Source organism: Thunnus albacares, chromosome 10 (genome assembly GCF_914725855.1).
Source record: "Thunnus albacares chromosome 10, fThuAlb1.1, whole genome shotgun sequence".
In the NCBI taxonomy this organism is placed as follows: domain Eukaryota; kingdom Metazoa; phylum Chordata; class Actinopteri; order Scombriformes; family Scombridae; genus Thunnus; species Thunnus albacares.
The window spans coordinates 11,122,501-11,230,000 of NC_058115.1; the positions used below are offsets into that span (position 1 = coordinate 11,122,501).

At 40.7% G+C, this 107,500-nt stretch overlaps 10 protein-coding genes across 17 annotated transcripts in view; 6 read left to right on the forward strand and 4 right to left on the reverse strand.

Moving 5' to 3' along the window:
- Positions 1 to 1,667, forward strand: part of clint1a (clathrin interactor 1a) — a 13,340-nt gene extending 11,673 nt beyond the window's left edge. The window contains exon 12 of the mRNA XM_044364551.1: positions 1 to 1,667. This exon is cut by the window's left edge and continues 683 nt beyond it. The gene's annotated coding sequence lies outside the window, so the exon portion shown is untranslated.
- A 1,223-nt stretch (positions 1,668 to 2,890) lies between these two features.
- On the reverse strand, positions 2,891 to 7,344 carry lsm11 (LSM11, U7 small nuclear RNA associated). 2 transcript variants are annotated; one of them, XM_044364552.1, is made up of 4 exons: positions 6,481 to 7,328; positions 4,363 to 4,502; positions 4,140 to 4,223; positions 2,891 to 3,491 (listed from the first exon to the last, which is right to left on the reverse strand). In XM_044364552.1, the coding sequence occupies exons 1-4, from the start codon at positions 6,932 to 6,934 to the stop codon at positions 3,144 to 3,146; spliced, it is 1,026 nt and encodes a 341-aa protein (XP_044220487.1). In that variant the 5' UTR covers positions 6,935 to 7,328; the 3' UTR covers positions 2,891 to 3,143. The 2 variants fall into 2 exon arrangements, with proteins under 2 accessions (XP_044220487.1, XP_044220488.1); XM_044364553.1 differs by lacking the exon at positions 2,891 to 3,491 and adding an exon at positions 3,515 to 3,994 and having other exon boundaries at positions 6,481 to 7,344.
- thg1l (tRNA-histidine guanylyltransferase 1-like) lies at positions 6,676 to 12,854 on the forward strand. Of its 4 annotated transcripts, none has more exons than XM_044364557.1 (8): positions 7,379 to 7,401; positions 7,587 to 7,645; positions 7,874 to 8,077; positions 8,182 to 8,358; positions 8,433 to 8,602; positions 8,716 to 8,804; positions 10,829 to 10,936; positions 12,405 to 12,854. In XM_044364557.1, the coding sequence occupies exons 3-8, from the start codon at positions 7,884 to 7,886 to the stop codon at positions 12,564 to 12,566; spliced, it is 900 nt and encodes a 299-aa protein (XP_044220492.1). In that variant the 5' UTR covers positions 7,379 to 7,401; positions 7,587 to 7,645; positions 7,874 to 7,883; the 3' UTR covers positions 12,567 to 12,854. The 4 variants fall into 4 exon arrangements, with proteins under 4 accessions (XP_044220491.1, XP_044220490.1, XP_044220492.1 ...); XM_044364554.1 differs by lacking the exon at positions 7,379 to 7,401 and adding an exon at positions 7,448 to 7,487; XM_044364556.1 differs by lacking the exons at positions 7,379 to 7,401; positions 7,587 to 7,645 and adding an exon at positions 6,676 to 6,756.
- Positions 12,855 to 14,963: 2,109 nt separating this feature from the next.
- adam19b (ADAM metallopeptidase domain 19b) lies at positions 14,964 to 34,210 on the forward strand. Of its 2 annotated transcripts, none has more exons than XM_044364550.1 (23): positions 14,964 to 15,237; positions 15,480 to 15,583; positions 15,704 to 15,774; positions 23,513 to 23,591; positions 23,877 to 23,953; positions 25,498 to 25,699; positions 25,814 to 25,879; positions 26,298 to 26,369; positions 26,481 to 26,647; positions 26,868 to 26,952; positions 27,458 to 27,597; positions 27,717 to 27,894; positions 27,967 to 28,056; positions 28,286 to 28,481; positions 30,353 to 30,461; positions 30,592 to 30,808; positions 30,966 to 31,043; positions 31,578 to 31,686; positions 31,788 to 31,917; positions 32,049 to 32,148; positions 32,260 to 32,604; positions 32,723 to 32,820; positions 32,902 to 34,210. In XM_044364550.1, the coding sequence occupies exons 1-23, from the start codon at positions 15,144 to 15,146 to the stop codon at positions 32,906 to 32,908; spliced, it is 2,814 nt and encodes a 937-aa protein (XP_044220485.1). In that variant the 5' UTR covers positions 14,964 to 15,143; the 3' UTR covers positions 32,909 to 34,210. The 2 variants fall into 2 exon arrangements, with proteins under 2 accessions (XP_044220485.1, XP_044220484.1); XM_044364549.1 differs by having other exon boundaries at positions 14,965 to 15,237; positions 15,477 to 15,583.
- A 4,589-nt stretch (positions 34,211 to 38,799) lies between these two features.
- On the reverse strand, positions 38,800 to 41,421 carry gpr151 (G protein-coupled receptor 151). The gene has a single exon (XM_044363929.1). The coding sequence runs from the start codon at positions 40,799 to 40,801 to the stop codon at positions 39,458 to 39,460; it is 1,344 nt and encodes a 447-aa protein (XP_044219864.1). The 5' UTR covers positions 40,802 to 41,421; the 3' UTR covers positions 38,800 to 39,457.
- Positions 41,422 to 42,942: 1,521 nt separating this feature from the next.
- ppp2r2ba (protein phosphatase 2, regulatory subunit B, beta a) lies at positions 42,943 to 85,880 on the reverse strand. 2 transcript variants are annotated; one of them, XM_044362968.1, is made up of 10 exons: positions 85,527 to 85,880; positions 53,435 to 53,532; positions 52,145 to 52,310; positions 51,069 to 51,181; positions 48,552 to 48,729; positions 48,181 to 48,345; positions 45,925 to 46,094; positions 45,250 to 45,341; positions 45,038 to 45,161; positions 42,943 to 43,697 (listed from the first exon to the last, which is right to left on the reverse strand). In XM_044362968.1, the coding sequence occupies exons 1-10, from the start codon at positions 85,603 to 85,605 to the stop codon at positions 43,542 to 43,544; spliced, it is 1,341 nt and encodes a 446-aa protein (XP_044218903.1). In that variant the 5' UTR covers positions 85,606 to 85,880; the 3' UTR covers positions 42,943 to 43,541. The 2 variants fall into 2 exon arrangements, with proteins under 2 accessions (XP_044218903.1, XP_044218902.1); XM_044362967.1 differs by lacking the exon at positions 85,527 to 85,880 and adding an exon at positions 61,313 to 62,172.
- Positions 85,881 to 86,674: 794 nt separating this feature from the next.
- Positions 86,675 to 91,612, forward strand: rpl26 (ribosomal protein L26). The gene is made up of 4 exons (XM_044362972.1): positions 86,675 to 86,771; positions 88,012 to 88,183; positions 88,276 to 88,416; positions 91,447 to 91,612. The coding sequence occupies exons 2-4, from the start codon at positions 88,016 to 88,018 to the stop codon at positions 91,573 to 91,575; spliced, it is 438 nt and encodes a 145-aa protein (XP_044218907.1). The 5' UTR covers positions 86,675 to 86,771; positions 88,012 to 88,015; the 3' UTR covers positions 91,576 to 91,612.
- Positions 91,613 to 93,281: 1,669 nt separating this feature from the next.
- Positions 93,282 to 95,540, forward strand: atp6v0e1 (ATPase H+ transporting V0 subunit e1). Of its 2 annotated transcripts, none has more exons than XM_044362975.1 (4): positions 93,282 to 93,519; positions 94,068 to 94,115; positions 94,902 to 95,025; positions 95,149 to 95,540. In XM_044362975.1, exons 1-3 carry the CDS (start codon positions 93,416 to 93,418, stop codon positions 94,993 to 94,995), a joined length of 246 nt encoding a protein of 81 aa, XP_044218910.1. In that variant the 5' UTR covers positions 93,282 to 93,415; the 3' UTR covers positions 94,996 to 95,025; positions 95,149 to 95,540. The 2 variants fall into 2 exon arrangements, with proteins under 2 accessions (XP_044218910.1, XP_044218908.1); XM_044362973.1 differs by having other exon boundaries at positions 95,152 to 95,540.
- Positions 95,541 to 95,850: 310 nt separating this feature from the next.
- bnip1a (BCL2 interacting protein 1a) lies at positions 95,851 to 101,142 on the forward strand. The gene is made up of 6 exons (XM_044362971.1): positions 95,851 to 95,969; positions 96,906 to 96,998; positions 97,115 to 97,206; positions 97,398 to 97,502; positions 97,733 to 97,851; positions 98,002 to 101,142. Exons 1-6 carry the CDS (start codon positions 95,889 to 95,891, stop codon positions 98,196 to 98,198), a joined length of 687 nt encoding a protein of 228 aa, XP_044218906.1. The 5' UTR covers positions 95,851 to 95,888; the 3' UTR covers positions 98,199 to 101,142.
- On the reverse strand, positions 100,157 to 103,092 carry nkx2.5 (NK2 homeobox 5). Its single transcript, XM_044362970.1, has 2 exons — positions 102,584 to 103,092; positions 100,157 to 101,922 (listed from the first exon to the last, which is right to left on the reverse strand). Exons 1-2 carry the CDS (start codon positions 102,939 to 102,941, stop codon positions 101,309 to 101,311), a joined length of 972 nt encoding a protein of 323 aa, XP_044218905.1. The 5' UTR covers positions 102,942 to 103,092; the 3' UTR covers positions 100,157 to 101,308.
- Positions 103,093 to 107,500: the final 4,408 nt, after the last annotated feature.

A 107,500-nucleotide genomic window follows, 5' to 3' on the forward strand; every position in this document is an offset into this window, starting at 1 on the left:
AAAAAAATATATATATATATCAGTAGCTGCATAATTTTTTGAGATGCTTTCTCAGTAACTTTACTGAATGATGAGTTTTGATAACATGATCAGCCATTTTAACTTTCTAATGTACATTTACGACTGTCAAGTTACCTCTTATTTGTCCTCGTTCTTCCTTTGGCCTGTAAATAGAAATCTGAAGCCTTACAAATAACTTATGAAGTTCCTATATGAGAGGCAGTGACATTGTGAAGACTTGTATCATACAGACCAACCCTGATATGAATTAAGACCTATACGAAGCACATTGACACCTTCTCTTTGTACATAAGCGTCCAAACACTCCAAATGTGGCCTGTACTACAAAGTAACGAATGAGTGTTTGGCATGAAAGCTATTGATTAATTTGTGGAGTTTTTCCATTAATAACCATCATTTGTGGCCTTTCTTATTGGTATATATATATCTATATTTTACTTAAGAAGAAAAGTATAATCAGTTTGCATCAAATGAGATAATCAGTAGGTAGAAAAAGCCTCATACAGGGTTGTTTTTTTTCCATTATAGCGCAGTGCCTGGAAGACCTTTGTCTCCTCTTCAGTTCTAACTTCTTTAAATGAGACAATGTGACTGTGCAGTGTTGAGGACTGCTACGGCACGTAGCTTCTGTACTATGTACAAACATACAGTATGTTTGTACTCGTGCCTCAAGCCAAGTGTATTGGTCTGTACAGATATCAAATGCAGTTGTAAAAATGATTTCACTTATTCTGTTTTGTTTGTCCCTTGCACATTTCTATCCTCCTAATCTCTTCAGGCCAGTGATACCTTCAGTGCTCCGAAAAACACCTGAGATGAAAACGTACTGAGCTCAACTTAATTCCTCAAGCGTCAATGCAGACTGTTAAGATTGCATCATGCATTTATCTGTTATGTGTTCAATGTTCACTGGTGCGTCCCAGTAAATACTGCCTTCTCACTTTCATTAATGTTACACTTTAAAAACAGCACTCTTGAAAAACACTGTTGCTGTCATAAGCGTTCGCAAGTCCAGGTTTTGCAATTTATCAGGTACAGAATCTCGTGTGAGAGGAAGCACTTTTACCAGTTGGGGTGCAGTTTGTGTACACCTAGTATGTTATAGTAGTCGGATTAACTGATCTGTTAGATATACAAACCGCTGATCTTCAGTGGTTCAAGTGCCTGCTGACGGTTGCCTCCTCACCCTTGTAATGATTGATAATAAGTACATCTTGCTTACTGGACATTTTTGGAATGTCAATGATGAGATAAATAATTCACTGACCAGAGGAGAAGGCAGTGGATCCTGCAGCCCCCAAGAGAATTGAAGTTGTGTTTTCCCTCTCTCCCAAGGGCTCAAGAGGCTCAGCACGCTTACACATAGTAGCCTTGCATCGGAGTCTGAAGCATTAAAATGACCAAAATCTGTTGCTGTGTAATTTAACAGTAGAAGTTATTTTATGCCTTTTGTTTTCTACTTCAAATTATTTTGATCTTCTCTAAGATGGGATTGTTACTGAAACACTAGTATATGCAAATGTTTAAAAAAAAGAAAAGAAAAGCAATGAAAATCCTCTGAGAAAATGAATTTTTGCATTATTCCCATTTTGACTTGATTTACACATTGAGATTGTTTATCTACAACATTAAACAGTTGATTGAGATTTGTTAATGGTGTGTGTTATTTGGCATGTTGTGTCATTAGCCTCATTCAAAAGAGCTTCATGCAGCAAAAGTGAAGCCATTGCACTCAACTTTGAAATTACATCGAGTTGATACGAGCTTGTTAACGTCACTGTTGATTAAAGTAATAAAGTAAAGACAAGAGGATGAAATGGGCAACAAAACTTCTAAGAATACTTAATAAATGATAATGCTGAAGGAGAAATCCATATCCTGTTGGTATTTGAATTTTAAAATGCTGATAATTTGTGTCATAGATGCTTCATTTCTAATTCAACTGATTAAATTTACAGTTTCTCCAGTGAGAAAGTGAGCTGGCCTGAGTGCTCTGGTGAAGTACACCCAAGAGAAAGATTGCACAGTCTAATTGTGGCCCGTGTCTTTACCACCAGTGCACTGTCCTCTTAATCATGAAGGCTTGTTGGAACACACTGGTGTGACAAACACGACTAAAACATGGTTTGCATTAAACACTTGACCCCGTTTTCACTCTCTGGAGAGGAAAGACTTAAGTGGGCTACACTAATAATATTCTGATACATTATATGAAAGTAACAGTATATAGTTTAACAACAGCTCTGCTACTGATAGAATTTGTCCTATTTATGGCATATAAATATATGGAAAGAGGGTCAGTTAAACTTTCTCCAGTTTACTGATGAAATTCAACTAAAATAAGATGATACAGGTGAAAATAATGTGATGTTAAAGCTCTGGCGCAGACCCAGAAACATTACAACAACATACAATCATTCTGTGCCACTCATCATCCAAAAGTAACCTCTGCCATTTAAAAAGAAAAAAAAAAAAGCAGCGACATCTTTAGTCTTTACATCTTCCATGAGATGCAGTAAATTGTGCTTTTATGGGTAATGTGCCCATTAAAGAGTAAAAGCAATCTGAGACGTCAAGACAAATGACAGCTTTTGAGTGCCATCTGCAATCTCTAGCTTCACAAACTCAATTATTCATAATGCATTTATGAAGTCCGCTGAGACTGCGCTGTCATTCCCGTTCAAACTAACGGGGAAAAGCAACATAAAGGGACAAGCTCTTTGAGATGACAATGGCCTTGCAGATGGCACTAATGTGTTAGTGCCACCTGCTGGCTATTAAGCAAAACACAGACACGGTGGCACAGCAGTGACAAAATAAATGTGCTTTAGTGGCTGACAGAAAAAAAGAAATCAAGACAAGAAATTACTAAAATTAGTACAGAGAAGCTTTTATTCCCTGATATCAAAATAATTGAGAAAAACTTCCATATCAATATGATATAACAGTACTCCTGGTTTGATTCTTACGAACGTAATTAAATCAGAGCTCTCTCTGGCAGTTCATCTACAGAGTTTCACATCTATTATTACAGATGTTCAGTGTAAAATAAAACTGAACTGACTGTGGTTTTGTTACATCTTCCTTGAAAATAAGATGCTGTAAATATCAAACAGAATACATCAGAGAGGCTGTGGGTTAACCAGGATAACGTTCTCACCCCGGATGAAAAGTTGGTTGATGTGGCGTGTGTGGACCTTGCCGTACGTCTTGGAGTCTTTCTTCTGACAGGTCTCTGGACCCTGAGCCTTCATCGAGATTTCATGTTTGTCCTGTTTGGTTTTAGCATCTTGTGACAGCTTGGACTCCGTCCTGCTGTCTCCTCTCTTGCTGGTAAGGTGAGCAGACAGGCTTTTTGGAGTCATGATTGGGTTTGCGGGCTGATGCTTGTCGGTTTTTCCCTGGGCTTTGTGCTGTTTTGCTGGCTCATCACCTCCTGAGCTTTCCTGGAGCTTTAGCTTCTCAAAGAGCTGTGCAAAGATTTCAGTCACATTAATATTTGTGGATAAAATGTAGAGCTTACAGTACTTATCTTTAAGATTTTCATAAAATCAAACCCTGGTTTTATATTTATGGTCAGCATTTTTTCAGCAAATTCAACAAATATACATTCTTTTATCTCTCTATATAGTAGCTATAACTGACACCGGTGGGGTCTGCCATTCTCACGTTGGATCCATATTACCTACCGATATATTTTACTGTGAAGCAGTCACAGGAAACTGGATTGAACAGTGATTGTTCATCTGAAAAGCATCTGCTCAGCAAGGTAACCATATTTACTGTGCCCTGCTGTTGTGTGGAAATCTACTCGTGCTGTGTGCAGCGTGAAGTCAGATTGCAGTTGCTCATGGCATGATGGGAAAAGGCAGAATGTTGACGTGAGATTGTTTGGCTGCTCTGTAAATAGTTGCTCTTCTGTCGAAGCTGTGAAGAAGCTGCTCAGCGTTTGCTGCCCACAGAACTCTGGGATCTGTATTACTAAACCATCCTGCTGTTAACATGGTAACCACACGTCATTAAATCAATAAAGATTGAATTCTTAAGGTTTATAACTTTAACTATTAGTCAGAAGGAAATATATTTCACTCAGATATACAATAACAACTAGTGCATACCCGTGAAATGGTGAGGGCTTTCTCGTGGTAGAACGCCTCTCCGAGAAGAGGGTCTCTGTACATCTCATCTACGTCCACCATCGCCTGACAAAGAGGAAGAAAAAAGGAATGTGAGATTCCAACATAAAACAAATTCATGGTTACAAGCATGTTGTTTTGCTTATTTCAGATTCAACATGTGGCAGCTGTGAAATAAGAATACGACGGGAAAACAAGAGCTCACCATGTTCCAGAACTTGTCGAAGGCCACGACGAAGCCAGAGCACACACCCCTCAACCCCTTGAAGGTCCTGATGTGAACTTTGACCCTTATCCTCTCCTCAACGCATCGGTGCAGTTCACCCAGAGGACTGCCTTTGCATACTGGAGACATATAACAAACAGGTTACACAACAGTCTCTACAACTAATAAATTGAGGAAAGGAATTCAGCTGAATTAAAGTAATATTTCTGGCAAATAAAAGGAAAATTATGCAAAATGTCCGATGTATTTAGGCGCAAAGTTTACTTTCTTTTGAGAGATATTCAGACTGGTAACAAATAAAAGGGAAAACTTGAATAAATGAGGAAACAACAAATAAGGTTGTTGGGCTCATTCATTGGTTTCATGAGTTTGAAAATGATGTGACTCTAAACCCAAAAGAACACCTGTGGGAGATTTTAGTGTGACGTGTTAAACGGTGGAATTAATTTGGGAAGAATTGTGTTCATTAAGAGATTTGTACAATCTATGTCAACGAGCGCTGAAGCTGATCTAGAGGTGTACACAGCAGGATAAAAGTATCTTTACGTTGGTTTTTACTTAATGTGCCACCTTTACTTGCAGTGGACACCAATATTTTAAAGGGAATAATGACACTGACACAGGAAAAAACTATCTCCACTAATTGTTAATCCTCTCCAGTGAAATGCACAGTGGGGCAAATGGGGCTCAACCACCAACCTAGAACATTGACTATTTCAATACTCATTATGATTTTTTGAACCAATTATTATCTGAGAAGTTGTGTGCTTGTATGATGGATAGGGTCATGAACTAAGAGGGGCAGGGCCCAGGATAGTCGCACATATAGCTAATTCTTTGGTCAGATAAAAACTACAGGTACCATGTGACACTGGTTTTCCATTTAAAGTAAAGGACTGCCCTGACAAAAAAATGCTTTTATAGGTGAGAAATGACGTCAACAGTCAGCCTCAAATGAAAAATAATATGGAGGTCAAAAGTTATCATGTGACACGACGCTGAAGTTAGCCTCCCATTCAGGGTTGAGGGAAAAGTTAAGGGAAACATAAATAATGATATTTAGCAGCCAATTCTAAAATTTTTTCACCACTTACACTTGTGAAAAAGTGTTAGACATCATAGTAAAACCTATAACGCAGTTTGAACCCACTTACAGATTTGCAAAACCTTTATATTGCATATGAAAACTGAAAAAAGGGAGATTTCACTAATTTTTTTCCCCATCCAGACCACATTAGACCTGATCAAATTCCTGACAAAAGTTAATAACAATAATCTAATCCAGATTTGACAAGACTAAGTATAATGGTTTTTGATCTGGACCTGGTCTAACGTAGTATGGATGGGAAAAAGGTTTTCAGTTTTCACAAATAGAATTAAGGTTTCACAAATCTGAAACTGTGACTCTCTGGGGGCTCTTGTTAATCTAGTCCAGATTTGACAGGTCTAGGTAGAGTGGTTTTTGATCTGGACCTGGTCTAATGTGATGTGGAAAGGGAAAAACAGTGAAATTGCCATTTTTTCTGTTTTCACAAGTAAAATAAAGATTTCTCAAACCTGAAAGAGTGGTTAAACAGTGTTAAGGCTTTTGCTACAATGCCTAACACTCATTAGTGTAAGTGACGAAAACTACTACTGCACAATATCATGCTGCTGCACTATTTGCACTATACAGGACAATATATATTTTATTTTTTTATTTTATTTATTATAGTATGGTCTTTATTTTAGTATATGTCTATTTGTTGTGCACTTTATTGTCTTACTTGTCTTACTTAAATGTTGCCACCGCGGGATACTGAGAAACGTTTTCTCGATTCTTCTGTTTATTCTGTATAAAAATCCTGAATCTTGAAAAACGGCGAATCGGCCAACAAATATGATTATTTATGTTTCCCTTAACTTCCCCCTTAGCGTCGTTTACGTGACATGCTTTTAGTCTATCGAGTGGGAGGTGCCACATACCATGCTACCAAACTAACCCCACATACTCTATAAAACAATATGACAATATCAGCCCGCGTCATGACACTACAACACAACACAACACAGCTAGGCTACACCATGCCAAGCAGTGCTGATGGGTATTGAACCTACGGGGCATCCTCGTCAGCACATTTTTCTGGATCTTCTGCTTCCTCCGCCGCGGAGTGCCGCTGCTCTCCCCCTCCTCTGCATCGGGCACCGGGTTGTTCACCATCAGCTTCTTCAGCCTCTCGATACGTTCCGGGTCAGCCACCCCTTTCATCGCCTTTAGCCGCTTTTTCTCCACATTCTCCGGCTTGGCTCTGCCCCGACCGCCCTTCAGAAAGCTCTCGTACTCGGCGACGTTGTTGAAGCATTTGATGTTGGGAAAAGGAAGCGTGACGGTAGGTGAGTACAAGGCCAAAAGTGGGTCAAAGTTTTCGGAGCAGACGTCTGTTTTATCTGCGTCATCGCCCCCAGTTGTACTGACTGAGTCCGGCTCATGCTGCGGTACTGAACTGGTTGCCGGTACCGTTTCTTTACTGGCTGGCTTTACGCTTTTTCTGTCCCTCTCACTTTCCTCCATGTTTGAAACAGCCGCAGAAGGGCGTACGATGAAGCAAAGTATCCTGGGAAAGTTGCTGACGTCTCACGTGGTCAACCGTCATCCCATCTTGCTTGTGGAAGAATTTAATTGGATTTAAAGATCTGAATAGTTCATATCTGAAGTTATAATAGTGGCTCACAAATTTACATTTATTTATTAAAACTCGACAATAACCCCCCATTAAAGACCTTTAAAGGACATGATGCTGTTCGGCAGGAGACCTTTGCACGCTCTCCCTAGTACCACACGATGGCGCTAGAGCACAGAGGATGATTGACAGCATTTACTAAAAATATGCCTTCAGTCATAGATTATCTCACGCAGAAGTACAAGAATAAATCAATCTATAATAGTGAATTCTTTATAGAAGCAAATGAAAACAATTAGCCGTTTGTTTCTGAATAATTGTTCATTATTTTCAGGCTCGTGCCCCGGAACGTTTCTTGGTAGGTAGTGTTTGCACTACGAAAAAATCAGTGTCGGACTGTACATAACCCAACGTGTGTGAGATGACCATCTGTAAAGAATAAATGTAGATTACAAGTGATAACATTGCTTTAATACCTTATTACACCCAATATTTATGTTTGTGCATCTACTAAAATAGCTTCATATAACCGCATGTAAGCAGGTTTCCAAAAAGCAACTATGCTGGTTACTAAGGACTAACATCACACATGGCATCCAAGTGTAAGTAATTATTAACGTTGGTTAGTCAGCTAATAATAGGACAGCTTAACATGTATCACTAAATATTCCATAATGATAGCGGTAATAGTCAGTGGGATTTCTTTTTAAGTTGCTTCGATGTCAAAATGATGTTGCCGTGATCCTGTTTTAGCAGAAAATATTCCATTCCTCCTGACTTTAGGTTGCTTTGTGGTGCAGGAGTGACCATCATGCGTTTGTTTGTTGCAGGAGCTCCCTCATGCTGGTTGGAAAGGTCTTCAGTATTCGTGGAGGTGTCGGTTCTTGCATCGTCAGACCCTTGGCTCGTCTGTTTACCTGCCCCAGTAACATGGCCAAGAGCAAGTTTGAGTATGTCCGCAACTTTGAAACTGATGACACCTGTCTAAGAAACTGCTACATTGTTGTGAGGCTGGATGGGCGCAACTTCCACAAGTGAGTCTCCATTTAAAGCTACATATCTGTCCTCTGTGTGAAGATATGAGTGGTTATGTGGAGGATGATACGTAGTTTAAATCTCTTCTTGCATTTTGTGTCAGGTTTGCAGAGCAGCACAAGTTCACAAAACCCAATGACGACAGAGCCCTGGGACTGATGAGCCGCAGTGCGCACTCAGTCATGGAGGAACTAGAGGATATTGTCATTGCTTACGGTCAAAGTGATGAATTCAGTTTTGTTTTCAAGAGGACGTCCACCTGGTTCAAGAGGAGAGCCAGGTACTGTGGAGCAACGTTATTCTCATGCATCATATTACTACCTTTGTCTGACTTTATTTCTCCCCCTCTTGCAGTAAGCTCATGACTCATGTGGCGTCCCAGTTCTCCTCTTCATATGTGTTTTACTGGAAGGAGTTTTTCGGGGAGCAGCCCCTCCTCTACCCCCCTGGCTTTGATGGACGCGTGGTCCTGTATCCTAGCAACCGCAACCTCAAAGACTACCTCAGCTGGAGGCAAGCAGACTGTAAGTACACAGAGTACCACGACTGTTTAACAGATCTTTGAGTTCTCTCATCACACTGGCTCATCAAACTACATACAGATGTCAGGCTATACAGATGTTTTTGTCTCTTTCAGGTCACATAAATAATATGTACAACACAGTGTTTTGGACTTTAGTACAGAGAGGAGGACTCACCACAGTCCAGGCAGAGGATCGCTTGAAGGTGAGCAGTCAACACACTACACAGTTCATTAATGTGTGGTTGTGTACATGGACATCAATGCATGTGTTTGTATAAATATGTTATAATATTAAAGGGGAATACTGCTACTTCTTTATTCCTGTTAATTTTCTACAAATAACAGAAAACAAGAAGAAAAAAACATGGAGGAGACACGTAAATGTTTAAAGGTTATACATAACATACATACATATATAACATTGTCACTGTCAGTAAACAGCAGATATACACAAGGTCCTTCACACAGTATCCAAAGATGTACAATGTTGTCTGTGGGCTGACTCATGATCATCCTAGGTTTTGTCCAAAAAGCATTTCCCAAACACATTAAGTTCCATAATTCATCTGATTCCAGTTACTAAGTACTAAAGCCATTTGAAAAGCATGTAGACCCAGAATCAAGATGGATAGAGTACATACTGGTTAAAGACAATGCAGTACAATACAAAATGCAAATATGAAACTTCTGCTCTCTAGCTAACACTCATAGTTTTGGTTTAAGCACTGAGCTGTAAATGATCACAAGTTTGTGTGATTCAACTGACCTACATAAAATAATCGATTGCCATTTCTTATTGAAAATTGAAATCTTGCTCCTGAAAAGATACAGTATGTCAACTTTTCCAAACATATTATTAATTTCTGATATCTATTACTGTTAAAGCAATGAGTTGATTAGTCAGTCAGTCAGTTGACAGGAAATGACTGCATGTCAATATTAACCCTTTTAGCACCATAATAATAGATATATTTATTAAAACGCCTGGTCTTTTTGGTCTATTTTTGTCAATAATTGTGTCAAAAAATGCCCTATGTGTAAATAATTTACCCTTTTTCCAGGAGAAGTAGAACTTTCAAAATCTGTCAAGTATTTACCATTCTTATGTAATTAAATACCTAAAACTGTGTGTTACACGAAGAAAAGGACAAAAACAGAATAGAATTTTCTTCAACTTTCTTTTTATAAATTCTTGAAAAGTGCAGATTGAACATTTGAATGATTAAAATTGCACGAAGTAGCGAGGAGTTACGGTAATTTGAAATACACATGCGCCGCAATGTCACCGGTGATCCCCGTAGTTTTAAAAGGGTTAACAGGTAATCACTTCTGCCATTTGTCAAGTAAAATGACCAAAGACTTCCCAGTTTAAAACTGTGAATATCTTTCTCCATTTTATATTATTATAAACTGAGCTCTTTGTCTTTTTTGACTTTTGGAAAAAACATAATAATCAATTTCAACACAGAACATTCTGATGAGATATTTCTCATTAATTTTGACATTTTGTAAGACTAAACAAATAATTGCTTAATGGAGAAATAATCAGTAGATTAAGTGATAATGAAAGTAAAAAGTTCAGCACAGCGTTCTCATCCATGTTCCAATTTAAATTAATGTTGGATTTCAGCTGCTTCAGAAGTTTTTATAACATAACTGTTTTTTAAGGATATTGGAGATATACACATTTGGTGGTTTGCAAATGAGAAATTTAATGCTCATAACTACAGTAGAAATATAAAAGGAAGTAATCCATCTAATTGAACACAAGCTCTGTCATCACTTGTGGCAGCTGAAATCCACCAACACAGCTGTTCTCAGGAAGTTTATTCATTCTCCAGTGAGCTTGAAGCGAAACTACAGTGAGGTGACAACAGCTGATGAGTTATTTGAAATGTTCATTCTGGCCGGGCAACATAAGTTATTCACAGCCAGTCAATGTGTCGTAGTTCCTAGTTTCTTTCTTCTTCACTTTAAAGACATTTCTTTGAAATCAAAGCGGACAGAGAAGAAGTGTATTTGCAGCAGGGGATTTTCTCTAATTCTATTTCAGAGTTGAACACCGCAGCTATAATGAAAACATTGGGCGGTGAGATCATGGTTTAGTTGAAGGCGTGTATGATGTCACTTTTAGGAAGTTGTACTCTTCAACTAAGTGATGCATCACATCTGTGCACATTTCTTTATTTTGGGTTTTTTGTCTTAACCCGGTCATGTCCTCTTCCAGGGAACACTAGCTGCGGACAAAAACGAGATCCTGTTCTCAGAGTTTGACATCAACTACAACAATGAATCTTCCCTTCACAGGAAAGGCACCACTCTCATCTGGGAAAAAGTAAGCTGTTCAAAATGGTTGAGACCAAAAGATCACTCCTGCTCTGTAGGACATAGTTGAATTTCAGTATGTGACGATGGGTTTTAAATTCCTTCACCCTGCACCCACTTCCACCTCACCTGTCCCATCTATCTCTGCTTTAGCCAGTGAGTTCTTACATTTCCCCAACACGTCTTTGTGTCTAAACATGTAGGATTCAGTATGTACAGATGTACAGGGGTCATCTGGAACTGGGGCTTCTATTTGTGGAGGAATTGTCTCTCTCTGTGCAGTTTGCACTTTTAGCTGACAATTACCGTTGGAGTTTTGAGAAGCAGAAATTTCTCATGTTGTTCTTGCATGTTTATGCTTATTAACCACTTTGATATTCCTGACTATAAAAATGTATCTGTCTTTATTTTTTTGGTCAAAGTTACATCATTGTCACATGGTCCACTTGCTGGCAGGCACCACTTATTAAAACGCTGCATTCAAGGACACTTCAATACCTGAGAATTGATAGTCGGCTGCCGAAAAGCACTGCATTGACAGGAAATCATTTTGCAGCTGCTTTTCAAATCTCAGTTCTTGAGACTTTTCAAAACAGTCCAGCTTGTAATGCAATTAGAAAATGTGCACTATGTTGCTTTACATATCTTAAGCAACTTTCAAGTGTTTATTAGTAGATCTAGATACCGCAGTGAAATTAAGGGAAACTAAATAAACAGCTGCCTCGCAGGTCTAAAAGCATATTATATGCTGTGGAAATGTGTCAGCGTTAAAGTATAAAGGATTATTTGACTCTCCCTGCAGAGTGTTATTCATGCTAGTGGCATGGCTCCAAGAATGGCAGCGTCTATCAGTCGGCCAGTCCTCCTCTTTGATGCGGACTGAAATATCTCAGCAACTGTTGGATGGATCGCTATGACATTTTAGACATTCATGGTTCCCAGAGGACAAATCCTAATGACTTTGGTGATGTCTCAACACCAGTAGGTCAATGTTTTCATTTATTCAGTGAAACATCTCTATATCTACCCGATGGATTGGCATAGAATTTTGTACAGACATTCAAGGCTCTCGGACGATGAACACTCATCCCCTGGCATTTCATCTAGCGCCACCTTGAGGTTGACGTTTGTGGTTTTGAGTGAAATATCTCGACAACTGTTAATGGCTTCCTGTAAAAGTTGGTACACAAATTCATCCTCATGGTGATTTGTAATAATGTTGATGATCCCGACTTTTCGTCTAGAACGCTAACATGCTAAACTAAGACAGTGAACATGGTAAACATTATAAATGCAATACATCAGCATTTTCGAATTCCCATTGTGAACATATTAGCGTTCTGATTCAGGTCGAAGCCACGCTAGCTTCACAGAGCCGTTAGCTTGGCTGTAGACTCTTTGTCTTGTTTCAACAGCAAGACTTTTTTTTTAAGTTACCTTTAACTGTTCTCATCATATTCCTCAATCTTTGTTTCCAGCGAGACGAAACCGTCACTAAACGCTTAAAACTACCAAATGAAGAGGAGAAGGACGTGCATGTGACACGCAGCAGGAGGAGGGTGCAGGCATATCACTGCGACATTATAGGAGAACAATTCTGGGAGGAACACCCAGACATCCTTGAGGACGACAACAGCTAACAGTTCCTCCCCTGCGGTAGGAGATTTAATACTGAACTGAGTCTGGCTGGAACCATTAACGTGGACCCATTCAAGCAGTGACTCTAGATGGACAGACACAGCTTGATACTGGCTGATGTAGATGATGTTACCCAGGACGCTTAATACCCTTGAAACCTTTGTCTGTTTTCTGAGATTGAAGCCTTTGATGATTGACTTTGTATCATTGCTCTTTCACAGCTGGAACATATACTCTCTTCATGTATTAAACTTCTATCATAATCTTCCTTTAAAGTGGGAAGTTTTCTGTTTAAGCTACATGGTGATGTTTGTCATGTTCAAGGGGAAACAGATGACTTTCATTATTTTCTTTGTAGCGTTGAAGACATGAACGGTGTCGGTATTTAGAAATACTGCTAGTTCACGCTGACATCTGCACTCATATAGTGCGTCTGCCTCCTCTAAGGTTGCTTGCTAAAATTACATCCTCATTTGATATCATGAATGGCATTTAGAATACTACCATCATTGATTTTTCAGTATATTTTACATGACTCTTCTTGGACCAACACTCTTTGTGCTCGGGGGTTTTCATTTGTGTGTTCCTTACGTTTGAGCATATCTACAAAGTGTTCAGTATCACTAACAGCTAGTAGTAAGAAATGTGAGGTCGAAACAAGCAGAGTAATGCAGAAACTAATACCTTCTGCAGCAGCGGGCGGCCTTGTCTTGCAGCTAGAACACCATTTAGAGATGTGAATGGATTCATCGGCCTGCACTGTCATCAGTGCTAAGAATACCTCACACACCCCCTGTACACTCTATCTCTCTGACATGTGCTCTGTGGCATATTTATCATCACACTTATAAATGACCGGCTCAGTATGAATGGCTGCTGGAAGCTTGAGGTGGTAGAAGCCAACTGTATTTTGTTACTGTAGTAGCTTCGGTTACTGTCAGGTATTAGAGCTGTATTTTTGGTTTGGTGACCTTGTTAAAAGTATGTTGCTACTGTAACTGTATTTTATGTAACCAATATTCAACTCTTTCATTCATATTTGGGACCAAATTCATTCATAGAGGCTGTTTTTTTTTTTATTTAGACCTATTTTACACACTGCTTAAGTTCGGTATGTCGATATAAATAAAGACATACAGTAGAAGTCGCTCTTTTCTAAATGACAGAAACCAGCTGTGTTCTCAGTTGGGTCAAAGCCAAGCTCAACACATTTAGTGACCTGACATAATATTAGAAAGCAGAACATGTGTAGGCAAGTGGTTGAGTAATTTAAAGACTATATGTTTACGTTAAAGGCTACAGGTTCAAACATGTTGGTAATATTCTATACAGCCACAGTGAAATTGTCATTTGAAAGCTAAGTGGGAGCTTTGTCAGGCGGGAATGGCTGGGATGATTCTGTACTGATGGTACCAACACTGTTTGGTGTATTGACACTAGTGTCAATAGGATTTATACAAATTAATGGATCCGTCGTTTCAGGTTAGATCAGGTTGCAGTCATCATCTTCTGCAGTCAGCTCGGTAGCTTTAAAAATCACACAATAATCATACTGTATTTGTCATTTACCACTAAAACTGTTGTGTTTTAACCTCCATGTGATTAAAAAATTAATAGAAACAAGAAAAGCACACAGTTGAAAAGAAAAAGTCTACATAGTTATCCTATTAATGATGCATATTCAACCTGGAAATCATGTATGGCTCTCCTTTACATAATTGAATATTAGCACATTTTAATAATAATTAAAAGTATTAATAGTGATAGTGGTGATGAAATTTGTGACTCTGGCTATGGTATCCAATCAGATTGAAGTTTCACCACCCCTGTTTTCAAATCTGAGAAAATAATAATGATGTCATCAGGGTTATGCCGGACTTGCAGACTGTAAATGCATAACTATAATTATAATATGATTACAGCCTGCCTTACAAACTGGAGGCATAGACTTTGATAGATGTGAGGAGGAAGAGTATAATAAGTTGTATGATGGGAAATTGTCGCTTGACTCATACCAGTAAACAGAAGTCATTTCTTGACGACTTTTTTATTTATGTCTCTTGTCAGTCACTCAACCTGATACAATTAACGCACCAAATTGCTGCAATAGCCCTTCAAGAAATAATGCTGAAAAAAACAGACAGTCTTTAAACAACCCTTTCAACAACATGCATTTTAATTATTATATTATGGTTTTAATGATGCATTTTGTTATTATTTTAAATCAGGAATAAAAATATAGAATTAATCAGACTACAAGGTTTACTGTCTGCGTATTTTCCTTTTACAGTCTTGATGGCTCAGTGTCCCTCTGTGTGTGTGTGTGTGTGTCTGTGTGTGTCTGTGTGTGTGCGCGCGCGCGTGTCAGAGAGAGAGAGGGAGAGAGAGGGAAAGAGTAGGGAGGGGTTGAGAATGAAAGAGGGAGACGTGCGCTCCAACGCTTTTGCAAGCATCTCCAGAGCTGCGGCGGTTTATCGCGATGTCACACCAACGGCCGCGTTTTCTCCATCTGATGTGAAACACCTCGGCTAGTTTTGCACATTTATGTCTCAATTTAGTCAATTCATGTTATTTTTACAATGCGTCCAGGAGCGCGTCCTGCTGTCGATGCTGTGCGGTCCTCTCTCTGTCTATGCTTCATGATCATTCTCCGTGTTGAGGCTGTTTACAATGGTGAGCGGGATTTGTCTCTCTAAGCGATGGCTGAAATGGGATTTTTTGATACTGGAACAGCTAGATCAAGTTTGAAATGCATGAGAGTGTGTGCCAGTGAAAAAAATGCATGCAAATATCAATATCAGTATTCATTTATTAGGCTAATTGAAATAAATATACAGGCTATATTTGAATAAGTCACTGTATTGCATAGACAGATTACTTCCAATGGGGTCATTTGATTTTCTGATTTTCAGCAGGAGAAAATAAACAGAAGAGCATCCTGGAGCAAGTACAGAGTTATGAGATTACTTATCCCATATGGCTGCATCCTCTCAGACACAGGAGGTCCGCCAACAAAGAGGTGAGTCAGTCTGTCTTAAGTCTTTGTCCTCTTGGCTAACAAAATGATTCAAAAAACAGACTGACACACATTTAAGTCTTCATATAAGTCAGCAGCCTCCGTTTGGTGCTTTCTTTCCAGTATCCTGCAAAGGCAGAAGTTCTCATCTGCGCTGAGGGCCAAGAGCTGAGGCTACGCCTGGAGAGAAATGAGTGAGTGATTTAATTGGAAGTGCAAAGGATTTTTGTTGAAGTTTTATGTCTTGCAACTTTTTTGTGCAGTTTAGAAGAGCTGAGCTGAAGAAAAGTACAAAATGAGACAAATCAAATCAATCAATCAAATAGTTGCTTGTATCAAATTGCTCCCATGTGATTCAATGAAGTCAGAGCATTTTAGGCATCTACATTTTCTTGTGTATCCTTAGACATCCACAGGACGTCCCAGCTAACTGCTTCATTTAGCCAGATGTTTGGTGTCACATAGACACATGGATAAGTTCAGTGCCCCCTGCGGCCGCCGAGAGGGAGATGAATGAGGAAGGGAGGGTGATGGTTTTGGACGACAGAGGGTTGACACCCGATCTGTGTGCCTTGGGCAAACAGGAAGTAAGACTCTACCTCTGGACCTGATCCTGTAATCTGATGGAGCGGCCAGTTCCTGTCTAGTAACAATGCGATGGTGATAGGAAGGGAGCAGAGTATCTCACTCGTTTTAATGGATGTTGTGATAGCAGGGAGATGTCAGTGATGACAACAGAGATGCTCTCTTGGATTTGAGTCAGCGCACATGTGGAATGGGAAGCTTTTATGAACATTAGAAATTAAGCCTGTTTTACCGTTGAATGTATGCTTTCTCTGTAGTTCATTCACTCGGACGCACACACATTAACCATCCATGACTCCGCTGTGTCTGACTGACCGTCCCCTGAGGGATTTGCTGCCCCCTGCTCTCCCTCCCCAGCAGGTGGTCACACTGTTAAATTTCCTCCTGGGCAAGGAATTTTCATCAATCACACAAAGTAGCTATGTGTGTGTGTGTATATGTGTGGTCCTGACAGGAAAGGAGAGAAGGAAAGACAGAAGGTCGGTTTGTGAGGTTTGAGATAAATTTGGTAAAACTTTAATGTTAAACTGGTTTCTCAAAATGAGTTAGAGAGGCTGTTAACTGAGAGAGTCCATAGTGACTCCTCTAAGAAAGAGGAAGTATGATATTGGAGAAAAAAAAAATTTGAATTTTTTAGCAAGAAAAATAACTTTTGCAACCATTTTTGTGCAACTTCTTGACATGCAGCAAACGTCCCTGCCTGGAATCAATCCAGGGATGTTGCAGTAATGTGGGATCCACGGTAACCATTCAGCCACCAGGGCACTCTGTATTTATCACTTCTGCTAGTTAGATGTTATATGGTTAATGTGAAAAAGACTAATTTTAGAAACTTTTTAAAGCTGCTATAATAAAAAATGTTATTAACAGTGATTCAATAGACCACATGTATGTGAAAGAGCTCACTTATAGCAACAAACCCACAGAGAATCACTCGGCTCTTGTCTTGGTTTTTATGGCCTTCAACTGTGCTGTTTTGGTCTAAACTTCCTGCCCTCATCAGTATCATCATTGTCATTTAGCAAAGAGCCGGTTATATTTCCCTCAGGAGTTGATGGAGACCAACACAGACCTAAAAGCAGAGTGACTATTGGATTGACATTCACCAAGTGGCCAGAAACACAACTCCAAATGAATGCTAATGTTGTTTTGTGTCTGGTGGATGTTTAAAAATGCCATTCGCTAAAACCTTCACCATAGGTGATAAAATGTCAATATTGTGTTTGCAGCTTGTTTCACCTTCCCCAACATGGACAAAAAAAACATTAATACAGGTATGTTGTGACAAAATGAATAATAGAAGTTAAAACAATAGAAAATTGTCATTTTAATGATATGGCAAAATTTCAAAGTAAAAATTGACATTTTTTCCATTTAAAGAAACACATCCCACATCCTTAATATTGATCCACTGTGTCTGCACGCTGTATTGATCCAGAAAAATCATGTAAACTCTTTGCTGTTACTGTGATTTTGTGTTTCATTCACTTTAGCTTCAGCCTTTAATATGCTCATATGTCACAAAGCTATCAGGGACTGCACAAAAATGATTGTCAGTATTACTGTTCTGCTGCTGGAATGTTAAGCGTACAGGACTCAATATTATATGTTCACTGTGAAAAGTATTGTTATAGCAACATACTGAGTTTTAAAAAGTACAGTGTTAAATTATTTATGCACCTTAAATTTTTTATGATGAAACAAGTTGTACCAAGACACTGTAATATTATTGTGAGATGTGCAGATCTTACCTTTTTTAAGTAAAAGGTAGGATCCATTGAAAACACTGAGAAAGGCTTTGCTTTTACAATGTAACCAGTAAGTCCTTCCCACCCCAATCATTTCCATACAGTCGGGTTACAACAAAGTAGGTTTATAGCATCCAAAGAAAGAACTTGCTGGCTTTTTATTTAGTCTGAGGTTTACCACTTCACTCCGCCACTCGGCATTTCCCCTCTCTCCAAGCCTAAACCCATACTGGGTTACTGTGTTTTGATTTGTCCTCTGTTGGTCTGGTGTGGAGACATGTCTGGAAATGCGAGTCTATAGGACGTGCTGAGGAAGAGAGCTGTCTGTGAAGATCAATGTCTGATTTTGGAGAGGAGCCAGTCAGGGAAAATGCTGCCAGCCTCTGGGGTCACACCATCTCTGCATCCTGGCTACTCCCCCATGCCCTGCAACTGTAACTCTGACAGTCAGCAGACAAGGGAGAACCCAAACAAGCTGTGAGATGGTCTTTTTTCATGCTCACCCCTTTAATTCTGGTCCACCTCACCTTCTTTTCACGTAATGTATCACTTAAAGCACAGAGAAAAACATTGCTGTGAACTTTCATGGGCATCGGTACTCCCAGTGGCTAGAGTCCAGACTCAATCTATTTATGTCCTCCCTAGTTATGCTTGTCAGTGTGTGTGTGTGTGTGTGTGTGCGTGCATGGATCTTTTTCTGGTTTGTACGTGCATCTATGTGGGTGTCTATGTGTGTCTGCCTGAGCTTTTATCTTAATGAAAGGCCCCGGTGTGTCCAAAGAGGGTTGATTTGGTTAAGAGCCAGGCATGGGCTGATGTGCTGACTCAGAGAGCAGGAAAAGGGATGTAGAAACAGAGTGACAGGGAGAGGAAATGGTGTAAGAAAGTAAATGATGTACTGGAGGAGAAGGGTTGAGGTCGAAAAAAAAGAAAGAGAATAGGGAGAGGAAGGTGGATATTCTTCCTTCCTCCTCTGCGTGACTGTTCTGTGTTCTGTGTAATGCTCCTCCTGCACAAACCCCGAATCAAGCACTCCCCCATGAAACATACACATCATTGTCTCTCTCTCCTCTCCTCTCCTCTCCTCTCCTCTCCTCACTTACCTCATATGTCTTCCACTGTCCAGCCTAAAAGCGAGCACCCCATCCTTTCTCATTTCTTCCTTTCCCTCACCTCCCTCTGATATTCCCCAGGGCTCTAGTACAAATATACATCTCCCATGCGTTCTCTGAGGTCAGGCTTTGGTAGACTGTGGCCACACGCAGACAGACGACACAAAGGGACACACTTGTACACACACACACACACACACACACACACACACACACACACACACAACACCCCAAAAGAACACAAACAGGACTGAAAGACTTGATGGATTGCAGGAATAGGGGACAGAGAGCAGGGGATGCTTTCACTTGTCCTTGTTTCCCGTTTGTCTGTGTTTAGTCTCACAGCCTACTTGGAAATCTGAATCTAGCCTGTGTGTCGGGGACACACACACACTCCCACAGGGCTTCAGACAACAGAACATTGGTCTCCCTCTGCAATAAAAGCCTCTTCATCATCCATCGCTGAGTTGTACTTTGACTTTGCGTCAGCCTTCTCCCTCCTTCCCTCCACCCATGTGCGGTGATGTCATCTGATACTATGAGAGAATGTGACCCACTGACCCTAATGCATTACCCCACATCCCCTTCTCTTCCCTCCCCTCCTTCACTATCTCCCAAGTACATTAGCATTACTCCCCCACCCTTTCTTTCTCCTCCTGAGGCTGAACCGAGCCTTTGTCTCAGCCTCACTACCAGACAGTCCTGATTCAGCGCTCCTCAATCACAGCATCTGTCTGGACGCTGGACAACATCCAAACTCTGCGGAGCCCTCCGGCCATCACATAGAGGTTTTTTTTACGGTCTTGATTTTGAAAGTTCTTGCAGCATTTACCAGAAGGCAATTGCGCTCAAGGGTTTGGGATATACTATTGGTGTTGGTGCAAGGCTTAGACTGTGTGACTACAGTTGGGCAATGAAATTTTCATAAACAGGTTTATGTCACCCATTGCTGGACCAGTTAAGACCAAGGCTGAGTTCAAGGTGTTTCCGCAAAGTGAGGACGGGTGTAGAAATCAGCATTTTGTAAGTTGTTAAGTCTAAATACAGGATTTCCTTCCCTTTTGCTGATCAAAGCCTGTCATTGTGAATTAACAGTATTTTATGGTGGTCACTGTGGTTGGTCATGCTCAAATTCAGCTGGTCCACTGTTTTAATCACCCTCTGTTCTGAGACACACTTGAGCAAATAAAACGGCAATTACAATTTTTTTCTATCATGGTTTTAAACCCAATGATGAATTTGTGTCACTCCTAGGTTGCTACAATCGTTTATGTCTCTGTCTGGCTTTACCTTGCAGAAGCATAAAGTAAAACCTCCATAGTTAAAAAAGAAATATAAACACAATGTGCAGATAATAATCAATCATCTTCAACTACAATGGATGTAGCATTATGAAGTCATGTTAAAGTCACGTTTTATATGTTATTTTTAATGACTTCATGGCAGCAGTAAATCATTTTTAACTGTGATTAACCTTTAGTGGAACAGACAGTAGCCGGGTCTGAATGTGGCAAATACACTGCTGGGTTTGGAACTTTAATCAAAATTTAAGGCAACATGGGAAAAAAAACCCTAAAGTTAAGCTGGTATTATCCTTTAAGTAGTGGCTATATAGCTTTGATAATGGCATGTTGAGTCTATGTGTCACACAGCGGAAGGTTATACATCCATCAGTCTACTAGTGTACACACTGTTATCCCCGAGGACTAGTAAGTCAGCGCTGTTTAGCCCATAAATGCAGCTGCTGATTGGCATGTGAGAAGAAGCGTGCAGGAGAGAAAGAGTCATTATGTCTTTCCTCATGGAAGAAATGACCGTCCATCCTCTATAATGACTGTGGAACAGCAGCAGGGTGAAGCTCTGTCAATCATCAGCCATTCTTCCATTAATAGACAGAGTTACAAAGAGATGGGAATCTTTGGGAAATGAGAGAAGCAGAAAAACTAGAGGAAGGACAGATATAAATGAGGTTAGAAGGTCAAATCACAACACAGCGGGGGTTACCCTGGTTAGGGTGACATCAGCCGGATACATTACCCACTGAGTGATCATTTTTAAATCTTCTTGCAGACTGTTTGTGCGTGTGTGTTCCCTCTCACCCCATCAACTCCAGAGTGGTAATCTGTTAAGAGATGAAGCAGACGTTTTTTGTCTTTGACTTGCTTTGTGACTGATTGCATCAACAGGCTGTCATTGTTTCAAGAGGCTTGTTTCCTTCAGGGCATCTGATGGGAGAAAAAAGAAAAAGCCCCGTTTTTCCTTCATTTGTCCTCATCATTCTTTAAAGGAATAGTTTGTTGACATTTTGGGAAAAGGCTTCTTCGCTTTCTTGGCATGAGTTAGAGGAGAAGATCGATACCACTCCGTACAGTCTATACTGTCTGTACAGTATATATTAAGCTACAACCAGCAGCCAGTTAGCTTAGCTTACGGATGAACCAGCCAGCTTGGCTCAATCAAAAGTAACAAAACCACCCACCAGCACCTCTGAAACTCACTAATCCACACATTATATCTTGTTCTAGCTTGTTTCCCCCCATTTCCTGTCTAATCTAACCGCCTGCTGGCTGTAGCCTTATACATAATGAACAGTTTTGAGAGTGGTATATCAAATTTCTTATCTGACTCGTGGCGAGATGGTGAATAAGTGTAATTCCCCAAATGTTGCAGTATTTGACTCAACTACACTGATTTTCACTCATTTCATCCAGCAAAGTTGAAAAAAGAATAGTAAATGTAAGTTTGAAGATATATTACACTGGGGTAAAGCCAGTCATTGGTGAACACGTGAAGACTAAGTTCAAGGTGTTTTGCAAGTTGAAGTGGAAATGAATCATTTTGTAACTGTATGTCTAAACACAGGATATCCTCCCCTCCCTACTGACGGCTGCTCAATAGCTGTCACCTGTTGATATTCATGCCCAAATACAAATGATCCCCTGGTTTAATCCCATATTGAGCATGTTTACCCTATATTCTGAGGCACACTTGAGTAATGGAATTACAGATTTTTCCTGTCATCATTTTAAACCCAATGATGAATTTGCCACACTGGACTATGATCGTTTCTGCTGCTGGCTGGCTGTGCAGCAGCATGAGTAAATAACTATAAAAACAACTTGCATATAGTCTCCAATCACATCATCTTTAACTGTATGTGTTGCATTTTTCCTAATGATTTTATTGCACATTTTATGATCCCTTTATCTGAACTATTATATTTTTTTGTGACTGAGCACTGTTACCTACTTCTGGAGACTGATGAGGAAAATAAATCTCACCTGCAAGTTGTTTGTGTGTGTTTTTCACTTATTCACTATAGCTTGTTTCCCCCATTTCCTGTTTCTATGCTAAACTACTAACTAACTACTAACATAACTGACAGATATGAGAGTCTAATTCTCTGCAAGATGGTGAATAAGCATAATTCCCCAAAAGTTGCATTATTTGACTTAACTACCTGGATTTTCACTACTTTCATCCAGCCAAGTTGAAAGTAGAATAGTAAAAGTAAGTTGTAAGATATATTACACTAAAGTAAAGCCACAAACTTCCTACAATGGAAAATAAATAAAGAGACATGATAAATAAAGAAAAACAGAAGGGATAGATCTGTGCAGAAGATCTGTCTCATGTTTGCTTGAGATGATTCAACCCACATCAGTAGATACTTGTAGATTTCTCAGCTACAGCCTGTATTGATGGATTTGCGGAGAACTGTAGGAGGAGAAACTAGGAGAAAAAACAGCTGTGAGGCAGACAAAGTTTATGAATGAAGACAGGAAGAATGGATTGAAACAGAGCTGAAAGGAGTAAGACTGGGAAACAAGCATCTGTACAAAATGTAAACATTGCGGCCGGTAGGTTGACAGAAGTTTGACAGAAACAGCCCAGGACCAAAGACACTCACTTAATCACACACACACACACAAACACACACACAGAGATGGGAAGTAAGAGGGAAGTCACCACATTAAAGGAATATTGTTAATCTGGCTCTCCATATGTGTGCACATATCTTTGATTTATAAGTCTCTCCTTTCCAGTCTGTATTGTATACTAACAGAGAAATTCCAGTAATAGAGTAAATAATAGCACTGTCAAACAAATGCAGTCTGGATATAACAACAAACTCTCACAATAGGGATGACTCCAGAAAGTGAAAAGGGCCATTAGGAAAAGGTACACGTAGATTTTATTATAGTCACAACCCTTTTCCCCATTCTTCCTTTTATTTTTATCTCTGAGAGGATTTTTGTCTAAATCTTTGAGGCAGTCTGGTTTTGTAGAGTCTCTCAGAATGAATCTTTTATGAGCCGAGGGCAGCTGGAGAGAAACTGCCTCTCCTTTCCCGTTTCCTCCAGCTTTTACACAGTATATTTTTTCACATTACGCCATCATATTGATGTAGTTTGGGTAGATTGAATGTCTGACATTAAATATATTCTCTTGCAAATTGTCCCTGAGTTGGTGCTGTCTTTCACCAGGCAACTGTTGGCCCCTGGATATCAGGAAATATGGTACACCGATGATGGAGCCCGCAGATCCTCCTCTCCTGCCAACACTGTGAGTCTATGAGACGGTTTAATGTTCTTAAACTGCAGTTGGGAGTTGTAAATGATCATAGAAGAGAGATAAGCACCGGTGTAGTTGATCATTTTAAATGGAAGGAAAAAATGAGACAGTAAATGACACTAAAGACATACAATACTATCATTTGAGCACAGAGCAGCACCCACTGGACTTGAAGAAAGTGAGTGTTCTACTCAGGAGATCTTCAGGTGAAATTAGAGTCTCTTTTACCACTGTTTCCCTGCTGTGAGTTGATCTATGACTGTTTTTGTCTTCTAGGGACACTGTTTGTATCATGGGGAGGTTCTGAGTATGAAAGGTTCCAGCGTTGCTGTCAGCACATGCTCAGGACTGAGGTAAGAAAAACCCCACTAAGGAGCTGTACTCATAAAGCTTTCTAATGTTTAAAGTTGGTCCCAGTGGTGAAGGAAACTAAAACTAAATCCTACTATTAATAAAAGGCCTTTTTATAAAGAAGTCCTTACAGTGAGGAGCTTTAAAGTCTCTTCAAACTATACCCTATTAATAGCTAATTTTACAGTCTCAGTTCATTTCTCTTCCAGCTGACGTGCGCACATTTTGGCCCAACAAAACAGGATTAATGGACACATAGCAATTTACCCAGTGTTGTCAGGGTCATTGATAGAATACCTGTCAGCGTGATAAAATAGAGGAGAAAATTAGTCCAAATGTTGATGTTTACAAGGTGATTTGAAACACTTATACCCAGGCAGGAAATCACCTTTCAATCTTGCTGATAATTCCCTACTCCAAACAGATATATATATATATATAAAATACCTTTTACTATTTTCTTAAATAAACTTTTTTTTTTCTTTTCAGAAAATCCCACTTGAAAAGCTAAAATGCTAATGTGTGGATTTTGAGTGTTAAAAATGGCATGCTCATATTTTTAGACTTTCACAATCGACTGGTGACTGTTAAAAACTTTAAAAACATCCCCTCATTCCAGCTTTAAGTGTTCCTAAACCACTCCTAAGCTGGAAATCCTCATTAGGGATTTTAAGGCTTTTCTGAGTATATCCATAGATTATTTGGGAACAACTGTTAGACCTATGATAAAACCATGGTTGAATAGATAAAGTGTCAGGAACCAGTACAGTGCAGTGTCTTGTGTAGTGCAGTCCAGTAGGTTAGTAGGTCATTGGCTCCAGTGTTGGTTCATTGAGTGCAGCTCAGTGTGGAAATCCTGTGTTTTCTCCTGGTGTGGATCCAGTACAGCTAATACTTCCTGCTAGAGACATTCAGAGAGGAGACACAGGCAGCAGAATAGGAGCTGGCAAGCACTGACAGAAATCGTAGCCATATGTGTGTTTTCTCTGGGTTCATTGCTCTGCATCTGGAAGACGAATGAATGAATACGTCTCTCGACTAATGTAGATTCTTGGGAGGAATGCAAACACAGCTAAGAGGGACGCTGACATGTGGGCGTCTGACCTCGCCAGATGTTTTTTGCAGCTGCTTGACCTGCTGATGTGTGCACGCTCGTGTGTTTGTGTATAGGCGTCTGCGCTCATGAGTGGGTTTGTTTTTTGAAGAAGCCAGAGGATTGCGTTTCACTGACTGTCTCAGCTGATCATCATTTATGAACACCAGCAAATCACCTGAGACACTCGTCCCTCTTATCCACCACAGCCAGATTACAAAAATCCAGATCTGAAAAAAAAAAAACACAACCAAAACCATATGGTTTTCCTCACTTTGATGATTACTGGTGGAAATTTGATCTGATGTTTTGTTAATTTTAGATTTGAAAGGACATATTGACAACAGTATACTGCAATGTGCAGATAGAAAAACAGCAACATCACTGATCCACATTGATTTCCTCAAGCTGTGATTGGATGGAACCATTAGCAGTGCCTTATTCTTTCCACAGGGGACTGATTTCTCTGAACACAAGCGTCACGTACTTGATAGAGCCTCTTCCCGTTTCCACGGATGCACAGCAGCACGCTGTGTTCAGAGCCGAGAGTCTCCATCTATCCAAAGGTAGCTGTCTGCATCACCATGGCAACAAGGAGCACGAGGAGGGGCTTGATGGCTTCATCCATGGAATGATGTCACCAAGGAGCATAAGGGTGAGTTCAGATAGGACAGACAATGTTGTCAGCGTTAAATCTTTTGCAGGTTTTACACACAAGCAGAACAATACCAGTTGCTCTGTATTAAACTTCTCTATTTTCCATCTTAAGGAACGAAGGGACCTGAGTCAGAATATGAAGTATGTCGAGCTGCTGCTAGTGGCAGACAAGGCTGAGGTGAGGACGCTGTTGAGGATATGTACATAGTTGATGACTTTTTAACCAGATGAGAACATTTTCTTAATATACCATTAAATGTGGGGGTTGAGGATGTGACTATTTGTGTATGACATCAGCTATGTAGGCAGAAATGACCTCAATAGACCTCTTTTATTATAGACAAAACACAAAACCAAAATTTGTCATGAACCAACTGGAAACTTATATATATACATACATTTATGTATAGTGCTACCTTGATTGTATGCTAATCAACGTAATTATAGAAATAAAAGTCTTCAGTCATCAGTTTATTTAGAGCCAATTTAGGTAAATATGAAACTGTGACTCACGTCCTGTTATTTGAAGTGTGAAACCCTTTTGAGGTTTTGGTGTGTCTATCTTTGTATATGGTAATGGTTTATGTTAACGGCAGTTTGAGAAGCATGGGAGTAGTCGCGAGAAGACCCAACTGAAATTACTGGAAGCAGCCAACTTGGTTGACAAGGTAATGTCTGTTATGAAGCGTAAAAATCACAGACACTCAAGTCTATCACACCAGTATCTACTAATGACTGATGTTATTCTGTTTCTGTCACTGCTCCTGCAACACCCACAGTACTACAAAGCTTTGAGCATCCGTGTGGCATTAATCGGTGTGGAGGTGTGGAACATCAAGGACATGATCAGTGTGTCTGACAACCCGCACAGCACTTTGGCAGCGTTCCTGTCCTGGAGAGGCAAACATCTCCGCAGGCTCCCCAACGACAACGCCCAGCTCATCACGTTAGTGTCCCTGATTTCATCTCCCACTAGTCTTCCCATTTATCTCTCTTCACCCTCTCCGACACTAGTGTACCCCTATCTCTTTCTGAGCCCCTTATCCAGTGGGTAGATCTCTCAGATGATTTCATCTTCATTGGTCAAGATAATAACCATCACCAGTTGCATCCCAGTAGGCTGTTGTCCAGCTGGAACTAATCAGTAGTGGCATTTGTGTCTCCAGGGGGAAGTCGTTCCAGGGCACCACCATCGGGCTGGCACCTCTCAAAGCCATGTGCTCCGACTACCAGTCCGGTGGAGTGAACACGGTGAGAGACAAGTGTCTAAACAAACATCAGTCCTCTCTATGCACTCTTTTAGTGATGAGGTCTTACTTTGGTAAGATGTAAGTGGGAGATGCTCTTCTCATATGGAGATATCCAGTTGGAGTGTAGCTCAGGTGTACAAGACACTGAACACCACTTGCTCTCCATGTATGTGTGGGGTAAAATCATAAGTTACTTTGGACAAAGCAAAGCATAATCCATATTAATTTAATATTCTCAACATGGTGTTTATACCTGCAATTTGTCAAAATCAACTTTCATCATTTGCTCTGTGTTCACAACATTTTTTTTCTCCTGCAAAAAAGACATTTTAAAAAGTCTCTTAGGTTAGCTTTTCATTATTTTAGTTAGTATGATGGAACAGTGGGTGAATGGTACATATCGAGTGTTGACAGTGTCTCCAAAATGTTGTGAAATGTGCTACATGTGACTTTTCCTACCAATCTTTAAAACGTGTCCCTGCATCTTTGACTCTTCTCTCAAACAGGATCACTCAGAGTCAGCTGTTGGTGTTGCTGCCACCATGGCACACGAGATGGGTCACAATTTTGGCATGAGTCATGATATCACAGGCTGCTGCCAGGCGAGAGCTGACGACGGGGGTTGCATCATGGCTGCCGCTACTGGGTACAGACACAAATGACTGAAATAAAAAAGAAATTAGAGTTATGAAGCTAATACTCAGGAGAAAATGATGAAGTATTGCTTACACACTGTATTTATGCTTCCTCCCCACCATTGCTCAGGCACCCGTTTCCACGTGTGTTCAACGCTTGCAACCAGAAGGAGCTGAACAGCTACCTGACCTCTGGAGGAGGGAAGTGTCTCTTCAATCTCCCAAACACCACAGCCATGTATGGAGGGCAGCGCTGTGGCAATGGTTACCTGGAGATCGGAGAGGAATGTGATTGCGGAGAGGAAGAGGTCAGCGTGTTTGTGCGTCAATGTGTGTGTATTTGTCTGTATATTTTTGCTCACAACTCACTTTCTGTGCAGGAGTGTACCAGTCCCTGCTGTAATGCCAACAACTGCACTCTGAAAGCTGGAGCTGAGTGTGCCCATGGCATCTGCTGTCATAACTGCAAGGTACTAACATGAGAATCTGACAGTCATGTGAACAAAGGAAAACAGAAAAAGCCTATCCCCCTTGAATAATGCATTCCCCTGGCTAATATTTACTATTAGATCAACACTATAGCTCTTGAATTACAGCTATGCAATCAATTCCGTCTTCCCAGTCTCTTGTCATTGTCCTCATGTTTGTCCTGGTGTTAAATAACAACATCTAATCCCCTCTTCATATCTCACTGTCAAGCTGAAGAGCCCGGGTGTGCTTTGCCGTGCTCCCTCAGGTCCGTGTGACCTGCCAGAGTACTGCGACGGGAAGGCCGAGTCCTGTCCTGCTAACTTCTATTTGGTGGATGGCTCGTCATGTGCAGGCGGGCAGGCTTACTGTTACACTGGCATGTGTCTTACACTGGAGCAACAGTGTCGGTCACTCTGGGGACAAGGTGGGTAAACTGGAATCCTATAAGTTGTAAATATTTAGTTCCACAGTTCGTTCCTACGTATATATACTATAGAGCATACAGTATAACATGCATGTACTGTATGTAACATATATTTTCCAATCTACAATCTACACATTGTTATTATTGGTATTATTATTGGTATTGGATTACTGCATGGTTCAATTAAATCACTGTTCATCTTAAAGCTAGATGAGATATTCCCAAACATTGTGGTTTAAATGCTAAATTATTTTCTAATAAAAATCATTACAATTATTTCATTGTTTTCTGACTGCATATACTAAAAATGTTGTCTGGCTGGCAGCATTAGTCCTGTCCAACATTTTTTTTTTTTACAGAAGACATTTTGACATGTCACAGTAGGAGAAACACTGGTGTAAGTAATAAAATTAATGATGGCTGAATTCCTTCTAGCTGCTTTGATTTCAGGGTCCTGGTATTGTGCACGTTGGCTCAGCGTTGTGGCTTATTGGCACACTTGAATACAACAAAGCCATTGTTAATGTTATTAGTAACACCTGTGCTGTCCCTGCTATGCCTAGTCAAAATGTCTGCTGTGAAAAAGGCCTATTGAAAAATCATATATATGTGTGTGTTCTAAAAATAATATACAAATTCAGACAAATTCTTGATGCAATATTCCAAAATTACAGATTTGACACATATAAAAGCAAAAAAACAAACAATAATAACCAATAGAATTTAACGTAAGCAACTTACTAAACAAACCAAAAAATACCACATGTCTGTAAAGGAGCAGGAGGAAGTTAATACTCTTAATGCCCCCTCTCTAATGCTCAATTCATAAACCTACATAATATACTTAGTGATTATCACACATCCGAATACATCTGATGACCAACAACAACAAAAACAACAATAACAGCATCCACCACGTGTGTCACAGTCATGAGAGAAGCAACGCCAACGTCCACATCCCTGTACCTCTCAAAAAACACTTTTTTGTACCTCTTTTTGAATTGATTTATACCTCTGCTTTCCTTAAGTTCTTCCTCTAACCCATTCCACAAAGTCACCCCACAATTTGAAATACACATACCTTTGAGAGTGGTACGAACACAGTGTTTTATTAAATTAAATTTCCCTCTTAACATACAGAAGAAACAGTTTAGGGCCTAATACTGACCCCTGTGGGACTCACCAAGTAATGTCCAAGCATGTTGATTTGTAGTCATCAATCTGCACAAATTTTTCAGCCAATTCAGCCCCATTCCATTTTATTAAATAATATTTTGTGATCAATTGTATTTTTAACCATACTCCAAAATGTAATTTTCTATTTAAAGCCCAATGGAAAGAAATGCAACTGCATGTGACACCGGCATAAATTGGTTATTTTTATTTACTTTAAGTGGTAAAAGATTCAATTAGATTTTTAATATGACAACAATACTTACAACAAATTGATGTGTATTTTGAGTTACACCGCATTCATGAATTCCCAAAAAGAAAATCCTAAAAAATGTGTTTGAAATCATAAAGGCATAATAGAATGACAAAAGTTTTAATGAGATAATCAAGATCACCAATGCATACATTAACATTGTGTCTTTAAAGCAGTTAAACAGCCAGTATTGAAGCAGAGAGGCTGGGTAGAGTTAGAGATGAGTCCTCAGCAGGTCGCAGGATTAGGGATTGTTATTGGACGGTGTCCACATTCACGTTGTGACAGAGCCTCCCTGGAGAGCCTTTGTAGTACCACAGGAGCCACACAGAACAGTAAGGGATGCCATCTGCTCTCCATCAGGTGGTCACAGAACACACTGTGCATGCATTTCTGTTTGTGTTATCGTGTGTGTGTGTAGCCATTCTTATGTGTTTCTTTGCAGATGGCCGTCCGGCCCCTGACCTGTGTTTTCAAAAGGTAAATGAAGCAGGGGACATGTATGGAAACTGTGGCAAAGATCTGTTTGGGAAGTACAGAAGCTGTAAGGACAGGTGAGGATACATTATGATTTGGTTGATTTACTTCAGTTCCCTCAGTTCAAGTAGGGAATCTTCATTTCCTAAGAATTAAAGCATGTTGTGGCCTTTTCTATGTTTCAACCAATTTTATTATTTATGCCAGGGATGCTAAATGTGGGAAGATCCAGTGTTTAAGTTCAGCTTCCAAGCCCATTGAGAACAATGCTGTTCGCATAGAAACCAAAATCAAAGTGGGCAGCAAGAGTATCCATTGTATGGGAACACATGTGTACAAGCCTGGGCACGGGAATGAGGAGACACAGGGGGACACTCTGGATCCAGGCCTGGTCATGACAGGCACCAAGTGTGGCGATGACTCGGTGAGACTTATACATACAGGGAGACATACTAAATGGAGTTTATTGTTGTGACAAAGAACAATCAATCTTTTGTAATTTTCATGAAGTAAAAGTCTAGCACCCATTTCTCTAACCCCTTCTCCAACTCTCTTCCTCACACCCTTCCTTCTTGCACCAGATTTGCTTTAATGGAGAATGCCGCAATGCATCTTTTCTCAGAGCTGATAACTGCAATGCCAAGTGCCATGGACATGGGGTAAGTTTCTACGTGTCAGAGGAAGGACGCTTGGGTGATGGATTTCTCAGGAAAGGTTTGGCTGCCAGCCCACAAATATGGCAAGTCGGCAAACTTGGCAGTTGCGCAAGATGTATTTAGATCATTTACTTAAGTAAGAGCACAAAATTAATTATGAAAATGTACTTACAGTATCAAAAGTAAAAGTACTCATTATGCAACAGGATGGTCCCTGTCATTGATTAATCTTTATCTGCAAAGTAATTATAGCTGTCAGATAAATATAGTGAAGTATGTTAGTTAGAAAGTATGTTAATTTCCTCCGAAATGTAGAGGAGTAGGATTATAGATTAGTAGAAAATGGACATACTCAAGTTAAGTACAAGTACATCAAAATTGAAAAGTGCAGTGTTTTAGTAAATTATTGAGCCTTCTCCTCTGTAGTCCTAAAATGTCTTTCAGTCCTACACCTGCTCATCAGTACGACAGATATAAACATTTTGGTTGCAATTTTAGGGGCACCATCTTAGAAACAGCTGTACTTTCTCTCACCAGCTGTGCAACAACAACCACAACTGCCACTGTGATATGGGCTGGGCTCCTCCTCTGTGTGACCAGAGGGGGTCGGGTGGGAGTGTAGACAGTGGACCTGTCATCAGCCACAGTGAGACACATCATACTTAAAACATACACATATTGACAGTGTAAAATATTCATTTGAACTTATGCTAGTTTCTGACTCTTGTCTATTTTACACTCCAACAGGCAGTCTCCTTCCAGTCCTGCTGGTCCTCCCTTTGGTTCTCTTTGTGGTTTTGGCTGCTGTTGGGCTGTGGTTCTACTACAAACACAAATTCCACCCGCTGAAAGCTTCTGCTCCACCTCCAACACCAAAGTATCTAGTTCTGAAGTGTTAAATACTAGTAATCTACATTTTAGTGAACAGATAATGTATTTTTGCTTGAGTCTCCATATATGTTGGGTCTATTATGGGTCTCTTTTGTTTGTATGTGTTTTAACCCTCAGTTCAGTCCCTGTCAAGACCAAGCCTCTGCATGTTGACAGTCATGTGATCGGTCATGCCAACCCGACATTCTTGCTAAAGAAACAGGAATCAGACCATCTGGTAAAGAGGCCCGCTCATGTAATTCCTAGAACACAAAATGATAACACAAATAGTAATCGTTTTTAATATCAGAACAGATCGCTAAAGTTTGTCGTGGTCGTTCCTCCACAGGGGAAGTCCTCTCCTCATCAGAGCCCGTCTTGTCCAACTCGGCCCAGACATGCTATTGTGCGTCCAGCTGTGAAGCCTCCTCCCATACCTGCATATGCTGCGGAGAAGAGAGAACATCAAGCCCAGATCCAGCCTGACGCTTCTTCTCAGAGTCAGTACTCACCACAGGCTCACACTCAGTCCAGCACTCCTTTCAAATCTCCACAGCTGGCTGAGCACAGACGCAAAGACCGGGCTCCTCCGCCACCTTCAGGACCTACCCACCCACTGCTTTCAACAGCACCTAAATCCCGACCGGACCCACCTAACAGACCTCCACCACCTTGTCCTGTCAAACCATCAGTGGTGAATATTGTTCTTGTAATCTTATATTTTCTTGCAAGTAAAGCCACAGGCAATCTTTATTTCACCTGAGCTTTACTTACCTGAACTCAATATGAGATGTCTTATCATTTATATGTAGGAACAGCAACACACAAAGGGAGTGCAGGTTTCCACTAATGCCCTGCTGAGAGGAAAAGCGGCTCTGGCTCCATCTGCTGGACAGAAGAAGCCAAACAGGTAACTCATCTGGTGATGTTTTCTAATGTCACTTTAAGCAAACCCAGCATTGACATCTTATTTTTGCACTTCTTCTTTTAGATCTTAAACCAAGAGCTCAGGGAGACGTTGATGACCACTTACATCAAATAATGGACTGCCTCAAACTGTGGGATATGATGAATACTTGATACTCTGGGTGTGTGGATTACAGGATATTTACACTGGTGTGTATGGAGGGAAAATGGTAGAATCACAGAATTAAGTCACAGAACATATCACAGTTAGTTTAAGTCTTAAGACTTAAGGCTTCTTAGGTTTGTTTTGTGAATCAGTCCTATGTGTCCGCTTTATCCACTTGAAATTTGAATTTTATTTTATTATTCCACTTGAATTTTATTATTTTTTTAAGTGTCCCAAATGTTGATGGAAATGTGAAATTGTTCCATGTGTGTCAGCAGTGTTTAAACACTGTTGCGGGAGTATTTATTCACAAAGCAAAGAAAAAATGAATGTTTACAGTAATGCCTGTGTATGCAACATGGTGCCTCTTAAAGAGCATCAGCTGTAAAGGGATATCTTATATTAAGAAAATTTGCAGATAGTGAAGTGCTTATGCTTCTTATGTGTGAATAATAATGGGCTTTGAACTGGACTCATGGGGACCAGTGAAAACCCAGCATGCATGCTGTAAGTATATGCTAATGATGAAAGACATGTGTCTTAAATGTAGCAGGAAATGTTTTTCAGTTTTTTTAATTAATTTTGTTTTTATGAATTTATATTATTTTGGAGTGCACTTTTAACAATCCTTTTAATATCAAACACCCACATTTTGTAGGCTTAAAATGTCTTTATCTACCAATTACCAACAATCAATAGTCACCCCTCAAGCCTACAGGAAGTGAGTTTTTGATACCCAAAAATAAATTGGTAAAATATCACTTTAGTGCATTTCTTGTCACCTTTCTTTTTTAATTTCATATGAGAAACATTAATGAGCATCAGTTTAATTTACATATATCTATTAAATGTCCTAAAATTGCTCCATGAATTTAATTTACAGTCAAATGTTGCATCTGCTAGAAATTAATAATTTTTTATGTTTGTCCAAAGATGTTGCTAAAACTGTTCAGTGGGAGTTCCCTCATGACCTAAATGTACAATAACACTGACTACAGGCTATGTAACAGTGACAACTTTGGCATTATTCTAAGGTACTGTTGAAAACTGGTCCATTTGTAATGTGACTGCTTTGGGAACCACCTGGTTTTATCTGTAATATGGAAATACAGCTGCAGATGTTTTACCTTCTTATCCAACCTATGCAAACTCAGGCACTGTGCAACACTGAGTCTTCAACTGGAATTCAAATAAACACATGGAAAAATAAAAAATAATAATAATGTTATACATTTTAACTGGTTGTGTTTTTAATGCATACTGTATGTTCTTATTCACACCAGGATTAAAGAATAACTTTTTAAATTGAAGAGCTTTCCCAGTTGCAGCTTACTGAATGAGTAACATCAAAATGTTACATATGAGTTCCATTTTCAATATTACCGTGGGCAGTAATTCCTGCAGAAATTATTAAAGTACAGAACACTGCACACAGACACAATGACTCCTGCATTCTGTGCAGCTGTGATAAGTCTGTTGTCTTATTGCAGTATGACTCATTGCTAGGTTAGGTATCTCATTAATCCGAGAAGTCTCAATTCAGAGTGCACGTTGAAAAACTAAGGTTATAGTATGATAAATGGGACAAAAATTTAAATAATGTTCAAGCACTATACCTTGATTTCATAATTAACTGTTGTTAAACTGCACAGTGTAATATTGTGTAATTTGTATATATGTGTCAGCATATTAATTTCATTTTCATTTATTTATTTATAAGAAAAACACACATTAATTAACATTTTTTCTGTAAATGTTCTAGTGTTAGCCACCTGGCTAATTTTCAACTGCAGTTTGGCAAGATGTTCTTATCTAGGTATGCATGTACAAGCACGTGTATACATTTATGTTCTTAACCCCAGGAAAAGTAGCTGTTGCCTTGGTAACAACTAATGGGGATCCAAATAAACAATAAACAATAAGCCAATTAAGTGATGGTTAAAAATAATAGAAGACAACAAGATGCCATAAAAACAATAGCAACAAAATAAGCTTTCTCAAGACAATACCCAAGCTATGCAGAGTACCCAGAAACAGCAGAACATCAGTACAATAATACAGCAGCAATATCCACTATTCATAGCCATGCAAGCAAGATAAGGCAACAAAACACAAACAAACAATACTGATTATATCCATTTTTTGACGCACGCGGACATAGAGCAACAATAAACAATAACACATAAATAAAATATGATAATAATGTTAATCTTGATTAAAAAATTTTTTAAAAGATGCAGTTACAAGTTAGTAAAAAGGTAATATCATGCACCTAACACATAAGCCATGCAGAGTTGTAAGACATTGAAACTGATAGTCCAGTTTGACTGAACCAATAATCCATATGACATGGTCGAGTTAATAAGAATAAGACAACACTGATGAAAAGTCCTAGATGTGCTCAGAATTATGGACATTTTGAACATCTCCAGTCCTGTGACACTTGAGTAAACCCAATCTGCTGATGAAGATTGTGGGATGTGGATGGATGGCTGTTTCCAAGGCCAATAATTACCTGTCAAGTTAAATAGTAATTTTAATGAATTAAACTTCCTCGAGTCACAGCATGGTTCCAAATATAAAATGCACTTAAACAGCCATAATAAAAGCATTTCATGGATGTTTTGTTTCACAGATATTTAATACTGGATCAACTTTGTAGCAAAGGCACAAAATGTAAAATGTAAAAATTGGAATAAGATTTCACTGATTGTGAATGACCAAACTGCCCCTGCTGGACTTGGACTGTGACAGACATGACTCAATGGAACATTGATGACTTGTGTACTCAATAAATTAGAGCATATGGCTCTGCCCTCACCAGCACTTATCTACAAAGCAAATGTAACAACTATTGGTGATTAGCAGTGGATTTCCAGTAGGGAAAGCTCTGTGTCTGAGTCACAGCGTATGTACTTATCAAAAAGCTTTGTTAACGTTAGGAATACAGTCATTTTGGAATCTGTTTCAGGTTGTAAATGGAGCCAGGGCTCAGGTTCTGGTTGCAGTGATTTCCCTTATGAATTGTGGGGTTTTGTGAGCGGGCATTGTTACCGGAGGCCTTTATGTTCCAGTGCTGGGAAGCAACACTGCTCCTCAGCAGGTGGTCACTTTAGGATTTATTCAGCAACAATGGAGCTAAAGCTTCACTTCTGCGTGAGCCCAGTATTCTCTCCTTTTTTAACAGTTACTGATCGATAGTGTAGCTATAGGTTTAAATGGCACCCCTCTTAGTTCTGCTGGAAATACTGAAAGGTGCCTGCCCTTTAGATCTCCACATCCTTTACTGAGATGAAAGCTCTCTGATTTATTCTAATCAAAAGACTGCTAAATACCAAGGCCAGACCCCCTGAACTAACCTTCCTTGAACACAAAAACAACCAAACACACACACTCTCTCTCTCTCTATCTCTCTGACTCCCTCAACTCTCTGCAGACTTAACAGCCGGGTGATCTTTCCCAGGACTAAAGGGAGGTGAAGGTAACTGTGAGTCAGAGGGAGATGCGGCGTTGGCAGGCAAGGTTTTTAGTATGTGGCTTAATTGCAGCCAGCCTCTCCTGCTGAGCATAATTAGTGTTAGCTAGCATGTCACTTCCTGCGGAGTTTCATTTATTAGAGATGATGATTGGCTGAGGGATAAAACGAAGGGGTGACACCCCCGCCTCACCTCACAGTGGGAGGGGGGCACAGCTAGGAGGGCAGTAAAGAGAGGATCTCACCTGCTGAAAGCTCCCCCACTTTGTATAATGACCTAATTAAGCCTGAGTTGTTTTTCCACTTGTAATGTTGATTATCTCACCTGTTTTTCATACATTTTTCTTTCAATCAGCCCCTGATTTTGTCCTTTTTTCCCCTCTTTATCCTGAACTCTATAATCAGGCATCTCATTATTACTGAACACAAGTACTCTTTAATTGACTTCACTGTTTTGTATTAAAATATTCTGCAGAAAAACACTCACTAATATCCAACTATGGCAACTAAAGAGCAGACACTGGCTGATACATCCATACTTGTGCACCTTAACAGCACTATGTTTGACTATTACCTCCTCTTACTGAAACAATATGAACAGATGGAAAAAATCACAAAATGTCCTGGAATGACTAAACTATAAGTTGTGCATTTTTACACCAAAATGTTAATAGCTCTGTGGCCAGCAGTACATCTTGTGCAAAGAGGCAGTACAAAAAGTCATTAGTCACACTTTGACCTAATGAGGTCCAGCTGGAACAATGTCCAGTCACCTTTAAAAGGCCCTGCATGTGCACACAGGTGTTTTCATTTATTCTACTGATTAGGTTCTAGTTGTGTCAGGCAGAGATATGCTGAAAATTACATGAGGTCACCAGCGTGCGAAATCGTTCCCTATTTGCCGCCTAATGCATTATATTTACTTATCTCCATTGTATTTGGGTGTCTGAATGTAAAAATTCTAGTACAATATATAATGCCCCCAAGTAGTGTCCATAACATGCATGCTACAGCTTCACCATGCTACACACTACTCCCGGCAGGTTCTGAGTAAGTAAAGTAACAAAATTAACTGACATGAAGCTGCTCACAGCTGTAAATAAATTAATTAATTGCAGGCGCTAGTGAGACAGAGAAATTTTGAAAAGACAAAAATAAGTATTAAATCTTTGAAAAAAATATTGCTTTGTCTTTGAGAAATTTAACTGACATGATCTTTGCAAAATTTCTATTTGATTCATGTCCATATGGCATTAGTACTGTATACTTTGCTGTTTGTACAAATATACATACTAACTGCAAAAAACTGTGTACTATGACGTGTGTATGTAGAGTAGAATTAGGACTCGCATTACTTTTTGCTTAAAATCCCACAATTCATTGCTTTGCATTTGCTATAGACCCTTTTCACAACAGACATTTTGGCTTGGCCAAGTGGTGGTCACATGGTGTATGTAAAGATAATGGGACACCATTGTTCACATCTGTTACTGTTGTACTCCTTTAATTTGCTCTATTTACGCAATGCAGGTTAAAATTTCAGTCCAACAATGAGTGCATTTCTCTGTGCCTGCAATGTTTATGGCCAGGTCACTACCCCAGGGACTGATGGTGGGTTATATAGTTAAGTGTTGCTCTGATTGAGGTACTTGCCTCTGGCAATAAAAGGTCGACATAAATGAATAATGAGAGGAAAATGTCATAAGGGAGGGGAGGGAACAAAAAAGAAGTGTTATGTAACTACATGATGACTCCTACATCTCAGTTTTTTACTTTTTATAATGTAGAACTCAAGGTCAATAAAGTTTGAAAAGTGGGTCTTTTGGGGTGTAAAGGAGTATTATTTACATAGGGCCTCACTGTTCAGCACAGTCGGGCTGCTGTTACAGCAGACAGACAAATCGATGACAGATCAGCTCAGGCACAGTTTCCTCTTGTGTTGTTTATCCCTTTAACTTCGAGGTTTTTACTTATTATGTATATTCAGATCAATGCGGAGAGATTTACTCCCACAGGGGCAAGTCCACTGACATGACTCCATCTGAGTTCAGAGGAAATCTCTTCACCTCTAATTAGAACTCTTGGCAATTCTAATGGATGCCCTTATGAAAATATATTTAATGACCCGATGTCAGCAGGAGACCATCCGGCAATGTCTGATCCATCTCATTAAGACTGTACTGTACATGTGTGTGTTTCTGTGTGTGATTTCACCAATTACAGATGCACACAATAAACTATGCTGACGTTGTGCTTCTATATGTTACCACTCATCTATATGATTTTTGACAGATGAGACAGTTTTATCACCCACAAGTCACGATTTTTAGAATAGTCTTTATTGTAAACACTGGTCATTAAAATACACAATGATTGCAAAATAATCTCTCACACAGACAAAAGACAGGAAGCACAGACTCTTTTACTCACATCGAAACAGCCTACTTCTACATGATTGCACAAACACATTCAAACACATTAATTGTAACACTGACCTCCAGCTGAGATTTCAGATTTAAATTTGTTTTTTCTAGAGGGTTTCTTGCAGCACACAGTCTTTAAAAATAAGTATGTAATAATTATGTAACAGGCAGTATGATGTCCAAATACTTCAAGACACATACAATTTTCATTCACTATATGGCATACTGAAAATATATATATATATATAGATCTATATATTGAATTTACATTGCCATCCACCTTACCGTAAACTTTGATTTACAGCCACCAAAATCATCTTACACTAATTATAATCTAGTTCTTCCTCATGAAACAATACAAATACAACATTATTGCAATGTTTATCATACTGTACTATTTGTAGTCCACACTTAGCTGTAATCCACACGTCTTACCTTTGAATAATATCATACAAACAGTTGACAGAATACCACTGATTTACGGTGCAGCACTCAGCAGTTCTACTGAGGTTTGCTGATGAAGCTGCTGCTGTCTGAGGACTGGAGATCATACTGAGGATCAGCTGGCAGGTGGCTGTTATTTTTTCTCCTCTTTGCTCTGGTGCTCCCACGGCACAGGATCATTTTCATCCGTGTGTGAGCCAGTCTCCCTCTCGTGCCAGAACTGCTCCACATCTGGCAAGACAATCCCATCTTTGAGGCTCACCTTGTCTACTTCTTTCCCTCCTCCTCCTCCTCCTCCTCCTCCTCTTCCCCGACCTTGCTCCAGCTGAGGCTGATCCTCTCTACTGGGACCCTGGCTGGAGCTGGATTGGAGGCTCCTCTCCCCCCTCGGCTGGCCTGAGGTCTCTGGTCTGGGGCAAGGGGACTGGAGAGTGGTAGGGTTGTGAGGTCCGGGCTTTGGTGGAAGTTGTTTGCGCAGGGTGAGCCGCCTCCACAGACCTCGGTAGCCCTCTCTGAACTCCTCTGAGAGGGAGAGGACGATGAGAGGGTTCACCAGCGACAGAGAGAAAGTGAGCAGCTGAGCAGAGAGAGCTAGAAGAAGGGGAGGAGAAGAGATGAGGGGCTGAGCTCCTTCAATTTCTTTCTCAGCCAAATGTCGCTCCCAAACCCACACTACCCACTGTGGAAGCCAGAGGATGGCCATGGCTACGGTCAGGCTGAACAGCATCAAGGTGAGCTTTCTGGATCGGATCTGTGTGCGCAGATTCTGAGTCTTACTGGAGCGGCGCTGGCACTGGCCGTACGCCCTCCAGAAGTACATCAGGGCAAAGCTGAGAGGGGCGCAGTAGACCCCCAGGGGGTATGCTTTGACATACACAGACATGAAATCCCTGGCTTCAGGAGGAACCATCATCACACACACCAGCCCGCGGATCCCTCTCTGCAGCTTTGCAAACAGCCAGTGAGGGACGGTCACAGAGCAGGCGGACAGCCAGATGAAGAAGGGCACCACCAGGATGGAGCCCAGGTGGATGCTCACCTGCTTGGTGGGATTGGACACGTACCGGTAGCATGCTTTGGCCATGACAGCCACCGTGAAGCTCTTCGCCGCCATGCAAGACTGGAGGAACCAGTCGGCCGTCTTGCACACCACCCAGCCCAGACTCCAGCTGGCCTTGGAGTAGGAGGCGGCTCGGAAAGGCACCGTGAACGCCAGCACCAGCCCGTCAGCAAACATCAGGTTGAAGATGAGGGAGTTGATGAGAGACAGTTTGCCCTTATGGGCGTTGGAGAACAAGATGACCATCGCAGTGAGGTTACAAGCCACACCCAAGACACAGATGACTCCCAGAATAGCCGGCACCAGGACTCTCAGCTCCCCGGTGTCCAGGTGTTGGTACGAGCCGCGTTCATTGAACTGCCACCTGTCTAAGGAGCTGTTCACCACAGTCGCATTGTTCCCACTTAGTTTGTCCATCTTTAACCAAAAGGATGATGAGCTGAAGAAAATATGTTTTTTTAAAAAGTTGCCAGGAGACAAAAAAAAAATGTGATAAAAAATTGAAGTGCGCAAGAAAAATGCAATATATCTAGAAATACTAGCCTCCTGAATCTAAACCTGTAAGAATAATCGCATCAGAGAAGGTATCGATTGACAATCGATGATCACAGTGGAGCTCCTGTCTGTGTCCGGGTTTATCCTGAGACACAGTGATGCGGCTGCTGCTGCTAGTTATAAAGATGCTGTTTGATTGACAGCTGGTGTCCCCAGCTGACAAAATGTGCGTAGACCTCAGCCTCACGGGGCCAATTAGGAAAAGTCTGCATAATGCACACGGTGCGACATATGAATGTACTGGATTTCTAATTTGTGAAGCCTAAATGTTTGTGAGTTAGAAAGGTTTTCTTTAGATGCAACAAAAGAGTTAGAAAATATATCATTTTTTGGCACAAAATCCACGTTCTTTCAGCAAAGACATTTTTGGAATTTGTTGCGAAAAAACCTAAAATATAATTATATTAGGCTATATGAGTTATTAGGGTCAGTCAGTGACTATTTTTCAGCTGTTTCCTGCCCTATAAGTGGTTTTAAAAATGCGTGATATAAATAAACATGAATAATCAGAAGTAATTATGAAAACTGTAAAAGTTGTTACTTAAAATCAACCACCAGCTGTGTCCAGTTACAGCAATGAAAATCTGTTTCCTCCCTGTCTGTTTCCCAGACTGGATTTACATGTACACCATTTTATCCACATGAGGGCGCCCAAACATCACAAGCAGCACTGTAAATGAAAACAATCAGGACATAAACATTTGCTTTACAATCAGTTCGAGTCATAACAGAGGACGTCCAACGATGCAGGATTTGAACTTGCACATCTTTATTATTTTTTATTCAAAGAAAGTCCAGTAAGCATAAAGACTGCATGGTAATTAATTGCATTTCAATACATTCTGAGCTATAAAAGGTTGTTTTTTTTTTTTTGTTTCAATTAGAAGTGTCACAAAGGAGGTTGTTTAGAAGACATTACTGTTTAAAGGAATCACACTTAATAATTCCCTGATTTCACAGAGTTCATTTAGACCTTGTTGGCTCTTAACACAAAATCTCCAAACTGATCAAAGCTAAAACCCAACCTGCCACCGTTCCACATTACCCATCTCCATTCAGCGAGAGGAGGAACATAGACAGGTGATCTAAACTGAAATTGGCTACGTCTTGTAGCCACTGGAGAAAGCAAATATCTTGTATAGTGCTTCAGATGATCTGTAGATGTTCAATTATCTATATGCAGGTTGTCAGTTTCATCAGATTTAGATCCAACGCATGCAAAATGAGCTATGCTAGCATTATGTTACGTCAAGAAATCTCAAATTTAAGTTCAATACTTTGACATGAAAAGTTTACAGTTCAACCATCTACAGATCATTTTTAGTACTATCCAAACAGGTAAAAAAAAAGTGGTGGGGAATTTCTTTTTTCAGCAGGAGTTTTGCACAAATAAAAAATGAATGTGGCTTTTTCGTGTCTCTTGCAAACTGATGACATCAGACTGACTGCAGGGCAACAATTACTTTGTACACATCACAGCGTAAAAGTAGAAGGGTCCTCCCCTGAACTCACAAGCATGTAGCCGGTGCTATAATGTAATCTTGACTACACTGCTTCAAGCACTTTTTCCACTTGGGACCTCAGTGGAGCTTTTTAAATGTTTGTTTATAGAGAGAAAGAGAAAAAAACAAAAGAAAATTCCTAAGTTAACATGTCATTTGAAACATTCACACTCCTGCCTTGAACTCAGCCCCCCCCCCCTCCCCCCCATCCCTCCCGCACCCAATACATCGAACCCCCACATACCAAAAGAAGGCACCACAGCTTTCTAAACAGACTCATTAACCAAGAGAAGGACTTGATAAAACAACAGCATTAAATAAAACCATTGACACAGCCTGGAAGGGCTTCATTCACATTACAGACTACAGCGGTCTCACCAGGGAGACAAAAAATTGGTACTAGAAAGACTGACCGTGTGTGACAGGCAGAGAAAACTCTCAGTTTGTGGGGTCAGAGATTAACAGTCTCTTCCTCTTATGTAGGAATTCTTTTGCAGCAGGTTGCACTGTCCAGGGGTTGGTCACATGCACTGTAGCATGAGCAGATTCAAAGAGAGAGGGGGCACTGTTGCTACATGACGATGAGCCACCATCATGTAAGCTAGATCTCTGTGTGTGTGCTCTACGTTTTGTTCAGTGTACCCACATCCGTCCCTTTCCTCAGGGTCCAGAGGGCTGCTACATCACGTTATTCATGCAGCAATCCTCTTGTTGCATAAATGCACAGGATTCACTTCTGTATGTGTCCACGTGGCTAAATAAATTAAATTAGAAGTCAAATTGAAGAATGAAAGTTCATTCTTGATTTCAAAGGAACCTTTTTCTTCTAGCTGTACCCAGGCTGTATCCGTTTCCATCTTCACCAAATTCATACCGCACCCGTTTCAGTCACTGGATACGTCCCCCTTCCAGGAAACTCTGCACTTCCTCCTCAGCAGAGCGGTGAAATTCAAGACAGCAGCAACACGACATAGGAAGAGGAGGAGGAGGAGGAGGAGGAGGATGTTGATAAGAGCTCCATCTCTCTCTTTCTCCCGCCCTACCTCTCCCTCCCTCATCCTCACGTGTGGGGTCAAGGGTCAGCGGGGGCAGCTTGCCCTTTAGTTGACCTTGTCTTGGAAGATGTAGAGGTTGTTGGTGGCTGCCACGGCGATAATGTTCTCATGCGGGTGCCACGTAGTGTGAAGGATCTTCTTGCTGAAGTCTAAGCTGTCGACACTGATCTCGTCCTTACGACGTTTCCCACCCACACACACCTGGAGAACAACAAGAGGGATGAAGAGGTGTGAAGATGTGAGAGTACACACAATCCTAAAGCACAAATTAAAACTTATTTCAGTGATGTAGAAGCAGTATGAATTCATTTTTTGGTCACTTGCGGGCAGCGCAACAAGCTGTAAACACAACGCTGACATATCAGTTGCTTATCTACATATCCAGCGGGCACAGCACAGTGTCCTGTTTCTGGCCACCCAACAAATATAATAACAATATTCACTCTCCTTCAAACTAGTTTTGGTCGCCACTAACTCACAAGGGAAATATCTGGCTCTTTAGTGGCTAAATGCTCCACTATATTCACCAGCTAATCGCTGACTGTCTGTCTGCTGTTTGGTACTGGGCAGGTAGCACACAGTAGGTTTATCCGAGTTTGAAAACAGCTGTCTGCTGCGGCTGTAAAAAAGGTTTATCAGAGCAGTGAGACAAAACGGTAAAGCAGGAGGATCTAAAACCAAAACAATGAGCTGAAAGACACTTAATACTCTGAGGAGCTGAGGGAGCCAGGTGATCATCCCCCATTGGGTTTGTCACTCTGAGCTTCTCTATTCACATGACCCATTGTCATTTGAACTATTGTTCATATAAAAATACAGATTTAGTGCAGCTTTAGTTGGAAAAGAGGTAATTTTAGATTAGTCTACTGTGCATGGTATGTTCATGTTTATGCCCAACTTCTCCATTTTGTTGTCAAAATAAATTATGTAAAAAGAACAAAAGAGAATGAAACATCATGTTTATGAACCAAGCTTTCTCTAATAGAGCAACCGCTTGCTTTTATTTAAAAAAATGTTTTATATTTCATTTGTACATTTTTATTTGTGCCTTTCCTGCTGGTATGTGAATTTCACACAACTCTGAACTGTTGTAGCTGTTGTTTTTTGATATGCTATTTCTGCACAGTGTCCTAAAATAATTATGAGGCAGATAATCTGTTAAAGAATCCTCCAGATCTAATTCCTCTTCTATTTCTTTACCTCCTACTCCACCACCTTACTAATATATTACATCCAGACAGTAAAACGTATCTATCAGCAGCAGTGTTGTTGTATTTGGTCTTGTCCAGTTGTATCTTGTTCTAATATTTTTTAGATTGTAATAAAAGCCTCCACACATAATGTAAAAGTTGCTGGATATCTAGAAGTACTATTTTGAATGTAAGTGGATTGGCCGTTTTATTCTAAAAGACGTTTTGCCACTCATCAAAGAGGCTTCTTCAGCTGTCCTGACTGATTGGGAGTCCCAGGTATTATGAAACAGCTAACCCAGTTTGTCTCACTCATGGTAGGATTACTTGTTTTGATGAGAAGTGTTGTACCTTGCGAGGCTTGAGAATAGCTCTGGGCTTGCTGTTCTCCCTGGATGCTTCCAGTGTGACGTCCCGTTTGGTGTTCCGGTCAAACATTCGGAAAAAGTTGTTGTAGGAGCCGGTCATGATGACGCTGAGGAGGAACAGAGGAGTAAGGGAAGGTTATTGAGATGAGCGAATGGATTGATGATGGATAGATGGATGGATGGAGGAAATCTCACCTGTCTGATCCATTCCAGACGCACTCAAATTTGTCAAAGATGCAGTCATTCTCATACAGAGAGCAAAGTTTGCCTCGCAAATAATCGTGAACCTGGAAAACAAACAAAAAGAATGAATCTGTGAAGCATGAACTAGTTAATGAATTTGGATCACACTTTCCAGCATCTAAAGCTCATTACATTGCCTTTCAGTGGACAACTATAGGCTGCATGACCATATGCTCTACTTTCAGTAATCCCTCCAGACCTGGTGACCTACGCTAAGACGCTAGGTAGCAGGTGGAGGCGGAGAAGAGAATCCCTTGAGCCCAGCTGATGGCCTTATCAATCATGACCTGCCCTAAGATGGCTTCCCCTGATCAGACAGTGTGGATCTGACCCCAATGACCACACAGTGGGAGGTTTTGCCCTTTAGGTTGCATGAGCACTGCCACTATCTGTCTTCTTATGGGCAGTAAGCTCAATAAGCCCTCCTGGGGTAATTGCTAAAGATGATAGGGCTGCAGATTGGCAAGAGTGACAGTGAAACAGGATTATGTTGAGTGATTAGTCTGAAATCAATATGTTTTGATTTGATCTGGACCTAACCATTATTTACCAACTTCACCAACTGAGAATTATCTTCGGAGCCTTCTAGCTGTCCAACAAGCGCATAAAAGCACAAAGAAGGTGTACCTGGTATGTCTCAAGTGGTTTGTTCTCCATTTGAAGGTCCCACACTTTGACAGTGAGGTAGTCCCTTGTCATCAGGTAGCGCCCGTTGTGGCTGAACTTCACGTCAGAGATGGATGAGATGATTTCAGAGAAAAAGGAGCGAGTGGAAGGATCCTCCGGTTCCTCGAAGTCTACAAGAGAGAACGCGCGAGAAGCAGTTATCTTTTGACACATAAAACACATTTCGCACCGTAGGAGGTCGCTACTTAAAAGAGATGTCTTTCCTCCCGCGATTCTTTTAATCATCCGCTGTGAAAACACAAAGCAGATTTTGTTTGGGTGGTGGGGGCCGTCATTAGCTAACAATAACAGCACAACAATGCCTGGATGCAAGGTTTTGCTCGGCAGCTGCATCTCTTCACAGGATTATTTCTCTGTGTGCTTAGGGAGACAGTCGTGGGTCAGCATGCTGGGTAAATATTGGTTATGATTCATATTGATTTTGGCAGCTGCTGATCTGTGTGCAGGCCAGCACGCTGGGGATAAGAGCCAGGCATTCCATCGTTAGCTGTCAAGTTATTGTTGCTCCCCGCTCCTCCTCCTCCTCCTCCTCTTCTTCTCCTTCCACCATTCCTCCCCTCTCTCCTCTCCATCGCTCCAAAAAAAAATGCCCCCACCGTTCTCCTCCTCCCCACCTCCTCCCTGCACCTCCCTCCTCCTCAGCTGAGGCCTGGAGAATAGCTCTGTGATGTGTCAATGGGGAGCCTAACAAGGGATGCGGCATGAAAGATGAAAAAATGGGGGGGTGAGGAAGGGATAAGAAAAACAAATCAATGTCAAAGTGCTGGGCCCATTTGAGCCCTGCTGGATTTATTTGTGTGTGTGTGTGTGTGTGTCAGTGAATGAGTGTTTGCGTATAAGTGGGTGTGTGCAATGTGTGCATGTATATATGCATGTCTGTGTGTGCCCTCCCTCCTATCCCACTCCAGGGGTGTATAATAGGGTCCCTGGGGAGTTGGCAGGGGGGCTGTTTGGTCCCTCTCTCTCTGTCCTGGGGCTCAGTGTTTTGGCAATCCTCTCCTATATCTCCATCCATCCTTCCCTCATCCATCCATCCATCCATGCATCCATCTTCTGTCTAACACTGATTGATTTCAGCAGCCTCTCAGATTTACAGGTACGGGAGGAGATACAGTATGATTGTGGGTGTTTTTTTGTTGTTTATGTAGCTAGGAGGTTCAGGATGTTGTGTGTATGTGTATGTGTTTGTATGTCAGGGGAAGGAGGAGCTGTGTGTGTGTGTGTGTTTGAGTGGGAGGGCATTATAACATTGCTCTGAGCCTCACATGTTCATGCAGTGTAGGTATTAACAGACCCATCCTAAGGCTAACGAGAGCACCTGCCTGCTTTGTGTGTGTGTGTGTGTGTGTGTGTGTGTGTGTGTGTGTGTGTGCGTGTAGTCTCGCACTGCAAGCACCTGTCAAGGCACGTACATGTCAATATCAAACAATCAGAGTCTGCACATACTGTAGGGTGCCTGTGAGTACCTAACACGTCACATTTACCGCCAAATCCTACATTTTTTTCTTATTTAACCCTCAAATGCTCATGTGAAATTCAACAGGCCGTGTTAGCGCACACTCCGGTGAACACATCAATATGTCTGAGGAAATGACTGACATTATTGAACAACAAGGTGTGTCCATGAGGGACTAATGCGATTGCTCTTAAGCCATTGATTTCCCAGCTAAAATGTCAATGTATTCATTATTCATTCAGGCAAAGTGTATGCATGTGATGGTGAGCTTCAGAGAAGGCCATTCATTGTTTGAGACGCACAGAGATTTATTGATGGGTTATCAATCGTGGCATATTGAGCAGGGGGGAAGGTTTCGTGTCACAGCAACACAAAGGTGGAGCTGAAGCAGAAAAATGTGAATGTGAACAAGCATCCATGGTGACTGAGCGACCTATATATTTCTGTTTTACCTTTGCCATAAATTTAGCAGCATTACTTTTATTCTTTTCATCTTTCTATTATTTCTTGTCTTTCTTGTTTTCTACCTCATTTTTTTTATAGTACTACTAGCCTGTTACCATTGAGGACACAGAGGTCACATCCTAGGAGTTGTTTCTGGGAAATGGGAAGAGTTGCATTCTACAGTCAAACACAAATTACACAGGGTGGGTTTATTACATATACAATCTTTTCCTTTGACTGTTCTAAGGGGGGAAAAAAAGAAATAGAATAAAGAATTATATTGAAAATGCACTCACATTTGCAGTGTTTGTCACAGAGTGCGGCCTGTCTCATGTCACAGAGGCGTATAGAGCCTTTGCTGCTGCTGTAGGCAAAGGTGTGACAATGCTGGGGATGAAACTCTGCTGAGGTGATCACTTCGGTCAACTCCTCCATGTTGGCCGGTTTGATGTCCACAATGTCTGAGAGGCAGGCGCTAAGGAACAACTACAACTCTTAGACAGACACTACAGGCTATTTGTAATGTAGCGGACAGCAGCTGAGGATTCAAATTTTAGCTCTGAAAAATCTAAAGTTACGCGTATTTTCTTATTATATTTTCATAGTTTTATGCAAACTATAATATGTCCTGAACATAGAACAGAGAAAGACACAGATGAGAGGATACTGAAGCTGCGATCAGTGATCTCCAGGTTCCATAGGTTCACTCTGAGGTCGTCAGTGGAGATGAAGGTCTGAAGGTCGGAGTTGACAGAGATGGAATTGATGTGGTATGTGTGGGCGTTGCTGAATACTCGTCTGGCTGTAGCTTCAACCATCAAGTCCATAGGCTGCAGCACCGGCACCTGGTGGTAAAGACAGAAGTCCATTAAAAAAGGGGGAAAAAATATGAAGGCTTTCATGTGTTTCGTAAAAACTGATGCAATGTTTTATATCCTTTGATGCTGGTCTCCTAGAGGCCCTCTTAGATATTTATCTGTGTGCATTTTTTGTGTGTGAATATACAGAAAGTGTTTGTGTGTGTGAACCACAACCGCATGACTCCAGGGATTCATATGACATTTACTCCACAAATCTTAATGAAACAGAGTCAGTGACGGAAGGGCTCCGGGGCTGTTTGATGAGCTGGTTCAATCATACTGTGAATATCTATTTGCAACACGGCTACTCAGTGATCATGCCTCTCTCTCTCTCTCTCTCTCTCTTTCTCATAAGTGCTGAAGAAGCCACTGCTGTTCTCTTGTTTGTGTGTGTGTGTGTGAGAGCCTGAGAGAGAGAAAAGAGAGAGAGCGAAGAAGGTGGAAAGAGAGATGGCCCGGGGGCATCGCTAGGCCCTGCTGAGGAATGATAACTGAACTCTGCAGAATTAAGACAAGCTCACACACACACACACACACACACACACACACACACACACACAAATATACACACACACACACACAGTAGCACAGTGCTGCTCCGGCTTCAAAGACGCCCAGCACCAGTCTGCATGCAGCCCCCCGTTGGCCAGATAAAACCCAGACAAAGAGAGAAGGGAGGGGAGGGAGAGAGGAGAACAAATCGACTGCTTCTTCTCCCCTTTTTCTCTCGTCCGTTGCTGGCACTGACAGAGAGACATGGCAACCCAGCAGGCTGCTGTATCTCCATGGGTGTCACTTCGTTTCCATGTCTTTCACTGGCTGTCCAGAGAGACACGGACCGTATTAACCCATAACCCCCTGTTACACGGTTCAGCCTGCCCCTGCACCTTCTCAATGGATCCTTTTCCTTATAGCATGTTATACAGAATATTTTAAATTTAGATAAACGTGCTTTTAAAAGTAGCACATTCTCTATGAAATCTACCCACAACCTAGAATTTTGAAGCAATTTCCTACATATTTGATGTTTAAAGGAGATACTGAATGAAAAAAACCTGACATCATACATTTTTTTGTTTGATTTCTTGGCTACATTTTGGAATAATATTTCTGTGTTCCTCCCTCTCTGCCTCTGCCCCCCCCCCCCCTTGCACAGATTTCACAGCCTCTAAACAGGATTGCCACAGTCCCGGCCTGTCCTCCAGGTTGCTATGATCCCCTGGTCAGCCAGACAAAGAGGGACAGACACGCTGAACACAGCACTAATCTACTATGGCAGACACACACACACACTGTCCTATGTGTGTGCTGTCTTTGTGTGAAAATTAAAGAGGTACTGGAGTGATAAGGATGAGAGAGAGGGGGGAGAGAGAGAGAGGGAGAGGATGATCCTTTCATGGTCTTCACCTCAGTGCACACATCGATCACTCATTCTCACTTTCCGCTGCCAGTCCAAGTTTAAAATTGTCCACACTGTATGATATTCAGCAGGTATTTAAATGATGTATCAACTTTGATACAGTTACAGCTTGTAATGCTAAGAAGTCTCTGCAGGATTAAAGGCTATCATAGCATAATGAATGAGTGAATGCTAAATTTTGATTTAATCAGCTTATCTGTGCTGTTCCTGCTCAGACTTCAGAGGATTTTGAACATGCCTTTCCAGAAAAGCAAGTTCAATCAAATCTTTGGGAGCTCTGTTTCATTTAATTTGCAGCTCTCTAAACTACTGAATTACCTTTAAATGTCATGTGATTGTTAAGGATGACAGAACATAAGACTTATTTGGATTTATGCTTTTGCAACATAAATTGGATAATAGGATAAAATACTGAAATGTGCAATTATTGATATTATTCTTCTTGTTCCATAGAATTAAATACTATGAGATGGTTCTCTACAGTACATCATAGTTATAAAATCTAGATATCAAACATATAAATAAAAAATATAAATGGAGCATTTAAATCTAATGTCTGCACTGGCCAGTAATGACCTTTACAGCTCTATCATTCATGGCACATTGTTAGGATTTAAAATTATATACTTTTATCAAATATTTATGGAAATAGTGACAGTAATTTTTCATATTTTACATTTATATGATGAACACCTTATAATTATAATTGTATGAGGTTCCTGCCTCTACCTCTAAAAGAAGCCTGAAATGATGCTGTAGCTTTAAATGTTTTGTTTCCATTCAAGATGAATTCAATCTTCAGATCATAACCTGGTATTCACTCCAGAGCCAAACAGTTCAATTTTAATAAACCAGAGTACATGTGCTTCTTTGGGTGTTGTTTGACCATGGTTTGACCTCTTACCCGTAGCGAGGTGATGGTCGACGGGTCCCTGATCCGTCCGTCGTCATCCTTCAGGTTGTAGCCCTCCGGACGCTTGTCTCTCTCGCTGATCTTCCAAAGCTTAACCGTCTTGTCTGGGATGGATACATCACACAAACACACACACACACACACACATGCAGAGAAACACAAAACACAGTTAGAACATGGCTCACTACAGTGAATCTCAGATACAAGATGGATGCGGGGGGTTGGGCAGCCAATCTGGCATGTAGCTGGGCAGGAGCCAGTGTGGATGATGAATGGCGGCTCCTGTGTAGATTGTGATGTCACTGATACCAATCTACAAGTTGACTACATTTCCTCGTTGCAATATACGCTCCCCCTGAAAAAAAAAAGCCATCTGGGTGCTTTTCAATTCTGCATCACATAAACACCAGTTACATCTCATCTTCTCGGTCTAGTGAGGAGGATGGCGGCTGCAGTCAGGTTGTTGCTTTCTTTTCTTTTTTTTTCTTTTAATTTCCGCTGTGAATATTGGTGTCAGAGCAGCGAGGCCATCGCCACAGGATCCTTCACCATCTGCTCCAGCCACCGCTAGCACTTCTGTAGCAGCCATGCATGACGCCCACAATCTGCAAGACGTCTCTCCGCTGATGTGTATGTGTGTGTGTGTGTGTGTGTGTGTGTGTGTGTCTGTCTGTGCGTGTATGGTGTGTGGTGGCACATGCTTTGATATATGTGCATGTGTGTGTGTGTTCCTGCTGTGGCAGCCATGCATGAAGTTCTCAATCTGAAACGCTTCTGCTGGTGGCACTTGCTTGGCCAAGCGAAAACACCAATACATTCACACAAATAGCCGAAGAGACATTTTCATGTGATATTAATAACACTTTGCTATGCAGGAAAATATTCCTCTCTGTATATCAGATGTATACTATCTGACTTGAATCATGCCTTTTGTTGACACTTTTATTGACTGAGAGCACCATTACACCCACTTTTAAACAAACTCGTGATAGATTGATGGTTACTTTGACCCTGTTTTGCCACGTGTTTCGCTCAAAAACCGAGGGCGTCATAGCTAAGTGACTGACCATTGGTGGAGAGCAGGAAGTAGGCGGCGTTCTGCTGAGGAAGCCATTTGATCTTGTTGATCTTCTCCTCAATCTCCAAACTCTTCAGGTAGTCAAACTCCGGCTCGTGGCTCTGGAATGTGCTGTAAACATTGTACTCCCCTCGACGCTGGGGCTGGCTCTTACTCTGCAAAAGAAGGAGAAACATAATTAGAGATTGACCTGCTTTCTGTTAATTTCAGATGATTAAATACTAAAATAAATGGGATGTGGAGATTTGGGAAAAATTTGCTTAAATTTCCCCTTTGAAGGAATAGTTTGACATTTTGGGAAACACACTTATTTCCCCTCTTGCTGAGACTAAGCTAATTGATCTATATGACTCTCCTATCTGTCCATTCATTCTGAAGCTGGAGCTAGCAGCCAGTTAGCTTAGCTTAGCACAAAGACTGGAAACAGGGGGAAACAGCTAGCCTGGCTCTGTCAAAAGATATGAAACTATGCCCCCTGGCACATCTAAATTAACACATTATATCTTGTTTATTTAATCTGGAACAAAAACTGAAGTGTAAAAACAATTTTTATTATGTTGTTTTTTTTTACGTGGGGTTACGTCCAGTCTCCACTAGCAACCACAACAAGACTCCAGGAAGTCACTGTGCCTGACCATGAAATAGGCCTAATCTGGCACTACCGTAACTCCCTGCCTCATTTTCAAACAAATGAGATATGACATATTAATGAGAGAGTTTTTGTGCTAAGCTAAGCTAATTGGCTGCTGCCTGTAGCTTCATATTCATGGTATCGATCTTCTTATCTTTTTATTGCCTCAAGGTTAGATTAAACTTTTTTTCCTCACCACTCAACAACATCACATTGCCTATGCAGTTTTTATTGGCTTATTCCACTGCTTCATTGCAGCTGCACCACATTTACTACTCTCCAACATATTATATTTTCTGGGCTGCTGCATTACATAAAATGAAAAAATGTAGATGTGCACCATTTTGCACACATTTCTGTATAATTCAGCAAGAAATATTTGGTATCTTTGAAAACCTTAGGATCTTAACTGGAAGTTTATAATGTTATGGTTATTATATTAGCTGCTATTTCTGGTTTCAAGACATTTACTGCTGAATTTCAAGCTATATTCCAGCAATTATTTCCAAAGCATTTCAAATGAACCCATTTTCTTGCTAGTTATCTAAAATCAACCAATTTTTTACCCCGTCTATAATGGTTCTAGGCTGTCAAGCCCTCTCAGCAGAAGGGCAGCATAATTAGTGTTGCATTGGTGGCATTTCCTACCTCCTGCTCCCTCTGGAAGACAACCACTCTGCCTCCTTTATCTCCGGTGGCCAACAGCTCCCCCGATGAGTTAAACTCCACAGTTGAGATAATGTCAGCTGCAACACAGGAAGCAGAGCAGAGAAATGTCAGTGTGGATGTGCACAGAGCTGTCAAGGTACCAGTCAGACAGAAACCTTTCAGTGAGATCTGGTAGGGTGACTTCTGGAAAACACTTCAGGGGAGGGGGAATCTCTGAAACGCTGTGACAAACCCACAGAGAACTCTCCGACACAGATACCCTAGTTTGTTTGAAATATGGGTTAGAAGAAACCACGGGATGACTCACTGCATGATATCAACTAATTCAGCCCCTCGTCTGATTGAAGTGAGCCAATCTGTGCCATTTAAATGCACTCCTGCTTTTTTAGAGGACGCTGCCGCCGCACTAATAATGCCATTCATCTCTCCCCTCCTGGCTGCAAGACCCTATGCTGCTCAGTGACTCTCCTGCTCCTTCATTAAAAAAAGGAACCCTAAGATTTAAGAAAAGCTGTAAAACCTTTTGAACCATGCACTTTGTGTGGCTTTTATACTCTATGTCTGGGCATGTATTAACACAGTTTCTAACTTTCAATCTGTGCAGTGCATCAACAAAATAGAACAGCAATAAAATATAACTGCTTCATTTATATTCCGCTGCCAACATTTTTCAGTGTCTCTGCATAGCTCCAGTTACACCAAAAGTAAATAACAGACACCTACCCTTAAGGTAGCTTTTCCTCTCCTCCTCAAAGACATACATTTGCCTGGATTTGGGAGAGGCTAAGGGTGACTGTAATTATTATACAGCCCCAGGCTAAAAAGATATAGCATAATGTGTGTCACATGCACACACAGCAAAGGCTATCCCTATGTTTAACAGTGGCAATAATTTTAGACAGAGAGAGAGAGAAAAAGAGAGAGAGAAAGCTTGTTGTTTTGTACCCCCCACGCCCTCTGTGGACCTGCTACTGGCGGAGTGCTGAACAGGAGAGGGGAATGTTGCTATGGAGACTGTTTCCATCTCTAGCGGCAGTCGGAGGGGTGTATGTGTGTGTGTGTGTGTGTGTGTGTGAGTGTGTGAGTGTGCCAATAGCTCTCAGACTTAGTTGCTGATGCTAGCTGTAATTCAGCAGACAGAGAGAGCGAGTGCTGCATTAGGGTGAAAACCTGCTACTGCATCTGGGGGAGTGTGTGCAGTTGCAATGCAGCACACAACTTCAGACAATAGAGTCCCTGTAGACTTGCTCATCTCTGCACATGAAGCTGCTGTGTGCATGCCGGAGAGGCAAGTGAATGACTAAGCGTCAAGTATTCGTGTGTGTGTGTGTGTGTGTGTGTGTGTGTGTTCCTCCCCTCATTTCGTTTAATTGTTGAAGAGAAAAACACGTTCAGAGATGAGACCAGAGGGACTCTTATGGCCATGTGCTGATAATGACATGAGGCGGGGGGCCGATCCTAATCATATTTGAATCTAGAAACTAATAACGTTTCACAGACAAGACATACTCTGACCTAATTATTGCCTGGGAGTACCCCACTGACATTCCATATTGTTATTGCACACGTGGTGTACACCTTTACACATGCACACAAAAAAAACAAGCTGAAGTTATCTCTCTCTTCCTGTATCTGCATATATCGACCTTATGCATGCCCAGAGAACCCCCCCCCCACCCACCAGAACACACACACACACACAACCCAACCCAACACCATCAGGCCAAAGCCACTGGTGTGAATCGAATGGAATCGGCTTAGCGGTCAGCATTCTTGAATCAAAGCTTTTCTCTCTCCCTCTCTCCCCCACTCTCTGTCTCCCCTCTCCTTCCCTCATCATCAACACATTAAGTCACCGAGGAGAAACAGTAATTGATGGATGCCATTTAACGAGTTTACACACGGGTACATCCTTCAATCATCTCAGTGAATGAACAGCCGGGTAGAGCCACTGAAGCCGAAACTCAAGAGTAACGCAATGGAACACTTCTTTAAATGAGTTTTTCCTCATGCAAATGTATTCAAAGCAGACAAGGCAATCTATTCAACCTCAGTCACTGATGGAATTTTGTTTGATGGGCGAAATACTTTTTTTTTTTTTTTTCCAGATGAAATTTCATTCTAGGGAACAAATTAGAAGCAGAGTGGCAGGTGGGCGGGCTCTCTGTGAGGATTTCCGCTTGCATCAGATCAGATTTTTATGACGTGATCAGCAGCAGGTTCAAGGTGAATTGAAATTAGCAGCAGCAGGCTGGTGATTCGGCGGATCAAATGTGTACTTACACACACACACTCTCCCTGTCTCTCTCTCTCTCTCTCTCACACAGACACACATACGCACGCACAGCTTCATCAGCAGACCATAACCAGATGAAGCCCATAAATCCTGTGGCCAGCCAGGTCTGACACAGACAGGTCAGCGCTTCTTGATGCATCAGACGGATGCTCGAGATAACACACATCCATCACCAGTAATAACGTGGACAAGCCTGTTGGCCTGCTGCTGTGATGCATGTGTGTGTGTAACTGTGAAAGAAAACAGGCTCTTATCTGTTTCTATTCACCGATCTGAACCTCGATAACCCGCCTTCAGCACTGCAATATAGAAATGGGAGTCCGACCGATCGGATGGAAACATAGATATGCATTGATTCTGGAATGAAACCCCTGCACGAGGAGCCAGAAACACAGGGAGGGGAACCAGGATATTGAATGTATTTATAGACATAGACAGAGCATGCAACATCTATCACGCATAACAGAGAGGGACACTAAAAGAAATGATAGTGAGAGGGGGGAAGTCTGGCCCAAACTGGGGTGGAGGTGCAGTGGGAAGGGGAGGGGAGGAAGGTTTGTTGCTCTAAGTAGGTCAATAAAAGAACATACAGTGAGTCTCATCGGCACAGACACAAGCAAAGACTAAAATGGGAGCACCCCGGCTAACCTCTAGACAACACATAATCCTGTCAGGGGTCAAAAAAAAGCAAAAACAGACTAAGGCTTGATCCAGTCACACTGGGAGGGTTGTATAAGACACACGGATCCAAAATGGTGTGACTGCATGGAAAGCTACTTGTGTAAGTGTGCAGTAATTCCAGGTAGAGGGAGGGACGTGAGCAACATGGTGTCGTGCGAATGCTTTGTTAGACGTGGAGAGGAGAGGATTACAGCACTTGTGCTGAGCTGCCTGCGTCAAAGGATCAGGCCGGGGGGATAATTCAGGTCCGTTCTCTCTTTCACTCGCTGCTATCGCTGCTTCTATGATAATCAACAATATGTATCAATCTGCACTTCTTTTCTTTCAGGAACATAAGCACAGACATGCAAGTATCACAAATTCTATATGTTAACACTGTGCACCTACCAATTTTGTCATTTTGCGTTGAATAAGCAGCTGATAACAGCTTCATTTCAGACCAACAACAATGGAGATCAATCAAAATTCTGAATAAACCCTGCTACCCACTGGTCTGGTACCCAGCCATATGATTAAGGGGTTTATTAGGCTTTATTAGCTCTGCACAAAGCAACAGAGCACAATGCAGCTCTTTTCATCTGAAGAGCATGACTCTTTGTAAGATCTGGAGTGAACAAGCTAATTAACCTGGTTTCTCCAGGATCAGCCCCTTGAGATTGAGACGGTGTGTGTGTGTGTGTGTGTGTGTGAGTGTGTTTTGTCTGAATGTGTATGCAGTCTTTTGTGCATGCTCCTCCGTTTCCCCAAACTCCGGGGAGTAGAGGGTGAAATGGGAGAGACGTGTTACTGCTTCACTTCTCACACTTCATTAACACATCGCTGTGGCACACATCTGACTGCAGACACAACACGGGACAGGGCGAAACAAGAGGAGAGGTGAAGTTGTGAAAAGCCGTGAAATCCGCAATCAATTCCTGCATGCGCTATACCCCCGAATACCAAGAGGGAGGATTCTGAATCCTTGTTATTTAGTATTCTCTTAGAAATTGAAGATATGGAAGGGGGGAGGGTGGGGGCCGCATAGAATTATAATCCACTACCAAAACAAAAGCTGTCTCTCCCTCTCTATCTGTCTGTGCTGCTTTGGTGCAATCCCTTTCATCTTCCTGTTTCCAAGGCTGAAGTGAATCAAAGATGAGATGTCTGCTGCACAGACAGAAATCCTGTGTCTACAGTGACCTTATCACCAAGACATGAAGGATTCCGAGTGACGCCGCTTCTACGACAGGACACAGAAATTAGCTATCAAAACTTACAAATGTATCCCATTATAAAGTCCAGAAAGGTCAAGCATTGCTTAGCCTTCAGGCTAGCAGTGCACCCAATGACTCGCATACGGTACATCTATCACAGCGGCGTCGCAAATCTACTGACCAGGAAGCCATATCCGAGTAGAGAAATAGAATATTTTTGTAGTCGTCCTACAGTAGCAACACCACGGGTATTCTTTAATAAATTCTCATTAAATTTTCATGGAGCTGCAGACTTAATAAGAAGCTAATCAGGGGATGAAAGCAGCTGCTGAATAAGGAGTGTGACTCGCCCCAACTTCACAGCTTGCCATTAAGCACCCGCCACCCCCACACACACACACTCCCCCCAGACACACACATTATCTTTCTTGCACTATGTTGCTGAGGCGGGGCTCGGCGTTTTGAGTGTTTCGTGGTGAATAATGGATGGGACCTGGGGGTATGGTGGGCTAAGTCTTTTTATGCCGGGGTCCTAAAGTGTGGCCCCAGGCCGTTTGCCTTGGCACAGGCAACCAGGCTCTGCTCTCATCAGCAGCGGCAATAAAGGCTGCGAGCTCTGTTACGGGACTGCATCAGTATTCAGCGGGGCTAGAGGGGTCACGTCGCACACACAAGCTCGTACTCGCATCAGACGGACATATAAGAAGCAAAGCAGTAGAGAGAAAGGGAGAATGAGAGGAAGAGGGGGTAGGGGAGACAAGGAGGAAGGGATTACATGTCCTACCAATAGATCTTTAGGTCATTGTTCCGGTGGCTAAATTGTAAAGGACCAGAAATCAATACCAAAGCAGAAATTAGGTTAGGTCCCGCCTCACAGCAGGAAAGCTATTTACATTTTTACACCCGAGAGTTCTGCTGTTTGACAATTTCATCCATTATCGAAACATCCAAGGTGGAGATTATGAAAATTAACTGAGACCCATGTTGTAGGAGCGTAACAGCCCATTGACTCAACACACACTGATATACACACAGCTGCAGTGAGACACACACACACAGTCATGAAAGCCTGAACCATCCATCCTATCGCCATTAACAATGTGTCATCTGCAGGCGGTTGCTTAATGCAAATCAGGCTGTAATGTAATTTTCTTCCATCTAGTCAACAACGATGTCTCAGGAAACTTTTCGGTCCAGGAGGCAATCGAAATATCACTAGCGTACCTGACTATGAATGACCAGTGTAGTTTTACTCACAGCCAATACCACACACACACGCTCAAACAGTCAATGTAACCGCCCACAGACCCATTGAGGCGTGGGATTGGTGCGAGGCAAAGGTCAGCGCCAGTGACATCATTAAAATGTGACATCATTAAAGTGTCCTGCTGTTGTGGGCAAGCACAGCCTGAGGGGAATCCCTACCAGCTCGTCGCCACTCATCAGGGACCTGTGTATGTATGTAGGTGTGTGTGTGTCCGTGTGTGTCCGTGTGTGTGGTCTGAATGGACTGGGCCTGATGGAACATGTGCACTCTGGTGAATTTATGAGGATGGGGCATAGACCCAGACACTGGCCCGTATGATCTTTGGCTGCAGACTGACTTCATACCACTTAAGAATGGGCACACACACACACACCCATTCATGATATATGGGGTGTGACGATCAGTCATAAATTATAGCACTAAAAAATAACAAAAGTAGACTCTGCTTGTTTGAAAAGCACAGATGGGCCACAGACTAGACAGTACTTTGCTTTAAAGAGACGTATTTTACAACCCACGTAACTCTCATCCACTTTCTCCTTATAAAATGAGTGAATGAGAGAGATAGAGACAGAGAGACAGAGATGGAGAGAGACAGAGACGGAGAGAGACAGAGAGAAGCTGGAAGAAGATGCCCCCCTGTTTTTCATCTCAGCGCACACATCAAACAAAGATATCCATCACACCCACTCCCACCCCCTACTTCACTTCCTCCCGCTCTGAACCAGTAACTGTGTGTTTAGCAGTGACAGGGAATCATCTGTAAGTGCTGGGAGCTCAGCAAATTATGATGTTCTCCTGCATTTACATGAAAAAAAAAAAACACTGAGGAAAAGCAGCAGGCAAGATGTATGAATGAGACTCTTTCTTCCTTTCGAAGCCTTGACTTTGTCTCTCCTCCAACCTGCAGTGGTATCAGTAACCTGAGCTGATGGCAAATGGAAGAAGCAATGGTGGCTCTGACCCACCCTGCAGCCACACATACCCTCCAACAACCTCTACATACCCTTCATATTTTATGTTCTGTTATATTCTGTAAATAGTTGATTGAGAAATTCTCCATCATATTTCGTCTGTTTTTTTTTCCCCCTTCTCAAACACAATGCTAAGTGGGTGTTAAAAATGTGTGAACGAATTGAAAGGCTGCAGTGACTATTAATACAACTGACTAATCTGCACATAAAACAAAGTGCATCAATATCAAGCTGAACAAAAAAGACAAGAACCGTGCTAATCCCACATACAACCCAATAATCAATTATGTGTTTAGAAAGGAATAATGAATGAGAAGAAGGTAGAAATACCTTGTAAACTGATACATTCAGCAATACAGAATAACATTATGGTGTATATGTTTAGTCTGTACAAAACAATACTGTGTCTAATTCGTTCCAATTGCAGACAGAAAAAGCCTGAGTCACCTAAGCTTTTATTATCTTGCTGATATCAGTTCAGCAGTTAATGTCCATAACCAATCTGCATAATCGGTGAGCGGGGACGGAGGCGGTAATGAGATTAATGAAAGCTTTTACCTGTAAATCAATGTTTTATGTTGATCAAGCTTGCGGCGGGCAGGTGCGGCTGATTGGTGGAACATGAGGGAACTATTAACCATCAAACAGTTAACAGGCTGATAATCAAGAGGCTGATGTGTGATCAATCAAAGGGGAAACACACACACACACACGTACACACACACACACACGTGCAGGAGCTATATTTATAGCTCTGGAGCGGCAGAGACAGCTATTGTTCAGTGCTTGGTTATGTAGATGTACAGTAGAAAATGCACTTTGTGTGTGTGTGTGTGTGTGTGTGTGTGTGTGTGTGTAAGGGAGGGAGGGAGAGATCCATATTTCAATGCCCTGCCTATAATTAGGGCAAAGCTACCAACCATCTCCTCTGTCCTTGTCTCATTCTCTCAACAAGTGCATTCACAACATGAAAAATACAGTTTTTCATCATTTGTTCGTCAGTTTTTAAACACATCACATGTTCACTATAGACTCCAGACGCTGAAGCAGCTGTACAGAAGGCTTTATTCCCTTGCTGCTAGTCCACACAGATTAAAGCCCTGATTCCCCTCTCAGGATGGTTATCCTAAAATAGCAGGTATGATGGGAAATCCACCTCATCATCTGCAGAAACTGACACCACACGACAACCAACATGCAGCATCTTTATGAAAGATGACCAGAAAATTCAGCTTTAAGTGTGATTAAATGGATTTCAAATTATCTTTCTGCACTTTATGGTGGTCTACTAGCATAGCATAGCATCAAATATATTTATTTTTTATCACCCAGCACCATATTTGCTGTGATATTTGCTTAATACTTATTTAATATTCCTGTATAGTGACTTATTCTGATCAGCATCCCTCTAGCTACTGCCCCGGGTTTTATCATCGGTTTAAATACCTTCGGTTGCATAGTTGTGGTCGCGAAGGAAGCTGTTGTTGATTTTCCGGGTATCACTCTCCTCCTCCATTGATAAATCGGCTGGTTCGGGATCCTGAAAGCGGCAGACCTGCTCCCATCCTGCCCGGTACCGTCAGCAGGCGGGCTGTGGGACCAGCGGGGGGCCTGTCATGGCTCCAGATCTCCGGCGTAATCAACACAATCGCAATCAAATACCTGTGATGATGTCGGGGCAGGTCCTGTCCACACCTCAGGACGCATGAAACGGCCCACCGGGACGCAGTGACAGCACCGGCTCCAACAGACCAGTTTGGATTTAATATCCTAATTATCGCCGCGCTTTACGTCCTCTGTTTCAGATAACTCATCGGAGACATTTTTATCTCCCCAGAAATATACGCATTAACACCCCAAAAACGCGTCTTTACAGCCGGTCAAAAAAATGACAGAAATCTTCTTGAAGGTGGCTGAACCCGCAGCAGCAGCAGCAGCGCACAAATCTCTTTTGGAGGATTTGAGTTTAGGCAGGCTAGATTTGCCCCCTCACACTGCCAGCGGGGCGGGCGGGATTATGCGTCAACAAGCTTGCTCCGATCACTTCTGTATTTCCATGTCAGACTCTCCACAGTTCCAGCTTCGCCCTTCTGTCTCCGGATCCTGCAGGATCTCTCCTCGCATTCATTCATTCATTCACGCATCGGAGCGGACCGGCGCTTGTGTTCCCGGTAAGCTCAGCTGACTCACTGTGCCGGATAGCGCAGAGCTGTAAACTGTAGTTACCCACTCTGCTGCTGCTGCTACTGCTGCTGCTGCGCTTCAGCAGAGGAGGGCCCCTCCCATGCTGCCTGGCGGCTGCCTCTTTAAAAAAAAAAAAAAAGTACCACAAGCAGCAAATGTGACGCTCACTCGAACCACCACCACAGAGATGCAGCTAAAAACCTGAGATGCAGTTCAAAATCTGTTCACTCACTGCCTGATGACCACCAACTAAGTTGGTGCGTGTAAAGCTGACAGCTGCCTTATGGCCTAGTGGCAGGTTGCCTCTTAAGCCTGCTAGATCCTCCATCACCATCCCTCCATCCTGCTGCTGCTGCAGAGGCATCTAGCCTATACATTGTCACAGCAGATTTAGCAGTGCAGCTATACTTTCTATACTTTCCCCCAGTTCCCTCACAGCTGCTCTTCATGCAGGAGAAGACAACAGAGGCTTTATAAGAAGTGTTATAAGAAGCGCATGACATGGCATATTTCTGCCCAACACACTTAGAGAGGGCGTGAAGTTCGGATTCAGAGAAATCAGGGCAGAGAGGGACACAAAGGAGAGAGAGATAGGGCCAGAGGGAGGGATGAGTCGGAGTAAAGAAGACGACTGGAGAGGGCCAGAAAGAAGGAAGAAGAAAATGAAAAACCCCAGACGCTGATTAATTAGATTAGTATGGCCACCGTCTGCGCCTCTTTCTGGAAATATCTCATTTCCATGCTGGGTTTAATAACACCACACAACGCCTTCCTCTAGTCAAACTGTAATCTTTGATGAGTGTGTGTGCATGCTGTGTGTGCTGCATCAGTGCATCCCTGCCCTTATCTACTCACTTTAACCTAAATCTCTCTGCCTCCACAAAGGGACTGGGTATCTCCCCTGCACGAGCCTCAACACACAGCAGCAGCAGCAGCAGCAGCAGCAGCAATAAAGAGACGGTGGAGCCCCCTCTCCTAAATGCATTAGCTCCCTAATCCACGGGACATTTGCACATCCAATCCTCTGCTCCTGCACTAATGGGGATCTGGCTGTGAGGGGAGGCAGACTGCTCATAGCGAATAACAGGGCCTTCCTACACATGCTATTTTACACCCCATCACCCTCCAACCTCCATCAGAATACATTATGGGGCATTATCCATGCAGGGGGACAATGAGGGCTGCTGGAGCATCGGCGAGGGCCCTGTGATTCACATGCTTCCATATTTACAGTCCTCTGCTCGCCTAATGAAATCTGCAGAGAAAATGCTGCCATCCTTGACCTCTCAGATCTGACTGAGTGGTCAGCGGCGTTTCCCATCTCTATCAATATTTAAACAGGGTCTGCACGAGGACAAAAGAAACACACAACGTTCCTCTCCCACAAAGAAGTCGGCTAAGTTACAGTTGAGCAGCACGAGCGAGGAAAATGAAATGGAATCGGTGAAACAATGGGTTTAGTAGGATGAAGCCGCACGGTTGAAAGGTTCGGTTTTGTCAGATTTCTTTGGGAGGTGAGGTGGGGAGTTCCTTGGTGTGTTTGTGTGTGTGTGTGTGTGAGACAGAGAGAGAAAGACAGATGAAGGGCAGGAGTGGCAGTTAAAGGCACAGAGATATTTGACTGTATAATGAAGGAATAAGTGGGGAATGCTCGGAGCCAAAGCCTGGGATCAATGCTGCCTCTCTAATAAAACCCACCACCTCCCTCCCAGCCTCTGTCCCATTCCTTGTGCATATATGCCAGTCTCATTTCGCCTTACCCCCCCTTCCACTTCTCTCCAAGGCTGGATTAACCATAAGGGCAATGGGACAATTGCCCAGGAGCCCAAGACCTCTACAGGGCCCAGGGCACAAGCACAATATTTGGTTCGATCTTGTTTTACGTTGTTTTACGCCACTGTAGCCTACTTACATAGTGTGACTGTGTGACTGCAAGCTAACGGACCCTCCCCTCAGTGGTCAGCCCATGTAATGTCACGTTGAAGTTAAAAAGGTCAAAGGTGACACCAAATCAACATCAAGTTGACGTTGACATGGGTGATGTTGTCAACAATCACGTAGGCCTCAGCCTGCATTCAAAAAATGCAAAAATGGAGAAGCCTTGAGGGCAGCTAAGTCGGAGTGCCAAACGAAAATTTAAAAAATAACTTCTGTTAATGTTAACAACTGCTCTGCTGAGGCAGCTACTAGCAGGGACAGTCCAGTTGTGACATTTCTTCACTGGCTATTGGAACAGCTAATATTAGCACTGCTAACATTAGCAACCTGGACACCAGTAGTGTGAATGTGGAGGGAGCTAGTTATGGCTCACCCATTGTGAAAGCGAACAGCCTGGAGCGAGAAGCCCCCAGCAGCAGCTTGCAAGTACGGCCCTGCTGCGAGTGCAACCATTGAGGTAAATAGCGATGTGTCATAGTCATCTATTATAACTGAGTAGCCTCCATGCCTCCACGCTAGAGATCCTGCACTGTGGGGCCCCGTTACAGAGCAGCTGATACTTGAGTGACCAAGCATTAAGACACAATGGTGTATTTACTAGTATTTAGTTCCAGATTGAACATTTGTGCATCTGTACATTAAAATGCACTTGATGACTGTTAGATATTGAAGCATTGAATATATTAACTGTATGCTACCATGCTGAGTTCTAATCAACAAAGCCTAATTTGTTGAGCATTTTATCATAACTTAACATTAAAATGTACTTGATGATGATGATGATGATGATGATGTTTACAATGCGTTTATTGTGAAGTGTTAAGTACAGTGAAGAGTTAATATGGCCCTGCTTCTCTCCCTCCTTTCTCTCTCTCTTGCCAAATCAAAATGTGACCACATTGTGTAGCTCCCGGGCCAGTGGAAAACATCTGAATGGAAACACATTTGGCTTTTAAACTGACACGGTCACATGATCTAACAAGTGATCGCAGGTCGACACACACATCCTGAGAGCCTTTACTCAAAAGGCCTCACGTTTCTTTACCCCCATTTACACTTGTTCTCCTCTACTACCTCACTTCCCTCGCTCATTACTCCCCATCTCCCACTCGGCTGGGTAGAGGCCGGTGACAGCGTGTCTACAACCCAGCTGCTGTGTGTCAGACTGGCAGGAAATGCTCGGGGGGCCACCAGAATTGGAGAGCGTGTCCTCAATTCTCCTCGATCGTATGGACAAAGTGGGTTAAATTAGGCTCGAGCAGCCCAAACATAGTGACAATCACATGGCAATGATATTTTAGTCATGCCCAATTGCTTTCCTTGATGTGTGGTAATTGCTTGACCTGGGGATGCTGGTGCAGGGCTACAGGCGGCAAAGACGCCGTCTGCATACCAAGCAACATACATGCACACACGTATAGATGCTTGCACACGGACATACTCGCTCTCTCAGAGTGCAGACATTTGACTACAGAGCAGTTTACATTTCCCTCATATCTCAAGACTGCAGTCGATGGTATATTGACCACTGGATAATATCTGGTTTAAATAGGAAAAAGATATTGATTTTCATCCAGTTAATCCAACCGATATGAGGTTAAGCTAAATCATTCCAACATCCATTTAAAACCCATATTATTAATCATATAATATCTTGAAAATAAATAAATAAAAGAGTTGGGCAAATCAATTCATGAAATAGGATCAAAAACCTTCAAACACAAGATATGCAGCTACCATTGCCCGAAAACGTCTATTCTGCAGAACGATGGAGATGATGGTTTCCTCTGAATGTTAGGATGAAATTAGAAACATAATACATCATTTCAGGTATTGCAGAGCGGCCATGATCAGGAATTATTTTAAACAGAATGAAGAAATGAAACCTATCAATACATTTGTTTAAAAAATGTTTTCCACACCAAAATGGACCATAAACACATGTAAAGTTTCAAAGTAGGGTAGGTAATATGGATAAAATCCTCTATTTTGGTGCATGTAATTCTATATTGTGATATCAATACGTATTGTTATTAACAAACATAAACATTTCTGGAAAATGTGTTAAGAAACTGAAACTGGATAAAATAATTAGCCAGGAATGTCTGTTTTTTGGCTAATACAGTAAATTAACTATCTGACAATTAAAAAGTACATCAGCATATTTATGCAAAAATCTTGCTCACTGATTTGCAAAATTGCCCAATGGCCAAATACAGCAGGGATAATAAATGAAAGCTACCAAAATGGTATGACGGTAAACAAATTCATATTGCCTCAAGGTACACACAGAGGCACAAAAACATGATTTTTCTGACTAAAGAACACAGTGGTTTCAATAACAGATGAGTGAAAGTCAGTCAAGATTCAACTCAAGACTGTCTTTCATTCCATTTATTTCCAGGCTTATTGTACAATCACTACAGGTCTCAGTCAGGCATGCCAGAAAGCCGCTATTTTCAGGATGGGTCAAAGTACTTAAAGGATATGACTGGCAATTTTCTATATTTCTCTTACTGTCAACAAATCTCATGTACTTTGTACTACATTGTAAATTTCTCAAAGAACTTCAGGACAAAGTCAAGAGGTTGTGATATGTAGCACAACAAGCTAGCAAAGCTCTGTAAACAGAACAGCATTCCCTCGCATATGCAGTGACAACCACTCTCCAGAGACTGAAAATGTTATTGCTGTTATTAGTCTTTGGAGCTGTCTCTAAACAAACTACTGTGACCAAACATTTCATGTCAAAATAACATGTCACCCAGTGCAATGGTGTGACTCACTGACATTTTTAATAGCTTTTGGACAACAACAGAGGTGCACAGGGGAATATGCTGTGTCAGACTTTGGATACACACACAATATTTGTAGGTAGGATGAGACAATAATTGCCTGACATATCCTTTAAAATGCTATTATTTGGCACGTGAGTGGTACTATATGTACATGTTCTAGGATGCCTTTTATGAAAAATGAAACTAATATAGAAACAATAGAGAAACAGTACATTTTTTATTTTATTTATTATTATTATTATTATTATTATTATTATTAAATGCAGAAGAGTAACTCAAATGTTTCAGATAATGCTTTCGTCAATGTGCCGACTCAGAGCTTGTCACAAACTAATCTCTATTTAAAAAGGTAAACAGCATAATTACATAAAATCAAACACTGTCAGACAAATAGAGAAGATTACAAAGGACAGGAGTGGCACTACATAGACTTAGCTATATATATATATATATATAAATCATCTTTCAAAGACGAGGATGAAATCACTATGTGAAATATATACAGTAAAGCTTATTTAGCAGCTGAGCTGAGTTGATATGACATCCTTCAGAGACACAAGCTGTGTCAGAGCACACCAGCTGAGCTACAAAGTATTATAATAGTGTTTATGATTTTCACTGCCTGTTCACTGGTTTTAGATCTCCTCCGTGTTATCAAACAAGTCAGGATGATCATCCATTCAGTAGCATGAGATTCTCCCTCAAAACATTCATTCCCTTCCATTAGCCATGCAACCCACCCTGGCATTAAGAGGAGCTAAACACATGGGGGTAATAGGATTGTCCTAGCAGTCCATCTGTCAGGGGAATGAGCAGCAGCAAACCCCGGGGACGAAGCACCCTGGCCTGGATACACCTGCTTAGTCTGACCTTTCTTTGCACTTATCTCTGGAGATATTTATTCAGATTTAAAACATAACCTGTCTGAGAGTAAAACACATCCATTCAAGTGTGTAAATGCCTTACATTTAAAGGAATAAGTAAAATGCTGAAAAAAACACATTCTGTCGGGACTTTATAACCCTCTGGCTTTAAATATTACAGAATGCAGCTACTGTTCTGTTAATAGAGTGCAGATGGAGATACATGGCAGTGGCTGGTGAATGAACGGAGCGCCAGACATGCAGGGTTGGGGGAGGGATGCAGAAGAGAACCAAAGGCCTGGGAGAGGGGAGCAGAGAAAGATAAAAAGATGGATGTATAGTTTTGGTAGAGGGCATTAAATCAAGCCTAGAGGCTGTCCCTAAATCAGCGGGCTTTACTCTTGGTGTCATTCCAATTACATCAGGATGAGACTAATGCTTCATTGCTCCGAGACTTCAGACCAGCAGGATTGGATTTTCTGTTTCCCCCTGACTCTCCTTTCCCTCCCCTCCCCCAACCTCCCCCTCTCTACCTCCCTTGATAATGAATTAATTGAAAAGAATGCATGTACAATGATTAGCTCACGATGGAACATTCTGGATGAAAATTAATCAACTGAAATGATTTTGTTTGCAGAAACAGCTATTTTATAGGCTTTACCACACCTCGAGGGTATACACATGCACACACGTCCCACGTGGATGTCTACATAAGCAGGTACTCTATACACAGACACACCCTTACAACTGCCTCCTTTCATAAAAATCATATAGGTAGTAAAGTGATAGAGGACGCATATTATGGATTCAGATTTGTTTTGTGAATATACTCCTCTTGCTAAGAGGAAATGATGCCACTTAACAGAAAATCATTGCATTGTACCTCTCCGGTTGCTAGGAAACTGCAATTGAACTGGCATTGCAATGCAGCACAACAGCTGTCAACATAATTGGACAATTAAGATCTTAAAATGTCATTATTTTGGTCATATTCATCTCAGTAAAGGTTCAAGCACGTCCCAACACGTTTTCTACCAGTTGGGTTAATGGGCCGAACATGAATCGTTCATGTTCGCAGAGGAACTGGATTTCATTAGTGAAATGATCAGTGGTGCGTTAAGGGTGAGGATACAGAAATACAACAGTACTCTGAACCATTTGTGTTACTTGGAAAGCTCGGACAAACTGTGTGTGTGTGTGTGTTGTTAAGTATGCTATATTTATCCTACAGCACTTTCATCTCTGTGGACAGATGAAAGACTGGCGAGTAGAAAGTAGGTTAAGCAGGTTAGTGAGCGACTACAAAGCCACCTCCCTTTACATGACCATGGATCCATCCACAGCTCATGTTCAGGACCATGGACAGCTCTTCACAGAGCAGACGCTGAGGCAAACAGAAAATGTCTCGGAAATACGTTAAAGGGGAAATCCACTCAAAAAATGGAATTTCATAGGTTGTTTTTTATAATATTGTGGCTCAGATTTAATTCAAAGTCAGATAGAAAACTCTCATAATTATGCACTTTATAGATATATTAATAATTACATGAAATAATGAAAAAAACATTATAACAGCACCCATAATGTTATACTGGGATAAAGAATATTTTCCACTTTACAGCTATACGTCCCATATGCAAATAATGTCTATGTCATATCTATAACACAAACTCCATCAGTCATTAAGTGTAAGCATCAGTGTCAGTGACCCAACTCCAAAAGTCACATTATCAGTTCAAATTTGATGCATAGTGAGACAGTTTGTAGTCTGTTTGTAGATATTTGATACAAGTATTAATTGTCCAAAATCACAACAATCAATCATCAAGATTTTATTGATGAAATGTTTAGTATCTACATTGCTACATGTTGGGATTGTAGATTGTAGAAGAATTATCTCCATAAAAATGTGTATTATCTAAATATATTCTCTAGATTTCAAACCATTCAGTCATTAAACATTAATAAAATTATTAATAGTTGATCGATTTTAATAGTCAATTTATTACTGTCAATTTAAAGCTAAAATTCCCAAACTTCACTGGTCCCAGCTTCTCAGATGTGAATATTTGCTGATTTTATTTGTCTTACATGAAATTAAATTGAATACATTTGTGTTCTGGACTGTTGGTCAGACAAAAGAAGACATTTGAAGATGGAAGATTGGTCATTTTTCTGTATTTTCTGACATTTTATAGACTACACAATGCATCAACTGAGAAAATAATCTGCAGCTGGGCTGCACAATTACTTTCATTTCCGTTGATTTTCTTTGTTAAACAATGAATTCTTTGTTATATAAAATATCAGAAAATGGTGAAAATGACCATTACAATTTCCTTAAGGCCGAGTTAATGTCTTCAAAGAGCTTGTTTTGTCTGATCAGCGGTCCAAAACCCAAAATTTATTCATTTGCTATCACATTAGATAGAAAAACAGCAAATCCTCCAATCCAAATGAGAAGCTGAAAACGGAATCTTTAGTATTTTTACTAGAACAATTAGTAAAAACAACTAATTGATTAATCAATTAGTCAACTAACATTTTCAGCTGTAATCAGCATATTAATGAAAATAACCATTTGTTGCAGGCTTAGCATTCATGCCCACAGCATGAAGAACAAGGCAATACTACAGTATATGCCTCAATAAATAAAAAACCTAAACACTGAACAGCTGACTCAGTAAAGCGACCCTGCCTGGAGTTTATTCCACGAGTTAATGTTGCTAATAAGACCAGCAGCAGAGTGAATGAGGCCTGACCCCACATCTGAATACATTCCCTCCCTTTTCTTGGTACAGCTTGCCAGAGAGAGTTCCCTGCAGCCATCCCGTCATGTTCCAACCAGCCCCATGTGACAACAGAACATGTTCTCTGTGCACCTCGGCTCAAGACCCCCACACACACTTAAACACACACAAAACACACACACACATACACACACACACACACACACACACACACACACACACACAGATTTATTACAATAGTCCACACACGCACTCCGTCAACAACAAAGACAAACACATGCAAGCGTGTCACACTTAGAGGCTGTAATCTCCAAGAAAATCCCATTTGGCAGAGCAGCTGCCAGCGTGGATCACACATAGACTGGAGTTGTGGTGCCCACAGGGTGGCAAGCTGTCCATCCACACTTCTCTATCAGCTAGACACAAACACACACAAGCGCATTTGAAGACAAGCTTAAGGTGGGATCAGCCCCGACCACTGAGACGATAAATTCATACCACTTGTTTTAATAGAAACATGTCGATGGGCTCGCCCAGACAGTTTCTCATTTGAACAGGGCTTCATTTTTATTGCTCAGTCTATTGATCTGGCAGGAGGGTTCTCTGTTGCAAGGTAGCCTCAGGGATTCAGCACTTCTAACATAGCAGAGTGTGAGGAGACTGGCTGGCAAAAGTGGTCTGTCCATCTGTCTGATTATTGTCCTGGCTGTCTGTCAATAATGTTCTTCTGTTGATGTGAGATGATGCTCAGGTTGTATGAAACAATAGAATATATATAATATAAATATTAATATTTAATGTCTTTTCATGTCTTCTCATACTACTCTACATTAAGAAGGAGGCTAATGTATAGTATAAAGTAAAATCATTATCTCTCTCTCTATAGCTACCTAGCTATCTGTCTTTTAATGTAATACATACAGTAGTTTATACAGTATACACATATACATAGAGATAAAATGACAGTGATATGAGCAACAGCATTTCAGCATTAAAAGACATGATCTTAGAGCACCACCATCTGGCTAAAAGAAATATTACAGGTTTAAACCTGAGTAATACTAGTACAGTAGCATATAAGATTTGTGAAAAGCATATTTTAGCCATTTCCTGTTGAATCATGGTAGATGTTCATAAATTTGGAGCAGTATCCATAACCTTCTGTGTGTTTGTGTATGTGCATGACAGAAAGTACATGGTTTGTCCCAGACCCCATTCAGGGACAAAGTTTTGGTTTCAAACAAGGTGACTGGCGACATCTTTCACTGCATACACAGATGTAACGACTATTGTCCTTACCAGTTGATCTGACAATTATTTCCTCGATTAATCCATTGCCTGTGAATATGTTGCCTGGTGTATAAAATTTCAAAAAATAGTAAGAAATGTCGATTACTGTTTCCCACAGCCCTAGGTGATGTCCTCAAATGTCTTGTTTTGTCCCAACCAACAGTCCACAACCCAAAGATAATCAGTTTACTGTCACAGAAGACTAAAGAAACCAAAAAATATTCATATTTCAGAAGCTGGAAATCTGAAATCAGATAATTTGGACATTTTTTCTTAAAAAATGGCTCAAAACAATGAATTGATTATCAAAATACTTGGACGATTGACTTTCTGTTGATGGACTAATCGTTGCAGCTATTCACATCGGCACACACACAGTTGCAGCTACTTGCAGCAGAAGCTAAAACAGTCCTTGTCTTTGTTGTGGATAGATCAACATTAGAGTTAAGGATTAGACTCACAGTACATTGGGAGACTCCTGGGAGTAAATCAATCAAATCCAAGTCAATGCAATTTTGTGCTCGAACATTACTGTTTTTTTTTTATTTATTTTATACAGATGTCACCTAAAGAGTAAAAAAACAGATACAAATGATTTTTTGGCAAGAATCCCTAAACTTTAGGACACCAGTGCACTGAAAAACTCAAAATTTCCATTTGACCAATGAACGATAAAATCAAATAAAAGAAGCCAGAACTTGGGTCGCCCTGATGGTAATGACCATGTAATCGCATAAAGTGTGTGTGTGTGTGTGTGTGTGTGTGTGTGTGTGCGTGTGTGTGTGAGAGAGAGAGAGAGAGATAGAGAGAGAGAGACAAGGCTCAGTTCACATTTCAATCAATCCAGGAAGTGTTTTTTTTTCTGTATCCCAAGATAATCTCCCGCCATTATATTAGACATGAAGGAATACAAGAGGATGATGCAAAGAGGATTTTACTTATGTATGTAGAAACAAGCTCATGTTTGTGCATGTGTCCTAGGCGAGCACCATAGATGTGCTTTCCCTGCATGTGATGTGACAGCATCGATATGGGATCCATATTTTGTCCACCCCTGGCCTCAGATACTGAGCAGAACTAATTACTCTGGCAACACGAAGGCCACAACCTGCCAGCTGAGGGCCTGCAGGAGGAGGAGAGCTCTGTGCTGTACAAGCTGCAAGAGGTGGAGGCGTGGGAGCAGCCCTGTGATCTGAGTATTCGCCACAGATGTGCGAGGTCATACACGCGTATACACACAAGTGAGCGGATAAACACGCACGCGCGTTTCTGAGGAGAGTGGTGCTAAGGGGACGTCTGTCTCCTCAGACAGACGAGCCAGTGAAGCAGCTAGAAGAACGAGGAGCGAGACGGGGAGTTGGGCTGGGAGTTGCGCTCAACAGACACGCTTCAGTAATCATACAGTGAGCAAGCAGAGAGAGGGGATGTTTCTTCGTGAAACAGCCATTTTTCAGTGTGCCAAGTCTCTTCCTGGTACAAATCCAGCTACTGGAACCTGACCATGCTTCACACTAAGAGCTTTTTCATCAGACAATCACATATTAAACACTTATTTTCTGTCTGTTGCTTATTCATTCATTGTTATCCCTGAACTCGTCCTAGAACCAATCAGACCGAGTGAATTGTGTTGTCACACACACACACACACACACACACACACACACACAGAGTCATGTTTCCATCACTTCACAGGACATTATATTGACATACGTTCATTTCCTAGAGACTTATCCTAACCTTCACCCTAGCTCTAACCCTAACCACCACATGCCTAACCCTAACCTTAACATAACTCTAAACTAACCTTAACTTTAAACCAAGTCTTCACCCTAAAATTAATGATTCATGTTAAGGGGACTTGCTTTCCGTCCCTATAAGTGAGGCAAGTCCCCACAACAACTGTGTAGACAGATTCACGTCCCCACAACATGTGGATTACCTGGTACACACACACACACACACACACACACACACACATACACACACTCACACACAAACACACACTCACTCACAATGAATGGTTTAAGTTTGGGTAAACAGTAAACATCCCCTGTGCCAGGACAGCTTGGCCTGGCTGCGCAGCATCAATACTAATGACATCAGGACACAAAGTATCACTATGGAAACCTTGAGGTCCTGGCCCTATCCCGCACCCCTCTGTACTACCGGAAAGGCTGGAGAAAAGGCCCATCAGTGGAGGAGCACACAGAGAGAGGGCTAGAGAGAGAAGGTAAGAAAAATTGAAAGAGTGGATGAAGAGAGCCAAAGGAAGGAGGTAGTGAATGAGAGTCAGAAAGATGAAGAGGGGGAAGAGAGGGGTGAGCCAAAACGTCAGAGAAAAGGAAAGAGAGAATAAGAAATAAAGCGGGTGGGTTGCGGGGTTCAGAGGCATTGGTCGGTCGGGTGAAGCTGGTTAGGAGCCAGAGCCGAGCGCTTGGTATGAAAACAGGCAGAGCAGTGTGCCGCAGCCAAGCCTGAGATTCAACTCTGCCGGAAAAGAGCTCCTTTTTCCTTTTCAAATCTGCACTCTCATCTTCTCCCCTCCCCCCAGCATCCATCACCCCATCCATCACCCTCTCTATTCTACCGCCTGACCGCCTCTCTTAGACTCAGCAACACTTTCAAACAGGCCAGATGGGCTCTATGAAATACAACCCACTGTCTGCAGCCATCTAAATCACCGTAATGCTGTTGCTCTTCTCAGCTGCTTTTTATTTCCAAGTACAGTTTTGCCAAAGTGTGTACTACAGAAGCAGCTTAGCACAATGTCACTTTGAGCAGGCAAGTATGTCTCGGTATGGAGGATGTGTAGGTCATTACAAACCAAAGAAGAAAAAAAAAAGGTAATGGCTTTAAGGATAGATTGGTCTGGTCATGTTGGGTCTTGGCCCTCAAAAACATTTACTGTAAGTCATTTCCAAGCGTTAAATTGGCTACTGATGGGAAACTCAATTTAGGCTCAGTATTGTACTTTGTCACACACCAGGCCTCTTAACACATTTTATGCTAGGTGGGTCACAGAGCCATTTGGTCAGATCAATGTTGGCTAATCACTGAGGACCAAGGTTGAGAACAAACTGAGCAAAGCTCATTTTATAGAACAGGAAGGGAAAAAAGCATCTACTTATCGACACATTTAAGAGTAAAAGTCAGACTACGGCTGCTAGATAAGACTAACAATTTATTTAAGTGTTAAAGTTGTCAACTTGTATATTTCAGCAATTGTACTGAGCATGATAAAATCATTATTTAGTATTCTGCAGATGATCTGGCACTTTCAATTCACATTCATTTTTCATTAATTAATTTTTATGGATACTGAATACTGTCTGCAACAAATTTCATATGAACAAGTTTTTTGTATATGTAGAGGTTGATATGAATGACGTGTAGCTGTTTCTGTAGTTTAATAAAATGTGCCAAGGTTAAGATTTCCACGCATTAACACCTAATGTTTCATTGGACATAGTCTCGTCTGAAATTGTATTTGTGATTGTAAAGATACAAAATTCTGCATTGGTTGTTTTTTTACTTCTCTTTTTGAGTCCTTGCTCTCTGACTGAGATTGGTGTGTGGGAGTCTCCGTCTCTTGTGTCTGCCTATGAATATGTCTAGCAAATGAGATAAAAAGTGCTGATCCCACAGAGTGTCATTCAGTCACGCCTGCATAATCCCACTGGAGGAGAGGGAGAGGAGAATCCAGAGTACGGTAATGGTGTCGATGGTGAGATTTCAAATCTGGTTGAGTTCCAGTGAGACAAAGCTGGTCAACAGGGCTCCCCTCCAAAAACAATTTGACTGACAAACAGGAGAGTGTAATTCAGGCAAACAATTCATAGAGCACACATTAAAACAGTGATAGTCTATGAATTAACAAGATGACACTGTATTTCTTTAGTCTTCAATGGAATAGTTACTACAGCATCTTAGAAGTTTACATTTACACTATTATTATACTGTAGTGGTTAATATTGAACATTTTGGGGGTTTTTTTATCCTTACAGTTTGTAGAATTCCACATGCAAGAACACTTCTGAATGTTTAAAGCTTCAAAATAGAGTTCACAAGCAAAACCCTGAATGTACAAATGTGCTACATCTTGCTTGGAAGCAGGTGCAAACCTGCACATGACGACATTAAAGATAAGTTGTTCTTGTTACCACTAGTGGGAGCAATGTTTTTACGAATGGGTCTGTTTTACTTGTATTGTGCACATGGATGCACGTGCACGCAGGCAACAGGGTAAACAGCTTTGGAGGAAGGAAGGAAATGCGTTCAACACGTCCGTTAGACCTCAAGGTAAAAAAAGGTAAAAAAAACACTAAATGTGAGCATATTTTTTGTTTTGTTTTTTTACAAGAAAACTCCACTAGGCACCTTTAACATAAAGCTTCTTGATATTTTATATCCAAGTAACACCCCTCCCTACCCAATTCAGTTTTACAAAACCTTGTTCTCTCACAAACAGTGTTAAATTGTTGTAGTTCCATTTTATTGCAAAGATCCTTTGTCTGTATAGTGCTCCTCAAAAAACTGAACTGTGGCTTTTTTTGCATGGGAGACGTGGCCAAGATAGTAGCATAAAAAGTTGGAGAAAAAACATTAGAGTGAAACAGAAATGCAACAAATAACATACTATCAAGGCTAAAATGTTCTCAAACAGTTTAATCTCTGTGTGCAGTCTATTGCAAGTAGCTGAGGCAGAAAACACAAAGCCAGAGCCAGGCAGCAGAAATAGAGAGCAGATATACATCTTAATACAGCAATCAAAAAAGAAGAACCGGTTACTATGGTAACTACTTCTCAAAGAATATACATTTCGTCAAGTCGGGTATGATTGTTTGCTTAAATTGCATATCTGGAGTGTGTACACAGCACCGGTTTCAATTAAAGCTGACCAGAGATGCAGTTGTATTTGATAGAAACTGGTAAACAGATGGCTTCAAAAAATGTCTATGTGTGATCTATTCTTTAATTTTATGTAGAGCTGCAACAATTAGTCGATAAGTTGATCAACAGAAAATTTTGCTAATCAATTCATTGTTTTGAGTAAATTTTCAAGAAAATATGCCAAAAATTCTCTGGTTCCAGCTTCTTTAATGTGAATATTATGTGATTTCTTTAGTTCTCTGTGATAGTTAACTGAATATCTTTGAGTTGTAGACAAAACAATGTGACATTCAAGGTTGCATCTTGGGCTCTGGGAAACAGTGATCAACAATTTTCACCATTTCCTGACATTTTATAAACAAAACAACTAATCGATTAATCTAGATGATAATATATAGATTAATCGATAATGAAAATAAACATTAGTTGCAGCCCTCAATTTAAATTTGAGGGCTGCAACTAATGATGACTTTGATATTGCATTTATTATATGAAAATAGTACATAAAGACAAGTTAAAAAAACTTGAATTCTTGAGGTAACAGTAGAGATAATGGCTTAGAAAGAAGCAAGCAGCTGTGATCATGTATTGATAGCTGCTGATACACATGATACTGGTTTCAAACTGTATTGATTTTCTGTGTGGGAACTACTTCCTGAAGTTTACAGAGTTTTATACTGGTTTTAATGGACCTGGCAGATGACTAATAAGGCTCACACAGGGGAACTCCACAAGCTGCCTTTCCTGCTTAACAATACCAGCTATAAATATGGTGAGTCTCACTGTGTGAATCATTATAAATGTGCCCCATGTAGTTGGTGATTTCCTCAAATTGTGAGTATCACAAGTCTAAAAACTAAAGACATACAAACATATAAAAAAGACTGAGGCAGACAGAGACAGAGAGAGAATTGGTTTGCTGATTTATGACTCATCATTGTGACATCATGTGCCATCCATCCATTCAGAGTTGTGCGTTTTGTACTGTCTGTGTCTGTGTGTGTGTGTGTGTGTGTGTGTGTGTGTGTGTGTGTGTGCGGGGGTGTGTGTGTGTGTGTGTGTGCGGGGGTGGGGGCTGTGGGGTGGCAGAACAAGTAAGTGAAAAAGAGACAGAAAAGAGAGACAGACTGGTACTTCATGTACAGTAGCATTAGGCTACATTATTTATCCATTCGTCCTGTCTAATGTGTAGAGCACCATTCAAACAGAACAGTAAAAGCCTTCACTCCAGTATGGCAGGAGGAGTGATGTAGTCTCTCCCTCGCTCTCGCTCTCAAACACACGCACACACACACACACACACAATACTCTGTCCATGGTGCTGACAGACCGAAAACACAACAAATGCCTCATAAACAGGTTTCTTTCTATCTTTAGCCATCTTTGCTCCAGACTATGTTTTGGTTTGGACCCCAGCTCCGTATCGACCGTGTTACTCAGGTTATTCTGTACAAACAGGACTGTGATGACTATGCAACAATGGGAGGCTATTTTCAGAGGGGTATTGAAAAACTATGCTGGGAAACTATAAAAGGGCACCTAAAGCGAGATCTAACTGGATCATTGCTCTTGTGGGTATAGTTGGGTTTCTACAGGCAGCTGAGATAAACCCCTCAGCAGCGACTCAGGCAATGCTGTAAATCTGCTGAGATGACATTGTTATCTCTCACTTCAAAGACCCTTGTCTTTAACTAATAGGACCCCTCCTCTGTTCCTCCAAAAGGACTTGGGTGAAGACACCATTGGTCTTTGCTCATCTGTCACAGTGATCTAACCCTCCCCAGGGAACACTCATGTCAAGCCAAGCAGGGGAGCTCCAAGAGAGCAGAAAGGGAACCAACATCTGGGGCCTGCTGCTCCCTTGCTTTCATATCTGTGGCCTTTTTTTTATTTATTAACCTTTATTTATCCAGGGAGAGTCGACTGAAAGCACATGCTCTTGGTCAGGAACATTCTGTATCATATTTATAGAGTTAACACATTTTACATCTGGAACCTGCTCACTACATCCACTGTTGTCATTGGTGGAGGGGGAGAGTGTTACTCCTGGGACTAAAAGCTGTTACTTCTACTCCACTACTTCCTCCAAATGTGTTCATTTATTGATTTTAATTTGGATGTCATTTAACTGGATATTGATCAATGGATATTAGCCTGGTCTGTTTTTTTTTTTCCATTTTTCAATAGGTTTGGTCTACTTTGCATTTGTACTACCACCATTTGAAGTGGAAGAAGTTGAGGTCATTTATCCAGTTACCTTTAGCAATGTATTTCAATTTAATTTTTTATCATTTTTACACATTCTCAGTCACAGCACATGTTGTTAAAGTATTTATGTGTTTCCTCCTAAACCCAAATATGTGGATATATTTATTTTTTTTACCAAATCGTAATTTCTATTTTTTTCCTGGCAACTGCAGGAGTACCTGCAGAGGTAAAAGTACTGTTGGATACTTCCACTGTATGTTCTCCCTCTACACATGATAATCTAAATACAGTAGCAATGCACACACATACACTATATCTGTCTAAAGCTAAAAATCAGATGTTTTTTATTTGTATTGCATTATTTCAAATGTGTACAGCTGCTGTAACGTTTTGTTTTATTATCTCCAGCACCGTTTGTTCCTCTTATCTGCTGTATCCTCAACTTCACTGCTGCACAACCTCATTAAATTTTCATCCAAACAACTCTTTTCTTCTAAAGTCTAAGTCCACGCAACTTAAAAATGGGTGCATTGAAAACAAGGAAAGCTTTTTATCCATGTATGTCACCTGAGTACACGAACACTTGTTATACCTTTGATTCTAATTCTTATTGTACAGGTTTTATACCATAAATTTAAAAATAAATTTCAATACTACACCAGAACTACACCATCAGGACTAGGAACGAAGAATATATTACATTAAAATAATAACTATTTGTCAGTTACTGTATATGTCATCTCCATGCATACTGCAATACATTAATAATGCAATACTAAGGTAATATTTAACATTTCAAAGTTTTAGAGGCAAATAATAAAGGGACTTTGCCATACTCCACATTTTAACTAATTGATATTATTGAAGCACTGGAAATCTGCTAGGAGTAACCTGTCTTACTCAATCCATCAGGACCTTTTATAAAACCACAGAGACAGAGGGGCAGAGAGGGGGAGTGAGAGAAAGAGGAAGCCCATCCTGATGTTCTATATATACCCCAATCCCAATAGTAGCTGTGTCTCTGTCCTGCAGCCTGCCAGCTAGAGCAAAGACCCAGGAGTCCAGCTCAATAAGGAGCCTCTTTGTCTGGCTATATAGTTCCCAACAGGGATACAGTCAATGCTGTATAACACAGAACACTGAAGCTGACTATCAAGTTAGGCCAGTGGTAAAAAAAACATTGGACCTACATATTGTGAAACAGTGGTAAAGAAAGGAGAGAAGGAAACCTGCGTCACTGTGTTTTCTGTAATAATATACTACGTCCTGTGAGGGTGCAAGAGTTAAGGGACTCTCAGCGATACTGTAATTGTTCATTTCTTTCCTTGTTTTCATGTAGGCTTACTGTGGAGACCTAGCAGGAAGTGTTTGTGGTAAAGTGAGATTGCGGATGAGTGCTGTGTGAGAAAGAGAGAGTTGTTGTTTTGAGACGTCTCACTGTTTAAGAGAACGTCATGTTTGTTTCAGCTCCCAAAGGCTGGTGAGATCCATCTAATGAGGTTTTAGTCCATTAAATGCATGTCATTTGTACTTTATATTGCTCTTAAAAATTTTCCAAAGCATACCCTTAGCTTTCATGTTGACACCCCTCCTTCGAGATAGCCACTCATTTCCCTTTATTTTGTTTCAGAATGACATTTTATACTTGGAACGTTTCCTCCATTTCTTTGTTTTGACCTTAACCGTACCAAACCTTACTTAAAATCACGTCTAACCAAATGTCTAAACATAAATATAGCTAATCTTACACCTAACCTAGTCATCTATACTGTCTAAACATTACATTTTGATTGCATTTTTGTGTTTTTGGTGCACCTTTTCTACCAGTTTGGACTGGTCAGTTCCAAATGCACTGCCTGTTGGGCTCAGGAGACACTACAAAGTATTTAAAAATTCTAAGGTCCCACCATAAAAAAACACCATGTCCAACAGAGACATTTTAATTAGATTGCTGTGTAACGTTAATAAAAACAACTGTGACCAGTCACATCTAGCTGATATATGATCCATGTTTTAAGGTTAGTATTTGCACCAGTACATGAAGCCAGTACACAGAAAATGGATCAGTGCATCTCTTAGTTAAAACATCAATACAGTCCTTTAAATCTGAATAGATTTTTTTTGACCACTTGGGGGCAGCACAACAGGCTGTAAACACAACACTGACATATCATCGCCTTATAAAAGCAATATGGAAAACAGCTGCCTATTTACCGACCAGCACACACAGAGCAACATTAGCATTCATTTTGAGTCGTGTTTCTGGCCATCCGGCAAATGTAAGTCCAATATTCACTCTCCTTTTACCTCTGTTTTGGTCTCCACCAGCTCCTGAGGGAATGTTGGTTCTTAAGCCTCAATTCTGTTCACCCACTAGTCACTAACTTTGTCTGTCGGCCCTTTCGTGCTCAGCTCATACAGTGTTCGCTAAAAACAGCTATCTGCTGTAGCTAGAAATAAGGTTGATGAGATCAGTAAGACAGAACCCAAACAATAAAGTTGCAGCTTGTAAAACCAGAACAATAAGCTGAAAGATGCTAAAATGCTCCTTAGAACTGCTGGTAACTGCAGGGTCAGGTGATGAATCTCTGTGGGTGTTTCACTACAAGTGACACCTTTCATATCACATGTAGTAATTTGATCTAATATAAATATAAAATTATTGATTAGTGCAGCTTTAAATCTGACTGTTACTTGTACAGCTCTAAACTTTACTGCATAACAAGGACAATCTGGTTGAGTTTATATGAAAGTTACACGTATGCAGGTCAACCAATATGAACACAAATAATGAAAATAGATGATGTCTCCCTTATTAATACATAGCAAAGTAATATTGCCTCAACTCTTTTCCAGGCAAGAAATAAAGCTTTTTTGACATAGTTACCTTATTTATGAAGGAAAAGTTCTTTTTACGTACATACCCACCAGCTGGTCTGCACCTGTAGCAAGTAGGTATAACATATCATATTATATTAATATTAGCAAGGCAGATGTTTGCTGTTATGGGATCTTGAGCAAGTGTATTCCACTTCTTTTCATCTCCCGCTTTCTCTCTTTTTAGCACCCTCTTGTTTCCTGATCTTTTTACCCTTTGCACAGAAAAGCTGACCAAACTGAAACAGAACAGTCACATGAGTGAGTGTGTTTATGCCTTATATGTGTGTTTATGTAGGGTGTTTGTCCCCAGTGGCATGCAAGGACGGGGCGACTACGAGGAGTGTGTTCTGAGCTGTGAAGTGGGTGTCTGTCAGGATAACAACAACACAGCAGGATGTATGATAACGGCACACATACACACCAGCGTGCACGCTCTTCCTCACCCGCAAAACTCCAACTGAGTGTCATGCTTTGTCAAAATGCCGACAGAAGTCCCCCTCAGGCGCTGCCATGAGAAGCTCGCTGCTCTTCTTATAAATAAAACACGCAAGTAAAAATGCAAAACGCACAGATACACATGTACAAACACACACAGGCCACAAGACATGAGAAATGTCAACTAAAGTCATTAATCAAAGACTTTCTTGTCATAGATCTAATCTTAAATATTCACCCTTTTATTCTGCTTCTCCCTGTCACACTCACACAAATAATGTATCACAGAGTTTCCTCTCAACAGAAAATAGAGGGAGGAAGACGAGGAAGCGGAGGCTATGTTGATTGATGGCAACGAGAGACGTGGCGAGGTGTCAGTTGGGGACGCACATTTTATCCCTGCCTCAAACACAAGACAGCAGAGAGGGGACACACTCAAACACACACCCTTCTGAAACCTTTAAGACTTAATCTGTCACACCAGAGCTGACAGGCTGATGTGAAATGGAAGAAAGGAGAACACCAGGGGACAAAGGAACAAAAAAAAATACATAAAAGCCACACAGAGACTGAAACTTACACAAGGGCCCAAACATGAAACCCATTTTAAAAGAGACAGGCAGTCAAAAGCTGGCTGTGTATCCCTCAGAGACTGGACCCAGGTGAATCCGAGGGATGCTGGCGCACTGCTCTTCACAATGGCCCAGATAAACAAAGAGAACACACACACACCATGGTCCAGTACAAAGCTTATATAATGTATTTTCCACTAACATGGTAACTGCACACTCATCTTCCCTGGGGTGAACTCTGCTCAGCTGGAGCGGACATGAACGCTGGGAGATGTTGGAGGATGGAAGGGGGGGGGGTAGTTGAGGAGGGATACAGCAGTGAACTGACCAGCTTCCTCAAGACCAGCAGGTCAAATGAAAGGGCAAAACACGGTGACAAGGTCACACCAGGAAGTGCAGACACAAGCGTAAACAAACACTGAAGCAAATGCACATATGTGTACTGAAACATTTCGAACATTTCTACTTGTTTTTTTTTCATATACATGCAGCAGATTGCGTGCAGTTGAGATGGCATTTTTACACATCACATTTCCAAGGTCATCTGCTGTGTCATCACATCCTGCCTGCCTCTGAGCACATGAGATCCAAACATCTCTCACTCGCTTTCTCCGTACTATTACTACTCCACACAGAGAGCAGCAGAGGATCGTGTATCATATTACAGTGGCAGAGAATTGCAGCTCCATGTTTACTCATCTATCACTTCCTCTATTATACCACTCCCTTATCTCGGCCAGAGGGATTGAGAGTCAGAGAGCGGGTTATGAGAGTAGGAGTGGGTGTGAAAGAGACGTTGGATTTGGTTGACCTCACCTCTTAACATCTAGGAGCTTGCTTTTTGATGCTTGTTTTATGATTTAGATGTTTGGGGAAACTGGAGCAGAGACTCAACTGCTCACATGATTTTAATGTCACGTTATACGTCTCGTATAGTTGATGATGTTTTGGTTTTGTGTATAGAAGCAGGGCATGTAGTATATGAATTGTTTAAAATGTTACATTGAAGTAGCGCATAAGCAGCTGCTAATATGAAAAATATAGACCAGAGTAATGAACAGGTTAAATGTTTGAGCATTGTTGAGCTTGGAAAGAGCACTTTGACAAAACAAAATCAACTTAAGCTCCACTTACTGGCTTTTTCCAGGGCTTTTGATCATATCTTGCACTCTTCCTCAGCAGGTGGAGTTTGCCCAGTTGTCTGGGAGATCATACTTAAACTACTTTTACAATCATGCTTTTTTTTCATGTTGAAGACATTACTGTTTGTCATCATGACAATTTGTTGCAGATAACTTAAGACGTTAAGATAGTTTCATTAATGAGTTACTTACATTGTTACTTTAAATGACAGAATTACAATATATGTTCTGACACAAGAGTGATTATTTTAAGTACACTGTAAATTTCTATAATTTGATGGCTAAACTTTATATTTCCAAAGGCAAAGTCTGTTAATCCCAGCGTACATTGCTCCCTTTTCTCTCAGAAATCCATTGTCTCTTTCTTTAAGCCATATAAAGAACCGCAAAAGGTCCTTTTTACTGTTAACTCATAGAACTCTTGTGTTATATTATGAATGTATTTTGTTGTTTGTATGTATGTTTCATTGATATAATTTCAGATTTTTCTGGAAATGTCAATCTTTTGTATGCTGTATTTGATATTTTGTCAATAAAGTAAAAAAAAAACCCAAAAACAAACAAACACTGAGAAAGAGATGCTGAGTAAAATTTCATTCTCAAACCTTAGCCTAAATATTTACTACAAACTGACAACAATAAATGGCTAATCATTGTAAACTTTATCAGCTCTTAGAGTGAAACTGTGGAGTGAGTGAGTGAGTGAGTGAGTGAGTGAGTGAGTGAGTGAATGAGTGAGTGAGTGCGTGAGTAAGTGAGTGAACATGCATTAATGGCTTACACGTCTTTATGCTCCTTACTGTATACAGAGGATATAGGTCATCTCTATAGGCTGTGAAGGGCCCCGGCTATGACCATCACATACTGTACCGTACACTGTACCACACTATCTTCCTTCCTGTGCCAGAGGGCTGAGGACAGAGCGTGCACAGGAAGGAGGGCAACCATGCAAAGCTAAATAATGCAGTGGCTCAGTCTCCACATTATGACCTAGTAAATGGTTGGTTATACAAACACTCAGACCCTCCTGGGCTGCCCAGTCTGACAGCACAATCAGCAGGATGAATCGACCAACTCTTATGAACTCATTTATTGCTATCATGGCTGCAGTCAAGTCACTCAATTCAACTTTTTTAACTCTGCCCAACTCCAGGGCAATTACTGTGTATGGGCTGGGTGTGTTAAATGGGAAGAGATTTGGCATTTTTGAGGAAATCCCACCCTCTGAATTGAGTGATATGTAGGTCAATTAAGCCTTATATTGTCTCAGAAAAGCCTATTTCCATGCATGTGATCTAAAAAGCATGAAGGCAGTGTGTATAAGTGAAATATATGAGAGAACCAAGACTAAGGGGTAGTGGATGATACTTGTCATGTAACTCCACAAAACTGAGTGTCTCTATTGGCATCCTGTCGGCCTGTGTATTGACAGCTCTAGCAATGAGGAAAGCAGAATGAGTGAAACTAGGAGTGCTACTCTCTAGTAGACAGGCACATAATCCTACACATAAAAGATTCAAGTCATCTGCATCAGGAATCTCTACATCTAGAATGGCTCCAACAACTTCATGCACTATGACAAATCTGCAGCGGACAATCTAACTTCTGCACACATGTGTACTGTATGCTGTGTGTCAGGGACAGCAGCCTGAACATTCATGTCACACGCTCAAAGTAAGCAACTCACAGCCCCTCGGCGTCCCACCCTACCTTCGGTGTGGCAAGTGGAGGACAGGATGGTGCTCGGAGGGCGGAAAAGGTACGGGAGATAACGGGAAAAACATTTCATCTTCTTCTCCGATGCTTGCCGACGGGTGAAGAGCGTTTCGTTGCGGGCTCCACATCCGCACTGCCGCCTCGACAGCCAGTCAGAGAGGAACCGAAGGGGGAGTGCGGGAGGGGAAAGAGGCTCTCTGTCCGCGGCGCAAGGGGCTATGACAGCATCACTTCTTGCAGGCAGACAGAGCAGGGCAGGCAGGCAGGCAGTCAGGCAGGCAGCAGGCTCCGGTGAAGCTGCGCGCCGCCCGGGGAACCAACAGCGTACGGTGTCAGCGCGCCTCCGCGTCCGTGTCGGTGTAGTTTACTGCGTGCTGCCGGACTGAGAGCAGGACAGGGGGTCGCTTCTGTCCTTTCAGATGGGAGGTCAAGTGTTTGGGTGGTCTGCCGGTGTAAACACCCGCCCTTGTGCTTGTAAAAAGCACAATTAGCCTTCAGCTGCGTGGTCTGATGATGATGCAGATGTTGTTTTTCCCCACAATGATCCCATTTAGTGTTAAATATTACATGTATAGCCTAGTACTAATAGGGTATTTTATAGTAGGCTATGTTTATGCCGTTGTAGCCTGTTTAGTTGCATCCTATTCTGACACCTTTATAGGCCAGTGATGCTACCCCTCCTTTGTCCCAAGTCATAGGAAAATGATATCAGTGTCTGATGCACATAAGCCAAAACTTGATGAATCATAGACAAAACTTGTTTCCAACTGCTGACCAGGTTATCGGTTAATTGGTTTTGGCGCCATCTTGTGACAACATGCCATATTGACAGCAAGCAATAAACATAAAAAAAGAAAGGAAAAAAAAAACAATTTTAAAGATGTTGAGCAAAGAGTTGAAGCTTGTTAAAATCATGCTCATGAGCTTCAGTTTTTTTAGAATAATAAAAGACAATTAAAAACAATGGGGAAAAAAATCAATTTTAAGCTTTACAAATCGGACCAATACGTTTATTTCAACAACTAGAACAACATATATATATATAACACTTTTGACCACGTAAATGCGGCTAAATGCTCGTTTTTTAGTCCTAATACTGAAGTCTTTACTTTATTAATAAATATGTGTTGTTTTTAATGAAGTTCTCGTAACATCTCGCGAGATTTGAGTGTGAACTAATGCCAGCGGAAGTACTTTACGAGTCTCTTTTCCGCCGGCCATAGAGGAGCAGACGGCAGGGTAAGATTTCAAGCAGACAATTTCATCAAAGTATCGCCATCCATCCTTTGTCTAGTGTCACTTTATGTCCCTATGAAAGTCTAAACACCTTCTTAAGCTTGTCACGATTCAAAGACCGCCAATATTGCCTCCATGTTGATGATATATTAATGAATAAAAGCTCAGTATCTGATTGCTGTGTTGGTCCTTCAGTATCCGCATGTCGGCTCCGGTTAACGAAGGTGCCTGACTCCAACAGTCGGCTTAGTTTTCAGTTCACGTTTGTTTCTTTTTAGTCAAAATGTGCTCGATAATAATACTGAGTTCATGTTCGCACAGAACTTATCGTATCGCTCCTGTCTGTCCGCTTTATTATGCTAACATGTTAGCGCCTTTTCGTTAGCCTAGCCAGCTAAGGTAGCTTGAGATTTTAAAACTAAAAACTTGACAGTTGTTTAGAGTAAATTGCTAGGCTCGTCGTACAAAGTTACCTCTCAAGTTTTAGGAGAGGAAGTGTGCAGGAAACTTGACATTCAAAAGTTACAATGAATGCTTTTTGCTATTTGAAATGCTTTCCTTGTGCTTGATGCTGACATTTGGCTTGTGACCAGCATTCAGTTGCTGATGTTACATTGCCTGGATTTTCTTGAGTCTATTTTGTGATTTTCAGTACTCAAGGGTTACTTTTCTTGATCAGCTGCACCTTTTCTACTCTGACAATATAGTTGATGTTTCAACAAGTGTTTAACTTGTAAGGCAAGTTAATCTATATAGCACATTTCAGCAAGACAGTTTAAAGTGCTTCACAGAAAACAAAAGGCCTCAAGACAAAATGTAAAAGTAATATTTCAATTAAATACTGTTAAAAAGATAAGTAGAAAATGAAAAAGCTAAAATAGAGTAAGAGAGTTATAACAGGAGAATAAAATGTACAGTGCTATGTAAGATATTAATGAAAAGCAAAAGGCAGTGGCAACCAAAAAGTTTTGAACCTTGATTTGTAAGAGCTGAGAGTTGCAGCAGACCTGAAGTTTTCTAGGAGTTTGTTCCAGATATGTGGAGCATTAAAACAGCCCTGCTTCTCCATGTTTAGTTTTGACTCTGGGGACAGAAAGCAGACCTGTCTTAGACGACCTCAGAGGTCTGGATGGTTCATAACGTAGCAGCAGATCAGAAATGTATTTTGGCCCTAAACCATTCAGTGCTTTACAAACCAACAGCAGTATTTTGAATCCAGTTCTTTTGTATGTCTTGTCTTTAGCATCATGAAGCTGAATCCATTTGTAACATCCTCCCGCCGCAAGAACCGCAAGAGGCACTTCAATGCCCCCTCACACATCAGGAGGAAGATCATGTCTTCCCCTCTGTCCAAGGAGCTCCGCCAGAAGTACAATGTGAGGTCCATGCCCATCCGCAAAGATGACGAAGTCCAGGTACTGTAGTTTAGAGTGCTGAATATCTATCGTAAATTATGTTAGTACTGTAAGCTCCATTTGCTTGATTTTCTTCCTCTGTTCACAAACAGGTTGTCCGCGGACACTACAAAGGCCAGCAGATCGGCAAAGTTGTGCAGGTCTACAGGAAGAAGTACGTCATCTACATCGAGCGTGTTCAGAGAGAGAAGGCCAACGGAACCACAGTCCATGTCGGCATCCACCCCAGCAAGGTGAGACAAAAATTCTGTAGATCTTCAGAATTTTGCATGCCGGCTTCAATCGACATGAGACAGAAGTGCAAAAGTTTTCACCACTGTAGGTTATGGTAGGGAAGTAGGTGGGTGCAGACTTGTTCTAACAAGCTGTATGTGTACATGTCAAGACTCACTTTTATTTACATCTCATTCATGTGAAGTTAATATTGGTATATATACTGTTTTGTATATGTTGCAGTCTTGTGTGTTAAAACACCATTTCACTGAGGGGAACTATCCCTGTTGAACTTCTGAGGCACCAGTGAAATTGTCTTTTTGTTATTATTCAGAAGTTATATCTGACCTTGTGGACACTCTACAGTTGACTTAGAGCAGCACTGTACTGTGGCGGGTCATTTACAGTGTTGGGTTGAAAAAACCAGACCACACATTATTCTTTTTTTACCACAGTGTATACTTTCAAGCAAAAGGACTTGTAATACTACTTGTGTAATATTGTGTCAGAGGTTGTTGATTCAATTTTGAGGAAATTCTTGAGGCTGTAGTTAGTTTTTTCTGTATAGGGCTGCAATACTTAGAGGTTTCTTGGGTTTTTTGTCCACTGTATTACACACATTATGTGAGGAACAGTTTCTGCAGGGTTTTCAAGTTTTCCTATCAGTTGTTGAGTCTTTCCATATTTAAAGTCTTGATTGGGTCCATCAGAAAGTCCTGACTTGAACATGAAATGTTCATGAGCAAAGCTTTTACTTGTTACAATAAGCACAGCATTCATGCACAACCATTCATTTTTAGACTAAGACTTAAGTAAATTTGAACTTTGTTTTAAAAGATAATACAGCATCAATAGAGCAATTTTACCATAACATGTTTTACTGCAAAATTCTTCTGGATTATTTTCAGATGTGTTTCATCATACAAGTGAAAGGAGATAAAGCATTTCTCCCGATTCAAAGCACAGAACCAAGTTATAGAGATTTATCTTGTGACTTTTATGAGAAAGCCATATAAAATGTTTTCACAAAAGTTCAACATCACTGCAAAGTGTTAAAGGACTGGACACATTGACCAGAATAAAAGAAACACTTGCACATTGTAATGCAATCCACTAGAGCAAACCTGTAGGAAATACTGTCTATTCTGTAATCTCTAGTGGATTGTATTATACTGTAATAACATCTTTGCTAACTATATATGTAAACAAGTTGAACACTACGGCATCATATTCAAGCACGCAATTACTGAATGGTTTGTAGTATTGTGGGTATTTTTCATGGATGAAGTCACAGTAGGGAAAGAACAGGTGCAGTGTCTCATCTATATTCATTTTGCAGCAGTGCACCGCTGAGGTGTAATTAATATGAACAGGTGTAATTAATAAAATTAACGAAGGTTGTCTTCCATTTAGCTGCTTCAGTGTGAGGGTCCTGGTATTGTGCATGCTGGTGCACTGTCGAGACTTATAGGGACACGAATAGAACAGAGCCATCGTTAATGTTATTGGCAACACCTGTGCCTTTGACTTATGGCAGTTGTATTGAAAGAAATATTGCTTTGACAGTCTTAATGAGTTCAACACATTGCTGCCTTCTTTTTGTTCCAGTTCAGTGCAGTGGACAGATTCATTTGTATTAATGATCGAATGCAGATTGTGTTGGCTACAAGTAGCTGTGAACTGACATGAATTCTGATACTGATAGTGGAGCATTTGGCTCAGGTAGTGTAGCTTCTCAGTAAGCAACTTCAGCATCCAAGTACATTTCCACCACAGGGCCTTTTCAGACATTTTGACATGTAGAGCAGAAAAAGCCACAGATGAGACCAAGTATGAGGGATGTCATTCCATTTTAGTGTCCAGTTAGTCGACTGTTCAGCCAGGATGCACAACAGGGGCCTTGGAATTACAGCTGGGTGTTAAGTCCAAAAGACATTATCACTTTTTTTCCCCAAGCTTGGGTATGAGTCACAAATTAAGTTGTTTTTTTTTTTTTTGGTTTGTTTTTTTTACTGCAGAAAACTAGAACATGATTGAAATATCATATTTTTTAGGACTTAATGTGCAATACGATTGAGCAAGAAAATACCTGCACCTCTTTCAAGGCTGTCAATTATGGATATTCAGTCAGTCAGTACCAGATGATTCAACTCAGTGGAGCGCAGACATCCAGTTTAATAATCAGTTTCAGTACAGAGAAAAGAAAGGTCACTTAATTCATCTGCTGCAGTTTGTGTTTTTAGATATTAGCTGCCTGTCAGGTGGGGACATACTGAACCAAGTGGAATCTGCACACTGTTCAGTTGACTCCTGTGGCTTCATCATAAGAGATAATCCCTCGCCAATAAACACAAAATGAGAGCGCAGATCAGTATGCAGTCTTTATTCAGTCTGTCCCTCCCTTATAAATGACTGTGAAATTCACCACAAGATGGCCAGAGTCTATTAGCAATGACAGTCCCACCGGCAGGTGCATATATAGCATAAACATTGACATCAGTTTACAGGACTAATTGAAATTGACTCACTTAAATGGACTCCAGCCATGATTATTAGTTACACCTGTGCATTTCCAGTTGTGGCATGCAGACATGAAGGGAAAAGGCTGCTTTATCTGTGTCTTAGACAGCAGTGGTCATTGTCCTTTGATTAGAATAATATATATATAAAGCTGTGACACAGGTATGTAGTATTTATGTGTAATAGGAGCAAATAATTGACTCCAACCCAGTAACTATCACGTGTAAAGTCTGTTCGTGGTCTGAAGCCTGGGTTGCAATGCTGGTTTTTAATGATTCTACATTGTGTAATAATGAATACATCACCGCAGAGATGGTGTCATTTTCTTTGACATCTACTGAACTGGACCAACAGGCTCACAACTATCCCACAATGTCCACTGGTTGGTTACTGGTGTAATCAGAAGAAGTGTGATAGAAGTGGACACGCCTGTACACGCATGTGTAGACAGTTATTATCAGAGGTTATTTTGTTTGGATGATTATTAACATTTGATAATGTTTACCAATGTAATTTTCTGTGTTGTGCAGGTGGTCATCACCAGGCTAAAGCTGGACAAGGACCGCAAGAAGATCCTGGAGCGCAAGGCCAAATCTCGCGCTGATGGAAAGGAGAAGGGCAAATACAAGGAGGAGACCATTGAGAAAATGCAGGAGTAAAAATAATCTTTTGCTATCAATAAACTGTATAAATGGACTTCACTTTGTCTGTCTCGTGTTTAGTTGTGGAGATGGGATGATTTTTTTTTTTTTCATTGTATAATTTAAAATGTCTTTGCAGGTTGAAGTGAACTTCTATTTTAAACATGCATACATCATGAGGTGACCTAGAGCAAAGATTGTACTTGCTGTGCACCACCTGTCATATAAGGAAAAATAGTGAAGTCTGTACAGAGTCCACAAACCCAAACATTATAGTACATACATTTTCAATCCAGTTTAAGTCAATGTTGCAGTAGCCGAATGGTTGAGGAAACTGATTTTTATGATACTGCAAGGTTTTAAGGCTGCTCTCCAAGAAACATTTTGGAGACTGATAAGTACTGCTCCTCTCTTACAGGCATATATGTTAGAGTATGAATGCAGAGATGTTTGGGGCCTAGTGGTTATGATTCCTGTCATTTAAAGGAAAAATTGATGTCAGAAACTGAGTTGACAACATGATGGGAAAAGTCCAGACATGCAGAAGTCTGCATGTGATATTTGCATAAAAATAACAATTTAATCTGAAGTCTGTCAGCTCTTTGCATAGAAGGAAACTGCAAGCAGGCTGAATGAAATACTACTAATGGATTCATAAGGATTCAAGGACCTTTATTGTCATCTCACTACAGTTTATACTTTTCTGTATCAAATGCTGCCTATGAAGAAATGAAATTGCATGTCCTGGGTAATGTAAACTCACAGATTTTAAAACTTAACATTAAAATTAAAGTTTAAAAAATATTTTAAAAATAGAGCATTAAAGAATCTAGTATGCAAGTTCACATTGGTACAGGCACTGAAAAACTAACAGTGTTCATGAACATGGTAAATACACCAAATAAATACATAAAGTTAGAATTGCATAAGGGTCAGATACTAAAATATTACCCATTGCAGAAAACTGAAGAATTTGTTTATTGAAGATGCTACATATGCATTTGGAGGGAAAAAGGTCTGTAAAAGATCAAATAAAATTAGATTCAAAGTTGTGTCATAAAACAATTTTTGGTTATATATCCTCTGTAAATGGGGCCTAGTGTTGCTGAAATCAGTGGTTCATAATGTGGGTTCCAGGAACCCTCAGGGGTCCTTGAGGGCTTCCAGGGGTCCCCAGCAAAAAGGGGAATAATTTATTTTCACTATAATCAATCCATAAGTAACACAAGCACAGAATGAATATTTTGATCATAGGTTTCATACACTTGCTGTAATCAAACATCTAAAACGTCAGTTTAGGGGTCCTTGATGTGAAAACGTTTGAGAACCACTGGTTTAAATTATATTAGTAAGCGTGTAGTGTTACCAAAGGAGCCTGTAGGTGTCACTTTTTCCCACCGACTGAATTTATGTAGGAAGTCGGAAGACATTATAACAAAGTAAAACTGTTCAGTGTTTCAGTATTTCCTCAAGGAAATTTTCTATCATCTTCTTGATATTTTATTAACTTACTTGCCAACTTCTCTAAGCTTTTAAACAGTAATGGATAAAAGTGTGTGTCGTTTAGCAGAAACATGGGGGACATTTGTTGCACCTGCCCAAAACTTTTACCAGCTGCTTCATTTTTTTTCTACATAAATGTGTAGGTTTTTGTTTGTTTGTTTGTTTGTTTTTTCCTTCATAATGTTTAGTACAACACAATAAAAGGACTCATGACGTCATGCCCTCGCTGGTTGATGGTCATGTGATACGTGCTGCCTCCTCTGTCGTCGTAAGGCAGCTGGATACAGTTAAAGTTGTCTGAAGTTAAAAGTTAGTACCTCTGGGATATACTGTTGGTGTTAAACCCACCACCACCATGGCAGGACTAAGCTTTGTGATCTCCATGTCTGTGGTGACCCTGTTCTGGGGTATAGTTGGAGGAGTGGTGCCCTGGTTTATCCCCAAAGGACCAAACAGAGGGTGAGTTTGTTAGCTTCACCAAGTTAGCTCTCAACTGGCTAGAAAGAGCTCACTTTTAAGTTTGTTTATTTGTACCGTGTGTTGTCCCGTGACTCTCATTGGACATATAAGTAGACGTATATAATTGTGTTGCTTTTATAAGTTTTTTTTTTAACGTTGACTGAACATTTGGAGAAACGTTTTGAGCTGCTCGACATAGAGCAAAAGTTAGTTAGCTCTCCGATGCTAATTTGACAGACCTGCCTCCAGAGTGTGACTGAGCTGGAGAAATACTTCATCTTTGTTACCTTTTTATGTTGTTACCCTTTTACTATAAATCTATGTGGTTTATTTCCTTATATTATTATATTTAGATACCAGACCCAAGTGTAAATATACCCCCGTCTTTGGAAAATATGCCTACTGCAACTTCCCTTATTTGCCTGTTGGTCACTTGAATCACGAGATCATGTTGTGTAAATGAATCGTTAGGATGTATTTAAAAGCACTGTAAGCAGTCATTAGATGTTAAGTATGTCACTTTTAAATGTTTTCTTCTATTCCCACAGAGTGATTGTCACAATGCTGGTGTTAACTGCTGTTTGCTGCTACCTGTTGTAAGTATTACCAGGTTTATATGTTCATAAATTGTGTTACCAAATATAATTTGGGTGGAAAAAAGATTAAAAACATGTACTTAAAATGCACTTAAAATGCAGCTTCAGCAACACAAAATACAGCCTCCAAAATGACTATAAAGTAAAACTGACACCCCTCTAAAATAGCTTCAGTTAAAACCAAACAATATAATAATAATAATATAATTTTCATGAAGGTAGGATTTATTGTAGGCTGTTGTATTTAATTTCATTAGTTTTAGCTTTGTGTACTTAATAAACTGGCAACTGCTCATTTGCTCCGGGTGCACATGTGTACATAAAACATATTATAGATCCAAAACAAGAATCAGGTTTATAATATACATTATCAATAATGGAACAAAAAGCCTGTGGACATAATTTGTGTGTATTACTGTCACAGTTAAACAAAGTCTGTCATTGAAGTTAGTAGTTATATGAATAGTGCATTGGTGTGACAAGGTAAATTATTTATCATCACAGTTAGGTGTAAAGTGTGCAGCTGGTGTCTTGTTACATGTCAGATAGGCAACAGAGGGCAGTAGAGACAAGGCAGAAAGTCACAGCCAAGTGAAGCTGTTTCCCAGAGGCCCTTTTGATTAATGCTGTATGAAATCATCTAACAAACAGATGTCATCATAAGAAATGTCGACCTAGATTCAGAATTAAACTTTGTAAGATGCTTAAAAAAACACATTGCCGATCTTTGAAGTGCGCAATATTGCTGTTGACATGTGTAATCTTAACATCCGTTGTGTCCATCAGCTGGCTGATAGCAATTCTGGCCCAGCTGAACCCACTCTTTGGACCTGCTCTGTCCACTGACACCATATGGTACTTGAGGTATCACTGGCCTTAAATGCCCCTTCCAGATCTCCCGGCAGTGCAAGTAAGCTTTTTCTCCTCGAAAAAATAGAAATGTTTAACCTAAATTTTACATACGTTATACATGTTTTTGATGCTTGACTCGATTTCCTGTAAAAACACTTGAACTTATTGTAATTTCTCTCAGCAGGGGAGGAGCTGACGCTGCTGCGAACCAATGGAGCATTCGCTCTTCACTTCATGCAGAGATCATTCCTGCTGAATCGCCTTAAACTCTGTTCGTTGTGTGATTTCTGAGTGATGCCCACACCAGTGCCTTGTACAAAAAATGATTCCCAAAGGACTCTCTGAAAAATCTCGCTGAATGTGTTTTACTTTAAATTAAAGCAACCTTGACGTGGTGATGTTTGGTTTATATTATGTATATTGTGTTTAATGCTATTGTTAATATAAATGACTTTGCCATTACAAAGTTATGTGGTGTGTTGTGTTTGATGTCATCTCCTTTTGTCTGTTTATGTTAGTGATGAATGTAATCTGTTAAGTAGTTGTCAATTAATAAACAAATAACCACCTTCATTGCTTCCTAACTTTTGTGTTTCATTTTTTAATTTTTTTTTTATTTATGAGCGCATTACCTTTTGCTAAAGATTTTGACTCTAATGACTCTAATAAAAATTTGCTTATGTTAACATAGAATATTTTTCCTCCATCATGTGTACATGGGAAATATATATTTTATTTTCTGAAACTCTAGATACTTTGTTGAAATTTATGGACATACTAAAGCAGATAAATAAGTGGAATTTCAACATATTTTAGTCAAAAGTTAATGAAGTTTATATGACGAAATCAGTTTGGCGAATACAATCGACGTTCAAATGTGCCCTCTTGCTTTCCGTAGCTTGAGCCGGCTACGTTGGCAACATGGCGTCTTCAGATGTCCACGTCCGAATATGTGAACAAGAAATACTCAAATATGACTTGGAAATCAAAGCTCTCATCCAGGTGCGAATATTTCTGTGGTAAGATGACTTGGTGCTTCGTGTTTTTATCTGCTCGCGTTTCCGCTGCATGTTTCCAGCAGCAGCAGCAGCTACCTGTGGTGCAGCAGGTTGAGCTGCTGGCTGCAGGTGAGTGAAGTGCTTTAAAACATATCTGCTAGGTGGAGAATAAACTACCAGACGTGCTCTTCAGTACGGTCTGTTGAAACTGGACCAGGCTACCAGCTGACTTCAAAGACAAGTGTTGCAGTCAGGTTGAGCATATACACCAATTTATTTCCAATAATAAAGCTGCTATAGCTTCTGCCGACTTTACAGAATGAGCTTATTTCCAAGCATTTTTAAATAATATTGTAGTCTACTACGATAGAATAAGTTACTTATTGGTGAAATTATTAATTGATTCGTTAACTGGCAGAAAATTAATTGACAACAGTTTGATAATCAATTATAAAGAGTCATTTATCAAACAAAAAACTTTAAAAAATGTTCACAGATTCCTGCATCTTAAATGTCAGGATTTGCTGCTTTTCTCTGTTTTTATATTATTGTAAATGAAATATTGGTTTTTGATTGCTGGTTGGACAAAAGAAGGAATTTAAAGACACTGACATGCCCACATTATGTCATTTTATAAATGAAAAAAACATGATAAGACAGATTAATCGATAATGAATGTAATAATTTATTATAGTCCAACAGCTAGTTTTTTTCAAGCACATTTATTTGACCATTTTAATAGATACCAGCTGACAGAATGAGGCGCTTCATTTTAAAGCACTTAAATTTCAGTGGATGTTCATCCTAAGATGATAAAAATACCACTTGTCCAGCTGTGTTTCTTTCCAAAGTTCAAATGAGAACAACATGAAAGAGAAACCAGAAACTGCAACTAACTATGTAGTAGCTATGTATCATCCTTGTTTCAATGTCTCACCAGGATATTAACGAGTGCACCGGCCCTCCAAACAAGCTGACAGAACTGAACGCAGAGGTGAAAAAGAGTTTCCACAACCTCAGATTGCGGATTCAGGTCAGAAAACACTATTTGTGAACATCTCATTACAGGCTGTGCATGAACCACTTGCACTTGGTTTTATGATACTAAATGGCTCAGAAAACATATGTGTTGTTTTGTTTCTTTGACAGGATTTAGACCAGATGGCGATGGAGCAAGACAAAGAATCAGACAAGCAAACCTTGATCAGTCAGGTAGAAGGACACAGAAAACAGATGCTGAGGTGATTTTAAAAAAAAAATTGAAATATTCCACTATTCCCTGACTTTTATAAATGTGAACATTTGTGTATTTTATCACGTTTCTGTGTCGGTTATTGCTGCCAATCTGCTGGGGGAGAAGCATGCTTAAACTGGCTTAATGCCTCCTTTATGAAAAGATTTTTTTGAATATACTGTACGTCTGTTTTTACAGTAACCAGACAGCTTGGAGGAAAGCCAACCTGGCCAGCAAACTGTCCATTGACAATATGGAAAAGCAGGCGCTTCTCAGTGGATCAGATAGTGCTGCGAGACAGCGGTGAGCCAACAGTGTGTCCTGCGTGTTAAAGACAGTCACATAAAGGAGAGGCGTCAGCTTTATATCTTGCCTAATTATCTTCAAACAACACACTAAATCCTCTCAGTGTCATAATTTAAAAAAAAAAAATACACTGTTTTCACATCTTTCTCATCCTTTCATAGAGTACATTTAATGGTCGCCTGGACATTTATAGCAATTATAGCTCATGTTTTGAAACTGTTTCTCAGGAAGATGACCAAAGAGGGGCTGGCCCAGACAACCAGCGACATTACAGAGAATCTGATGAGCATCAGCCGGATGATGGCGCAGCAGGTTCAGCAGAGCGAGGAAACCATGACATCGCTCGGTTAGTGAGAGACTCACCCTTCACTTAGTTTGGTTAAACTTGTTTGATTCAGAATAAATACACAAGTTTAAGTTTGTGTGTGTGTAACCCTGCCCTTCATTCAACAAAAGGCTTTATGTTGAAAAGAGTTTTTTTCTCTGTTGTTTCAAGCGACCTCGTCGAGGACGATCCAAGAGACCAACGAAGAGTTTAAGACCATGACGGGGACCATCCAGCTCGGGAGGAAACTCATCACCAAGTACAACCGCAGGGAGCTCACTGATAAGCTGCTCATCTTCCTGGCGTTGGCCCTCTTCCTCGCTACAGTTCTGTACATCCTTAAAAAGAGGCTGTTCCCCTTCTTGTAGACCAGGTTCCTTAGAGGAGGCTCCACCATAACAACATACAGTACTTTCCCATAGTCAGCACAAATGATTTAAACAACTCTGAACGCCGCGTGTCACATTACACACACATTACACACCAGCGTCTGCTCAGTGGAATGTGGACTGGCTAAACTGTGCCGCTGCTGAGGGGGAAATATCGTCCATACACACCTATAGATCCATGCAGGAAATGATATATTCTTCTTTAAAGGGGATGTACTTGTTGGTGGGCACAAATTGCGTCACAAAATTATCTTCAGTTAATGTGACAGTAATGCTGTGCATTGCTTTTTATAAAGTCAGATTTAAGAGGACATGTACGACCCATATTCATGTTTTCTTCTTTACATTCCTGTTAAAGATCCAGTACTGAACTTACATATTTATCAAATGTGTGTAGTTAATATTCTCACAGATTAAAGTATTGAAATCGAATTTCAGCCGTCAGACACCCAAAATATTTGCTTTATCCGTTGTTAAGAATGCAAATAATTTGCTTATAGATGTAACACTAATTTTTAAGTATGACAGTCACTGACATCTTTTATCAGAAGTCACTTTAAGAAAAACCGACTAAAAGAATTCTGATCTTCACAAAACAAGTGCCACTGTTCATTTCAGCTCAGCAAGCTTTTATTGGCATAAATGTCATGAGAACAATATTAAGGACGTGTATGTTTGGACACAATGTCAGGACTCTACTTCATATATTCCTCAGCAGCTTATCTTTCAACAGAACCATAATAGTTTTGACTATAACGTCTGTTGTTATCTGATATCTTGAAGACTGTGTGCAAACGATTTAGAAGCTTTTCGTGCAATTGTTATTTATAATTACGTACTGTATAATTACTGTAATTTATTACTGCATAATAATGAGTTAATGCTATTTTTTGTGGGGAATGGAACTATTGAAATGCCTTACTTACTAACTTACTAACCGCACTCGCTCGCTTTGTGTGTGTCACTCGCTGGATAATCAGAACACTACAGTATATTTGCACTTCAAAATGTCCCTATATTTTATTCAGTTGGCATGCAAGCTGAAAAAGTACTTTTTCCAAAGTGAGTGTGCACACTCTCCTCGGTCTCTGCCCGTGTTAGCTCGGCTCTGGTCTGCAGCAGAGCAGAAAAAGCTCAGAAAAGCAGTGGCAGTGATCACACTGGCAGAGATAGAACAGCATGCATCTCTGCCTTTCTTCAGATAAGACCCGGAAAAGCAGATTATTCCGACCCGTTTCCCTCTCCCTTTCCAGTGTGGGTGGAGGGTGAGGGGGGATATTTTTAGGTTTGTGTGGCTTTGTTATCTGACGTTGCCTTTTCAACACCTCGGAGGAGAGGGTGGCCAGAGGGGCTACATGACCTTGCTACCCTTTCTGCAATTGCCTGGCATTGCTATTCTGTTAACTATGTAAATGTTGTCAGTGTTGATTATACATAAATAAGCCTTCTGGCTTGATGTTTGAAATGTGTCTCCTGTGTGTGTTTGTGTGGTGTATTGTTTTAAATGAGATAGAAGACAACAGAGTGTGCGTGGAGAGACTTGAGAGACGCCTAAGCATCTCTTACTTATGTAAAGTGGTGGCAGTTGGGCTCGGCCAGTTCCTAGCCTGTTCATATAACTGCACACTTAGACAAGGCCACTCGCTCTCTGTCAAGCAAATTGGACTATTCTTGCATTTAGCACCGTGATAATGTCAATCAAGTGTTTGGGTTTGTATCTAGACAAGTGGACCGCAGGTCTCAGGGGACCAAACTCCGCACCAATCTGCTGACGTAAATACAGGAACCAGACAGAAAGAATCTCTACAACTCCACGTTCATGAAGTCATTTCAACAGTTGGAAGCTTATTTATCTGTTACATTAACTGCATTTTAATGATTAGTGTGAATCAACTGGAATTTTCCACACAGTAATGATTTACCAAAACAGAAAAATGTTCAAAAAGGGAACCTTTAATAATCAAGTACTGTCCAAAAATAGATAAATATCTTGGATCAGGCAACATCTTGAGTTCGTCCTCATATTAACAAGCACAAAAAAAGCTTGGTGATGGCTTTTTTATGTACAGAAATTGCTTGTACACCCAATTCAATTAACGTAAATAATATGTTTTTAATACTGTAAAATTATTCTGCACAACATAATTTAAAACAAGGTAATACAGGTCAAGGTCATGGCTCGCAGCCATCTCTGTCCCAGCAGCCTTTAAACACATGTAGAGTGTACATGTGGCTGACAGCGGGTTGTAAAATGTGTAAACTTCTAACAACCTTCTAACCCTGTTTAAGCATATTGAAGGAAGCCTCCTAATAGCCACTTGAACATTTTAACCAGACACAAACCATATGAGGGTTTTACAGATGTCAGGGTCCTTTACTAAAGGATAACCAGTTCAACCATTATGTGACCCAACGGCCTTTATGGTTTACTGTCACAAATATGGTTAATTATTGCATATTATTCATATGATTGACTTAATGTTTTTTTTTTCTTGTAAAGTTATTTTTCTGAGTGAGTTTTTAATCAAAAATAGGGATTGTTAACATATAGCAGACAAACCAGAGTCAATATTTACATTATTACCACACAGATTGAAGTAATTAGAATTAAATAGTTGCATGTCAGAAACATTGAAATAATAATAATGATAATAATAATGATGATAATAATATGATTCATTATTTCCTAGGCTATATTAAAAAATACAATTAGGTTTTGTTTTTTTTTTAATTTTTGTCCACTTAAATACATCCAGATTTTCATATGATAAAATATTAAACATTGACAAAAAAATTGGGCAAATTCAGCATTTAAAGAATTGGGCTTGATTCTTGGTTTTATTCTGTCGTGTCTTGTTTTCCTATTCTGTCAAACACGTCTGTGCTTTAATGCCACGAAAATAAATGTATTCAGACAAAAACTGGTGCTGAACAAAAACGAACAACTATCAAAAGTAAATTATTAAATATAAGAGAAGTTACACAAAACTCCGCAAAATCTTGACATTTGTACTTATGCATGCAGTCAGCCATTAAGCCCGTTATCTGGAAGAGTTATTGCCTATTTCATATCTGGACCACCCTCCCTTTCACCATGTCCTAATGCCATGTAATGAAGACACACCATTACTGGAGGAAAATGTGTTCTGGACATTATTCAGCTCCCCTACACCGAAGTTCATGTAATTCCCGTTGTTGGAGGATCCTTGCATAGTTTGCATCGTGGCTGCTGGGTAATTACACGCATAGTTTGTGTTGCATCCGGGGCTGGTGTAGTTACTGAAAGCCGGGTAGTTGTTATAAGTGAAATGGTTGATGTGACCCATGCTGTAGGACGGGTTGTAGGTGGCTGTGTCTGCCGCGAGGCAAGGCTTGCCATCCCGCACCAGCACCGGCACTGACACCCTCCTGGGCGGCGGCAGAGACACCATCTCCAGGCTCTGGTCCTGCCTCTGCCGCTTGCACTTGTACCTCCTGTTCTGGAACCAGATCTTCACCTGGGTCGGGGTGAGTTTGAGTACCCCGGCCAGGTGGTCTCTCTCCGGGGCGGACAGGTACCTCTGCTGCTTGAAGCGCCGCTCCAGCTCGTACACCTGCGCCTGGGAGAAGAGGACCCGCGGCTTCCTGCGTCTCCGAGGCTTCGGGCGGTCCGGATCCTCGGGCTTCATGTGATCCACGGGCTCGGCCGGAGGACTGAACTCCTCTGATTAAACCACACAGAAAGACAAGAATCATTTCCTGCAAATGTAACTTCCTTGCATAGAGCCACACGAATATTTCTATTTAGAGTTTGTTATTTTTCCTACTACTGACAACACTAATATAAAATAATTATTATAATAACAACATGATATATGTGTATTATATTATATACTAGCAATTATGATATATCATTGGTTACTGGTTTAATCCTGCCAAGGTTGGTGGTTCAATTCCCTTGAACACCTATTATGCATGCAGTGTAACCTTTGATAAAAACACATGTAATGTACATTTTCACATATGTAACACCTAACATGCTATTTAACATCTTAATATAATTTATGTCAAATGTGTCAGTGCAACTTTGGTTCTCTTTTACTAAAGAACTACAGGCCATTTCATACATGTTAAATAGTCTAGCAGGTCAACAGGAACATGCTGACACTGAACTCAACTTTTATATTTGTTTAATTTGAAAAAAAAAATCTATTTTAATAGCGTGTATCGAGTGTAAATGTTTGCCGTTTTATTGCTTAAATTAAGTTGTTGTTTGTTTTTGTTTTGTTTTGTAGCCTATCTGGTGCACAAATCAGGGCACATCAGCCTGTAGGCCTTTTTTTCCACAGGCCTTGAAATAAAATGTTGTCCTCTCATCAACTCACCTTTTCTGCGTTTCCCCTCAAACAGGTCCCCTTTCCCTTCCTTAACTATATCCATCTCTATGAGTGATTTCCCATAAAAGGTAGTAGCAAAGTTGAGTGCATTGCCTCTGCCGGTTTTGGGCTCTTGGAGGTCTTCTCCAAACAGCGAGGTGGCGGACGACATGTCCCGCAGAGGCTCCTGTTTCAGGCGGGCCAGCATGCAGGAGGAGGAGGAGGAGGTGGAGGAGGAGGTCGGCACGGTGCAGCAGTCCATACGAGAAGAAACATCCAGAGAAGACACCATAACGTCATGACTCTGCTCCAAGTTTAATATATCCTTTACAGAGAAGGGAGTGGACGTGCTGGGGCTGGGAAACATTGCCAAGAACTGAAAAAAAAACCTATTAAGCTGTCATATGGAGGCAACCAAAAGACGTCAACAAACTCCCTCTTCTTCCTGGTAATATTTACTGGGTTTAAGTATTAGTTTGGTACACCAGACTGATCTTGAGTGAAGTGTGCATTTTGAATGTCAACTCTGTCTCCAAACTTTTTTTTTCTCGGCCTCCCTCTCCCGGTGACGCAGGGAGGAGGGGGTGAGATGGGGGGAGCTAGTGGGACCCTCTGTATGGAGCCGCTGGTACTCCCACTTCATATGACGTGTAAAGTGATGTCTGGTACATGTTAGGCCTGATGTTGCTTATAGGCCTATATCCTATATCATTCTCTGCAAATATACCCAACCGGTCCAGATCGTATTATTCTATTTCCAAAGATAAATTGTTAAAACAGTTTCTCAAATCAGCCTTTTTCTTCATCCTGGTGGAGTTATCTACCCTTTTTTGCCTTCAGGATGACCTCGATTTAAAAACAAAAATCCTAAATGAAGTGAAACGAAATAAATGGCTTTTTAGATGGACATTTTTCAGTATGACAGTTAGTTATTACGCACAATGCAAACGCCTTCTCCAGATCTACAAGCCCTGCATTTGGACGGATGTTTACACACATCCTCAAGTGCCATTGGAGAAATAATCCAACTTTGTGTACATCAACATGATATAATCACAACTGCATTTGGGTTATACTGGGAGAATTTAACTGTATTAATGTGTGCCTGAAAAGTCCGGGCGTGCACGCGTTTAAGGTGTCGGCCTGTCCCTCATCGGAGGGGAAACAGAGCAGACAAGCGTCAAGAAAAAAGCGGCAGACAACAAACTTGGTCCCTGAACACGGAACCTGAAACCAGGAGCGACACCACTCTGCTGTCTGCCTCCAAGAGATTCTGGAGCCACTGTCTGCCTTATCAGGGCGTGATAACAGATGACAACAAACCTGCTCGCACACATACACACACACACTCACTCCCACCCACGCTGCAGGCCAGGTTATCCTGAGGAAGTGTCATATGTGACACCCAGGGTTTAGGCGATAAAATAGTCCCAATTTATTACGCTAAAGCTTTCAAATTTGCCATTGTGATGAAGTGTTTGTTCAGCAGCACTCTATCGACCCATGAGCAAGACACCATCCTATCACCTCCAGGTGTGCAGCGTATTGACAAACGAGAGGATGTCAATTAAGCCTAAGCTACAATCAGTAATTTATAGATGAACATAACAATGCACAAATCATTTCAATGAGCTGCAGTAAAAATGGAGACAACTGTGCGTAATGACACATAACCTGTGCCTCCCCACGCACGGTTGGCACTCAACCTGCTATTAATGCCTGTGGAGACGGTCACAGGAGACAGACAGTATTATCGTTTGTTTTATCTTCAGCGTTTAGCACAGCCACGGGGTAAATGGGTCCCCCTGTCTCCGACCTAGCGATGGTGTTTATAGTTTTGAAGACTATTTGTGCGCCTAGCGAGCTGATGAATGGCCGTAAAATCTTTCTCAGGCGCAGTGAGAGTCAACACTGGCCCGGCTCTTGCTGTAATAATTGGTGAAATAAAGTAAACGCAAGGGGGGAAACACAAGACATGGGAAAATGTTTTCATCATGATTGATTTCCACTGGCCTTGCGCAGCTTGAGTGTAATGCTTTGGAGAAAGTGCAGTTTTTACAGGTTTCTGTCATTAATCGCAAGAAATAAATGCAATTTTTTAAACGGTTGCTCATAAATTGGTCTCCAGATAAAATATGTCTTGAGTTCTACTGGATAGTAAAATATTCTGCCAACTGTAAATTGAACATGACAGGTCTGGCATGTGTTTCATATCCCTAATGCTTCGTCCTGCAGCAGCCCCGCAGTCCCCTTTGACCTGTCTTTCTGCAGCACATCTCCAACTCAGATAAAGCTTCAGATAAGGTTACTTAAAAACTTCCGCTGCACGAATGTGTGGGTATTTTGAGGGTTGCGTGTCGGAGTGAGCCTCTCTCTCTCTCTCTCTCTCTCTCTCTCTCTCTCTCTCTGCGTGTGTGTGTGTATGTGTGTGCGCGCGCGTGTGTGTGTGGTGAGAGAGGGAGAGAGAAAGACCCAAATTAAAATTTTTGTCTCCTGCCTAAACTGGTGGTGCACGACGCCGCTTTAAAATGGACTGGTATTCTCTGTCCTCGAGGCATTTGGGTGATTTCCTTCCATTAACTTTTTGGTAATTAGACTAATTAAGATTTAACAGACTCATTAGGATAATCCGGTTAAGAATGACATAGCAAACATTTTACACTTTCCCCACAAAAGCGTGTTAATTAACCTACCAGCTCGCATTGCAGCCAGTGCGTTGCAACAGTGGACAAAGAATCCAAAACGCTGTGGCAATATCACAATTCCTCCATTCAAAATTTTGTATTTGTTTAAAATCATAAGTTGTAAAATGTAAAACACTCTTATGGATGCATTACTACTGTATAAAGCAGCATAACTGGCATTAGTTGTAACTAAGCTGTAGAAATGCCTCATACAGCATTCTTTTATATGTTTAAATATGTCAAACTTAAATAGCAAAGTATGTAACTGCATCTGTCAGATGAATACAGTGAGTACAAAATCCAATATTTACCTTAATATGTAATGGAATAAATATAGAAAGTTTCATATAAAAAATAAAGTGATAAAATAGAAATGCCTCAAAATGTTAAAGAAGTACAATACATGAGTAAGTAGTTACTTTCAGTCTCTTTTGTATTGTGGAAAAGCTTTAATTTAAATATTAATCCAACAACAAAAAAGACATTAAAAGCATTAGGCAAAAAGAAAAGAAACATGAAAGATAGTGCAGCAAAATATCTGTAAATATTTACATTTGAATATGAACACATTCACGGTCTATATACACAACAGACACACATACTGTATATACCTGCAAAAACCTACACATAAACTCACATAAATGTATTTTTAGTATTTAAATGCATCACATATACACTTATACATATAAACACAGAAATAAACTGTATATATACTGTATACTTACATAAAATTTTTATTTTAACAAGTGATTTAAAGGAGAGCACAGGGTCAACTCGTCTGACCGTTTTTTTCCAAAGTCTGGAGGCTCAAACAGCAAAAGTCCAATCTTCATGTCTTCTGTGCTCTCAGAGGGTCTGACCACAAACATACAGAGTTATATCTCTACACTTTAAAATTAATTAACAAAATTTTAATATCTGTTTAAACTCTCAAATTAATTAGTAAACACTGAAAGCAATGAACTGCGCTCTGCTATTTTGGATGTAGTCAAGAGCCTGGCTGCTGCCTTCTGAGATTCAGAGATTTTCTTACGAGGAAAAGTAAATAGAGTTACAATAATCAATCTGTTTCTTGAACATCTGTAGAAGTACTATAGAGTCATTTAGAAAGTTTTAAAAGACAGTTTCCCACTCTGGTGAACAACTGAATTCATCAGTCCAGTCAACACACACATACATATGTGTGTGTTAAGTTTAATATGTAGAATGTAATTATGCATTCTACATACACAGTATATACAGTACACCAACAAAAGGCAAAAGGGTCAGTAGAATATTATAGGTGAAGGAAAATTCAACAATCCAACAAAGATCCATAAATTTCACATATAGTTAATGTAAACTTAGGTTGGGCCTATGGTGCTAACACATTTTATAAACTGGGCCATATGAAGTCCTGAGGTCCAGAGTCCAAATGAGAGCTATGCTGAACACAGCATTGATAAAAAAGAAAATAATAATAGTCTATCCTAAAATAGTCAAAGTTTGAAATTAAATTAATTTAAAAACTAGATTTATCTGTAATCATAGTCTGTTGTGAAAGAAAAATGTCTACTGAGAATCAGGGAAATGGGGAGACTGAAGAATTTTTAATTCCCACTGTGAAACAAATCTAAAAAATGCGTTTTCCTTTTTCAGCAAAAATGCAGACTCTGTTTCACTGTGCAACTCCAGTCTGACCTATAACTTTACAACATTACACATTGCAAGTAAATGCACCACGAATAATAACCAGACCTGAACTTAAAGTGATTTTTTAAAAATCTAATTGAACTTTTAATGAACCACCTTCAAGCCTTGAACTGATCCCTGGTTCAGCTCCCGTCAGACATCACAACTCTCATGTGACCCAACTGTAGCCTGATATGTTGGAAATTCATATCACCACCTGTTTTTCCATCTTTCTTGTCAAGAGTTCATTATGTTTCACAGTCTACCTCCCTGTTCACTTAATGGGTGATACAGTCAAATTTGCTTTTAGTCCAAGGTCGAGCCATGGCAACTGCTCTCTCAAGTCTCTTTCTCCGCTGCACCCTGGATGTTTCATATAAAATTAGTAACTGGGGCTGAGATATCATGAACTGACATGATTGATGTGTTTTACTTGTCACTGAGTCAAATTTGGCCCTTTGCCCCCAGTGTCCTCTCCACCACTCGTTTTTGGGTGACACTGCCACCATGTGGCTGCTGCAGGAACACACCCACACTTTGGCTTAATCCATTTTCCATTTGCTGTCTTAAT

Bases quoted from the DNA above. Each gene is read 5' to 3' on its own strand.
- lsm11 (XM_044364552.1), bottom strand. From the start codon at position 6,934: ATGGAGGAAAGTGAGAGGGACAGAAAAAGCGTAAAGCCAGCCAGTAAA. The intron at 4,224-4,362 runs GTGAGCTCTTGT...CCTCTTTGTCAG, and splicing joins TCGACAAGTTCTGGAACATG to GCGATGGTGGACGTAGATGA. The intron at 3,492-4,139 runs GTATGCACTAGT...ATCTTTGCACAG, and splicing joins AAGCCCTCACCATTTCACGG to CTCTTTGAGAAGCTAAAGCT.
- thg1l (XM_044364556.1), top strand. From the start codon at position 7,884: ATGCTGGTTGGAAAGGTCTTCAGTATTCGTGGAGGTGTCGGTTCTTGC. The intron at 8,359-8,432 runs GTACTGTGGAGC...CCCCTCTTGCAG, and splicing joins TGGTTCAAGAGGAGAGCCAG to TAAGCTCATGACTCATGTGG. The intron at 10,937-12,404 runs GTAAGCTGTTCA...CTTTGTTTCCAG, and splicing joins CCACTCTCATCTGGGAAAAA to CGAGACGAAACCGTCACTAA.
- adam19b (XM_044364549.1), top strand. From the start codon at position 15,144: ATGCGTCCAGGAGCGCGTCCTGCTGTCGATGCTGTGCGGTCCTCTCTC. The intron at 26,648-26,867 runs GTTAGTGTCCCT...TTGTGTCTCCAG, and splicing joins GACAACGCCCAGCTCATCAC to GGGGAAGTCGTTCCAGGGCA. The intron at 30,462-30,591 runs GTGAGGATACAT...TATTTATGCCAG, and splicing joins TACAGAAGCTGTAAGGACAG to GGATGCTAAATGTGGGAAGA.
- gpr151 (XM_044363929.1), bottom strand. From the start codon at position 40,801: ATGGACAAACTAAGTGGGAACAATGCGACTGTGGTGAACAGCTCCTTA.
- ppp2r2ba (XM_044362968.1), bottom strand. From the start codon at position 85,605: ATGAAATGTTTTTCCCGTTATCTCCCGTACCTTTTCCGCCCTCCGAGC. The intron at 46,095-48,180 runs GTGAGTGCATTT...TCTCTCTTGTAG, and splicing joins CTGTGACAAACACTGCAAAT to ACTTCGAGGAACCGGAGGAT. The intron at 45,342-45,924 runs GTACACCTTCTT...TTTGTTTTCCAG, and splicing joins AACCACTTGAGACATACCAG to GTTCACGATTATTTGCGAGG.
- rpl26 (XM_044362972.1), top strand. From the start codon at position 88,016: ATGAAGCTGAATCCATTTGTAACATCCTCCCGCCGCAAGAACCGCAAG. The intron at 88,184-88,275 runs GTACTGTAGTTT...GTTCACAAACAG, and splicing joins GCAAAGATGACGAAGTCCAG to GTTGTCCGCGGACACTACAA. The intron at 88,417-91,446 runs GTGAGACAAAAA...TGTGTTGTGCAG, and splicing joins TCGGCATCCACCCCAGCAAG to GTGGTCATCACCAGGCTAAA.
- atp6v0e1 (XM_044362975.1), top strand. From the start codon at position 93,416: ATGGCAGGACTAAGCTTTGTGATCTCCATGTCTGTGGTGACCCTGTTC. The intron at 93,520-94,067 runs GTGAGTTTGTTA...CTATTCCCACAG, and splicing joins CCCAAAGGACCAAACAGAGG to AGTGATTGTCACAATGCTGG. The intron at 94,116-94,901 runs GTAAGTATTACC...TGTGTCCATCAG, and splicing joins GCTGTTTGCTGCTACCTGTT to CTGGCTGATAGCAATTCTGG.
- bnip1a (XM_044362971.1), top strand. From the start codon at position 95,889: ATGGCGTCTTCAGATGTCCACGTCCGAATATGTGAACAAGAAATACTC. The intron at 97,207-97,397 runs GTGATTTTAAAA...CTGTTTTTACAG, and splicing joins CACAGAAAACAGATGCTGAG to TAACCAGACAGCTTGGAGGA. The intron at 97,852-98,001 runs GTTAGTGAGAGA...TGTTGTTTCAAG, and splicing joins GGAAACCATGACATCGCTCG to CGACCTCGTCGAGGACGATC.
- nkx2.5 (XM_044362970.1), bottom strand. From the start codon at position 102,941: ATGTTTCCCAGCCCCAGCACGTCCACTCCCTTCTCTGTAAAGGATATA. The intron at 101,923-102,583 runs GTGAGTTGATGA...TGGTTTAATCAG, and splicing joins TGAGGGGAAACGCAGAAAAG to AGGAGTTCAGTCCTCCGGCC.